The sequence below is a fragment of the Cyprinodon tularosa genome, unplaced genomic scaffold, assembly GCF_016077235.1.
Source record: "Cyprinodon tularosa strain WSP-4 unplaced genomic scaffold, ASM1607723v1 ctg656, whole genome shotgun sequence".
Taxonomy (NCBI): domain Eukaryota; kingdom Metazoa; phylum Chordata; class Actinopteri; order Cyprinodontiformes; family Cyprinodontidae; genus Cyprinodon; species Cyprinodon tularosa.
This window is the reverse complement of record NW_024039403.1, coordinates 849,558-993,736: the sequence shown is the minus strand read 5'-3', so window position 1 is coordinate 993,736 and position 144,179 is coordinate 849,558. Positions and strand designations below refer to the sequence as shown.

The 144,179-nt window shown below is 39.4% G+C and overlaps 5 protein-coding genes and 1 long non-coding RNA gene across 9 annotated transcripts in view; 3 read left to right on the top strand and 3 right to left on the bottom strand.

Moving 5' to 3' along the window:
• The window catches only part of LOC119799264 (cytochrome P450 2J6-like), a 4,046-nt gene extending 2,642 nt beyond the window's left edge, over positions 1–1,404 (top strand). Inside the window, exon 9 of the mRNA XM_038309077.1 lies at positions 1–1,404. This exon is cut by the window's left edge and continues 386 nt beyond it. The gene's annotated coding sequence lies outside the window, so the exon portion shown is untranslated.
• A 159-nt stretch (positions 1,405–1,563) lies between these two features.
• On the bottom strand, positions 1,564–53,152 carry hook1 (hook microtubule-tethering protein 1). The gene is made up of 22 exons (XM_038309076.1): positions 52,932–53,152; positions 42,716–42,801; positions 41,217–41,289; positions 36,775–36,825; positions 36,537–36,669; positions 36,330–36,397; positions 34,835–34,897; positions 30,801–30,884; positions 24,695–24,858; positions 24,475–24,615; positions 20,065–20,266; positions 19,824–19,934; positions 19,642–19,729; positions 14,035–14,101; positions 13,815–13,955; positions 13,644–13,731; positions 9,731–9,762; positions 9,566–9,648; positions 9,384–9,484; positions 9,188–9,289; positions 9,038–9,106; positions 1,564–2,243 (listed from the first exon to the last, which is right to left on the bottom strand). The coding sequence occupies exons 1-22, from the start codon at positions 52,974–52,976 to the stop codon at positions 2,085–2,087; spliced, it is 2,151 nt and encodes a 716-aa protein (XP_038165004.1). The 5' UTR covers positions 52,977–53,152; the 3' UTR covers positions 1,564–2,084.
• On the top strand, positions 50,519–52,441 carry LOC119799265. The gene is made up of 3 exons (XR_005282834.1): positions 50,519–50,797; positions 52,202–52,299; positions 52,385–52,441. It is a non-coding gene; the product is annotated as an uncharacterized LOC119799265 (long non-coding RNA).
• Positions 53,153–55,109: 1,957 nt separating the features above from the next.
• Positions 55,110–60,992, top strand: si:dkey-183n20.15 (RING-HC_RNF170 domain-containing protein). Its single transcript, XM_038309063.1, has 8 exons — positions 55,110–55,116; positions 56,187–56,242; positions 56,293–56,381; positions 56,864–56,972; positions 57,321–57,429; positions 58,704–58,777; positions 58,869–58,979; positions 60,237–60,992. The coding sequence occupies exons 1-8, from the start codon at positions 55,110–55,112 to the stop codon at positions 60,576–60,578; spliced, it is 897 nt and encodes a 298-aa protein (XP_038164991.1). The 3' UTR covers positions 60,579–60,992.
• On the bottom strand, positions 60,985–86,673 carry pfas (phosphoribosylformylglycinamidine synthase). Its single transcript, XM_038309072.1, has 28 exons — positions 86,516–86,673; positions 82,842–82,964; positions 82,623–82,758; positions 80,886–80,991; positions 80,604–80,802; positions 76,956–77,061; positions 76,736–76,876; positions 76,525–76,649; positions 76,316–76,444; positions 72,301–72,438; positions 72,024–72,152; positions 71,861–71,934; positions 71,622–71,778; positions 71,483–71,544; positions 70,792–70,953; positions 70,484–70,720; positions 70,167–70,397; positions 69,900–70,080; positions 65,975–66,058; positions 65,739–65,894; positions 65,345–65,464; positions 64,638–64,783; positions 64,359–64,566; positions 62,624–62,715; positions 62,435–62,549; positions 62,203–62,352; positions 61,702–61,842; positions 60,985–61,512 (listed from the first exon to the last, which is right to left on the bottom strand). Exons 2-28 carry the CDS (start codon positions 82,960–82,962, stop codon positions 61,202–61,204), a joined length of 3,957 nt encoding a protein of 1,318 aa, XP_038165000.1. The 5' UTR covers positions 82,963–82,964; positions 86,516–86,673; the 3' UTR covers positions 60,985–61,201.
• A 1,901-nt stretch (positions 86,674–88,574) lies between these two features.
• On the bottom strand, positions 88,575–138,225 carry LOC119799257 (importin-13-like). Of its 4 annotated transcripts, none has more exons than XM_038309067.1 (23): positions 138,150–138,225; positions 137,686–137,772; positions 126,211–126,336; positions 125,770–126,126; positions 123,108–123,361; positions 117,128–117,268; positions 110,634–110,775; positions 110,325–110,491; positions 110,035–110,155; positions 109,786–109,933; positions 109,535–109,716; positions 107,112–107,138; positions 106,822–106,956; positions 105,174–105,326; positions 104,051–104,131; positions 103,834–103,971; positions 98,271–98,367; positions 94,980–95,032; positions 90,992–91,058; positions 90,831–90,889; positions 90,643–90,732; positions 89,975–90,156; positions 88,575–89,881 (listed from the first exon to the last, which is right to left on the bottom strand). In XM_038309067.1, the coding sequence occupies exons 2-23, from the start codon at positions 137,752–137,754 to the stop codon at positions 89,782–89,784; spliced, it is 2,889 nt and encodes a 962-aa protein (XP_038164995.1). In that variant the 5' UTR covers positions 137,755–137,772; positions 138,150–138,225; the 3' UTR covers positions 88,575–89,781. The 4 variants fall into 4 exon arrangements, 3 of the variants coding, with proteins under 3 accessions (XP_038164995.1, XP_038164994.1, XP_038164996.1); XM_038309066.1 differs by having other exon boundaries at positions 138,106–138,216; XM_038309068.1 differs by having other exon boundaries at positions 88,575–89,878; positions 138,106–138,216.
• Positions 138,226–144,179: the final 5,954 nt, after the last annotated feature.

The window sequence follows — 144,179 nt, the reverse complement described above, 5'->3', positions numbered from 1 at the left end:
TTAATTATTACTAATAGCCACCCTTCACTTCCGTTAATTTTATTCCTAGAGCTTTTGGACGTCAATCAGAGTTTGTGGTTGAATCTGTCTGACTGGAGTCTTTTCATTATTCATTATTGTAAACAGAAAATGCTGAATTACATGATGACAACAGCAAATATACGTTTTTCTATGAACAGTTTCCGTCTGAGAAAACCGATGAAGGATTCTCTGACAAAAAAAGGATACATGCAGTTTTACAAAACAAATTTATTTAGAGAACAAAAACTTCCAATTTCTGAATTCCATTAAACATTTATTTAATAAATTACAAACAAACATTTAGCATAATGCAGGCTGTTGATCTACCCTTGATTGTACCTTGTTTTGTTTTTATAATCAGCAATTTTCAAGAAAAATAAAGAGGATCAGGAGACATAGATCTCTAAATCATGTGGTCATATTACAGCAGATCTCTGAGGCGCAGCTCACAGCATATAGAGTGAAAAGGCAAGAACACGCCAAACCTGAACAGCTTGCAATGACTTGTAGAAGCTTTCATTCACTTTATTAAATCCACAAACATTTTACTCAGGACTTTTTGTGAAAGGAGCAACATAAAATAAAGCATTAATATAAAGCGGAAGTATTAGCACACATACAAAATAAGCTTAAAAAGTGGGGAAAGCATTTATTCACTGCTTTACCCATAACCCCAAATAGAATCCAGCCTCGCTATCAGTCCTTTATGCATGATAGAGGTGGTGTTAGCCTGTAAAACCCCATGTTTGGCGTACAACTCACCATCAACGTTACAAAGTAGTGGTGGCAGCACCATGCTGTGGGGTGACATTTACCTGCAGGTGTAAATGCTGCTAAACGTAGGGCGATCCTGGCAGAGAAGGACTTTAGACGGAGGACCAAGTTTCCCTTTTAGCAGGAAAATAAACCTAAACCTACATTCAGAGCAGTGATTAAATGGTTTGGGTTCACGCCTTAGAGCGTTCAACCTAGAAATGACCACAACCAGATGGAAATCCCACCGATGGCTCGGCAGGAATTGAAGCATTTGCAGCCTATACCTTACAGATGTTGTAAAAATTAAAAAAATTAGAAATAATTTCTCTTTTTAATTAACAATAAAGCTCTATGTTATGATGGCCCATCACAAAAAGTCACAATAAAATCACATTGAACATGAAAAAAAAAAAACACATAAATACACTAATAGGTTTCCTGTTTATATTTAACAGCCAGGTGGTAGATTAATAAGCTTTAGTGTGAATGTCTAACTTTATTTAAAAATAATCAACATTCTTAGATAAAACTTTGACTACAATTATTAAAACCTTTCTGTTTGTGATTGTTGTTTTTAAAAGCTGGTGTTGAATCATTCATTTTTCTATTAATAACTTAACTATTACATATAAGAATCAAGATATACAGCGAACAAAAAGAGCCTCTCAGCTCCAGTTTAAAGCAGATGGAGAAAAATGACTATTCTGAAATGGATTTCCTAAGATTTGTTATTGCAGTACCTCAAGTGTCTAGCAGAGTTAGTGTGATTTCATTCATTTTTTTAAAATTTGGTCATTGATGTGAATGAGTTTTGAATTTTTTGGAAAAAGAAAACAAACTGGCAGCGCTTGTTGCCAAATGCTTAGAAGTCCTTGGTGGCCCGCACCAGATATGGCTGGATTTAAGATTATTTATTCTGCTGGATTGCGTGTGCAGCGTTATGGTGCATTTCTTAAGTATTTACACATAAAATCTGATTGGCTTCGCAACTTAAATGTCACTCTAAAGCAAAACTAAAACTATAATAGACTTCATTTCTAAAAGTACTTTGTTCCAAACATGTAGACAGTGATAGAAAATCTACATCTGGCTTTGGCTTGTGAGGTGGAGTTTGGGGTGAAGTCCTTCAGGCTGAAGCACGGCAGGGTATAACCTCACTGCTTCTACCTTAGACAGGTACCCGTCTGATCAGTGCTCACTGATCCCACGCAGTGCGATCCACCTCAAAGGCAGACAGCAGATGTGTTTAAGGTCACTTGGGTGCTCATAATGCATGTTTTTGCCTTGTTTAACTAATGTGACACAGTCTACTTGGAGGTAGTGGTGGGAGCGCTGATGGAGGAATCCCTGCGCGGGGCGTTTGAGACTTGCCTCTGCTGCGTCAGAAAGGACTGGCCAGGGGAGAACATGGAGGCAGCGCGGCCTCCGAGGCGGGATTCCATGGCCAACTTCTGAAAGCCCAAACTCTGAGAGCAAAGAAAGCAATGGCAGACTTTGATTTAGTAGAGATACACAAGAATAAACATTGTTGCTAATTTCTGCAGAACCTGCTTTTATAAAATGCAACTTCTGGTACCAATTTTAACCAAGTCTGTTTTCTTATTGGGGGATTTATCATTAGGCAATACTAGGCAGTTGCCTAGGGCCCCAAGTTCCTGGGGGGCCCATAAAACTGTGTTTACCACTATTCCTTATTTGTTCACATTAATTATGTTTTTGATAAAAAAAAATGATTTTAGCTAAAATGCCATCAGAAGGTTTATAATATGGTGGACCCCTTCAGTGTCCACCATATTGGATCAGTCCATTTGCTGCACATGTTCTGGAGACTTTGGAGACAACATCTAAAAGCAGCGAACTCTGCTCTCCAGAGCAAGTAGATTGGTAACCCCGCCTCCTGCTCTCCTCTATCTTGTCTGCTGTCATGATTCATGCAGCTATTATTTCATCCAAATGAAAAATGGAGAACAGATAAGCAGATCATGGCTTGTCTACAGTGAAAAGAAGGACTGGGTTATTTACTTTGGCCTTTTTGGAAACACAGGAAGGAGCAATCAGCTAAGTGAGCTTAGTGCTTGGAAAAAATCTTTCATTCCTTTAGAGACAGCATGAAAAGTCAGCCGAGTACAAAACATAGAGAGGAAAACAAGAAGAAAAGGGACAAGAAGAGAGGGACAAAACCTAGAACAGATAATGGATGTCTATTCTATTAACATTTCTCTATCTGTAGAATGGGGCTGTTTTGTGTGTTGCCTTCTCAATTTTGCGTATTGGTTGCATCTACAGGTGCTGGTCATAAAATTAGAATATCATGAAAAAGTAGATTGATTTCAGTAATTCCATTTAAAAAGTGAAACTTGTATATTATATTCATACATTACATACAAACTCATATATTTCAGATGTTTATTTTGTTTAATTTTGATGATTACAAATGACAACAAATGAAAATCTCAAATTCATCATATCAGAAAATTAGAATATTACTGAAGACCAATAAAAACAAAGGATTTATAGAAATGTTGGCCAACTGAAAAGTATGAACATGAAAAGTATGAGCATGTACAGCACTCAGTATTTAGTTGGGCCTCCTTTGGCCTGTATTACTGCAGCAATGCGGCGTGGCATGGAGTCGATCAGTCTGTGGCACTGCTCAGGTGTTATGATAGCCCAGGTTGCTCTAATAGTGGCTTTTAGCTCTTCTGAATTGTTGGGTCTGGTGTATTGCATCTTCTTCTTCACAATACCCCATAGATTTTCTATGGGGTTTCTATGGGGTTAAGGTCAGGAGAGTTTGCTGGCCAATTAAGAACAGGGATACCATGGTCCTTCAACCAGGTACTGGTAGCTTTGGCACTGTGTGCAGGTGCCAAGTCCTGTTGGAAAATGAAATCTGCATCTCCAAAAAGTTGGTCAGCTGCAGGAAGCATGAAGTGCTCTCAAACTTCCTGGTATGTGGCTGCGTTGACCCTGGACCTCAGAAAACACAATGGACCAACACCAGCAGATGACATGGCACCCCAAACCATCACTGACTGTGGAAACTTTACACTGGACTTCAAGCAACGTGGATGAAGTGCCTCTCTTCTTTTCCTCCAGACTCTGGGACCTTGATTTCCAAAGGAAATGCAAAATTTACTTTCATCAGAGAACATGACTTTGGACCACTCACCAGCAGTCCAGTCCTGTTTCTCTTTAGCCCAGGCAAGACGCTTCTGACGCTGTCTGTGGTTCAAGAGTGGCTTGACACAAGGAATGCGACAGCAGAAACCCATGTCTTTCATACGTCTGTGTGTGGTGGTTCTTGAAGCACTCACTCCAGCTGCAGTCCACTCTTTGTGAATCTCCCCCACATTTTTGAATGGGTTTTGTTTCACAATCCTCTCCAGGATGCGGTTATCTCTCTTGCTTGTACACTTTTTTCGACCACATCTTTTCCTTCCCTTCGCCTCTCTATTAATGTGCTTGGACACTGAGCTCTGTGAACAGCCAGCCTCTTTAGCGATGACCTTTTGTGTCTTGCCCTCCTTGTGCAAGGTGTCGATGGTCGTCTTTTGGACAACTGTCAAGTCAGCAGTCTTCCCCATGATTGTGTAGCCTATAGAACTAGACTGAAAGACCATTTAAAGGCTTTTGCAGGTGGTTTGAGTTAATTAGCTGATTAGAGTGTGGCACCAGGGGCCATCAATTTTGAACCTTTTCACAATATTCTAATTTTCTGATATGATGAATTTGAGATTTTCATTTGTTGTCATTTGTAATCATCAAAATTAAACAAAATAAACATCTGAAATATATGAGTTTGTATGTAATGTATGAATATAATATACAAGTTTCACTTTTTAAATGGAATTACTGAAATCAATCTACTTTTTCATGATATTCTAATTTTATGACCAGCACCTGTATAGCCATCTATAAAACAGATGCTGATGAGGATGGAGCTGACTTATGGGACACAGCTGATTGATACAGCCTGAATAAAACTAACGCAACCAACGCCTTCTGATAGCTGCCTTCAGAAGGTGAATCACCTCACCGATATGAACAGATGTCTAATGGTAATGTTAGCATTAATAGAGTGAAGCATTTTCAAATTTAGCCTTTTTTTCAGGAAGAAAAAAGCTGAAGATTCAACAGCAAAACTACAACGAGCCTGCTGAAAGTTTAGCTATTTCTCTCCATCTCAAAGCTTTAATTGCATAACAACTATTTATATAATGTCTTTAACCCCTTAAATCCTGGACTAATGTTATCTATTTATAGAATTTAAAATATATATATATATTTTATATACTATAATAATCCCAGAGGGAAATTACTTCTCTGCATTTAACCCATCTGGGCTGCCAATTGTGAGGCGCCCGGGGAGCAGTGTGAGGTTAAAGGAATAGTACACCCAAAACATGATTAGCCTTCATTTTCTACTCACCCCCATGCTGAACAACACTCTGGAGTACTTTTTTGATATCTCAAATTCATCTGGAGATCTGGGAGGCTTCTTGCTGTCTGCTGACATTCAAATAATGGAGGTCTATGGCGCCCGAGACAGAAAGGTCCATAAAGGTCCACAAAAAACGTGTCAATATTCCTCCATACTGCTCGTCCAATGTATTCCAAGGTTCCTGAGTGGGTAGCATCCATAATTTACTCGAAACGAAGTCATTTAGAATGTTTTTAGAGCATAAACAGTAGTGTATAGGATTTCCTAAAAGCGCGTTCACGAGTCTACGGAAACCGCGGCAGACCAAACCAGACGAAAGTGCGCATTCAGCTCGGCAAAAATGTCAGAACAGACATTTTTCTTTCGTTGTTTCTTTCTTTGCACAGGTAAACAGCACATTTCTTCTTCTACGCTTGCATTATCAGCAGAGCAGACGCTGAATGCGCACTTTCATCTGGTTTGGTCTGCCGCGGTTTCTGTAGAGTCGTGAACGCGCTTTTAATATATCCTATACACTACTGTTTATGCTCTAAAAACATTCTAAATGACTTCGTTTCGAGTAAACTATGGACGCTACCCACTCAGGACACTTGGAATACATTGGACGAGCAGTATGGCGGAATATTGACACGTTTTTTGTGGACTTTTATGGACCTTTCTGCCTCGGGCGCCATAGACCTCCATTATTTGAATGTCAGCAGACAGCAAGAAGCCTCCCAGATCTCCAGATGCATTTGAGATATCAAAAAAGTACTCCAGAGTGTTGTTCGGCATGGGGGTGAGTAGAAAATGAAGGCTAATCATGTTTTGGGTGTACTATTCCTTTAAGGGTCTTGCTCAGGGACCCAGAGTGGCAGGCTGTGGGAGTGGGGATCGAACACACAATCTCAGGATTTGAAGCCCTATGCCCTGACCACTAGGCCACCACTCCCCTCTAAATGGCCAAAACACAGTCACTTGGTGTTTCATCCACCCGCTTTTCAAATGTAGCTTTAAAATTTCTATAACATGTTTCAAAATAATTTTTTCCCAAATACCTTTTGTTTTATAGCTGTGTAAAGAAATAAAATGAGATTCAACATTCCACCTGACATGCTGACTCTGCTGGAGTAATGCAACAGCAGGCATTCATTTTTAGTCCCGCCCCCTAATGGCCGCCATCCTTGGAAACTAGAGGCACAGACCTTTACAAGGAGGGGTTGGAAGTAATTATTTGACAATTTCAGGTGATGTAACCGGCATGCGTTACATAAGCTCGTTCAGTTATTCTTATTTTCTATTCAGTCTGGTGATATTATTGGTAAATTTCAATGAAACAACGGTTAAGGCCCCGTCCACACGAAGTCAAACCCTGGCCTAAAATCACAAATTTTTCACCAAACCAGCCTCTCATCCATACGAAGCCCGCGTTTCGGGGGTCTGTAAACGATCTTTTTTTTATTCAGCCTTCAGAGTGGGAAGATTTTGAAACGCCGTTTTCGCGTTTCCATCTTTAAGCTCTAACCGCATTTTTTTTTTTTTTACACGCATGCGTCATAGCGTCGCCTCTAAACACGCATGCGCGACACAGTATCACAACAACAATGGCGCCGTACTGTGTTGAATGGTTGCTGCTCATGCTACTCACCCTGCTGTCGGGCTTACAACAGAATCTTCTTCTTCTGGAATATCTCCAGGAAGAACAGAGCAATATCGACGACATAGTTCAGCACCTGAATTTGACTTAACCACGAAAATGGACCCGCAGGGCAACCATGTATAAATATTAGTGCGCATGCCCAACATTTCGTTGCCCGTTTTCGCCTATTTTTGCTTTGGCACCACAGCGCCACTTACAGGCCTGGCATACATTTTGCAGCGTTTTCATGCATTCGTGTGGACGATCACATTTATTTTACGTCTTCGTCTTTACGACAAACGTTCTGGAAAATATTAGCGTTTCGTGTTCGTTTTGACTTCGTGTGGACGGGGCCTAAATCTTAGGAGCAAAGGCTTTGTCTTTTGCAGAAGGTCTCCAATGATGTTAATCAGCATATTGGTCTGGCCAGATTCCCTTTTATGAGTGAAAAGAATGCATTCAGCACAATTTGGCCACTTTGCCACAATCACATTTCTGCCGAGCACCCTGCCCACTAAAACCTCGGTGAACCAAACATGCTTTCACTTTTTCCGCCAGATTTGTTTGAGTTTTAGTCAAGATGTGGATCTATAAAGTCTAAAGGTTCGTCCAAAGTTTCAAATGGGGTTTCAGGGTGTTTACAGTGTTTATTTTTCGAAAAAAAATTGTTGAGGCTAAATTATTTTATTTTTTTGTCACTTTCTCTTCATTTAATGACCTGTAAATCAGACATGATGACATTTAAAATAGTTTTTCCACCTGAAAAATATTCCTCAATGCCTTTCTGCCCCACAAATACAAACAATTGTTTTTCTAATTTATAGTTTGTTTGAAAGTTTGTGTTTCCTCTAACTTTCATTTTATATATCTTACTGATGCAGCATCAAAAGTAGCTAACTTGCGAGTCTTCAAACAGTAAGAGCGACATCACTGAAGAGTTTTGATGAAAGCATGATGTTTAAAGAACTAATATGGAGCCTTTGCTGATCAGAAGGAGGCTACAGTAGGTGTCAAGTGATTAAATCTTTCCTGTGCTATTCCCACACTTGAAGGGTTGTATTAAGCTGAACATTAAACTGGATTCCACTCAATGACCAAACTGTTGTTTCATCTTTTCCTTTTTTATTTTTCTTCTTGTGTCGTTTACAGATAATCATTAATTAAGCAGGCGAAAAACCTTTAAAAGAAATCAAACCAAACAAAGCATTTACCATATTGCACATTGTAATAGTTCTGAGAAATGCATCATGAAATATATGTATGAAAATAGACTGTTTTTAACTTTAAGTTAAGACCATTTAGTTTTTAATTATCATAAAAAAAATGCATCAAAAATGTATTAAAGCATTTTAACAACAGAAGTGGATTTGTGCAGGTTATTTAACCCCATAGATTACATTAATTCTTAAATAGCAATAGTAAATAACCAGTTAGTGATTTTTAGCACGTTTTAAATCTGCATAACGCAGCCTATGAAATTTAATTTTAACTGTGGAATATTAAGTCTATTTTAATCACACATAGAAGAAAGATGCACAAATTACCCCGTGCAACAGTGTCACAAACACATTAAGTTGGACCGTTTCAACCACAACGTCAAACAAATGACTGAAAAACAAGTTACACCAGCATTTCTCCGACTAAATAAAGCAGGCTTCAAGAAGCCTTACAAGCCAACATTTTATATAGTATTTATAAGCTTAACAACACTACAAACAAACATTTCCCGCACGTCTCAATGCCTCATCAGCGCAGCACATGCATTCTATTCACGACAGGATTAAATGCAAGCTTACCGGCTGTCTGCTGGCTGTCAGTCCTTCACTTCTTTAATACAAATTTTGCACAGCTTCTTCCACTGCTCGAGTAGAACGGCAGGCTTTTTATTTCATGCTGCGATCCTCTGCTTAAACTAGGAAGTTTGTCTCACCTTCTTTTGATCGACTGATTGCACGAGGGTAAGCTGCGTGCTCACGCTCAAACAGCTGATGTAAACAAAGGGGGCGTTCGCCGCAACAGTAGGCCTGGTCTAAACTATGTGGGTAAAGAGCCGCACTGACTGAAAGCTGAGTGAGGGGATTATCATGCTTTAAATAACTGCTATCAAAATCGAATTGTTTTGCAGCTCTTTTCATTATTAGATGCTACAGCTGTTATCCGTCTTACAATCCTTTTAAATCAAAGTGATTTTAACTCACCTTGTTATACCAAGCTGTAACAATGAGCTTCTCCTCGACCTCCTTCAGCCTGGCCTGCTCACATAGACGCTAAAATAAAGAATACGATTGAATTATTACACTTCTTCCCACATTCCTTGATTCATATTCGTTTCATGAAGGTGAAATTACTTCGAGGTTGAGGATCTGCTTGTCCCGATCTGCCACTTGGTTTCTAAGAGCCTGGATCTCAGCAGTGGCAGGATTCAGCTTGGGGTCCAAAGCTCGTATTACCTGAAAGCCAAAATGAAAGACGAAGTAAGATATTAGCTCCCTTTATCCAACCTGATCTTGTAAGGGTTATCAAAGGCATGTTCATACAACTCACATTGCGAGCCTTCTCCAGATACATTTTGTACCTCTCTTCCATGGCCCGCATGTCGTCATCCTTCTTCTTAAGGGCTGCCATCAGCTCATCCACCCTCAAAGCTGATGCACAAGAAACCAGGTTTGTTTCATGTGTGATAGAATAGCAGAAAAACAGCAAAAGAAAAGAGCATTTAAACCCACATGTCTGAGTGTTGTCAGGCTGGAGATCCTCCAGAAGCTCCTTCTTCTTCATGATTTCATCTTGAGCCTCGTTGAGCTGGGACCTGAAGAAAGACAACAAATCAACATCCTCCAACTGGAGACAGTCAGCCTATATTTCTATTGTCTATGAGCAAAACAACTCACATGTGGGCGTCCAGTTTCCTCTTCAGGTTTGACTAAAAAAAATATGAAATCAATGTAATTAGTTAAGCTCAAAACCACAGGCTAAAAAATAAGTAAAACTCCCAACTAGAGCTCTAACGACTGATCATTTCATCGATAGATCGATTTCTATTCCTGCGATCCAGCATCGATCGGTGTTCAGCAAATTGTTGATAAAAACGATGTGAACTAGTCTAAAATCTATTTAAAGGGTAATCAATGGATCTTATTAATATTAGGGAAATAACACATTGATGTGTGGTAGTTTTTTTTTTTTTTTTCTTAGATGTGAGTATTTCACTGAGCCCCCAAAAGGACACTTGGGGGGGGGGCATGTTCTCGAGTGGACAAATTAGTTTCTTGTGTGCACCAGATACTTTCTCATGCACACCAAAAAGTATTTGTGTGTATGAAAGTATCTGGCGCACAAGAGAAGAAAAAAGTATCTGGTGAGCATCAGAAACGTTCTCTAAAATGCAAGAAAGTATTTTGTGCGCACATGATACTTTCTTGCATGATTGCACAAGTATTTCGGACAACAGTCTTCATTAAAATGGATGTTTATGTTAACTGTACATGTAAATGAACCTATTAGGCTATATTTTCAGTTTGGGCTACCGTATAAAGACGTTGCTGCATTGCTTGCAAGTCATCTGAACATCACTTAAAACATATCCTGAATTCATGTGGTCTATTTCAGCACAAAGGATAAACAAACCTTGATTATGTTGTGAAATTCATTCAAACACATCTGCAACTGACTGGATGGATGTTTACTAAATGAACAGAAAAATTAATTTAAGGTAAAAAAAAAAAAGAAGAGGTCCATCTGATATGAGAAAGTATTTGGTGCACACCAGAAACTATAACTGGTGTGCAAGAGAACTTTTTTTTTTCTTAAGTGTCCCTTTAGGGGCTCAGTAAAATTTTTAATGATAAAGACATTAAAGGTGAATGGATTAAGTCTGTCTGTGACGTCATGATTGTGCACGTGCAGCGCAGCCTTCAAAAGAGCCTGGTGGATGCAGGGGAAGTGACCGAGCCGAAGATTGCTAAGAATTGTTCACAGTGTTCCTGCTGCAGCAGCATCAAGGTATGGTTAATTGCCAGTTAACTGCCCATTAGCTGACCGTTAGCTCTGCAGAGGCCTCACCATCATGTCCCGTTAGAGACTGCAAAAACTCAGCTGGAGAGATATACGGTGATGCTGGAGTGTGATTGATTGAGTGTGTGGACAGGTGTCTTTTATACAGGTAACGAGTTCAAACAGGTGCAGTTAATACAGGTAATGAGTGGAGAACAGGAGGGCTTCTTAAAGAAGAACTAACATGTCTGTGAGAGCCAAAATTCTTACTGGTTGATAGATGATCAAATACTTATTTCACACAATAAAATGGAAATTAATTATTTAAAAATCATACATTGTATTTTTCTGGATTTTTGTTTTAGATTCCATCACTCACAGTTGAAGAGTACCTATGATAAAAATTACAGTCTTCTACAAGCTTTGCAAGTGGGAAAACCTGAAAAATCAACAGTGTATCAAATACTTGTTCTCCCCACTGTACATGATCAGTTTATATGCATAGAACTGCAGCCAGATCATGTGGATCAGCTGATCAACTAAAGTAATTTGTTAGTATTTGGTTACTGGTGCTCTGCTGTTTCTTGATTACAATGACAGCAACAGTAGATTCAACCACTGCTCATTTAACCTGAAGCCGTGTCAGTTGCATTTATCATTTTATGAACGTTCTATTTGTAATATTTTTATGTTGACAGAACAACTGGGTAAATATATATAGCATATTTAGTGCACATAAATTTTTTTTTATCCTTAATTATTGAAAATAATACAACAAAGGTTAACTTCCTATTATTGTTGGTTGAGCTCAAAATAAAATGCAGTATTTTACTACAGGTTTGTTTATGCCCATGTTTATTTCATTTATCCCCTAAAAGAAACAACAAAAATCTAGGAGATTTCCAGTATGCAGGTATTAAGTGACAATATTTACATTTCTGAATTAAGATTTACTTATTAATTTCAAGTCACTGAATGAAATCGATCGTTCTAAATGAAGCACAATCGTCCACGAATCAAATGGTTAAAATAAATCATTACACCCCTTCTCCTGACTGAAAACCAAGTTCTTTCTCCAAACCATGTGTCACGTTGGACTAATGCAATAATTAAAGGAAGTACTTACAAAACTAATTTTGAAAGTAACTAAATATATAAGTAAATTACTAGAAACGCCAACAAGTACAGCAGTAGCCATGATGAGACCTTCATTGGCTGACTTTTATGCTTGGCTGAACTTGGCTGGAAACCGGAGGATATTTGGCTTTTAGCCAAACTTTTAAACCGCTACTACTGTATGTAATTAGACTATTAAGCAAAAAACAGGCATGATCCTTTAAATATGTAAGTAAATAGGTAGATAGTAGGTAACAAAGTATGCAAGTAACTACAGATGGGAATAAACAATAAAGATATTACAAAGTCAGTATAAGTGTAAATAATTAAATCACCCGGAATGTTATAAAGTTACAGCATAAATTAGTTACTACTGAGATGGGTAATTGAGCCATTAAAGGCACACTATGCAACATTTTTCAGTCAATTAATGTGTTCCATAACGTTTTGGATGATTAAATGAGTCATTTCAGGTTGAACAAAGGTATTCTCGGCCGCCCTGGTGGTCTGTGGGGGAAATACTGCACTTGCAATTGCAGGAGCACCGACCCGCACCCACAGGCTCAGAAGTCTCGTGAGAGTCAGTCTTGCTTTACGGCCGAGAACTGCTACACCCCCCAGTTAAAAGCATTCTCGTTACTAGCACAGTGGCGATCCTTGTGCAGTTATGCTACGTTCACGCAGCAAAAGCAGCAAAATCGTGTCTGCTGCTTCAATTTTGCTGCTTGTACCAGTTAGTTCTGACGCGCGGCTGAAGCAGCTTTGCTGCTCTGGCTGCGCGGTGCAAAAGTGTGTCTGACGCGCGTTGGGCAGAGCTTCACTATCCTTTCTCTGCCTTGCAGCTATATTTGCTGTGATCATTTGGAATAAAGTAGTTTTAATATGTGTTTAAATGAGAAAATACACCTGAAAACGTAATCAGTGCCGTCAGTTCATTCAGATTATTATCCTGCCTTCAATATTTTTTCTGTCGGAGCCGCTCAGACCCCCACATACCAGCGGTGCGCCGACAGAAGGAACCCCTTCATCAGCAGCCTCAGGCCAGGTCACCTCCTCGCGGTTCACCGCGGCAGCTGGTAGGTGTTTTTGATCTAAATAATCCAAACTGCATAATCTGCCGGCAGATTTCTGCATTTTAAGTTAATTTAGGCGTCAATAAACTGTTTAAGAGGAGAGATCATAGCCTCTGATCATCAGCGCTGTGTCTCTCTCCCTGCTTCAGCTGCTCAGACGCGCTGCGCCTGCTGCTCAAAACGCGCCGCAGGACCTTTTGCTGCGCCTTGACGCGCGTCAACCATTGACTTTGCATGTAAACTCGCTGCTTCTGTCGCGCCAGCTGCGGTGTGAACGCAGCATTAGTCATTCGTTGCGTTCGCCTGTCTGCTAAGCTCAAAACAACCGCGCCTGGCTTGACGGAGAAACCAGGAGAACAGCTGTGCATATTTACGACAGTGCACTTTTACTTTCGCCCTCTGGGGGGAGTCTCGCTGGAAAATCAACACCGGTTGCATAGTGTACCTTTAAATAAATATCTAAGTATGTATGAGTGAGCTACTGGAAGATCCACCAAGAATTAAAATAAAATATTTTTCTAATATTCCATATTTTCCCCTCAACAGAAATTATCAACCTGGGAAATATTTAACTATGTTCATCGTTCAGTACAATACCGCCACATGGCGGCGACACACTTACATCATCTGGTTTGGCAGCCTGACTCTGCAGCGCCCTCTGGAGGTCCTCCACCTGCTGCTGCAGCTCACTGATTCGCTCCCGGCTCAGTCTGGAGAGGAAGCAGAGATTAAAGAAACCCTCAGTGACTCGGAAAGAGGATCATCACAAGCACAAAAAAACCATGACACCTGCCTGTTCTCCGTGTCCAGTTTACTGTGAGTCTTCTCAGCTTCTCTCAGCTGAACCTGCAGGGTGGCGATCCTCTCCTGTTCATATTCCTCCTGCTGCACCCGCAACATCTTGTTCTCATGCTGAAGTCTGAAGAACTTCTCTCTACATGATTATGAAAGTCATTACTAAGACAAATTAAAGCAAAGAGAATATAAAGAAAATACTGAACATGTAAAACTACCTGATTTCAATGGGAATCAACTCAGCTGCAAGGTTTTCATGGCTGGGGCTGCCAGAGGGAAGGATCCCTGCAATGAAATATATGATAGTACACTCAGTGTTGAGCATGTGCATAACAAGAATGAAAAAGGTATAATTAGTGGAGCCCAGATTAAAGGAGTCACCATGACAACAGGCAACAGGAAGTGCCTATTTCACATCACTGCAGTTCTGCATTAAAGTCTCTACTTTAATGCAGAAATGAAAAGACTGAGCAACAGCACTACTGCGAAGGAGAGGGAGGTGGTGAAGAAGATTGCTGCTTGAATTAAGGCCGTTTCAACATTTATTAAAAATGCTCTCATATCTGTTGTATCATTTCTAGATCACTAAAATAGATTCTTCCTCCAAATCTCAGTCCTAGTCCGAAATATAATAATAGATCTTCTAAATTACATTTTTTCCAGCAGCAAGTGAATTTCAGAAAGTAAAAAAAATTAATTGTACCAGTCAGAGGTAAGTTTTATATATTTAGAAATGTTTACATATTCTAAGTGGTAATTTTGACATTTATCAGCCATCTTAAATACATATCTTCATAATCAAATTTATAGAAATTATGACCAGCAATATTAGGAAAATGAAGTTTTGAAATTAATTTCTAGACATCCAGAATGTTAATTTTAGATGTGAAAAATGTTATTTTGTTTGAAATGGTCATTTGGACAAGGAAAAAAATGGTTTAGGAGGAAATAAGGAAACAATTTCTGGTTGAAATACATTTACTGTTTGAATGGTAGGGTATGAATGCATTATATCTCACTGGGGAGAAACGCAGCTGTCAGCAGGTGAAGTCTAAAAATGTTGTTTTGAACAGGTAAGACCTGTGCATCGTATCATTGGGTTCCTCCTCTGTTTGATTCTATCTTCCATCACACAGTAAATACTAAGGGGCTGTTTGCAGCCGCTTTGGATATTATCATCCCACTAAATGGTCGTTATTAGCGATCATCAGTCCCATAGAAGGCCTTCCGATAGTGCCTACACCTACCAGTAGGCTCAATAGGTTGGATTCCCTCAATTAATCCTAACCCTGAAGTTATTCCTGTTTTTACCCGCGGAATAAATTAATCTATTTATGTGTAATCAAAAAAAATATTTCAGTAGTTGTACTGTAAAGAAAAATATGATCCGCTCATTAAAAACATTTTAGACTTTGAACGTCATCAGATGTTTCTGGATGCATGCCTTGTTTTTTAAGTATTAAATGGACTTGCTCCTCCTCCTCTAACAGATTTTATAAGCAAAAAAAAACATTACTAGAATAAACACTAGAGCTTTAACCAGAGGAGACTGTAATGTTCAGCGGCGTAGGACCAAATTTTGCCAAATGGTTGCATCCATCAGAGGAGCACAGTTATGGAACACACTGCCAGCTCTTGTTAGGGGCTGTGGGACCTTCATATGTTTTAAATTCTCCTAGAAACTAACCAGACATGTGTTCACAGGTAAATTGATCTGTTTCCATGGGCCTGTTAACCTCATTTTATTGTTAACCTAATTTTATTGTGATTTTATGTTATTGGCATCTTATCTGTTTGTGTCCACTCTGTTCTCTCCTGTAGCGTCTTGTTTAATGTTCACTGTTTTTACCTGCCTTAGGACAGCGGATGCAAATTAGCTGTTGTGCTAATTCTGGCAAATTTACATTGATGCTTTATGCTGACATGTTGATGAATGTGCATTGTCCTAAAAAAAAAAAAAAAAAACTGAGATGTTAGAACTGTAAATTTACAGTCATATGTTTATATTACTGTTTTTATATATTTTTTTTTAACTATTTAAAAAAAAAAAAAAAGAGTCCAACCCAGTAACTTCAATACCCAATGTGATGGCTTTCCTCCAAAAAATTAGTCCACTGTCCGGATACAAACTAAACATACAGAAAACTGAAATTCTCTCCTATTGGCAACCACCCCTAACTTTCAGAAAAACATATCCATTTAAATGGCAAACCACATCTCTTAAATACCTGGGGGTGGTGCTACATAGGGAGTTGTCTACAATCTTGGCAAAGAACTACACCCCTCTTTTTAACACCATTAAGAAAGATCTAGAAAAATGGAATCCTATCCCCCATTTAACTCTAAGCCAAAGGATCGAGACTATAAAGATGAACATCCTTCCCAGATTTCTTTACTTGTTCCAAACTCTTCCAATCTCCATTCCTAACAAACTATTTGAGGAATGGGACAAAACCATGACAAGATTTATATGGCAAGGTAAAAAACCCCGCACTCGACTCAAAACTCTCCAATTAACAAAAGGAAAGGGGGGCTGGGGCTTACCCTGTTTAAAAAATTACTTTATTTCAGCTCAAATCAGAACTTTGTTGTACTGGTGTGATCCCAAATATGATGCCCAGTGGAAAAACATTGAATGTAACCTATTACCAAATATCCCAATGCAAGCTTTATTAGCAGATGAAAAACGACTGGATCAAATCAAACAGGTGAAGAATCCCTGGGTAAATTCTGTTTTGAGCACCTGGAAAGATATGCTTAAAACACACAAACTTAAGAGAAACATAAAAATTTTAAATTGGTTTGCTTACGATACAAACTTCATGCCTAATAATACAGATGCAAGATTTAAATTATGGATTCAGAAAGACCTGAAAATGTTCTACCAAATTGTAAAACAAAATCACATGGAAAGTTTTGAAATGATAAAAGAAACATTTGGCTTGGAGAATCAAGATTTCTATAGGTACTTACAGATAAGAAATTACTACAATGTAGAAATCAAACAGAATGATGACAACCCATTGATAGATCTCTTCATTAAAGCATATAAATCAAATCTTCCTAGAGGGTTAATATCAAAATTATACATTTGTATTAATAACCCAGACAACCATTCCACTACCTATATTAAAAATAAGTGGGAAAATGAAGGTAGATTTACTTTAACTGAGGATGAATGGGAAAGTGTATGTTTATCTCAATGGAAGACAACAAAGTCACATATCTGGAAAGAATTTAGCTGGAAAACTATTGCACGTTTCTTTATAACACCATGTCAAAGCGCTCATTATTCACAAGGGAACACTGGATGCTGGAGAGGATGTGGGTGCCTAAAGGCGCATCATTATCATTTGTTTTGGGAATGCCCAGTTATCCAGAAATATTGGAAAGACATGAACAATGTAATGCAAACTGTTTATAATGTCACCATCCCTTTAAACTTCATGACCATGTACCTTGGACTGAAAACACCGGCAATGGACACAGTAAACAAATACCTTTGGAATATAATGCTTGCTGCTGGAAAAAAAGCCATAACTAAGAAATGGATAACTCAGTCAGCCCCCACGATTTCAAACTGGATTGAAATTATGACTGAAATAAGAAACATGGAACAAATTACTTTTAAAATTCACTTGAAACTGGACATTTTTCTCAAACTTTGGTCAAAATGGGACTCCTACAGGTTAAAATGTGCTGTGCTTCAAGATGGTCCATGATCCATCGCTACTTTCAACAAGCTGTATTTTTGCCAACTGCTCTCTATGTCGAACTGTTCTGTGTTATTAATGTTGTATTGAAAACTTTGAAAAAAAAAAAAAAAAAAAAAAAGAAAAAAAAAGAAATTGTCCAGAAAGCTGTTCTTTTTGTTTTACAAGTGTGTAAACAAAATGACAAATAAATCTGTCTAAGTCATATTGATCCACTTATAATAAACAATCCGAAAACACAGATCTCATATTCTGCCAAATGAGTTGTTTTTAATCAGCACATTAAGTTTGTGTGACTGAAACACACAGAGTTCATTCAAACTAAAGCTTTGAAACGCAGTTTTTGTATTTTTAAAGGTACATTGTAAATAAAGTAGATAAAAACTATCAAGAAGGTAAATAGTATATAAAACATACTTTTCTATTTCATTGCTACTGACCACCTGGGGGCAGTGCTAAAAGCACTGAATGTTCCTTTAGGGCATGAGCAGTTCAAGTAATTCTACCTGTGACACCCTGGATGACCCCTCAGAGGGTATAGATGCTGGTCTCATCCAGGGATCAATTCCTACAGATTCTTCCCACAGAGCAAGAATTCTAAGTGACAAAGAATCTCTGGTGGTCATTCAGGATTCAATGCACCGTAGTTACATCTGTAGCTTTTATTTTAGAGGTGTCCAAAGCAGCTGTTATTAATGATAAGCTGCATATCGTCAGCCATAAGAAACCTTCAAGAAGGTAGAGCAGGAAAAGCCTGGAGCCATTCTATGGGATTCCATAAAAGTTCAAAAAAATCCACTGGACTTGGTTTCCACGGTTTGAAGACGTTTCGCTTCCCCTCCAGGAAGCTTTGTCAATTCAAATGTCTGGATCTGCAGTGAGTTTAAGTCTTATATAGACAAAGCCTTATATCGCTTGGAAACATGCAAATGGAAACCGATGAGTGGGTCGTTTGGTTCCACTGTTAGCCTGTAATACCTGAAACCTGTCTATGATTCCTAAGGTCGGTAGACCTGGCGAAACGTCTTCAAATCATGGAAACCAAGTCCAGTGGATTTTTTTTTTACTTTTATGGAATGACTATGACCTGGATGACTGAGAATCTTCATCAGCACATTTTATGGGACTGGTGCCGTTTCACCATGCAGTGGTTTTCTATAATACAATGATATTATCACACGTCAATGTGCTCTCAATCATAACCCAGCTCTGTTAAATACTTGCTAAAGAAGCCTGTTTAATGCTGCAGATGTGAGGAGGGATGAATGGATACATTGATTGTGAGGTGAAACGGTGGCGCTCATAAAGATCACTCTGAATATAGGATATTTATATCTGAGAATCCTCTGCCTATAAATATCTAAATCCCTGTGAATTAATGTTGCTCATTCTTTTTGTGATTCTTGTCAAAAGGACATCCAACGTTTTTGTTTTTAACACCTAGTGTGTCTAATGAACCTACATGACTAATTTCATTGTATGGTTTGCACAAAACTACAAGAAAACTCTCCTGACTAAATCAGGAATTAGAACAATGTGTTCGGCTCTAAGGAGGGTGGAGAGAGACGACAGTGACTTTGTTAAGAAATCCTGCTTTTGACCAGGTTAGCTCTAGGAGAATGTTACTATGGTAACAGAAACAGAGGTTGAGTAAACTCACTCTGTGGAAGAGAAAACTAAATTTCTACACTGGAAAAAATCCAAATCTAGATAAGTCTTTTTTTCTTAAAATAAGTGCATTTGTTCTTGGATTGAGGAGGTAAAGGAGACATTTTGCCAATGGAAAAAGACAATTTACACTTAAAATTAGAAAACACAATTGCATTGTCTTATTTCAAGTGCATATTATCCAATTATCTTATTTTAAGAGTAAAATTGCTCATTCCGTTGGCAAACCATCTCATTTACCTGCCCAAATTAAGGGTAAATACACTTAATTTAAGACATTTTTTACTCATTTTAAGACATTTTTTACTCATTTTAAGACATGTTTTACTCATTTTTAGATCGTTTTTGCAGTGCATGATTTCAGGTTTAAACCTGCTTTGTGAAACAATGCTGATGAGGACGACGACTTTTTCACATCACTGTAAGTGTTCAGAAAGGGGGTACCTGGCTGTGAGAGCTGGTGCTGTTGAACCTGAGCACATCGCAGCTCCTCGTTGATTTCCTTCAGCGAATCTCGCTCAATAATGATCCGCTAATGGGGTAAAGATTAACATTAAGAAAAAGCTTTTTAAACAAAGCAAATATGTTATTTATATTGATGGTTAAAGTTTTATAAGCTGTTGAACCTCCTTTTCTTTTAACACAGTTTCATGCTTTTCTTCCAGCTTTTTCATCTCAAACGCCATGTTGTCTGCTCGCCTGGTTTCCTCAGACAGCTTACTGTGGAGGTCCTGAACCTTAAAAACAAACAAAAACCAAAACAGCTTTAGGCTAAATATATCTTCTAATGCAAATGAAATTATGTATATAATTAATTCAACTTTAAAAGTCCTGCTTTAAACCTAGAAGTAGGCGTTTGCTCCTTACTTGTCTTTTGTATGACTCCAGCTGTGCGCGGGCAGCATTTGCTTTGCGTAGCTCCTCCTCCAGAGTGACGCTGTTCTGCATGTAGGTCATGTTATTCTCCTCCAAAAGCTTCATCTGCCTCTTCAGATCGCCAAGATTCTCCAGCTTCCGCTTGTATGTTTCCACCGATGCTTCCAGCATCACCACTCTGTCTGAGCAGTTCCTGAATAAAATAAACACATTTCCCTGTCAATAAGCTCTTATAGGAACAATAAATAATAAACTATGAACAAAACTAAACAGATTGCACGCCTTTGACTCCTACTCCCCTTTCGGAGAATGTTGTCCACGTTGCCAAGTCAAGATAGACGAGGACGTAATGCAGGTGAATTCAAGATGAATTTAAGATCATTCGACGTTACTTTACAAGCAAATAGATTTCTCATATGTTGGTGTATGTCCTGTTTGTTGGAGCATAACAGCTTTTTTAAAGACCAGGGAACAAAGTAGACGATCAGGGAGAAATTTGCAGTGATATTAATAAAACCCAAGCTTTGAACATCTAAGAGAGCGCTGTTCAATCGGTCATCTGAAAATGGGAACCATTAACCTGCCAGGTCAAGGTTTTTTTCAACTAAACTGACTTATAGAGAAAGCTCACATGGGAGAATCTGTTGAGAGGACATCTACCAGCTGAGGGATGCACAAACCTGACTTAGGCATAGGCTGCAGCAGATGGAAGCCACTGGGTTCAATAAGAGGAGTAACAATGTGTGATGCTGTTAGGCGTTTGCAACAATCAATGCAGGGAACGCTGCAGGCATGGGGATGGAGACGTACATCAAACCTTTTTGGATACATCCCAACCAGTGGTGGGAAAGTAACAAGGTAAGTTTTCTTGATTACTGCCCTTAAGTACTTGTTTTAAGGATCTTTACTGTACTTGAGTAATTTTTATGGTGAGTACATATGACTTTTTCTACTCCATTCCATTTCCAGGAAGTTGCTAGTTCCTTGTTCCTTTTGGCTCAGCTTAGTTTTGTAATCTACTTTTGATGTTTTTCTTTCTTGAAATACAACTTCATCATGTCAGATAGCAGCCCTTAGGACTGAACTTGGATGCCACTAATACCCCATTTACACTACCCTTGAAAAACCGTACTGAGACCGGTCCAAGCTCAGTAACTTAGATAACTTATTGTGTGTAAATGGAAAGCAAACTGAACTGAACCGAGCTAGACACAACCGGACCGAGCTAACTGCAGACCAGTTCCAGAGGTGGGCTCGGCTCGGTTTTTCCCTGGCTCGGTTCTCTGATAACAAGAGCGCATGAGCAGAACGCGTCATCTCCGTCTGGCTGCACATCCCGATTCACACTCCATTCTAGGAGTGTAAATCACATCCATCATGGCGATTCGATTCAGTATCGATTTCCTGACCCAACGATTCGATTATTTTCGATACTCAAGAATACACCACGATTCGATTCAATTCGATTAATTGGTTAATTTTACAGGCTAAACAAAGTTTCAAGTTTGAAATAAATCAATGAAAGCTGTAATATCATTATGCATTTTCTTTAGAAACAACAGCAAATAACAGAAGTAGAAAAGTTGCATCAAAAAATACTGCAAAAATACTGCACAATATCAGTGTAATGAGTTCAATGCAATACCTCGGCTCCAGAGAAACTGTCCAACATATTTTTTTAGAATGTAATAAATATACTCAGGAAAGAGGGATGTTGCGTAGAGAGTTAGACAGGAATAAAAATAAACTAGATATAAGGGAATTGTTTCAAAGGTCATCTGGGGATGTAGTTTTTGGTTGTATTTTTAATTTTCTAAGAAGAACGGGTATTTTAGGGAGAATATAATAGTTTGTCTGGTCTATACTCCATTCTGGAAGGTGGCGGTAATGCACCTATAAGTTGTTTGCCAACCGCCATTAAAAAAAAAAGAAGAAGAAGTGACGACGTCACCGCCCCTTGAGAGACGCTCCGCTGCACCTCTCCCAGATTGTAGCTGACCGCAAACAGTGCAGCAGACAGGAGGCCGGCTTGATTTGTTTTTATGACCGAAATTGCGTAAAACAACTCGTGAAGTTTGACCCGCTAGAAGAGCGAGGTGCCCGAGAACGCTGGGACCCTTTTTCCACCTGGATCTCCGCTCTTTTTGGCCCTCATGTCCCTCCGTCGTCGGACTAAACTTGTCCCCACTTCCTTGCCACCTCGGCCGTTTCTAGACCCACAGCGTGTAGCTCAGACCACGCTTCAATATTGAGCATAATTTAAAAATGTCTGTGTGAAGCTCACTGCAACACACTGCTGTAAGAGTATAACCAGGAAGCGCGGTAGGAGGGCAAAATAGGTTTAGTGGCACCGCAGCATGGGAGAATTATGCCCAGGAGCAAATGGATAAAAATAGACCGGAGGAAAAAAAACATGAATCGATTATCTTGCGGACGTGTCGATGCATCGGATCGTCGACTTTTGGATCGATGCATCGATACAAAACGATTATTATTTACACCCCTACTCCATTCCAGTAGTTGGCGGTAATGCCCCTCCAGAAGTTGCTTGCCAACCAACACAAAACAGAAGAACAACTATAAACAAACAATCGAAAGCAGACTTTGTCAAGTAAATCCACGAAAGGTTGCCGTCTTCGCCTGACCCTTTGCAAACACCAAAGTACATCAATAATAATCAAGCATAACTTTCTGAATGTGACGGGCGCTGCCATTTTGATTTGCTTGATTCCCTCTTTCTTCATCTTCTTCTTCTTGTGTTTCATGGCGGTTGGCAAACAGCTTTTGGTGCCACCAACTGCTTGATTTCCTCCTTCAATACTGGCAGTGATACCGCAGATCGTCACTAGGAGGCGAGGAGTCGAGGAACCAAGCTAGCGCCATATGTAAACGGTCGTCTGAACCGAGCTCGGCCTGGTTAACTGATCCGAGCTCGGACCGGTCTTGGCATGGATCGGTTTTTCAAGGGTAGTGTAAATGGGGTATAATTTAGAGATTTGCATGACGTTACTACAAAGGTCCCAAACTGTGGGCAGATATTTCTGGCTCATACATTTACTAAGGTGTTTGTTTTTGACATGTGACCGAGGTGTTTAGAGGGATGAGTTCTCTGATCAGAGTTATAATTTCTTTGTGGTAATAGAGTCAACATTAAAACTCTATTCCAGAGTGAAAATGTGAGGAGAATCACGACTCTGTTTCCTTTTTGGTTTGTTTTTAAATAAGAAATAATAATCACAATAGCTGTCCTTATTTTTTGTAGCCTTTTTGTGCTGAAGTTCTATGCAGGTGGTAGAATCTGTAGCAGGTGGTTCTATGCATCAAAACATCAGGTGGTTTCTTAAAAATACAGGTTCTTTCATATTAATCTGAAAATTATACAAACATGTACTGATGTACCCCTATAAAAGTTTTAAATGCACCCCTTTTTCATCATTCTATCTCTATTCTTCTATTCTGCAGTATTTGTTAGTTTAATCTCTAACGTTCTGCTCTCTCTGCTTTTTCTCATAGTAGCTTCATCTGGTCTGTTCCTATTTGGCTGTGACTCCATCCTGGAGAGAAATATCAGCTGTGCTGCTGCCATCAACACCTTTGTTTCTAGATGTTGGAGATCCTGCCTGTTTTTCAGTGTGGTCCTGTTTTTATGACTATGACTGTCAGAATGTGCTCTCTTCGTCCTCTGACATGGGAGCTGGCTCGGAGCTCGTCTGCCTGGCTGTGTGTTTCCTGGACGGCGCCACCTTTTACAGCTGCTTTTTGTATCTCTGCTTCTGTCTCCTTGAACCCCAGTCTGCCTCAGCAGATGGCCGCTCACACTCCTGTTAAAAGGGAGTTTTTCCTCTCCACCGTCGCTACAATCATGCTTAGTGTGAGAGATTGCCTTGGAGTCAATGAGTCGATGCAATCAACTGGTTTTCCTTAGATAGAAAACTTTGAATCAATTTGACTGGATGATCTGTTGAACTGTAAAGTGCCTTGAGATGATGTGTTGTGAATTGGCGCTATAGAAATAAACTTCCTTAACAAGCTTCCTTCATGCCCCTCTCAAACCACCTATTTTCTTTGCTTTTCAAGCAGGAAATTGCCTCCTGATGCAAAATATAACATTAATTTCAGTTAAAAATAAAATATTTTCATCTTGAAAATTTGGTGCATATAGAATAAAATCATAGTAAAACTCTTACATTTTGTGGTTCTAATTAAAAATTCCAAGCAGTATTCCTTGACAAGAACATTCACTAGAAGCAAAATTACATTCTGTTTGTTGAGTTTATGCAGCTAAACCAACTTTTAAGAATGAAAAAAGTCTTGGAAAATAAGAGTCTTAAGAATCCATGAGGTAAATAAAATGAACTTTATAAGAATTTATTAAAAAGGAGGAGTTTGCCAAATACAAACCTTAAAACATCCAGTTCATCTTTCAGAGCCCGTGATTCCTCTGCCAGGCTGGTAAGCTCATCATTACGATGCTGAAGCTCAATCAGCTGCTTCTCCAGCTCCTCACAGTGGATCCGGTAGTCATCCTTGGCAGCCTCCAGTCTAGATGAGCACATATGTGAGCATTTGATTTTCACTGAAAGTAAAGAGCAGAGGTTCATCTGAAGCTGCAGTAATCAACCTGAAGTTCTCCTCCTGCAGACTCTCCAGTTGCTGCTGCAGCTGGCTGTGTTTCCTTCCCGATGGTGTGCTCGGGTCATCAAAAGTGTCTAGCTGGCTGGTGCGGTCCGTTAGGACATCGTTCTCAGCCAAGAGGCTGTTTCTTTCCTCTAGAAGAACGGCCACCTGTCCAGGAATAAAGATGTTAAGGCTGTTCTCTTCAGGAGTTTCAAGCCGGGGTTAAGGTTAATTAAAGTGAGCAGAAAGGAGCTGCAGGGTTAAATCTCCTGCTGGTCAATAACAGCATGCAGAGCAGGAAAGTTACTTTCAGAATTAAAAGAGGCAACACAGAGAAAAAAAAACATTTTTTGTTCCATGTTGAAGTAAACAAAGTTCTTGGTTCTTGCTGGAAATGTGGTTCTCAGCTTAAGAAATGTTAAAACATGGATATTAGTTTCCCTCTTAATCAAATAAAGGTTCATTTACCAATTTAAAGGGGAACGCCATTTTTTTTTTACATTGGGCCCTTGATTTCACGTTATTACATCATGTTCTACTCACTCATATGAGTTTTGTGTCATTTGGAGCCGTTCTGAAGATATTCCGTTAGGTTATATCCAAGTAACGTCTTCCTACGGGCAACGACTTGAAGGCACAAACTAAACTGTTCATAGTTTATTCTTTATGGTACGCCAGCATTCAGAACATGTAGGGGAATCACTGTCCCCCAGACATCCGCGGTTATATATTTTATATTAATATAAATAAATAAATAAAAAAAGTGCCGCGTGTATGACGTCATCCGCGCGCCGGCTACCTTTCATTCTTCCTGTCCGCTCAACTGCTGCTAGTTTTCCTCACATGCCTGGAAGATGTCTAGTGCTGCTACCACAGATGATCTCGATCTCCAAATGGAATTGAACGATTCAGATTAGCTAGAATGAATAGAAGGGGTAGAGCGTAGCCGCCTGTGGCCCAGGCTGCCTGTCACAACTCCAGTCCTGCGCGTGGATGACGTCACACACACGCCACTTTGTTTAAAAAAAAAAAAAATATATAAAAAATAGAAACGTGGATGTCTGGGGGACAGTGATTCGCCTACATGCTATGAATGCTGGTGTACCAGAAAGAATAAACTATTAACAGTTTAGTTTCTGCCTTCCAGTCGTTGCCCATAGGAAGACGTTACTTGGATATAACCTAACGGAATATCTTCAGAACGGCTCCAAATGACACTAAACTCATACGGGTGAGTAGAACATGATGGAATAACGTAAAATCAAGGGACCAATGTAAAAAAACAGCGTTTCCCTTTAAGGATAAAAAAAGACAAATCGAGTAAAATTTAAGCCTTGCTTATACAGTGCTGTAAAACAGTATTCTTTTTTGTCTTGCACATTTCTTTTTTTTTTTTGCTTCTCACTGTGCCCACATATTTTAGATCAAGGTTCCTCAATTTCCACCTTCCAGGTCCAGTGCCCTGCAACTTTTAAATGTGTCTCTGCTTATACACCTGAATGAAATGGCTGAATTACCCCCTCAGTATGCAGTCAAGTTATCCACAGTGCTTTAAATGTCCTGGACATGGATTTATCAAACTTCCTAGAGTGCTCTCTTTACTCCTAAGTGCTGAGAATTTGGGGAATTTACTCCAACTCTCAAATTTAAGAATAAAAGGTAGGAGTTGCCACTAGAGGGTGGCATTGAGGTGAGGGAGAAGTGCATAAAGCTGAAGACATTTAGCCTTTTCATAACAGATCAGGCTGATCAAACGGTGTTCTTTGGATAGTGCGGATAAAATCTGTGTTATGGACTTAATAGCAGACGTAATCTCAGCAGTAACCACATGCTACACAGGCTGAAATTAAAAGCCATGTAATCAGTGTTGCACCGATACCGATACCAGTATCTGCATGTTGTCTAAATTAATTCCTCTGAGCCCATTTCCTTTTTTTTAACTAATGTAATTTTCGGACTAAAAGCCGCAACTTTTTCCCCATTTTTCGACCTTGCAGCTTATATAACAATGCGGCTTATCTATGGACTTTTACAGCTAACGGCCACTAGCGTAATACCTAAATCTATAGATTTTACCATCCACCATGTTGACGTCACATTTGCTTCAACACACAAGTATGGTAGCCGCGCGCGCGGGAATGCGGAGGTCCTCCGGAAGCAGACTTCTACCGCGAGTGGTACGAGACAGAGCGACAGCGAGAAAGATGGACATTGTGAGCGCAAGACAGTTTGTGTTAATCATAAAAAAACCTGCGGCTTATAGTCCGGTGCGGCTTGTACAGGTGCTGGTCATAAAATTAGAATATCATGAAAAAGTAGATTGATTTCAGTAATTCCATTTAAAAAGTGAAACTTGTATATTATATTCATACATTACATACAAACTCATATATTTCAGATGTTTATTTTGTTTAATTTTGATGATTACAAATGACAACAAATGAAAATCTCAAATTCATCATATCAGAAAATTAGAATATTACTGAAGACCAATAAAAACAAAGGATTTATAGAAATGTTGGCCAACTGAAAAGTATGAACATGAAAAGTATGAGCATGTACAGCACTCAGTATTTAGTTGGGCCTCCTTTGGCCTGTATTACTGCAGCAATGCGGCGTGGCATGGAGTCGATCAGTCTGTGGCACTGCTCAGGTGTTATGATAGCCCAGGTTGCTCTAATAGTGGCTTTTAGCTCTTCTGAATTGTTGGGTCTGGTGTATTGCATCTTCTTCTTCACAATACCCCATAGATTTTCTATGGGGTTAAGGTCAGGAGAGTTTGCTGGCCAATTAAGAACAGGGATACCATGGTCCTTCAACCAGGTACTGGTAGCTTTGGCACTGTGTGCAGGTGCCAAGTCCTGTTGGAAAATGAAATCTGCATCTCCAAAAAGTTGGTCAGCTGCAGGAAGCATGAAGTGCTCTAAAACTTCCTGGTATGTGGCTGCGTTGACCCTGGACCTCAGAAAACACAATGGACCAACACCAGCAGATGACATGGCACCCCAAACCATCACTGACTGTGGAAACTTTACACTGGACTTCAAGCAACGTGGATGAAGTGCCTCTCTTCTTTTCCTCCAGACTCTGGGACCTTGATTTCCACAGGAAATGCAAAATTTACTTTCATCAGAGAACATGACTTTGGACCACTCACCAGCAGTCCAGTCCTGTTTCTCTTTAGCCCAGGCAAGACGCTTCTGACGCTGTCTGTGGTTCAAGAGTGGCTTGACACAAGGAATGCGACAGCAGAAACCCATGTCTGTCATACGTCTGTGTGTGGTGGTTCTTGAAGCACTCACTCCAGCTGCAGTCCACTCTTTGTGAATCTCCCCCACATTTTTGAATGGGTTTTGTTTCACAATCCTCTCCAGGGTACGGTTATCTCTCTTGCTTGTACACTTTTTTCGACCACATCTTTTCCTTCCCTTCGCCTCTCTATTAATGTGCTTGGACACTGAGCTCTGTGAACAGCCAGCCTCTTTAGCGATGACCTTTTGTGTCTTGCCCTCCTTGTGCAAGGTGTCGATGGTCGTCTTTTGGACAACTGTCAAGTCAGCAGTCTTCCCCATGATTGTGTAGCCTATAGAACTAGACTGAAAGACCATTTAAAGGCTTTTGCAGGTGGTTTGAGTTAATTAGCTGATTAGAGTGTGGCACCAGGGGCCATCAATTTTGAACCTTTTCACAATATTCTAATTTTCTGATATGATGAATTTGAGATTTTCATTTGTTGTCATTTGTAATCATCAAAATTAAACAAAATAAACATCTGAAATATATGAGTTTGTATGTAATGTATGAATATAATATACAAGTTTCACTTTTTAAATGGAATTACTGAAATCAATCAACTTTTTCATGATATTCTAATTTTATGACCAGCACCTGTATATGTACAAATCATGCAATTTAGCTTCTCCGGCTTATATTCAGGTGCGGCTAATAGTCTGAAAATTATGGTAGTCCTGCATGTAACTGGTAAAACTTCTCTGATTTCACAGTTAATGCTCATAAATGCCTCACAATGAAAAAAGAAATAAGATAAGCATGTCCTTTCCCTGCTGTGTAAATGCCAAAAAAGTGATTTCAGTACTTTTAGTGATGTACATTAACAGGTCTGAAAAAACCTTATAAGAGAATAAAAACCTTTTAGTAATAATAAGATTTTTTTTTCAAATAAAGGTCTAAAACATTTTATCGCAATACTTAGGTTATGCAATTCCGGAAATAACACTGAAGCATCACAGCCATCAATTAACAGCTTCATTCAGCAACTGGTCACTTCAATGGACTTGGTGACATCATCTAAAACTCAATTTACAGAACCAGGTGCTGCTCTGAGAGTCACACTTAAGATCTCGTTCCATCTTTTTATTTAAAGCCAGGTTAGTCAATACATATTTTTCCACCTCAATAAATAAATATCCTTATTTTTTAATCATTTGTATTATTTAAAGGGCTGGACTGGGGTCACAACTTTGCAGCAAGAAGTTACATATCCTCAATAGGTCTCTTGTGGAGAGTCTGATCTCTTCCACCATCATCTGCTGGTTTTACAGCATTAGAGCTTAAAAAAGCTCAGCAAGCTACTCAAGAAGGCCAGCTCTGTTCTAGGAACTCCTCTACAGCCTCTGGAGATGATTTCACAGAGAAGATTTCTTCATAAAGTGAAGAAGATTGTGGACAATGGTCAGAGGTTTCTCCAGAAAGCTACAGAAGATCCTTCCTAACTCCAACTATCAACACCTCCACAAAAACCATATGAGGTACTGCAACTTTTGATTTCCCTTTGGGGTTATTAAAATATTTTTGGATATTCTGCAAATTAATTTTCCTTGATCTTCTAACTATGTTTTAATGTTATACCTTCATGAAATATATTGTTGATTTTACCCAAACATTATTTAGGTTGTGGTCAAATTGTTTTATTTGCTTTACTACCTGCTTTTATCTTTTCTTGGTTTTATTTTCCGTTCTATTTTCCTTTTCAATTCATGCAAAGCACTTTGAATTGTCTTTCTACTGAAGTTTGCTATACAAATAAATGTGCCTTCCCTTTATTCAGAGTTGGAAGGAAACAGTAAATATTTCATAACAAATGAATACTTTGCCCTGTAATGGCCTCTCGCCCGTAGACAGCTGGAGATAGGAACCAGCACCCCTTGCCTCCTTACATTTCGACCCCACTTGGGATAAGCGTGTTAAAAAATGGATGGATGGACGGACGGACGGATGGATGAATACTCTGTAATGCCAAAGTCAGTATTTTGTAATATAAATGTGTTTAGTTGACTTTGAAAAGCTTAAAAATTATGATATAGAACAACAAAAAAACAGATATTTAAGGGGAGGGGATGCTTACTTTACAGCACTGTACAAACACTGAACAAAACCGTTAGCTGAGTTTGAAGTAACATTAAGGCCTAGGTTCTATTCCAGAAACCAGTTAGATATTTATTTAGTTGTTTAAAGGTTTTTTGGTCAGACTTTTCCTTAATCAAGAAGGCCAAATGGATATCATAGCACACATTCAAGGATGAATGTTTAGAATATTGCCAAAATGACTAAACTTGCAGTAGATAACTTATCATTACCCTGTTTGAACCCTGTGTTAGCAGAGTTAGAGCAAACATTTGAGCAGCTGGTTCTGATGGGTTTAGCTGGGTTTAGTTCCTCCTTCACCCCCGGCGATAAGCTGTGTTTAACTTACCTCTCTGCCCATAGACCCGAGCAAGGCAGCAAAATGATCAAATCAATCTGCTGAGAGTCCAGGTAGACATTTGATCAGTCCCGATGCTAAATTCAGCACTTCTAACAGTGGCAGATACGGGCTGGATGCCATGTGAAGCCAGCAGAGCCCAGACTGTGGCTCCACAGCCGTTCTGCCACAGCGGCTCCAGACAATGGAGCCAAGCATTTCAGAGAATTTCAAAACTTTGGGTTACGCTGTGCCAAAGGCTTCCATGTCTGAATACACCGAGAGCTACAATCTGCTAACTAATGAGACATTCTGACAAAAACTAAAAACTAAACACTTTATGAAAAACCTTATCTCCATACAGTAGAGATATAAACATGTGCATGTTGTGCATGAGCTCCATATTCACCTGTAAATCCAGCTCTTGACAGCGTTGAGCCAAGGCTTCCTTTTCTGACATGAGTTCAGAAAGATCCTCCAGGAGCTTCTTCACCTGAATAGATGAAAAAAAACAAAATTAAAGCGTAAAAACCTAAACATTAGGATTTAGCAAAGAAAAGAATTTCAATTATTTCTTTTAGCACTCGTTCACAACAAATATATCAATTTCACAAGAAGAAGAGGTTCAAATCGTATGAACCCAGAGGTGTCAAGTCATAAAGTAGAAAAACTTGTTTCCTTACTTAAGTAGACATTTTGTCTATCTATACTTTATTGGAGTAATTATTTTTTTAACAACTTTTTACTTCTACTCCTTACATTATTTTTGCAATTATCTCTAGTTCCTACTCCTTACATTTCAAAAATATACTCATTTGTTTCATTTGAGCTCATTTTTTTTATGACCTGTTGGCATCTAAAAATAAAAAAACATAAAATAATTAGTTTAAATAATAATTATTATTTAAACTAGGGATGCACAATATAATCGGCCCCCTATCGGTATCAGCCTTAACACTGAATATCGGACAAAGTCTAAAAAAAAAATACTACTTCTTCTTCTTCCTCAAAAACTTCTTTTTTACAGACTTAAAAACTTCTAAAGACGAGGGAAAAAATATTGATACATTAAAATATCACAATATAAAAATTTATTAAAAACACCATATCAATCTCTTTTACTAATGAAATATTGCTATATGTCATCGTTATGCTACGAAATCCCCCGAAAATCTACGAAATTTTGCCATATTTTTATATGTTGATATATTGACGCGGTATCGATCTATTTTACTAACAAAATCTCACAAGAATTTGCAAAATATCCCGAGAGTTTGTAACAGAACGATGACATTTCACGAGATTTTGAAAGTAAAATAAATCGATACCGCGTTTTTAAAAATATTTGATATCAGCATATGAAAATATATTTGAGTATATTATTTTTCAAAGTGTCAGAAATGGATAACAAAACTGCTATTTTCAATGACTACTTATTTTTGTCCAGCTTTAACATCACTATCGGTATCGGTTATCGGCTACATGAGTTTTAAAATATCGGCATATCGGATATCGGCCAAAATCCCAATATCGTGCATTCCTAATTAAAACTAATTATTTTGCATTAATTACTTTGTGGTTGGACTCTGTGCTGCACCAACTTGTTGTTTCCCACATATCAAAATAAATAGTTTTTCTAGATGATTTAAAGTTAAATTTGATACCATTAGTTATGCAGTTATACATCTAGGAAAATTATGTGTGAGGAAGTTATCATCCAGATTTGTAGAAAAATGTTCCTTTAATAGTGTAGTGCAGTAAAGCTTCTGTCGTCGTAACATTTATTTCCTGCATCACTTTTATACTTTAAGTAGTTTTTAAAATTGTACTTTTACTGAAGTGAAAAGCTTAAGTTGATCTTCTAACTTCTACAAAAGTGTTTTAAACAGAAGGTTTTCATCTTCTACTTGAGAAATAAATATTAATACTTTTGACTTCTCTGTATGAAGGTTTACAGAATCCAGTTGAAATGGATGCAAACTGGTCTAAACACAGCAACTGTCTGCAAAAGTACACAGTTGTTAGGTTTATTCTTTATACATCATGTGCATTGTTATTCTGTTAGCCAGATTAGACAGAGTAGAAGGCCTTCCTTCACATTGTGGATGTCACTGTGTATGGAAGTCATCTAATCAGGACAGCCTTCGTGTCTTTAGAAACACAGAGGATATGGGCGCATCTTGGAGCCGGACTGATAGAGGAGACGTATCTGTAATTCTTGGGCATGGAGGCAAGATGTATACAGATCAGGGCATTGATGGCATGTCAGTTTCTGATACAGATAGCTAAGCATCCACCTGATCCAACACATAGACTCATGAGGTATAAGAAGAAGGAGACGACCTTGTTCGGGGCTCAATCTTTGCCTGACGCTCGCTGACGTTTTTTGAGCCCACAGCTGTGCCGACTCCAAGCATTTTCTCTGTCCTGTAACGACCTGATCTGGAATAAACGCTGTTACTTTTTTACTCCTGTTTTTATAGTCCTTTTTTATATGATTTTACCCAGTTTGAGTTAAGAGTAGTAAATAACTTGCTCCCAGGAAAAGAACCGGTAGGGAAGTTCCGAGGCGCAGCCGCCTTCAGGGGGACATAACTTCCTGATTTAACACATTCAATTTACTTCAATTTCTTTATAAAGAAAAGTTTTAGGACCTTTTTTTCAAGGTCCTTTACAAAACAAGAATTACTATTCAGATTCCAAGTCAAAAACATACATTCCAGCTGGTTGTAATTAGTCAAACCTGCTTAAAATGTTTCTTAAGGAAAACCCTGAAATTGCTTCGAGTCGTTGATTTGCAGCCTCCACTACTGCTGGATAGGATTGTGGCAACGTTTGCTTCCTTTATTTTGCTGACTTTGCAGCAATCCATCGTACCGACCATGTATGAAGCAAAACAGGAGAGAAAAACTGTTTCTTTGCTGGTTCTTCTGAAGAAAGGTTCAGCAGAGCCAGGCTCAGGGTTAGCATAAGGTGCTTTCCCACTGAAATTGACAGATCAATGCAGGTTTTGAAATGCAGGTCGACCCGCTAATAACCAGCATATGGATCCTTTCCCATTTGGTAAGATATGTGGGTCTGACCCCCTGCTGGAAGCTGCATGGCCTCTGTTCCCACACCGCTGTGTGTCTGGTGACGGCATCACGCTGGGTTAACCTTCATGATGTCATAAGTGTGACAGAAAGCAGGAAAGTAAACATGGAAGGAGGCCGTAGACGATGTGCCTCCTTGTTTCACTCTGTTGTCCATCCAAATCTCTCACTAGTGTAATGTTGTGACGTACGTATGTTGGGCTCCATGGTAGAACGTATGTAATGGATAGTCAGCTATTCAAAATAAATTGCCTAAATGATCTGTAGACCATTTAAAGTAAATTATTAAAAGTGAATTTTCTAAATTAAGAACGTTTATCATTCATGGATGTTTGTTTTGATCAACATTGTTTGTGGTTTTATATTTTGTTTTGTTTAATGGCATTTGCACTTTTTTTTTTTTTACCTCACGGGAGGCCCTACAAAAGCCAATGAATGACTTGAACTGTCCAGATGTTTGTCACAAAGAAATCAACGCTTAGTGTTCCCCAGTGAAAGCAGCTAGCTACGTTTTGTTTTGTTGTTTGTATTGTAAGTTTATGTTTTGCATCCTAATATTTGTATAGGTCCTTAGCCAGGGATCCATGTGGGTCAAGCGAACCGTTCCCACCGTCACTAACAGCTGATTGTTTGCAGGTTTAATATACCCACAATGGCAGTCACTTATCATGGAGCCTTTATATGCTGAGGGAAAAAAACGGTACTAGCACTATAAGCTCCAATAAAAACACAGCTACACAGATGAGCTCTGAGCCAATATTCAAAGGTAAAGATAATAAACAAGACAAACAGTCAAAGTAAAGGTTCAGCTGAGGTCTACATTGGAAAAAAACGAAATCTAAATAAATCTAAAACACTAAAACAAGGCTAAAAGAAGTTCATTTGTTCATGAATAGAGGAGGTAAGTGAGACATTTCGCCAATGGAACAAGACAATTTCCATTTTAAATAAGAAAAAACAAATGCATTGTCCTAATTCAAGTGCATAATATCTAATTATCTTATTCTAAGAGTAAAAATACTCATTCTACTGGCAGATCATCTTATTTATTAACTCAATTTAATGGTAAATACATGTTATATAAGACATTTTTGCTAATTTCTAGATCGTCTTTGCAGTGCAGGTGAGAAACAGGATAAACCATTGTAAGATACGACTGACCTATCGACTGAACAGAGTTAAAATTTTGGTCACATTAGCTCAGCCACAGCCCCCCCCTCAGGAATTTGCCACCAGGTTTAGCTATTATGAAAAAATTAGAACATTAAAAGATGACAAATCAGAGAAAATACCTTTACTTCACTTAATTTAAGAAAACATTATACGTAAAGAATGAAGAATTCTTACTAACCTGCTGCTCTGGATCCCCTGACAGCTCGGTTCCTAATGTTGTTGCATTATCTTTTTTCATGAGCTGATGAGAAAAATTTCACCAGGTTTATTAGACACAACCAACAAATGAGCTGCAAAACATTAGTCTGGTTAGCACATCCCTCGAGAACCTAGAAAACTCAGCTGTGACGACTTTTAGTCTTTTAAACTGAAGCAGAAACATACAAAATAAGGTGCAAGGCCTGTGCTTGTTTGCAGTGTTGGCAGACATGAATATTAGGGCTGCAGGGTTTATAGGATAAACATGATATAAGGATTACTGATAATAATTAGGGATGCTCAAAATATATAAGCAATAATATTGGCTTTGGTTTTTAAACATACCGGTATCAGACCGACCAGTAGAAGTGGGGTTTTAAGAACACTTAATGTTTATTTCCATTCAGTTGCTATTTGTGTTACAGGAAGGGGAGGGGTTGGTCATGTGACACTGATGGAGGATCGGATTGTGGATGTTTAACTGAAGCAGAGAGGCAACATCAGCACTGTGCTCAGGTTTTTATTGTGTTAAAAAAATATAAAATACAGGTAAATATTGGTTATTTGCCATAAAAACATTAAAGGTATAGAGGATGATCTTTATTTCCGGGTGGATCAACTAAATAGATTGTCCTCCTAACTGTCAATCATTCTGGTGATATGTTTACGTAAGGCCATCCTACGTGCTCGTCCCGTTAGCTATCTTTTTCTGCGCATGCGCACTTTTAGGTCTTTATCTGTGGTGATATAGGCCGGAAGCTCACCTTTCTCACTACGGTACATTGAAAATGGCCGAGGGTGGTAAGAGAAAATGTGTCTATAAAGTGTATGAAAGGAAAAGAAAGGCCTCAGAAGAGGCAGATATATCCCAGAATGCGGAGAGCTCTCATTGAAGAGCATTATGGGAACCTTAAACCGAGAGGGTGGACTGAGGTTTCAGCTTTCAAAAACCTACAATTCAGCGATTGATTTGATTCCTTCTCGCTATAATCCCAACCCCCACCCCCTTACAGGGGAACAGAACACCTCCCCTGTCAGCCAGGCCAGCAATTCCCTTTAACAACTCCCCCTTTCAGAGACATAGACAGGTATCGGGTTTTACAGGCTAACAAAGAAACCAAACAACTCCCATTCTAAAGGGGTGGACCCGTCCATCCGGTTCAATTTGCATGTTTTCCAAGCCAAAACAAGGCTCTGTTAGGCTACTGTATAAAACCTCAAACTCAATGCTCTGAAATTTTGAATTGAAAAAGCTTCCTGGATGGAAGCAAAATTTCTTCAAACTTGCAAACAAAGTCCAGTGGATTGTTTTTTAACCTTTTTAGAATGACTGTAACCAGCAACAAAACATCTTTCATAGTTGCTCTAAGATGAATATTTTCAAAACAAATTAATAGTTTTACACAGAATCGCTATGATATGTCTGTGTATGTGCAAAATATAATTTGAAAGGGGGAAAATGTTACTGAACTGACCTCCTGGATGGCTTTCATAACAACATGCTGCACAGACTCCTCCATGGTCATGATTATCTGAATGTATTCTGCCAACAAAGAAGAAAGTCATTTCATTCAGTTTCTGCTTCTAAAGTCAGCAAGGCTGGAAAGATTCATCATTTGACTAAAGAAAAACGTGTTATACATCGATAACATGTTAAATCCATGACAGCAGACATACTGTACCTTGTTGTTGCTCACATCTGACAGCACAGCCCAGTATGAGCTGCAGCAACCTTCCCATCTCCTCTGGCTCAGAGTGCTCTGCTGCTAGTGACATGTCCGGCAAAGGGAAGTAAGAAATGTCCTGAGCTAAAACCTGATGGTACACGGACATTCATGGACAAAACAGTTTTTAAATCAAATGAAAATAAAACTACAGCTGCAGACAGAAGGAATTGAGCTGGGACTATGGAAAGCATACCTCACTGTAATAGTCAACCACTTTCTGAAGGATCTTCTTCAAATTATTCATCTGAGAAGAAAAAGATAAGATAAACTTCCTCAATAGTTCAAGAATTAAGCAAAAGGATTAAATTACAATAACAACTGTCCAGTCACTGGCCAAATGCAGGTAAATTAATGAACTGGTGAGTCGATATTTAACAGTGAAGCTACAGTGGCAGGTTGCATTTCAATCAGAAAAATTTTTTTCAAATTATGATTGATTGAAGGGCAGCAATGCTCCTGAGTTGCTGCTTGTCTTCTCAGACTATCATTAAAGTAGAGAAACTGTACCTAATATTCTGGCCAATTAAGGGAAGGTGCCACACAGACTGCAAGTTTACAGCACAATACAAGAAGGAAAGACAGTTGTTTCCAACGTTTCTGATGTTTCTTCTTCGTCATCATCCAAGTTTGACAGCAAAGCTGTTTCAGAAGTTGTTCACAATCCGTTGATTATGGTGATATTTATCACGAGGGTTGGGCAACAAGAATTGATAACTGATTGGAACTCGTTCTAACCTTTTAATACAAGCAGAATTGTCTTTTTTTTTATTTTTTTTATTCTTAGTTTGGATGCCCAGTCCGCATCGAATCTTGGTGGCGTCTAATATCAGAAAAGAAGAATCCACAGCAGCATCATATGTTTGTGATGCAGCATTAAAAAGTGTAACTTAAAGTTAAATAAAGAATTGACCAGTCAGCAACCAGCCGACAATGTCAATGAGATTATATTATGCAAAGGATGGCGCATGGCCAGCATAATTAAAGTCGTGGGGAAATGACTGTTCCAACCTTTGCATTTCATAATTCTCCCTAGTTGTGCACGACTTTACACAAGTGAATAAAGTGAATGCGTTTGGTCGTTTATGAAGAGGGCGGGACTGTTGTGGCGGAAGGTTTGCAAGTTTGGTTATGGCTGGTTTCTCTGAAGCATATGGCTAACCAGTTAGCATCTTAGTGCTAGCAGGTTCCCAATGGGAAATTCCATTGGGACCAAGTAGCACTAATTTGGTGACTTAGAAACGACACTGTCAAGGAACACTATGGACAGAGGAAACATGCAACATATGAATCAAGATACTATAAGAAATTTGATTGACAGATGACCGTTGATATATGATTGGCCAAATTTAGGTGTTCAGGCTGACGTATAGCTAACTGTCCTGCATAAGATAACAGAAAAAAAACAACACAGATTTTAAGAGAGGATTTTTTTTTTTTATAGAAATTTCTAAATTTTGGGACAATGTAATTTGATATATAGTACACTTATACACATGTTTAACCTAGAATGATTGGACATTTAAATATGATTTCTCTATGAATTTAAACACCAATGAACTTGTCTTTGACTTGCTGCACCATTGTTGTGTTCAGGGTGGGCTCCCTGAGGAAATTGGTTCTTCATTTAAAATCGTAGAGCACCTTCTGCAGGGAGAGTGCATCCTTTTTTATATCTTCTTCCTCTAACTTTACGTCTCATCAAACACCAACCTTTTATCCTGCGTACAATAGAATAAAAAGCACTTTGCCAAACTTAGGATTTTAAGCCTAACTTCATTAGTTTATTTTTTCTGGGTTTTTTTTGTTTTCTTTTTATGAAGAGGCGGACAGAACCTGCAGTAAAAGTAGTAAAACATCACTTCTTCCATCTCAAGTCGAGTGGAACTGAGGTGCATAAAATGACGCTGAGAATATAAACTCTGAAACCTTCTGATGCGCTGCTTTTTCCTTCAGCTCAGAAACTCGACCTAGAACCGCATTACAGAAAATAAATAACACAAAGGTCTTGCAGCATAAGTACCTGAAGCATCAGGCAGTGCATATATGTTAGGGCTGGGCAATAAATTGCATTCGCAATATATTTGCAATTTAGAAAAAAAAAAAAAAAAAATTTTAAATCTCAGAGGCACTGAGTTTTTAGTCACAATATATTTAACAAGAGTGGGACGATAAATTTCTCCCTCCAGCCTCTTAGCTAGCGGTAATACGGTTAAATTGGCATGCTTTCACACAGAAGGGAACAGAGAGTTGCAGCTAGCACCTAGATCTATGCATTATAGAAGAAGTAAAAACTTTTTCTGTCCTGCAGCACTGGATTCTGGACAAGCAGGCTTTCAAGGTCATGGAAAACCTGAAACATTGGATTAAAACATCGACATGCATGTTTTTTAGTGAAAAGGATTATCGCAATAAAATCGCAATTCCGAAATTGGTTGAAAACAATCTCAACTTTGATTTTTGGCAAAATCGTTCAGCCCTAATATATGTATATGTGTTTTAATGAGGTGTTAAAACAATAAAGCTCCATGTGAAAGTGTAACTTTTATCAGAGATCTGATTGTTCCTTATGTTCCTTACAGAGCACTTCGCTCTCAATCTGCAGGTTTACTAGTGGTTCCTAGAATTTCTAAAAGTAGAATGGGAGGCAGATCTTTTAGTTATCAGGCTCCTCTCCTGTGGAACCAACTACCAGTTTTAGTCCATGAGGCAGACACCGACACAGAGTGGCTCAGGTTATACTGAACTATCTCTATAGTTATGCTGCTATAGGCTTAGACTGCTGGAGGACATAGGGACCCCCATTTTATCATATCTCTATTCTCCCACTCTGCAGAATCTGTTAGTTCAATCTCTAACGTTCTGCTCTCTCTGCCTTTTCTCAATCTCTAGCTTCGCCTCGACTGTTCCTGTTTGGCTGTGACTCCATCCTGGAGAGAAATATCAGCTGTGTTGCTGCCATCAACACCTTTGCTTAGATGTTGGAGCTTGGCCTGTTTTCCAGTGTGGTCCTGTTTCTCTGACCGTGACTGAGTGGATGTGCTCTCTTCATCCTCTGACATGGGAGCTGGCTCAGAGCTCGTCTGCCTGGCTGTGTGTTTCCTGGACGGGGCCGCCTTTTTACAGCTGCTTTTTGTATCTCTGCTTCTGTCTCCTTGAACCCCAGTCCGCCTCAGCAGATGGCCGCTCACACTGAGCCTGGTTCTGCTGGAGGTTCTTCCTGTTAAAAGGGAGTTTTTCCTCTCCACTGTCGCTACAAGCATGCTTAGTGTGAGGAATTGCTGAAGAGTCAATGAGTCGATGCAATCAACTGGTTTTCCTTAAACTTTGAATCAGTTTCACTGGATGATCTGTTGAACTGTAAAGTGCCTTGAGATGACGTGTTGTGAATTGGCCTTATAAAAACAAACTGAATTGAACTCTTTGAAAAGAACATTCACAAGATTAATTCAGAGTTCATAGATCTGATATTTATATACTGGTTTAAAATAACTGTGTGATACCTTACAGCAAAGTTCACACAAAGTTAGATGTTTAAGGAATAACATTTCATTAGGAATTTTAGAGCATTTTATCCAGACAAACTCATTTATAACATGATAACCTTTATGGTAATTCTTAACAATTGAAAGGAGCCAGAATCCAAACAAGGAACAGAAATCCGAACTGGAATTGCTGCATCACAGCTGTGTGATAGGTGCAGCAAAGCTCGATGATTATGGAAGACCAACTCCGCCATGTTTAAAAATAAATACAGAAATAGATAAATGCTTAATAAATATATAAGCATACAATTAATTGCCACCGAAAATACAATAAACAAATAAATGTAAGTAGAAATTAAATTATACAGTGAGACATAAAAGCAAAGAAATAACTAAGGTAAAAAAATACAAAGAAAGAATAAAACAGACAAAAATATTATAACATGCACATAAATAAATACTTAAAAATATAAGTAATTAAGAAAATAATGTTGAAGATTATAAAGGACAAAAAAATAAATAAGGTAAATATTACAAAGGCAAATAAATAAAGAAGCTAATTTAAAGAGTTATATACATTTATGTCTCACTGTATAATTTAATTTCCACTGACATTTAATTGTTTATTGGATTTTTGGTGGCAATTAATTGTATGCTTATTTATTTATTGAGTATTTATTTATTTCTGTATTTATTTTTAAAATATGGCAGAGTTGGTCCTCCATAGTTGATTCCCCACTAGGCTGTATAATAACAATATAGAATGCTTCAGTGCTGTGTTGTACGCTTTTGTTCAGGGAATAACTTTGACATACAAGATGAACATAATTACTGAGCTGAAAACACAAACTGAGATTTGTAAATCATATGAAGAAAGTTACTTTCTAACATCGATGTAGATAAACAACATAGAACTACCTGGATTAACATTAGCTGTCATAAGAACAGTGACCTTTTATCTTTTCCTGACAGTCTGAACAACATTTTAATGGAGTGTTGCTGTTGCTTCGGTGTTTTTTATGCCTCTCCTCCAACAATCAACACTTTCTGATGACAACAATTGAGCAGGTTTGTGCTTCATTGCAACTATGAGGCAGAAAAAGCATTCAGTCAGAGGAGACCAAAGCTCAGGACGTGTCTGCCTTTGGCATACCTTCAGTCTCCAATTGTCCTCAACATCTGTTTTGATGCGACCCATCCATGCTTCGTTGAACCATGTGGGGTCTCTACAGAGCAAACAGCAGAAGAACAGTGAAAGAATGCGAGCAACATCTTTAAAAAAAGTGAAATCACATATTTTTAAGTCAGTCATATCATTCATCAACTGATGGTTGATTAATTATATGAGAGAAACTGACAAATATCAGATTAAACCACTGATCTGTAAGATTACGTAACTAAAACTAGGGATGCACGATATAATCGGCCCCCTATCGGTATCGGCCTTAAAACTGAATATCGGACATCGGCCACCCCACCGATATTTAACCCGATATTTGATCAGCTTCTGAGTTTATAAAGTCTAAAAAAAAATAAATAAATACTACTTCTTCTTCCTCAAAAACTTCTTTTTACAGACTTAAAAACTTCTAAAGACGAGGGAAAAAATTTTGATACATTAAAATATCACAATGTCTTCATATGCTGATATATTGCCATTTAAAAACACCATATCAATCTCTTTTACTAATGAAATATTGCTATATGTCATCGTTATGCTACGAAATCCCCCGAAAATTCACGAAATGTTGCCATATTTTTATATGTTGATATATTGACGCAGTATCAATCTATTTTACTAACAAAATCTCACAAGAATTTGCAAAATATCACGAAAGTTTGTAACAGAACGATGAAATTTCACGAGATTTTGAAAATAAAATAAATCGATACCGCGTTTTTAAAAATCAATTTGATATCAGCATATGAAAATATATTTGAGTATATTATTTTTCAAAGTGTCAGAAATGGATAACAAAACTGCTCTTTTCAATGACTACTTGTTTTTGTCCAGCTTTAACATCGGTATCGATATCGGTTATCGGCTACATGAGTTTTAAAATATCGGCATATCGGATATCGGCCAAAATCCCAATATCGTGCATCCCTAACTAAAGCCATGTTATGATCTCACTGGCAGAGTTGGAACGTAGCTTTACAAAACAAAATCAATCAAACCACTGTTGAAATTGAAACAGCTAAGTACATTACTGCTACATGGCCTGTACTTCTATAGCGCTTTTTCAAGTCAGAGGACTTCACCAAAGTGCTTTAATCTACAATCAGTCATTCACTCACACACTGATGGTGGCAAACTACATTGTAGCCACAGCTGCCCTGGGGCTCACTGACAGAAGTGAGGCTGCCGTATACTGGCGCCACCGGGCCATCTGACCACCATCAGTAGACAATGCGGGTGAAGCCTTTTGCCCAAGGACACAACGACAATGAAAGCTTTAACCAACAACCCTCTGTTTGCAGGGCCTTCTTCAACCAACACCACTATCGCCCCATTAAATGTAAGAAAGAAAGTCTTCTAAAGTATTATTTTAACCAGTTTTAACCAGACTAGTATCTCTATAGGTCAATAAACATTGCAGATGTTTATTTATTACAGACAGACCATCCTAAACATGCAGAGTGACCTCTTACATCTGATGGAGTACTTGTGACATTGCTGCTCCAGTGGTAAGATCCTCCACTGTGCTGCAGGGGGCCGAGGTGTTGAACGTCTGCAGCTGTGAGAGTAAAACAGAGCAACATAATGAGCATATCTGAATCCAAGAGGGACATAAGAACAAAATGTAGCATAGCCTGCTGCAGTGGCTCACTTTTCATCACCCCACCCTAAAAACAGCATGAGCTTCGGCCCACAAAAAGTTTGCAAACTATCAGACATTACTGCAAAATAAATAAAGACATACATATTGACAACATTAATTCTTTCAAACTCAGTATTATAATCCCTCTGAATAGAGAACATGTCAACAAATTGTTGAGATCAAAAGAAATGGATCCTCTCTCTAAAGTTGGACGGCTGGGCTTAGTGTTTGCTTAATTACCTGTGCTCCGTGTTTTATTTTGAGTTTATTTAAGGTCCTTATTCACACAAGTAGGTTGTTTCTAAATGAAAACAGGCATTTCCACTAGTAGGATACTCCCTTTCTTACAAAGTTACACAGGTGAAAAGCTTCACAGTTCAATTTTAAATACTTTGTGGTTTAAATTTTTATATATGATTTTAAAATACGTTGCATACTGATGATTTGAATATATCAAAATGTATAATGATAAGCAAATCTAATCTTCTAATAATAATTTGTAAGGTTTTGTTCTTGTATTTTCTGAGCCCCAATAGACCCACATTTGAAAGCCACAGCTCAACCATTCCACTAAAGAGCAGTTTATTTATACAGATGCATTAAAAAACAAAATAAATAAATAAATAAACAAATGAAAAAAAATAAAAAACAAAATTTCTAGGTTTATTGAGATACAAAATAACAGAATTGTTAATAAACAGTGAATAACTTTCACTCTTTTATATTTTAGGGGCAGTTATATAAAGAAAGCCCATTTCGGAGAATGTTGTTCTTGTTCCTGGATGGGAGAGATGTGGTTGTATGATCTGGTTGAATCGTCTCTGTAAAGTGCCTTGAGACAACATGTTGTGAATTGGCGCTATATACAGGTGCTGGTCATAAAATTAGAATATCATGAAAAAGTAGATTGATTTCAGTAATTCCATTTAAAAAGTGAAACTTGTATATTATATTCATACATTACATACAAACTCATATATTTCAGATGTTTATTTTGTTTAATTTTGATGATTACAAATGACAACAAATGAAAATCTCAAATTCATCATATCAGAAAATTAGAATATTACTGAAGACCAATAAAAACAAAGGATTTATAGAAATGTTGGCCAACTGAAAAGTATGAACATGAAAAGTATGAGCATGTACAGCACTCAGTATTTAGTTGGGCCTCCTTTGGCCTGTATTACTGCAGCAATGCGGCGTGGCATGGAGTCGATCAGTCTGTGGCACTGCTCAGGTGTTATGATAGCCCAGGTTGCTCTAATAGTGGCTTTTAGCTCTTCTGAATTGTTGGGTCTGGTGTATTGCATCTTCTTCACAATACCCCATAGATTTTCTATGGGGTTAAGGTCAGAAGAGTTTGCTGGCCAATTAAGAACAGGGATACCATGGTCCTTCAACCAGGTACTGGTAGCTTTGGCACTGTGTGCAGGTGCCAAGTCCTGTTGGAAAATGAAATCTGCATCTCCAAAAAGTTGGTCAGCTGCAGGAAGCATGAAGTACTCTAAAACTTCCTGGTATGTGGCTGCGTTGACCCTGGACCTCAGAAAACACAATGGACCAACACCAGCAGATGACATGGCACCCCAAACCATCACTGACTGTGGAAACTTTACACTGGACTTCAAGCAACGTGGATGAAGTGCCTCTCTTCTTTTCCTCCAGACTCTGGGACCTTGATTTCCAAAGGAAATGCAAAATTTACTTTCATCAGAGAACATGACTTTGGACCACTCACCAGCAGTCCAGTCCTGTTTCTCTTTAGCCCAGGCAAGACGCTTCTGACGCTGTCTGTGGTTCAAGAGTGGCTTGACACAATGAATGCGACAGCAGAAACCCATGTCTTTCATACGTCTGTGTGTGGTGGTTCTTGAAGCACTCACTCCAGCTGCAGTCCACTCTTTGTGAATCTCCCCCACATTTTTGAATGGGTTTTGTTTCACAATCCTCTCCAGGGTGCGGTTATCTCTCTTGCTTGTACACTTTTTTCGACCACATCTTTTCCTTCCCTTCGCCTCTCTATTAATGTGCTTGGACACTGAGCTCTGTGAACAGCCAGCCTCTTTAGCGATGACCTTTTGTGTCTTGCCCTCCTTGTGCAAGGTGTCGATGGTCGTCTTTTGGACAACTGTCAAGTCAGCAGTCTTCCCCATGATTGTGTAGCCTATAGAACTAGACTGAAAGACCATTTAAAGGCTTTTGCAGGTGGTTTGAGTTAATTAGCTGATTAGAGTGTGGCACCAGGGGCCATCAATTTTGAACCTTTTCACAATATTCTAATTTTCTGATATGATGAATTTGAGATTTTCATTTGTTGTCATTTGTGATCATCAAAATTAAACAAAATAAACATCTGAAATATATGAGTTTGTATGTAATGTATGAATATAATATACAAGTTTCACTTTTTAAATGGAATTACTGAAATCAATCTACTTTTTCATGATATTCTAATTTTATGACCAGCACCTGTAGAAATGATGAAATGAAATTGAATGGGAGACTAGAAAACCTGACTTCTGATCACAAATTGGCTGCAGAAAAAAAATAAAAATACTTCCTCATAAAATGTTCTGTTAATTCAAAAAATGTCTTCACTGCAGTTTGAATTCCAGCCTTGGAAGTAGAATGGGCATCACTGCCCCACAAACAAAATGCTTCTAATTAAAAAACAAAGCAAACAAACACAACAGCACCAAGGCTGTATAAATACAGGTGCTGGTCATAAAATTAGAATATCATGAAAAAGTAGATTGATTTCAGTAATTCCATTTAAAAAGTGAAACTTGTATATTATATTCATACATTACATACAAACTCATATATTTCAGATGTTTATTTTGTTTAATTTTGATGATTACAAATGACAACAAATGAAAATCTCAAATTCATCATATCAGAAAATTAGAATATTGTGAAAAGGTTCAAAATTGATGGCCCCTGGTGCCACACTCTAATCAGCTAATTAACTCAAACCACCTGCAAAAGCCTTTAAATGGTCTTTCAGTCTAGTTCTATAGGCTACACAATCATGGGGAAGACTGCTGACTTGACAGTTGTCCAAAAGACGACCATCGACACCTTGCACAAGGAGGGCAAGACACAAAAGGTCATCGCTAAAGAGGCTGGCTGTTCACAGAGCTCAGTGTCCAAGCACATTAATAGAGAGGCGAAGGGAAGGAAAAGATGTGGTCGAAAAAAGTGTACAAGCAAGAGAGATAACCGTACCCTGGAGAGGATTGTGAAACAAAACCCATTCAAAAATGTGGGGGAGATTCACAAAGAGTGGACTGCAGCTGGAGTGAGTGCTTCAAGAACGACCACACACAGACGTATGAAAGACATGGGTTTCTGCTGTCGCATTCCTTGTGTCAAGCCACTCTTGAACCACAGACAGCGTCAGAAGCGTCTTGCCTGGGCTAAAGAGAAACAGGACTGGACTGCTGGTGAGTGGTCCAAAGTCATGTTCTCTGATGAAAGTAAATTTTGCATTTCCTGTGGAAATCAAGGTCCCAGAGTCTGGAGGAAAAGAAGAGAGGCACTTCATCCACGTTGCTTGAAGTCCAGTGTAAAGTTTCCACAGTCAGTGATGGTTTGGGGTGCCATGTCATCTGCTGGTGTTGGTCCATTGTGTTTTCTGAGGTCCAGGGTCAACGCAGCCACATACCAGGAAGTTTTAGAGCACTTCATGCTTCCTGCAGCTGACCAACTTTTTGGAGATGCAGATTTCATTTTCCAACAGGACTTGGCACCTGCACACAGTGCCAAAGCTACCAGTACCTGGTTGAAGGACCATGGTATCCCTGTTCTTAATTGGCCAGCAAACTCTCCTGACCTTAACCCCATAGAAACCCCATAGAAAATCTATGGGGTATTGTGAAGAAGAAGATGCAATACACCAGACCCAACAATTCAGAAGAGCTAAAAGCCACTATTAGAGCAACCTGGGCTATCATAACACCTGAGCAGTGCCACAGACTGATCGACTCCATGCCACGCCGCATTGCTGCAGTAATACAGGCCAAAGGAGGCCCAACTAAATACTGAGTGCTGTACATGCTCATACTTTTCATGTTCATACTTTTCAGTTGGCCAACATTTCTATAAATCCTTTGTTTTTATTGGTCTTCAGTAATATTCTAATTTTCTGATATGATGAATTTGAGATTTTCATTTGTTGTCATTTGTAATCATCAAAATTAAACAAAATAAACATCTGAAATATATGAGTTTGTATGTAATGTATGAATATAATATACAAGTTTCACTTTTTAAATGGAATTACTGAAATCAATCTACTTTTTCATGATATTCTAATTTTATGACCAGCACCTGTATGTTGTCACCTTTGCTGTTTATTTCGATCATCTTCAGCTAGAGGAACTTTTAGATGGCTGTTTTCACAGAGGTCTGGTGTTCTAATATAATCTGGTTCCAATCGTGGTCCAGGATCTGCTTATGCTCTTAATCAGTGCGTAAACTAGGATAGTTTCAGCCTAAAGCAGTCTGATGTCTGTCTCCTCTGTTAACCCTATAATACCAAATGTATCATATTTGATACATATGGTTCCTGAAATGTTTTGCGTCTGACACCTTTTGCATAATTTAATGGTAAAAACTTTGCTCAAAATCCTATTGTACACAATCAGATATACCTGATAACAGCCAGTAAAGACTACACAAAAAATAAACTTGACTTATCGCATAGTAATAAATTATTAATATCAAAAATGTACTTCGGTTTTTTCTTTTTACATACTTTGTTAGAAGGGCAAATAAGGAATTCAAACAAAAAAAAAGCAATTTTCTGTTTTGTTTTATTCTTGGATCGGGCTTTAAAGGGTTAAAAGAGCCAATAAAGCAGATGAACTGCGAAGGATTGTTTTGAAAACCTTTAAAACGTGAGACAGACTTTTTTTTTTTTGCCACAAGGCATCTAAATTTGTTAATTTGCCAGAACAGACATAGTACACAAATATTGAATCCATCCATTTTCTCCCTCTTGTCTATCTCCGGCAATCTGTGGGTGAGAGGCGGGGTGCACCCTGGACAGGTCGCCAGTCTGTCGCAGGGCAACACAGAGACACACACACACTCATAACTACGAACAATTTAGAGAAGCCAATTACACTAAAATACATGTTTTTGTACTGTGGGAGGAAGCTGGAGAACACGGAGAGAACCCATGCATGCTCAGGGAAAACATGCAAACCCAGAACCCCCTTGCTGCAAGGGAACAGTGCTACATGCAGCTCTTACGCTGTATTATTACCTGAAATCACCAGCTTCATCACAATAAGATTTGTTAAGCTAATGTTAGCCCTTATCCCAAAGTCTGTCAAAATAAAACTTTCATTCAATTTAGTTCACAAGTCAGTGATACAATATCATCTGCCCATCTAATACATTTATTGGCAGTGATATGGACTCACAAACAAATAACTCAAACATGATTTGACCATTTTAATCCTGGACTCTTACAGGCATCAAGCACTGAAATCAAAAACAGCTTAAATCTTATTATAGAAAAACATTAATAGTTCACTTGTTTACTTTAATCCCGAACTTTTTTAAATTTTAAAATAAAAATTTATCATAAAAATTATAAAGTGGATCAATGTTTGAATTTTGCATCAATGGGATTAGATCGTTAATCTTTAGATTAATGTATCAATGTGGATGCATGTATTGCTAAATGTCTAACACTGATACTGTAACATTGATGCAGATTAAAAACATTCTGCCTTTCCTCTTAGAGGATATGTGGTCATCAATAGTATATGATCACAGTTTGGTGATTGGCACCAAAACACTGAGCAAATTTTTTATTCTTCTGTTTCTATTTCTACTTCTAAAAATGTCCGTCCATCTGTGATCTGAAGCAAACAGGCTAATTAAACCACAAACCAAATACTGTCATCGGAGCAGAGGGACTCTTTCCAAAAAGCTAAAAATATTATTAGCATTGAGAGTTTGCAGGCATGGCCCATAAACAATAAGAGCTAACTAAATGCTAAATCCAAGGGGTCCTTTGTGTTTACGATAGTGCATTAAAGATAGCAATATTGGTTATTCTGCAGCTGTAAATAAAAGACAAAAAATATTCCTCTTAGTTGTTAATGATTTTTAAAAAATTATTTATTGCCTGTAAACAAATTAAAAACAGAGGCATGAAAATATCTTATTAGTTATAAGCCTTGTATGAAATAAATGAGTTATCTTATAGGACAATAACAGTATTTCAATATAAACAGCCTTATATTTGGGGCTTTTTCCTGTTTTCAAGTATCTATACACCACAAATGTCATGTCAACATTGAGCTAATAGTTTTAGTTTTTCAGCCAAGCAAAGTTTAGTTTTCATAATTTCATCCTGCATCAATTTTACAAAAGATACACAACTAATATAATGTAAATTTCTGTTAAAGCAATTTTTCCCCAGTCTCTAAAGCTATTGTTCTTTTAGTTTGTCACAATTGTTGTTTCCTTTTGTGCAAGAACAACTCTGAGGATCTCCACTTGGTTTCACCTATGAAATAAGATCAGCCGTTTTATGAACAATAATTGATCCCATCCATGCCTTATTAATTTATGTTTATGTTTAAATGATTATGCTTTGTATTATGCATGTATAGTTTGTTTTTATTAATGTTTAAAGCTGGGTGACATTTCTTTTTTCACGGCTGCTTTTGCACAGCAGGTTATCAGTCATTTTCTAAATAATGTTGCCTATGCTCAACCTTGGCAAAAACATGAAAAGTTTTTCTTTATTACCTTTTTAAATTAAAGACAGTCTGACATTTTGCTGACGCGCCAAATAAAAGAAACTTTCCTAAAAAATATGAAACCACATCCCTGATTTCGCAAACAGAAATAACACCAGCTATCAACATATAATGCAATTCAGTCATATCCATTAATGGTTATACGACTTTAAAACATATTTCCACTATTTTAATAAACATTGCATTCTTTCATTACATTTGTCGCCCAAATATTCCTTAAAATTGTCATAAATGTGCAAAGGATTATGTTGAGGGTTTTCTATGTGAGGTTTTTTATTGCGTTTTTATCAAAGTTTTAGCCTTACCCAGATCCTACATATCTCACCTGGTTAATTGGATTAACAGGAAAAAAAAAAACAAGCCAAGCAGATTGAGTGATTTCCAGTTTTAGTGTGATTAACATGTTTGGATGTTTAATTTTATATTTTATACATTTTAAAGCCTTTTTTTATTTCTTAGACTTAGATTTATTTGTCATTTTGTTTACACAAGTGTAAAACAAAAATAATTTTTTTTTGGAAACAGGTCTCTGGACAATTTCATCTTATTTAAAAGTATATACAGGGGCGGACTTACCATTAGGCAAAACTAGGCAGTTGCCTAGGGCCCCGAGTTCCTGGGGGGCCCCCTAAAACTCATTTTACATGTATGGTTAATTCAGCAATTACTTATTTGAGCACATTAATTATGTTTTTTTTAAAAATGCTTTCGCTAAAATGGCATTAGAATGCTTATAATATTAAGTGTGTTTCGGGGCCCCCCCTACAGTGTCCACTACATTGGTTCAGTCCATTTGCTGCGCATGGGCAGAAAGGTCCAAACACACTGCAGCAAACTATTTGAAAAAACAAACGGCGCGAAGAGACGAGACGAGCAGAGCGGAGAAGAGAAAAGAAAGGAAAGAAAAAAGATGAAAAGAAGTTACCCTAGCGGTGCTGAAAAGAGGAGAAAAAAAGAATGAAAGTAGGAAGCTGCTTTCAAAGTTACCAAAAATGACTGAGTTCGGCTTCTTCACTGCGGCAGCGGCGAGCAGCAGCAGCAGTAACCTGCCGCAAACAGCTGAAAACTCAGCGGCAAGTCTGGCACCTGTTAAGGAGGATCCATCGTGTGGAGTTGAACAACTAGTGAGTATTAAGCTGTCGAAGGGGACATTCCCCCTATATTGATAAGTATTTATTTACCTTATTGAAGATGGGTCATTTTAAAGTAAGTTTCTAATTTCATTTGGATTTGCTACAAACGATGAAAAATCTATTATTTAGGTGTTTTTAATGTTCAATTTCAGGAAAATCTCAGGCTTTTAAATGTTGTAAAATCACCCATAAGTTTTAGGTGTTTTAGTCTTTAATAATTTAAGTTATACATTCAAAAAACATAAGGAATTATTACCAACATCTCACTCTGCTTTACAGCTTTGTATTGACACTGATTTGATGTGTTTTATTGTGCACAGCTTGGGATGTTAAGGGTCACATTAATTATAAATTAAATAATTTACTGTTCTGTAGTTTAAGCAATTGTCATTTGTAACATCACTAGTCTTTCCTGTGACATGCACCTTTTATCTTTTATTTATTTATATATATTTTTTTTTATTTATTTATATATTTTATTTATATATATATATATATATATATATATATATATATAATTTTCAATCCACTGCAGAAGAGACCTAAAAAAGAGAGTTTTTCTTGCCTCTAATTGACATTAAAGGAGAGATTTTCACACATGGAAACCTTTTATGAGCTTTATGGATTTCTCTACTCCACTGATGTCATGAGAAGCACTGAGAAGGAAGGGAAGCTGGATGAATGTTGCCAGAGACTTGAGCAGACGATGGATGACATTGATGCAGAGGATATGAAACTTGAGGTAAAGGGAGCAGTTAGATCCTTCCCTATACATATCTCATCACCATCTGAGATGCTAGATTATATCTATAAGGAGAATATCCTAGACCTTTATCCAAATATGAGTATAGCTCTCAGACTTCTGCTCACTCTACCTGTGAGAGTCTCTTCAGGTGAGAGAAGTTTCTCAAAGCTGAAGCTAATTAAAACATATCTAAGGTCAACAATGTCACAGGAAAGGCTGTCTGCACTCGCTGTTCTCTCCATTGAGCAAGAAGTCAGGAAGTCAGTGGATATGGATCTTCTCATTGCAAGATTTGCTGAGGCCAAGGCTCGAAAAAAGAAATTTTAGGGAGAAAGAGAATACAACCACTAGGAAAAAGGGACAAAACATTAAGAGGAAAACAACAAGAAAAGGGGACAGGAAGAGAAAAAGGGGGAAACAAGGAGGAATATGAGTAAAAGAAACAAAAGAATAAGAAAGTCTCAGTCTTTTTCTCAGACTGAGAAAAAGACAGGAAGAGAATAAAACAAAAGAAAAAAGAGTAAAATGAAACAGACATGAAAAAAGGACAGGAAGAGAGGGATAAAAGGTAAAATAATGCATGTTTATTCTCTTAAAATGTCAATTTGTATAATTGACCTGTTGTTTTGTGTGTTGTTTTCTCATTTCAGATGGCCCCGTGCCTGCCTTTGCCTAGACTACTACAGAAAGGGACAAAAGAACACAGAAGAAAACCACAACAAAAAGGATAAGAAGAGAGGGACAAAAGGTAGAACAAATAATCTAAGTCTATTCTATTATAATTTCTGTATCTGCATACTGAGTCTGTTCTATATGTTGTCTTCTCAATTCAGAGGGCCCCATGCCTGTCTTTGCCTAGGGCCCCAAATTTCCTAAGTCCGCCCCTGAGTATATATATATATATATATATATATATATATATATATATATATATATATATATATATATATATATATATATATATATATATATATATATATATATAACAGAAAATGTTCCATTATTTATATTTAGCGTTGCATGTTTTATTTAATGATAATTTTATTTATTAGATGTTTGCAGTTGTAGCCCTTCATAACTAAGTATTTACACATGCTGGATGCTAACTGTGCTAAAAGCAAGTAGCTCACCTACAGACTCTGTTCTGATTGGCTCTCGTGTTGCTACTGTCTCTACGGTAACTGCTTCTTTAAAGCTAAAGCTAATCTTTGAAATTATCGACCACAGAGGGTAATATTATCCGTGCCAAGTAATTTATCTCATTTATTTCCCTCAGCTGTTCAGGAAGCCCCCCCTCCTCCCCTAAGCCACCTACAGACAGGTAACTAAAAATAACCGCTGTCCTTTCAGCTTCACATAAACATGACCAAACAAACTCACCCATATTATCAAGCTCTCCACCAGCGCCGTTTTACTGTTTTCCATTTGTTCCCCCCTTTGGTAAGAAAAAGGAAATAAAAGAGAACAAAAGCAAACGTAAAATCCTCTCCTCCACCTGTTTCAACGAAGCTCTTCCGCTCTGCTCCGCCGCATTTGACCTCACCTGCTGCCAAAGGTAAACTGCTGATGAAAGGTACGTAGTCCAGAAGCGACCAAGCACGATTTACGCCAAGAAATTACGTAAAAAATCTATGAATGGCGCGGCTGCTAAACTACTCGGCGTACTGTTGCTTGCATGTTTCAGGGATCCGGATCTGACCAATCAGGACTAAGCTTAGATATGATTGTCAACTCCTTGGCGCGTAGTGACCAATCAGAAAGCAGAATTTGAAGCGTAGATCCACCCTTGTTCTTAAAGAGCGATTAAAGCGTTTTACCCTGCCTCCACTCACAGCACAATTGCAACTGTGTGTAGAGGTTAAAAACTCCAAGGAAATGTAAATAAACCAAACTTTTCAGAATCATTTGAAAACATATATAAGTGCTGAAAAGAAAATCTGATATAAAAAAAAGTAATTGAGTCAAAATAAGTTATAGCCAATACATTTCCAATATTTCTCAAATAGTTTTAATGTATTTATTACATCAAAAAAGGGCTTCCCTTAATTTTTTTACTGGCATTAAATAATTTAACCTAAAGTAGGCTACAAGGCAGTTTAGCCCATTGTTTAACGTTTAGTAAACTAAAACCTTAGGAATGTTAATCCTTTTAGTAGTAGATGGTTATAGGATAGCACTGTTTTGCCTTTTAAACTTCTTGTTCTAATCCCGTGTTCAGTGCCAGGCAAAAACTTTCTATTTAAAGAAACATGACTGCATTTTATTTAGACTTAAATTAATTAAATAATTTTAATTTTACTGTAAAACAAACAATTTAAAGCAAATCAAAACAGTGTTTCTAAAACTAATAAAAAATATATACAGACTGAAGGTTTGATAAGTGCAAAAGGATAAAATGCAGGTTCTAAGTGGGAGCCTGCATAACAACACCTTTTGCAGATAGTTGCACAGAGGTCGAATGGTTCTGATTCTAATGGCGGAGTAATAAGTAGAGAGTCTCCAACAATGTTCAAGCAGTCTTTATTCTCCAGCAGCTTTGAGTCCCCAAATTGAGGAAAAACAGACACTGCAATGAGTTTTTCAGCTCCCATTCTGGAGTTCCCCATATTTAAGCTAATCCATTACAATAATTAGGGAAGGATATAAGAATCAGAAACAAAAAATCAGAATGTGCAGCTTGGATTGGCAATCCAAGCTGCACAATTTGGGCATATTCAAGTTTTGTCAAATGCTCTCCCATAAAATAAAAAGGTCATCTATAAAAAAGGACAGTGGCTCCAGAAAGGAGGAAATTTAATGGCAACGTCTGAAGTTCTCATTAGATCCGACCTGTCAGCCAGATTTAGAAATATAAGTAAAACTCTTGCATGGTTTCATCCATCTAATGTTAGTTTGACATGTTTAGAACTTTTTCTTGCCGTTAAAGAGATTTCCGATAGACTTATATCAACAGAAATTTCTAGAGTGTGATGTAAGACTGGACATCGCCCACTTAGCCTGCAGGGACACACCCTCTGCGCCAGCTTTCAATGTCTGTCAGTGAGCGTTCATGTTTTATCTGCTGATTTCTGCCACTCTGTGACACTGACCCTCACTGACTGATAGAGACTATTTTTAGATGGCCTAAAGCCAACAGACTCCAGCTTTGATCTGGAGTGCCAGAGCAAATGTTTATCAAGGTAATTGTGCATTGCCAGCTCTCCTGAACTATGTGGGGGTTGTTGTATCCAGGTTCAATGTCAAGTTCTCTGAGAAAATTCTGATGCCGACATCTGACATCCGCTGCAGTATCAGGAGCACCACAGGGGCTCATTTGTTCACACGTATATTTAAAATAATGTCGTGCAAAAACACTGGTGTAATGACTAATGATGGCCTGTATAGGAGTTGAATTTTGGGGGGTAGAACACTTGGGGATTTTTGTCCTGCTGAAATTCAGTATAAACAAGGAGATAAAAAAGTGTGGTGTTGGCCTGATGGAAGTGACCTCTGACCTTTCATCCTTTATCTCTGTTTGGCTGAGCATACAGAACCAACATTGGTTGGTGTATTTCTATAATGGAAGGTGAGTTTTCTCTTCATCTCTTCAGACCCCATCCTAAACCTCTGCTTTGCTTTTAACGTGCTTCACTGTAAAAGCTTTTTTTGGTTGTTTTTGTAGATGTCAGCCTTCCCAATGATTTTAACTCAGGCACAGATGAATTTCAATGAAGCCTTTAAGGCACAAAAATGTCCACTGGATCTGATGGATTCTGCATATCTCAGTTGATAACATTAAAGATAAACCAAAAGCAATGTCTGATTTTTATTCAAGTCTGACCTGCTGGGATTCTGTCCAGAACAATCAGCTTTTTGAAGAAAAAACTTTTTTTTTTTTTTTTTTTTGTTTTTTTTTTTTTTTTAGTAAAGTTAAAATAAAAAATTTCTAAATGTCCCTTTGCTTTTAAATTGTACTTAAAATCTGAAGAATTTATTTCTCTTTTTCAGATTTCAGGAAAATTGTGCTGTTGCATCCTATTAACGCAAATATAAAAGAACAGCAAAGTGATTTGATTTGAACAGAAAAAAAAAGATCTGCAACAAGTTCTTCAATTAATCTTGTAGTTTTGAATCCAATTATCAGTTAATAAAAAAGATCTGTTAAAGAAAAAAGTTTTTTTAATGCATTTAGATATCTTAAATGTGTTAATTGTATAACAAGATATAAAAGGGTAGATTAACTTTTCTGAATGCAAGTTCACAGTCTGTATCTTTCCCAGGTTAGAAAATATGTCTAAATAATAAAATGTAAGATAACTAATTAAGGTGAGTTGAATGTCTCTGGTTTTGGTCATCTTTTGGATACTGTTTCATAGATTTAACAACCAGGAGTTCATTGTGAGAGAAATATTGTGTAAAGAGGGTTTTTGGCACAGCAAACGTAAAGTAAATGATTGGCTAATTCAGATCCCAACCACCAAACAAAGCATGAAGGGAAACTTACACTGACCTCATTTGATCATATGACTCAAACAGTGAAGGTACACATTTTCATTCCTCAATAAGATTATCCAAAAACCTTCGTTATAACAGTTTGATTTAAACTCAAATTAGACCTCCTCTTTGCTATAGTCGCTCTACACTCTTATTGATCAGACTTTAGCAGCGCTCCCTTTAAGCAGAAGGACTCCAGCTTATACTGGAGGGTGAAGGTAATCATTAACAAGCAACACGGATTTATTTTCTGCTGCATTGCTGTCAGCCAACACTTTGCTTCCCGCTAGGAAACCGAGACCAAACCTTTCCCTTCCAAACGCTGCTGCCTTTAGAGGACCTGCCTCTGTCTCACAGGTACGTTGGACTTCCTCCTAAACAAAAGTCTTAGTGCTGCTCTTTCTAAAGTTAATTCATTCATTTATTATTTGAGAAATTTAAGCTCAGAGTTGATCTTTGGGGGGTGACGTGTTTTATATAATATATTCAATTATTTTGGGAGTTATTTCTGATGTTTTTATCATACTGCTGTCAGTTCTGATTTATTTAATAGATTTTAACATTTAAAGCTTAAATTTAATGTTTTACAATTGTCAAATGAAGGACATACAATAATGATTTAAATGGAGGTGTTAGTTTTTTATGTTAGATCATGCAGGTAAAGGGTCAGACTGCAGCTTTCAGAGCATCAGTATCAGTGAGCGACAATCAGAGATGTGTTGATCTTAGTCAGCCTTATCATACTCAAGTGAGAAGTGGTGTGTAAGTATCTACCCACTAGCTGAGATATGACCTTATGTTTATGATGCACTTACCTTGGTTATCATGTCATTTTGCAGACTGGATCATCTGCACCCTGAAGCTTTATTGGGTCAGAATCACCCGGCGTCATCCTCAGCATCGACCTGCAGACTCGAGCTGCTCATCATGCATGCAAGCTGCCTTAAGGTGAGAGTCATGGTGACACATGGTTGCAGTTACACCTGCGTTCTGCAGGTTCTTCGGTACGTGATTATCATCACGCCACCCATCGTACGACTGTAGAATAAACACAATCTTTATTAGGGGTTGTAAGCGGCTTCAGAGGGTTGTTGCCAAACAAAGTTTGTTACAATCCTCCCTGTTCCTCATGTGAGCTTAATCCTTAACCAAACACAAAATCTCAAAAATTGTTTTTGCGTACGTGTTTGCTGTGTCTCAAGAGAAAATCAATCGAACTTGTCCAGATGACATCCTTAATTTAATGGGGTTTTTTTTGTTCTTTTTTTGTTTTTCTGTCCATGTGGTTCCCTTCAGGAATCAACGCAGGCCTGTCCATCCAGGAGCACGGGAGACTGCAGCTGCCCCGTGTGTCTGCAGACGGCTACATTCCCAGTCCAGACCAACTGTGGCCATTTATTCTGTGGTATGAGATCACAAAAACACGCAACCTGGCCCACCTCTGTCAGAGTTTACTTAACACAAACCCTTTGATTATTTTTACACTTCTCATATTACAACTTCACATTTCGATTCCTTTCAATGAATGATATTTCTTTTTGGTTTTTCTAAACTTTAGAACTAAAAATCTAATACTGTGGCCAGAAAAAGAAAAAAAGGCAAATAGGACAATCTGTAAGCAGGAACAAGGAAGCTGCTCCAAGTCTATAGGAAGAGTAATTGAGCTTCTACATGAGGGCCAATCCTGAAAGTTTTGTTGACCCTCAGCCGGGTGAAGATCTACTGCATGAAGTCAGATTTATGACAGAAAGGTTTAGATCAAAGCATATTTATGAGTTAGGCTGGCTTATTCAAGGTCCAGCTCCAAATGGTAATGTTTGTAGCTGCTCTTCATTTATTCTGATTATGCTTCAACTGTTTATCAAAGCAGAACGGGCAAAATGTCTCTAGATGTTTAAGGTTGGAACAGAAGTACCATAATGAACCAGAGGGTTGATCTACAAAGTGTTTAAATAATTAAAAACATGTCTTTTTTTATCACTTCATAGTTAAATCCAAATGGAAACATTAAAGTGGGATTTTTTTAACCTGACAAAAGGTGAAAAAGTTCATTAAGTGTGAATACTTTGTAAGGTACAGTATATCATTTGGTCAATGAGTGATTTAGACTCTGTGCAGCAGCTACAGAGGCCCTAATTGGGCTTTATTGATGTGGAAAAGTGCACAGAGTTTACATTTGTGGTTTATCTACTTCAAGAACCAAAAAAAGCACAAAAAAAAGCAAACAAACAAAAGAAAAAAGGTACTTTAAGTCTTAAAAAAGCCTCGGTTAGAGAGAGATCAGCCTTCTGCTGAGTGAACTTCAACCAGAGCTTTGGCTCCAGTCATGCTTTACTTATCAAAGTTTCTCAGGTCATGTCAGCTGAGCGATCCGTTGCTTTCTATATTTGGATATCGATTCCTTTAAGATAGTGATAGTATTTATGACCTAAACCCACTTCTGTTTAACCTTGACTCTGTTACTGATTACTAAACACATGCTCACCCTCACCTTCAGTGCAACGCCCTGCAGCTATCCCTCAACTAAGTAACCTTTTCAGTTAAAGCTCTTATTAATAAATGTTAAGAAATCTTAATTGATGAACTGATTATCTGCTCTTTTTCACATTTCCTTTAAAGAAGTATTTTTATCTAATTAAATGTAGTAAAAACTGTTTTTTTTTTCATTCGTTTCTGCAGCCAACTGCCTGCTTACCTACTGGAGACATGGCTCCTGGTTGGACGCGGTCAGTTGTCCCCTCTGCAGACAGAAGGTAGACTGATGAAACAGCTTTACTGCAAATCATGAGTGTTTTTGACTATCAGAGGTGTTATAAAAATAAAAAAAACTGGTCATGTTTTCAGGTCAGCGTGCTGTGCAACCTGTTTAAGGAGAGTCGATCAGATCAGCAGTCCAAGAAAGTCCTGGGAGAAATCACAGACTACAACAAACGCTATTCTGGAGCCCCACGAAGGGTCAGTGATCACAGAGACTCCCTTAGCACAGCAGAGTGGTACCCTGGATAGGATTGACGAGAATTATATTCTCATATAATGGAGCTGGGAATGGGATAAGGGTTGAACATGTCTTTCTCTAAAAGAAGTGAAACAAAAAAAGGCTGAAGTTAACATTTATAGCAGGTAATGATAGCCTCAGGGATCCTCTTCCTATGCCATTAGGGAACGATGATTGGGTTCTGGGATGATGAAAGCACAGACTAAGCTGCAGGGACGGAGCATCCAGATAGACATCCTGAGCTCCATTCTCACACGATGGTGCTGCTTGCTCACTAATGTCCTCTAACAAACCTGTGAGGCATTCACAGAGCAGCTAGAGGTTAAACTGCACACAGGTTGACCTTATTCAGTGGATTCTACAGCCAACTGCTGGTCCTCATTTTACTAACAGGCAAGACAAGAACAGAGGTTAAACACTGTTTGTCCTATATATCTGTAACAAAAAAAGTTAAACCAATAAATGAGACAATTTATTTCCTCTTCTTTACATTTCTTTGTAATTATCTCTACTTTCTACTCCTTACATTTTAAAAATGGACTCATTTGTTTTATTTCATTTAACAATAGGGAAATTCACTCACTCTCTCCATTGTTCGGGAGCAGTGTGGTCTTGCTCAGGGACCCACAGTGCAAGCTGTGGGGATCAAACCGGGTACTAGCAACATTCTGAGAGACCAACTGCTCTGCTCTAACCACTCTGTTGGTATTTAAAAAAATTAAATAATTAGTTTCATCCAATCAAATCATTTCTTTGTGGTTGGACTCGGTGCTGCCCCAATTTCTTGTTCACCACATATCAAAAGAAATAGTTTTTCAATATGTTGCAAAGTTAAATTTATTATTTATAAAACTAAGAAAACTGAGTATAAGGAAGTTATCATCCAGAATGGTAGAAACATGTTCCTTTAATAGGGTAGTGTCCTTAACATTTCTTCCTGCATTACTTTTACTTTTATACTCGAAGTACTTTTAAAAAGAGTACTTTGATACTTTTGAGTAAAAATCTTAACTTGATGTTTTCAAACAGTAGGTTTTATACTTCTACTTTAGTAATAGATATGAATACTTTTGTCCCCTCTGTCTGTGGTTGTATTGAGATAAGAGGTCAAAGGTTAAAGGTGATGCTTTGATATCCAGACTGTATTTGAAGGCCTGATGTTTGAATCCCTCCATGTCTCCATTCTGACCTGCTCTCTTTTATCGTGTTCCTTCCAGGTGACCGACTACCTCTGCGATGCGCCTCTCCTCCTGCAGTTACTGACCCGCGGTCTGGGCACCATGGGAGGTCTTGTCTGGCTCTTCCTGTTCAGGGTGGCCCTGTGCTGTGTGGGGACCGTGGTGTCCATCTCCTCGCCTGAGGCGGACCCTACAGCTTCACCATCGAGCCCGCTGGAAACTGACCCCTCTCTCTGCGGACTGTTGGGGGTTCTGGATGACCTGGTGGTGGTCTTTCTGCTGCTCCTCTGCGTCATCAATGTTAATCAGCAAATCACACCAGAAGGGGGACCCTCTCCAAACAGGACGACCTCACAGGAAGTAACGGGGAGCTCACTGTAGTGTAATGTTGATGCACCGTCAGTATAAGCTGCTAGAAAATGGACTTTTTACTCTCCGCCTGTTTGGATTAGCAGATGAGAGGATATTGATAAGTGCTGTTTGCTAAGAGTGTGGGAGTGGGACGCCGTCTGAGCCCCTCAGACTGTGGACTGTTGCCAAGTGTTTACAGAGCTTATGTAACCGTGATGCGTTCAAACGCAGCACGCCGGTTCAGCTCTTGTTACAACTCATCGAGTTCCTAAGCTGATATTCAGTTGCTGGATGAACATTTCTAATCATAAGGAAAGAAATGTGTTGATCTGCAGAAAATGACTTTTTTTTTATCCAGGAACTTGTCTGTGATGCCTTCCCTGTATATATGTGACACCTTGTGAAGTTGTTTTATGGTGAAAATAAAGAATATTTATTGTTTAATAGTGTTCATCTTTATTCCCATCACAGATTATTTTTTCATACAGACTTATAAGCAGGTTTAGTTTGAATTGTTACAGCGAAGTAGCTGATGATTTCAGCATGATTAGTGTTTGGTAGTTTAATAAAACACGTAAACATCTCTGTCAGGATTGTTAACCGTCTCCAACATTAAACAAAGACAAATGTAACAGGGAGCTAAAGCTGCAGCGTCAATCTGTGCCGCTGCACCAGGCGGCTGCATTCCTGAACATTCGCAGCCAGGGGGAAGGTGTCAACGAAGGTCTGAGGCCCCTGGGAGCCCAGGGCCACTGCCAGCCAAGGGTGCAGCGCTCCGGGTGGGGCATCATGGCCAGGTGCCTCCCGTCCCTGGAGCACAGGCCCGCGATACCCTGAGGGGAGCCGTTAGGGTTTAGAGGGTACTCCTCGGTGGGACAGCCCTCGTCGTCAAGGTAACGGAGAGGGGCGAGCCCAGAAGAGGTGATCAGGTCCTGGACCTGAGAGCTACGGAAGGACATCAGACCTGCAGGACAGGAAGAGGATTGGAGCAGATTAAAGACAAACACAGCGGCAGATTCTACTCAGCCACACAGATCCCTGCTGTCTTTCCAGAGCTGTTCATAAAGCTACTGAGGAAGTTCAACCGTTTAAACTTTATAATTTACTCACTGCTGAGTGACCCAAACAGATCTGAAGTAGTTTGGACTTTTACCTTCTCCGTGTGCAACCCACACCCCCAGAGCAGAACCCTCCATGCCTCTCAGCCAGATGGACGGGGACTTCTGGATCCCAACGCTGACGAAGCGAGACTCAAACCTCCCGGAACGATTGTGAGTCAGAACCACTTCAGAGTCTCAAAATAAAAGAAAAAGGGAGAAAAAGATTTTTTTTTGGCACTCTTGGTCTCGGAGCATGACCTTTAACCCCACATTGCTCCCCAGGCGTCCTACGAGGGCAGCCCACTGCTCCCGAGGCGTATATATAGTATATATACAGAGGTGGATTTTACCAATTTAAGATCAATAAAGTTCAATTAAATTAATTTAATTAATCTTTTTAAATAAAAAAATGCCTTACTTAAAATAATCTTTGCTTATTTATTTGAACCAAAATGAATGTAAACTTGTATACATTTGTAGTAGAAACTTTACCTGTAAAGAGACATCTATTAATCCAATAATGTAAGAACTTATTTATTGCTCTTTAATCTCACCTTTTCCGTCCTCTCCCTCTCCCACCCAGCCCAGCAGGGCGAGCAGCTGGCAGCCATTGCAAACTCCCAGACTCACAGTGTCTTCCCTCTGCTGGAAGTGATCAAATTCTGCTTTTGCCTTTGGGTTGAAGGCAACGGTTGCAGCCCAACCTTAAGGAAAGAGGTGGAACGTTACACACGGAGGAACCCTGCGCCTGAACACCCTCTGTGATCAGGTGTTAGGATGCTTTACCCTTAGCTGACCCCAGCACGTCTGCGTAGCTGAATCCTCCCACAAACACGACCGCCTTGAAGGGCTGGAGGGTTAAGGAGGCGGAGCACAGGTCCTGCATGGTGACATCCCAAACCTGCAGAGGTTACAGGTTAAAACAGGAACTGATTCTCTGACAGCAGCTCCGATGCTGAAGGTGTCGTTGCTGACCTCAAAGCCTGCCATGTACAGAGAGACGGACATCTCTCGGTCTCCGTTGCTGCCTTCCTCTCTTATCACAGCAACTCGTGGCTGACCTGCAGCTGTAGGACGATAAGAGAGCCGACTCCGTAAGCTGGATTTAACCTCTTAAAACCTTAGGTGGGGGTAATAACTCAGAATGCATAAAATTCCACCGGTAAAATCTTTACCAGCAGGGGGAGCCATTGCGCGCAGCTCCAAGCTGACACCAAAAGTTCTAAACCTAACAGCTATGGAACTGTTGGAGCTAGAGGTCTGAAATTTTCTGCATTTGTGGATGACTTGATGTAGAACAAATATGATACAATAAAACCTGCCTTTTCTCAAGAATGTCTTTATTACTACTGTTTAAAAAAGACCTATCATTTCCGAGAATAAAAAAAAAAAAAAAACGAGTCATAAAGTGATGCAGGTTGGTCTGTGTTCTAGTCACCCAATTTTAATTTATATATTAGGAAACTAGAGGGTGTTCGCTTTCAAATAACGTATTGCACATGTAATTTGGGCTTACAGTTCCTAAGTTATTTGCTTTTCCATTTGGGTAAGCAAAATAGGCGAGGATTACCCAAAATGAGGTGGATGTGAAGAAGTTAAACACCATTTTATCATACTAATAGGTACAGCCTAAAGGAGTAATGGAGCATCTTTAGGTTTTGGGGATCGTCTTATCTATCAATAGTCCTGCATGCTGATCTTTGTGACGGGCTCACCTAACGCTTTAAAGCGCAGAAGCAGCAGGTTTACATGCAAAGTCTAAGGCTGACGCGCATCAAGGCGCATCAGTAGGTGCTGCAGCGCGTGTAGAGCAGCGCCTCATGAGCTTCTGAAGCATGTGACACTCTTCACAAGCCGCAGAAGTTTGAAAGGTTGAACTTTTGCTGCTCGACGCGCCACATCAACCAATCAGAGGAGCTGAGAGCTGGCAGGGAGACAGACACAGCTCTGCTGATGCAGAGCGCTATGATCACTCCTCTGAAACAGTTTAACAACTCCTAAATTATCTTAAAATGTAAAAAACCTGCCAGCAGAATGTGTTCGCTGGTGCCTGCAGTTTGAACCACATAACTGCTTCCAGCTGCCAACAGCAGTAGAGGAAAACCCTTAGGAAGCACCCAAGCCTGAGGCAGCTGCTGCTACAGGTATGTGGGGGTCTGAGTGGCTCTGACAGCAAAATTATATTTTACAGCTGGACTCTCTCATGTAAAAATATATTAACACTACTTTTCATCCACTTATAACAGCAAATATAGCAAAGCCGCTCTCTGCCATTGATCACAGGAGCAGCAAAAGCATCAGAACAGTTTACTGGACGCTCTTGAGCTGCGTCTGACCTTAACGTGTAAAAGCATCAAAAATGAAGCAGCAGGCGCTTTTTTGATGCTGAAGGCGCTTTAGTTGTGAACGTAGCATAAGAGTCGCAAGAAGCAAACTGCCCTAAAAACTTTTGAGATGAAGAACGAAATTAGACAAGAGGATATTTGGGAGTTTCTTTCACGTGACGTGGAGGAGCAGGTTGGCTGGTCTGATTTAAAGTGATGGATGGAAGGATGGATGGTCTTTACTTTTTTGGCTGGCATATGTTAGTTAAGGATGTATACCACATCTTTATATACACAGAAAATTGATACATTTGTGATCAAAATGTGTCAAATTCAAAGCATATAAACATTTCCAATAATCACTAGAGCCAGTTATACTTCCTTACTGAGCTGCTTCATGTTTGGAGTTTCAGAGGGGTCAAAGGTCAGTTTAAAGTACGGTTGCGTCCTCTTAGAAAGCCCCTCCTCCTCCTGCTTCACACACAGCTCGTCAGCTTGAAGGCGCTCCAGCTGGAAGCTGGTTTCCTCCCAGGCTGCTCTGAGTTCAGGCAGTGCCTCATAAAGGACCTCCTGTCCGTCCACCTGGACTCGGACCTGGCAGGCGACAGGGGAGGAGAATCAGCAAACAGTCAGAGCACGGTCTGCCCTAAAAATATATGTGTCACCTTAGCATCAGGACCAAAGCCGCAGGTTCTTCCGATGTGATGGCACTGCAGGCCTCCGTCCCTGTATCTCTGACTGACAGCCTCTAGGTGGGTCTGACACACCTCCAGAACCAAACCCAGCTCCTCGCTGAACAGCAGCTCCATCACTGCACATATAAAAAGACAATGAAGGCCCACCAGTCTGATCAAATATCTAAATAAGATCCTTGTAAAGAAACTCAAGTCTTAAAAAGGCGTCTCAACATTTTGACAATTTCTACAGGAAGTTATATGGAGTTATAAAAATAAACGTGTAGATTTTTTGTGAAGTAATAAAGCAAGGATCCTTATGTACATCTGATAAAACCTGATCAATTTTCTTTGCCTGTGAAGAACCGTTATGATGGACGTTTTGTTAACCTGTGAGGATTTCTGGAGAGAAAACAGCTAAATAGAAAAGAAGCAGCTCAAATAAACAGTATTTGATCCAAATCTTAAAAAGTACATCGGAGAAATTGATTAACTGTTTTATATGATAAAAGCCCAAAGTTTTTTAACTTGTTAGGAGACAAAGAGCACCTGGTTTTCTAGAATTTGGAAGCTTGTGCTTCAGTTTCTATGGATCCTGCAGTAAAAATGTGGAGCGAATGGTGAAAGGAAGCAGGTGGAAGAAGACGAAGGATTTGAAAAGGCTGAATGCTTGGCGGACAGATCAGTGAGATGCAGACCTCCGGATCCTTCTGAAGAGAGCTCAACGTCGAGCCCACGGTTTCCAGCAAACGCCATCTCCAACAGGCAGGAAATGAGGCCTCCATCGCTGATGTCATGTCCTGCGCTGATTAGACCATCTGAGCACAGAGAGATTAACTTATATTTAGACAACTGGGATTGCAATAAAACAACAAAAATGCCTTTTAGGTGCCTTTGAGATCACAATAGATTACTCTCTACTGAGATACTGATTCTAACCAGCAGGGGGCAGTTTGGTCCTGCTAAAATTCTAGGAAATGAAGGAAAAAAAATACTATTATTGAAGACCTAACCAAATTAATTTAACTGAAAATATTCAATGTTTTCCTTTGGGCGATTAAAGGGTTGCATTTTATCCGTCAGCAAACTGACCCTCCAGGAGCTTCTGGGTGGTGTTGAAACAGGCAATCAGGTATTCAGGATGATCCAGGTCAGGAGAGCGGTCTCCCAGCTGGCTGTAGCACTGAGCCAGGGCGGAGCCACCGAGGCGGCGGTGACCTGGACTGATAGGAACCCATAACAACACTCCTGGGAGGAGAAAAACACAGAAACCGCACAATGTGAATTCTGTTCTAGATCCGCCCTCTCTTAACATCAGCGTATCTAACCTTTATCATCTGGATCCTGAAGATCTGGCGTCACCGTGGCAGTGATGTCAGGGCAAACAGCATATGCAGAAATAACCAGAGCACCTGAGAGAGACGAAATCCTATTAAACTCCCGAACACATGCAGATGAAAACATGCATGCAGCAGAAAAAGGACAGATGCGTTTCTGGGTCTTTTTTGTATAAATTTTATGCTGGAATCAAACAGCAGGTCTCAGGTGGAATCTGTGTTTGGACATGTAGTTTAGAAGAAAAGCCATGATGGAGATTTTTTAATCATACTGGGGCCAGATATTTTTTAGCAGCACAAGACTTTTAATAGCTTCTTCTAAAAAGGTTAAGAGAGGCTGATACACATCCAATATTTTATGTTTTGGGGTTTTATAGATATTTAAATGACTTTTAGAAACTGTTTAAAGTTAAATTCAACTTAATTTAGTTACTTTCTATATAACCAATTCACAACATGTCATCTTAAGGCACTTTACAGAGACAATTCAATCGCATTATACATCAGATTGGTTCAGTTTTCTATCCAACCCCGGAATCCCACATCCTCTTCACCGACCCCTGCCACCCCGATGCTTTCCAGACCGCCTGCGCAAAGCAAAGCCTACAGCCTCCGCTGTTCCTCCTCTCTTGCTCCGCTCTGAGTTCCTTGGAGCTTGAGGAGAGCATTCCTGATATTATCGTTTGTTATTCAGAGGAAAACAATACAAGGTAATGAAAGCTTAATTTAATATGACATTAAATATCACAATCAGCATCCATCACACATGCAGTTTCCCCGAACATTTTCTTTTCGTTGTGAGTCCTTGAATTAAGGATAACTAGGGTAATACAAAATTGGTTTGTTCTTTACTTCCAAACTCAGAATCTTTTCATCCATTCCTACGATAAGAAGTTTCTTTTAAAGTTGTGAGATGCACTCTTTGACAAGATTTGATGGATTTTTTTTAATTATATCTTGATCGAGATGATAAATCTACTTCCTGGTATGCTGGATTACCAATCGTCTGCCTTCTTTGCTCTAATTTGTAGTTACTGAGTGGTGATTACCATATTTTACTTTGACAAAAACTGGATCTTCGTGACGTTCTTTTTCCTGTTTGGTGCGATTGTGGATCTTGACCTGGTGGTCTTCCAACAGATCGGAGTGGAGCAGAAAAGAGCTTTGCTCCGTATTTTGACGGTGAAGGTGTTTGTGGACGGTGACGTTCGGAGGAGCAGCGGTGGATGTGGAACAGTTCTTAGGGGCGACAGTGCCGTCGGATGTAGGAGTTTCCCCTGAAATCGCCCGGCTCTGACTTTCAGTGTCGTTGTGTCCTTGGGCAAGACACTTCACCTCTACTGATGGTGGTGGCGCCAGTGTACGGCAGCCTTGCTTCTGTCAGTGAGCCCCAGGACAGCTTTGGCTACAATGTAGCTTGCCACCATCAGTGTGTGCATGAATGGGTGAATGAATGTAGTGTAAAGTGCTTTGGTCAAGTCTCCTGACTTGAAAAAAGGCGCTATATAAGTACACTGACTGACTAACAGGACTGCGCAAGTGCTGGATGCAAGAAATGCGTGAGCAGAGCAGTGATGGATGATGTTGAATCTTGAGGTATTGCTGATATTGCATTGCTGACTCTGCAGCAATCACTTACAGGAGTTAAAGGAATAGTACACCCAAAACATGATTAGCCTTCATTTTCTACTCACCCCCATGCTGAACAACACTCTGGAGTACTTTTTTGATATCTCAAATGCATCTGGAGATCTGGGAGGCTTCTTGCTGTCTGCTGACATTCAAATAATGGAGGTCTATGGCGCCCGAGGCAGAAAGGTCCATAAAAGTCCACAAAAAATGTGTCAATATTCTTCCATACTGCTCGTCCAATGTATTCCAAGTGTCCTGAGTGGGTAGCGTCCATAATTTACTCGAAACGAAGTCATTTAGAATGTTTTTAGAGCATAAACAGTAGTGTATAGGATTTCCTGAAAGCGCGTTCACGAGTCTACGGAAGCCGGCAGACCAAACCAGATGAAAGTGCGCATTCAGCGTCTGCTCTGCCGATAATGCAAGCGTAGAAGAAGAAATGTGCTGTTTACCTGTGCAAAGAAAGAAACAACGAAAGAAAAATGTCTGAGGACTTCAGTGTTGAGGAAGAGCATGAGTTCTTTGCCGAGCTGAATGCGCACTTTCGTCTGGTTTGGTCTGCCGGCTTCCGTAGACTCGTGAATGCGCTTTCAGGAAATCCTATACAATACTGTTTATGCTCTAAAAACATTCTAAATGACTTCGTTTCGAGTAAATTCTGGATGCTACCCACTCAGGACACTTGGAATACATTGGACGAGCAGTATGGAGGAATATTGACACGTTTTTTGTGGACTTTTATGGACCTTTCTGCCTCGGGCGCCATAGACCTCCATTATTTGAATGTCAGCAGACAGCAAGAAGCCTCCCAGATCTCCAGATGCATTTGAGATATCAAAAAAGTACTCCAGAGTGTTGTTCAGCATGGGGGTGAGTAGAAAATGAAGGCTAATCATGTTTTGGGTGTACTATTCCTTTAAATCTCCCTTTTAACAGCAAGAAACCTCCATAAGAACCAGACTGACAGTTAGCTGAAGCCACTGAACCTCCTTTTGAGATACGATTAAAACCATTTTTGGACATTTTCTCCATCACCATGTCTCCCATATGAGGCTGAGGTCAATTAAACTATAAACAGATGAGTAATAGACTGTGGCCGTTTCACAATCGGTGTAAATGTGCGTTCTCATGTGCCCGAAAAGCGTCATCAGCCTCAGCACTAGTACTGTTCTAATTCACAAGAACAAAAACACAGAGAAAGGACAAAGTCCCCGGATGTTGTTCTTGCCCCTCCCTCTTTACCCAGCATGCATCAGAGCAGCCTTGTCCGTTCTCGAGCTGTCCCAGCATGCACTGCAGCAGCAGCAGCTTAGCGCTCACAGAGCTCAGAGTATTAAGTTAAAAGTTCTCTTTTCTGTTGCTGTTGTTCAATAAAAGTAGATTTTAAGATAATTTGAGGCGAGAACATTATACTTTAAAGCGTCACTATGTGGCACATTTACTCATTTAGTGGGTCATTTAAAAAAAAGTTCAGATGTTGAGGACCGCGGCAACCAGCGGACCTCAGAGTCTGATGGGCCTTTCAGATAGGAAGCGATTTGCGCTGCGCTGGCCGTGGGGTTGAGCGCATTTGCGCTGCGCCGGCTGGGTTGCCGGGTCTAGTCATTTGTTTGTTGTTCCAGCTTTTGGTCAGCAGCAAATATGTATCTGACCCGTGCTAAGAAGCAAGCGCTAGCACTAGCCCTGCTAGTTCGAAGAAAAAGAGCAGCAAGAAAGAAGAGGCTGTGGGTGCACGAAACACTCAGGTCCAGAGAGCAGCTTGGGGAGTTCCCGCTTGCGAAAGAAATTGCACACAGTATAAGCTTTTCCTCCATTTTGCTTCCTGGTCTTTCCAGCCGATGGTTTCTATTGGCCACGCGTGCATTCGTCACGGCGCGCCGCGGTCAAAGTTCAACATAGTTCAACTTTGACCTGGCCTGCGCGCGAGCTCGCGAAGCGGTGCGCTGTGCTTGCGCTTTGCTCGACGCAGCGATAAACCGCCCTGGCGCGGCGCAAGCCATTGAAAAGAATGGGTTTCACAGCGCAGCAGTGCGGTCGTCGCAGCCTGTCTGAAAGGCCCATGACGGTAAGCGTGGCTAACCGCAGCCCGTCTGCAGTTTTCCTCTCAACATAGCCGTGTGTGAAGAACCGCCGGCTCTGATGGCGATTTTTTTGTTTCCTTTTGGCAAAATGTTCATTTGATTTGTGTTTATCTGACTGTGTTCATTATTATTCCCCCACTAAATGAAAAAAAGTAAGAATTTATTATTATCTAGAGACTATTAATAACAGGAGGTGAAAGTACCTGGAGCTTTGACGGTCTCCGTCCCCACTCTAGCTGCCATGCTCAGGGAGTCCTTGCCCCCGTCGATGGCCACTCCCAGCTGGCCCATGACCTCACACATCGCTTTGCAGGCCTCCCACAGAGAGGCCCCCTCACCCGGCAGCTTGGCAGCCCACATCCAGTTCCCACTGCACTTCACGTCCTGAAATGAACAAGAAACGTTTTCTTCAGAGGTAGGATTACAGCGTGATCGTGACACGTTTCTGTTGTTTTCGTAGGGAAGTTGACCTTCAGAGCCGTGACTCTGGCAAACACCAGGTTGGTCAGAGCCTCTCCTACAGCCATCCTGGCCCCCGCCGCAGGACAGACCAGACCTTTCACTGGCTGCTCCCCGATGGCCGTGGCCGCTCCCTCCAGGCTGAACGGCGACAGAGCGACGACGGCCACGTCGGCAAGCGGAGTGTGAAGAGGGCCGACGCACTGTTGCTGGGCAACCAGCCCAGTCACAGAGCGATCCACCTGACGATGGAGGGAGCAGAGTCACAATAACTGCACACTAACCACCAGAAAATCAAAGAACTGAGCTACTGGATGCAGGAGGTCACCTTGTTGGTGAGGTAGCGTTTGGAGGCCACAGCAGGCAGACGTAGAACCCGCTGCAGAGCGTCTCTGACCGTCAGCTTAGGAGGAAGAGTCAGGGGCTTATGGGTGGGAGCCAGACGCTCCATCTTAAACTCTTTTTGTGGCATCTTGCCCAGAACCCACTCCAGCTGCAGATCGACAGGATGCCGGACAGCGTCTGCCTGTTGGCCACTGCCTCCCTCATCATCCACCAGCACAATCTGGGTAAGAACACATGAAGATTGAAACACACAACGGAAATCTGCAACGGACAAAGATTTATAAAACACACCTTTCCATCCCCTGTGATGTGTCCCACAAAGTCAACAGGACACTTTTCCCGCTGACAAACCCTCTCCAGGTAAGACTTGTCAGACGGACGCAGCAGAAGAGCGTTGCTCTCCTGATACTCTGCCCCCCAAAGCTCCAAAACACTCAGCGTGGGGTCGCCTTTCTGCACACAGATACATTGGACAAGGAGGGAAATGACAGAATCAAATAAACAGCTAAAAATGTCGTTGGCAGCATACCCAGAATCCTCTGCGCTGTGAAGCCCAGAGGAGCTCTGATAGGAAGGTTCAGATGAAGCAGTCAGGACACTGAGTGCAGAGCGGCCATAACTGTTTCTATTTTTAATGCATTTAATGTTTAATTGTTATGGTTTAATTACCAAAGTTTATACATATAGCCTGGTAATTGATTTAATATGTGTAACTGCTAAATATATGATGGGCTTTCCTGTTATCTGCTTCAGCTCTTGTTCTCCTCCTCAGCCTAGAAAAGCTTCTATGCTTCACAAACATCCCACTGATATCCAAAGTGAATGTTGCCATGACAACCCGGCACAGTTTATTCCCTGATCAGAGAGGGTCCCACCTGGACAGAATGGATGATTTCTGGTCCGTCTCTAATTCAAGATGAATTTATTTATGTGTAAATCTGAGTAAAAAGGGTTTAGTGTATTTTTTTTCTGCATTGATCACCTTAAACTTGCTGCAGTAGATCACGGCGCCCGCCGGCTCACTGAGCTCCTTCAGAACGTTACCTGCAGATTAAAACTCGTCAGACTCCAATTCTTAGGTTTAACAAACATGCTGTGCATCAAAGTCTAGAGGCTAGCACCGTTCCCTCCGGCTCCCTGGTCGTGGATGCTGCAGATGGGGTTCCCGGTGCTTCGTTCCAGACAGGCCCTCAGAGCGCGGTTCATCTTCTGCTCCATCTCAGCATCTCCTCTCTGAACTGCTCCCAGATCCCTCTCACTGCAGTTGTCTCCTTGAACCTACGATAAATAGGGAGTCCTTATAACAAATGCCAAAAAAAAAGTTAATTAGCGCCTTGTATGGATTTTCGGGGGTTCACACCTGAACAGAAGAGGCTGCTCCTCCTCCCACGCCGATCCGATACACCGGCCCGCCGATCTTTACCACCTCCATCCCTGATAGCAAACAGCCAGACAGAGAGTCATTGATCGATGAGCAAAGATAGCAGCAGAATTGATTACTGCAACAGGCCGTTACACAGCACCAGCTTCTGCCTCTTCTTTCTTCACATAGGCGTCTTCGATCGACCCAAGGCCGCCGCTGAACATGATGGGCTTAATCCACTCCCGTCGCTCGCCGTTAGCCAACCGCATCCCAAAGGAACGGGCAAAGCCTAGAGGAACAAGACTGTATAATTACAGTGATCCATATCTGAATGTTCCAACTTCCTCTGAGCAGATATTAAACCACAGCAACTAAAATCTAACTTTACTGCCTCTGACTAAATCCAGCAGTGACGTGTTAACGTTGAATTTCCTCACCCGAGAGGACGGGTTCCCCAAACTTGTTGCCGTAGTCTGAAGCGCCATCGCTGGCCTCGATGGCCACCTGCAGTGGGGGGGCAAAGCTGGACGGATACTCCCAGCCCGCTCCTTCCTGCTCCCAGGGGAGGCTGTACCCTGCAGGGGAAGACAGAGAGAAAAGTCATGTCTGTTTGATTTTATGACCATCTGTCCACTGATCATGTTTAAATGTTCCTACAGATGCTCTATTATGCACAAATTCAACGTTGTCTTTAATGACATGCAGCCTAAAGGCCAGAACACACCGAATCCAACAGAAAATCATGTCTGACGAGGTCGTGGCGTTTAGCGCTCATTAAAACTCAATGGGGATGATCACACCTGTCAGGATTTAATGCAAAGGGGGAGCGTAGCTCCAACTGAGATACAGCCCGGGTCTATTTTAGTCCGACTACGCAGCAATTCAGCTGCAATTACATGGGTCTGACAGGAAGAGACGCGGTTACAAAGTAAAACACATCCGCTTTGGGGGAAAAGCACAAAGTACAAGTATATAGTAAGCAGGACAGACTGGTGCAAAAGCAAAGAATGAAACATTAAGAAATATAAAAGTTTCTCCATGATAGGAGTTCAGGAGGACAGAAAACTGATAAAGTAGTGATCCTCTTTGAGCCTCACAGAAAACTAAATAACGATGGTCAGACAGAACTAAGCGCGGCATATCTCTCTCAACTGTTTATGGTTTTTCTTTCTTTAGATGTAGATCTCATTATTTTTTAACACATGAACATTATCTGTTCTGCTTAGAGATTTTGTACAGATTTGTTAAGCTTTGCTTTATAGCTGCGCTTTTGTGCACTGCAAAAACGATAGAAAAATAAGCTAAAATTTCTTAAATTAAGTGTATTTACTCTTAATTTGAGTGAGTAAATTATTTGATTTGCCAATGGAATGAGTATTTTTACACTTAAAAGCAGACATTTAGGTAAAATGCATGTGAAATAAGACTTATTTTAAATGTAAATTCACTTGTTCCATTGGCAAAATGTCTCTTTTACCTCTTCAATCCAAGAACAAATGCACTTATTTTAGGAAAAAATAACTTATCTAGAACTCCATTTTTTCACTGTGTGTTTTTTTTTTTTTTGAAATTTTCATAGACAAGTCAAATGTGGGAAACTATTTCAATTTGTGTATAGCACAGAGACAGAAGCGAAACAATTCTGCAAAGATCTGTCTACGCTGCCTAGTCAGAACCTCTCTTTGTGCAGTCAGCGTTACAAGGAAAAAAATCGGATTGGAGATCAAAAAATTTTACACAACCGGTGTGTTGAGGCTTCAACACACAGCAAACATTTTAATCTGTTTTTTTCTTAAAATAGGTGCATTTTTCTTGAATTAAGGGGGTCAGTGAGACACTTTGCCAATGAAACAAGACAATTTACATTTAAAATAAGAAAAAAACAATTGCATTGTCTTATTTCTAGTGTATATGATCTAAAAATACTCATTCCATTGGCAAATCATCTAAGGGTATTTACCCTTAATTTAAGAAAGTTTTACCAATTTTTAGATTGTTTTTGCAGTGTAGATCTACTCCAGAGTTAAGAAGTCCTCAGAGAATTTGGAGAGAGACTCAAAACTGAGACTAAAATGAATATTTCATCATTTCTTAGGTCTGTAAAGTTGCATTTAAATCAGGGGTCACCAACGCGGTGCCCGCGGGCACCAAGGGGCCCTCAAGGACCAGATGGGGGGCCCTCTTCGTCTTCTGAAAACAGAAAAACTCACTCGGTGGGTTAAGTTTAAATTTTTTATTTTCTGTTGCTCTACTTTTTAATCATTTATGTATTATTTCATCATGTTAACTATTTCATCATATTTCAGTGGTTTCAAATTGACAATATTAAAAAGAAAATTATAAATGAATAAAAGAATAAAATAAGAATAAAAATGAGTTTTTATGGATGAGATTTACTGTAGGTGAACATTGATCCCTCCAGATCATAGGTCAGTATTGGTAGCCCTTCCTATGACTCGGTAGCCATGAAGTAGCCCTCAGCCCTAAAAAGGTTGGTGACCCCTGTTCTAAATGCACTAGGAGCTTCTGTCCTCTGAACAGATAAGATCCAAGTCATGATAAAAAGATCCATGTCTGGAATAAAAGAACTAAAATTAGCATTAAGTCAAGCATGGCAGTGGAGGTGCAATGGTTTGGGCTGGCAGGTTAATGCAAACACTCATCTCTGACATTGGACTGTCACAGCAGGCAGCGTTGCAGCTTAGTGTAGTTTAGTTTGAGCTTCACATGTTAGACGGAGGCAAAGTAAAGCCTTTCTGGCCAAAGCAGGAATGTGCTTCAGTTAAAAAAGAAAAATGGCTGACAAACTTCAATCCAATTCCTGACATTTGCTGCATTAAACCTTTTGTTTACCAGAGTTTCCTCGGTGACAAGAAAGAGAAACAGTCATCAGACCTGCTCTGAGAAACCGATTCGTTCCACCATTACCTCAACATGACGTCCACACATATGGGACCATCATATATACTGCCTAATTACGTTACACCAGCAAAGAAAAATGCATTAAATACATAAACATGTGGGAGGATCATCAAAAATGAAGTTTGCTTGAATTGAATAGCTTAGGATCTACTGGAACAGGCTGGCATGCTGAACGGAGCCAGCTGCCTTTAGAAATGATTTACAGACCTTATTGACCAGCTTCAGGCTTTCTGTGGAAAACAGGAAACATCCCAGGAAAACAGGGTAACATTTATTTATTTCAACAATTCAATCCAAACAGTTTGCTTGTACTTCTTGCTTCTACAAAGATTGATCTATTTCAACTTCCTCTAAAAGATTTGGAGTTTATTGTTTGCAGCTAATAAAAACTAACCTGACTCCGTCAGATGGATTTGCTCCGCATATCCATCTGGAAACCTTCTGTAGAAGTAATTTTGGGAAGGGGCGAAAATACTGGTTAGCTGATTGGCCTATGTTGGTGATAGACGGGCCGAATAAACCAATCAGATCAACGAAGCATATGACGTACCAACAGCCAGGCTACTCTTGCCGAAACCAGTCGGGAGAAGAGCAAAAACATCTTTTCCTCTGAGAAAAGCCTCCAGAGCAGTGTTTTGCTCTTCTTTCAGTGAAGAAATACTCTGTAATTCCGATAAAACTTGCTCGATAGCCACGCTAACGCTAGTTTCATCGGCTGAAGCCGCCATGTTCTTTAGACTGAACTGTCGCGCTTCTCGTTGCGTCACACCTCAACCCGCCTCAAAGCAAACGCTGATTGGACGTTCGTTTGGTGAACGGCTCCAAATTTTCTTCAACGGAGAGTCTCCAGACTGATTAGCGAGTGAAACCTTGAAAGCTTGGAGATCAGGATGGTCTCACGAGGCTAGGTTAATACCGCAATCAAAGGAATCTTATTATGCAGGCCGGGCGCCTCCGGGTTTATCACTGCCCCCCTCAGGACACTGGCTTGTGCATCATTTCATGGGCATTATACTGCTGTGCATTATGCAGAACTTGGGCCGTCGGTGGACAGAAGTTCTGGACTCATTATTAATACTCTGTATACGCCCAAAGTTGAACAAATACATAGAAAGTTCAGTGTATGTCAGCGTTTTAGAAGATTCTGGGATGTCAGGCATAGGCTGGATAAATGGTAAAGGTGTGACAGGACAAGACTCTTCATGCTAATGCCTACTTTGTAAGGATAAAAGCATCTGCTAAATGCATAAACATAAACATACCTAATAAACTGGAGTAAAGAGATGAGAGTGACCTACTTATAGCAGAAATTATTATAAAAAAAAAAAAAATCTGCATTTAAAATAATTGTCATTATGCTCTAGTTTCTCCTGGTTTAAATTCTGTAAGTAAAATAAATCTTTAAGTTACCTTTTGCTATCTGATTATTAATCCATTGATGACAGATCAATCAATTAGCATAGTGACCGTTAGCTTCAGATGATCTGCACCTTTGATATAGCAGCTAACTGTAACAGCGCAGCAGCAGACCTGGGATGTGCAGGTTTCCAAAACAGTATCCTGCAGTTCCAGCGATGACGTGTCCGCCCCGTCCGGCACTCTGGACGTCTCTAATGCGACCTCCAGTCCCCGTGGTGGCGCCGCTGAACGGTGCAACACCTGCAGAGTTCAGAAAGCACCGTATCTGCTTAACAATCCCATGGGGACGTGTGATCGGGGGAAGCGGGAGTGTGTCTGACCTGTTGGAAAGTTGTGCGTCTCCGCAGTGAAGATGACGTGTCGCAGGGAGCGGCGCGTCTCGTACGGGCTCGCTTCAGAGGGGTCTGCTGGGTAAATGCTCTGCAGCTCCTTTCCTCTGATGCCGCTAAACACAGAAACAACATTTCACTGAGTGAGCGCGAGCAGAATCCCTCCAACAGCAAGCTGCAGCGGCGCCGCCTCCAACAACACCTGCTGTTGTCGCAGAACTTGATGACGTTGTTCTGGTTGCTGTGCTGCTGAGTTTCCATAATGAGGCTGAAGAGCGTCTCTTTCTGCTCCTGCCCGTCGATCACCATCCGCCCCCGGAAGAACCAGTGGCGGCTGTGCTCGCTGCGACACGGAGAGAAACAAAGAAAGTGAATCGGAGAACAAATGACGACCTGGGAGACCGTGAAGCTGATTTCCCCACCTGTTGGACTGAGCCAGGTCAAAACACTCCACGCTGGTGGGGTTCCTGTTAATCCTCTGGAACATGGAGGTGTAGTAGTCCAGATCCCAGGAGTCGAAGGCCAGCCCTGCAGTGAGCACGCAGATCACAGCATTAAAACCAAAGCAATGCAGAGATCCAGACACTGAAGTGATGCTTTGTTTGCAAAGTTTAACGGCGTGGCTGCAGGAGGACAAAGCCTGGCTGGCTCTGGAAGAAGATGAGTTCACAAACATCTTATACAGAGTTTGGAGCTTTCAGAGACTTCATCTCATTGGATTATGTGGAAAAGGCTAAAAGTTGCACTAAAAGAACTTAGGAATTAGCCCTTATACAACATTTTCAATTCGATTTAGTTCATCTATAGAGCATCAATCAGCAACACGTCATCTCAAGGCACTTTACACAGACAATTATACCAGATCATACAGTCCGATTTGTTCAAAGTTTACTATCTAAGGAAAACCAGTTGATTGCATCGACTCATTGACTCTTCAGCAATCCCTCACACTAAGCATGCTTGTAGCGACAGTGGAGAGGAAAAACTCCCATTGAACAGGAAGAAACCTCCAGCAAAACCAGGCTCAGTGTGAGCGGCCATCTGCTGAGGCCCACTGGGGTTCAAGGAGACAGAAGCAGACATAGAAAAAGAAGCATAGATACAAAAAGCAACTGTAAAAGGCGGCCCCGTCCAGGAAACACACAGCCAGGCAGACGAGCTCCAAGTCGGCCCCCATGTCAGGGGATGAGGAGAGCGCATCCAGTTAGTCACAGTCAGAGAAACAGGACTACACTAAAAAACAAAAAGGTGTTGATGGCAGCAGCACAGCTGATATTTCTAGGGTTGGGTATTTTCGCTAAAGTCCTGAATCGATTCGATATTGATTCATACTAGGGCTGCAACAACGAATCGATAAAATCGATTTTTAAAAGCGTTGGCAGCTAATTTTATCATCGATTAGTTGTGTCGCGCGATTAATGCTAGTTCTCTCATTTTTATTCCAAATACAATTTATAATTTGAATCACAGGGCTATTTTTATCTCTATGATTCAGTATTTTCTCAAGTAGCAACTTTAACTGCTATACTTTCCTGTCTTAAAAGGCAGAACTCTTCTAGTCTAAAAAAACTCATTTGTTGAAATGGGGGGGGGGCCTATTGTTTGAACCCCTTAGGGGCTTTTAAAAACAAATGTCTTTTTTGCACTTTATGAAACAAAGTAGCCTATATTTTGTGGATGTACAGCTACATTTCTCATGTAAGTTTGCGTAGTTTTAACACAAACATTTATTTTTCATATTGCACCAGTACAGTTAATGAGCAACCTGTACTTGTGTGCTTGTTTGTTCTGAATAAAATGTTTATTTTGGAATAAAGAGGTTAATATAAAAAATATTTTTTGTCCGATTCATCGATTAATCCAAAAAATAATCGGCCAATTCATCGATTTTTAAAATAATCGTTAGTTGCAGCCCTTATTCATACAGTTCTAAATCAATTCTTTTTGATTCGATCTGTTTTTACAATAATGAAAGTGGTTCAACTGTGTTTCAAAATACTCATGTGCTTTATTTTTTCCTGTCACATTAAACATAAAGTGCAAACTTGTAAATCAGACAGTTTAAACTTGAGATGTGAACAAAACTGTCTCAAAAGTGCAAACTGGTTTGTGAAAAGTGAAAAAGTGAAGCTTTACTCGAGCAAAGCAGACGTGACACAGCAGACATGCATGAGCTGCATGATCTTCTCTGCACAAACCATATTTGCAGCGTTGTCTGTAACTACAGGGTGTTTTCTGGTCAGCCCCCATTTGTTAAAGGAATAGTACACCCAAAACATGATTAGCCTTCATTTTCTACTCACCCCCATGCTGAACAACACCCTGGAGTACTTTTTTGATATCTCAAATGCATCTGGAGATCTGGGAGGCTTCTTGCTGTCTGCTGACATTCAAATAATGGAGGTCTATGGCGCCCGAGGCAGAAAGGTCCATAAAAGTCCACAAAAAACGTGTCAATATTCCTCCATACTGCTCGTCCAATGTATTCCAAGTGTCCTGAGTGGGTAGCATCCATAATTTACTCGAAACGAAGTCATTTAGAATGTTTTTAGAGCATAAACAGTAGTGTATAGGATTTCCTGAAAGCGCGCGCCTGCACGTTCCTGACGCTACGGAAACCGCGGCAGACCAAACCAGATGAAAGTGCGCATTCAGCGTCTGCTCTGCCAATAATGCAAGCGTAGAAGAAGAAATGTGCTGTTTACCTGTGCAAAGAAAGAAACAACGAAAGAAAAATGTCTGAGGACTTCAGTGTTGAGGAAGAGCATGAGTTCTTTGCCGAGCTGAATGCGCACTTTCATCTGGTTTGGTCTGCCGCGGTTTCTGTAGCGTCAGGAACGTGCAGGCGCCCGCTTTTAGGAAATCCTATACACTACTGTTTATGCTCTAAAAACATTCTAAATGACTTTGTTTCGAGTAAATTATGGAAGCTACCCACTCAGGACACTTGGAATACATTGGACGAGCAGTATGGAGGAATATTGACACGTTTTTTGTGGACTTTTATGGACCTTTCTGCCTCGGGCGCCATAGACCTCCATTATTTGAATGTCAGCAGACAGCAAGAAGCCTCCCAGATCTCCAGATGCATTTGAGATATCAAAAAAGTACTCCAGAGTGTTGTTCAGCATGGGGGTGAGTAGAAAATGAAGGCTAATCATGTTTTGGGTGTACTATTCCTTTAATGCCTTCAGTCAACCTATTGGCTATATCTGCAGCTGTCTGAAGTAATCTTGAGTGCATCTTTCCTGCTTATTGGAATGTGAACGTCATGCAGGTCACTATAAAATTCATTGATCTCATTCCCTAGACATCGATTTTGCAAAAATGTAAAGGAATCAATTCAAAATCTATTAAATCGATTTTTTTTACCCAGGCCTACATATTTCTCTCCAGGATGGAGTCACAGCCAAACAGGAACAGACCAGATGAAGCTACTATGATGAGAAAAAGCAGAGAGAGCAGAACGTTAGAGATTGAATTAACAGATGCTGCAGGCTGAGAGAGCAGAGACAGAGTGATGAAAAGGGCTCCCTATGTCCTCCAGCAGTCTAAGCCTATAGCAGCACAAATGCAGAAAATAGCTCAGGATAACCTCAGTATTTTGGATGAGGTTTAATATAGTTGATTTTTTTAGTCATGAACCTAAATAAAAACTTTGGAATTTGAGGTTGAAACCTGGAGAAAAGCACATGCTGTTGTAAAAGGTTTTCCTTTTTAAAAATACACTCAACCTTCAGATCACAAGAACATCTAGGCTGGTTGGTGCGTTTAATGAGGCAGATCTGCAGTTGGATCATTATATTAGTCAAGCACACAGCAATGTGACACGTGCACAACAAGTCTGTTAATCAGCAGCGCCCTCATCGTCTTGTGACTCTGAGAAGTTAAGCGGTAATGTCATGCATCATGTGACATTATGGCCTCCTTCAGCACACACAGTACTTACAGAGAGCTGCAAGGCTGAGAGGAAAGCATGAAGAAAGAGATGAGAGAGAGGTCACGCTATTTCATTACAGAGTTGGAGTAAAAACAGAGCAGAACCCCCCCCAGAGCGGCTGAACCCTCACCCAGCTCATGGTTTGCCGTCTCCAAGGCGACGCGACCCTTCCCCAGGATGTCCACCTCAAACACCGGCTGCGGCCTGGTTTCCACAGCAAAAGAGGTGATGGGCTGTTGGTAGACGCACTCCGTCATGCTGTCATGGAGAACCTCGATCAGCTTCTTTAGATCTCCGCTGAGCTCGCTCACGCTCTGTCCATTCTTGGCCTGACGGGGAGACAGACGGGGAGACAGACGGGTCGTCTCGAGATTCGGGGGATTGAATCGATTTGTGACGCTGAGATTTTTACCTTGATTAGAAACCGGCGAGACTGCTCCACTCGGGTGACGTTGGAGAGGCCGGCGCTCTGGCAGATGGACACGGCGTTGGTGGACCAGGCGGTGGAGAAATTCAACCTATGAACACGATGATAAAAAGAGGAAATTTTTTAGTTTCAGACAGTGAGGGCGATCAACAGCAACTACTCAGTAAAGAGTTCACTTCAGCCAACTTTACGCATTTATACTCATTAATCTGCATCCTGAGACCAGCTTCCTACGGTGGCCCTGAAGTGCAAACTGCAACTACAAATCTAAAAGCGCAACTACATTAAGAAAAACTTGCTTTATGTAGTTTTGTTTTCCTTAATGTGGTTGCGCTTTTAGATTTGTGGTTGCAGTTTGCACTTCAGGGCCACCGTAGTTTCCTCATCTATCCATCCAGCCAACTCCTCTCCCTAATAAATTCATCACCAGCAAACCAGAATAATCTTTGGCCTATTTTTATTTTCCTAATCCTCATTTTAAAAAGGCTTTGGAAAAACTAGAATCAGTGATAAAAATATTCGGACCTAAGAGAAAACCAGGAAGAGGTATTGGTCTAGAAAATAATTCTCTTAATATAATTAGATAGGTTCCTATTTAACTTCCCAATTCGATTCCAACAGCCACCATTATGGGCCCCTGAGCAAGACCCTTAACCTCATACTGCTCCCCGGGCGCTCAATGATGGCTCCCCAAAGGGAAGGGTTAAATTCAGAGATAAAATTTCTCCAATAAAGTTCAGTTATTATTTAACATGAACATTAATTATAAGCTCTGGATAAATATTCATACTGATCCCATTAAACTTTCAGCTCATGAAGAAATTCACTTCTCAAATAAATGTCAACACTTCCTGATGCCCCCGAATACAAAAGTAAAACTCTGCACACATCTAAAAGAAATCCAGGAAGCAGAAAGATTATTAGAAACCACCTTAGTGATCAAGATAAACTCAATTTCTGTTTGTAGCAGCAGGATCATGGAGAAAAATAAAACCTAAATCAGAATATAAGCCCATACACATGAAGAAAGGACAGTTTTCTTGAGCTGGATTTGATAATAAATTGACTACAATTTGTTTTTCTTGGGAACAAATATAATGTGATGTTCAGCAACTGGTCACTAGGATAGAAGAGGATCTATAGCTACCTTGCAATCATAGAGAAGAGGATTAAAACCAAAGCCGAGACATTAAATTCTTTCTATATGCCAACTGGAAAAAATTTTCTTTATAATAATTCAATTTGAAAATACTTTATCAATCCCAATTTAATATCATGTAAAGACTCTACTTTGCTTTTACTGAAACTGAGAGACAAGGGTTGAACTTTTAGCCCTAAGGAGAGACACTGTATTCATTTCCACTGTTGAGTACAGTGGAGGATCTGTGATGCTGTGGGTTTGTATCTCGTTAAGAGTGCATTTGTGATGAACTCTTTGGAAACGGGTTCTCTACTGGGTCCATTTGGAGAATAAAAGTCCAGAACGTTTGGTCAATAAATAAAAAAATGGTTCCGAAATTTTTTTTTAATGGCTTCAGAAGTTTAGAGACCGAAAACCTGTGGTGGTTCAGGCAGAAGATAGAAACTAGGATATTTCTATTAATAAAATTGTTCAAGATCATACTTGTGCAATGAATCTTATCTAGAGGCTGTGCAAACACATAAATGCATTCATGTCTCAGATAAAAACGTTGCCAAAAGCCGCCAATCATCAAGCAGCACCTCGGTCCGATCTCTACAAGCTTGTCCCCGCCTCCCTCTGTGAGCTTCGGTTGGTCAGAGAGCGGCTCTGCCTGCAGCGGAGGACGAAACAACCACAGCAGAACCTCCTTCTGCTCCGCATCCAGACCTTCGCCACCTGCAGCAGAGATCAGGACAAAGATGAAACCAGAGACCGGACGTTTTTAAAGCGTCCACGCCGTCTGAGCGGCAGGATCTGACCTGTCAGCTCCACGTTGAAGCAAAGCTCAGTTTTGATCAACAGATTGGGGAAGAGCTTGGCTGCTCTCTGCAAGGCTCGTCCATGAAGAGCTTCGCTGCTGTAGAATCTGACAACAGCCATGACTGAAAAGGAGAGGCACAGAAATACAGTTTACAAGTCTGATTCTGACATCCTACAGTTTGAGTCACTAAAATCTACTTGGATTCTCGCCTACAATTTTCTAATTACTATAAACTGTTCATAGCTCAGTTTTAAGCTCATTTATTATTAATTTATTTTTAAAAATTAAAAACGGAAATCAGCTCCTTGATTAGTATCAAAACATCACCAAGTTAGTGTTAAATGCTGATGTCCAAAGTGCAGCCATTAGTGCCTCTCTGATTCAGTTTGAGCCAAACCATAAATCAAAGCATCATGAATCTGAGCTGCAATCATTTATTTGGACATTTTGTTTTTATTTTTAAATTGTGACAACTTTTTATTTTTCTAACACCAATCAGAAAAATAATTCATCAAGAAACGCAATTCTCCCCTCTAAATGTAAATTCTTTCAGTGTTACAAATAAACAAACATTCCCTAAAGTTCTCTAAGCTGATTCATTTTGGCTGATGAGGCAAAAAGGTTGGATATACCTGATCTAAGGAGAACTAAAGACCCTGAATGGAGTGAAATTATTCCTTAGGATTCCAAAAGTACGTCAATTTATATTTGGTTTTTCTGTGACCAATTTGGGGGAGGGTCACACACAAAGATATAGAATGAGAAGCAAAGACGAATGTCTGCACATAAATGATTATGAACATTTTCTTATGAAATAGGAGATACATTTACAAACTGAAATAAATTTTTTATTGTTTCTTTCCAGTCAGCCCAGCCTGATTCACTGAGAAAATTAAAAACCTGCTTGGTCAATTTGTTGGTTGCCAAAAAGAAAAAAAAGGAAGAAAAAAAAAACGAAACAGCTCCAAAACATTTTTAAAAAGCTGATTTTCTAATTAACCCTTCATAGGGCTCTCGGTGGAGTACTTTGTAAATCAAGTTTTCCAGCCAATAGTGTTATTGGAATCCAGGACTAGACCTTATTACCTTTGTAACATCAACTATATTTAGAAAAATTACAAAAGTGCTTCTATAAGAAATTTACGAAAAACACTGAGTGAAAGAATCACATTTTGTTTGGTCCAACATAACCTTAGAGGCATTAATGCCAATACTGGCGCTGACATTTTTAGTTTATAAACCTGAAAATAATTGCTAACTAGGCTTATTAACTTTTTAACTTTACTTTTTAATTAGCTTTTTTTTTTTACTTTTTTACTTTTTATTTAGCTTTTTACCTTTTTTTTCTTGACTTTTTTACTTTTTATTTAGCCTTTTACCTTTTCTTTCTTGACTTTTTATTTAGCTTTTTACCTTTTTTTGACTTTTTGACTTTTTATTTAGCTTTTTACCTTTTTATTTTGACTTTTTTACTTTTTATTTAGCTTTTTACCTTTTTTTCTTGACTTTTTTACTTTTTATTTAGCCTTTTATCTTTTCTTTCTTGACTTTTTATTTAGCTTTTTACCTTTTTTTGACTTTTTGACTTTTTATTTAGCTTTTTACCTTTTTATTTTGACTTTTTTACTTTTTATTTAGCTTTTTACCTTTTTTTCTTGACTTTTTTACTTTTTATTTAGCTTTTTACCCTTTTTTCTTGACTTTTTTACTTTTTATTTAGCTTTTTACCTTTTTTTCTTGACTTTTTTACTTTTTATTTAGCTTTTTACCTTTTTTTCTTGACTTTTTTACTTTTTATTTAGCTTTTTACCTTTTTTTACTTTTTAATTAGCTTTTTACCTTTTTTTTACTTTTTAACTTTTTAATTAGCTTTTTGCCTTTTTTCATGACTTTTTTAACCTTTAAATTAGCTTTTTACCTTTTTTTTACTTTTTAACTTTTTAATTAGCTTTTTGCCTTTTTTTTAACTTTTTAAGTAGCTTTTTGCCTTTTTTGTTTTTACCCTTTGTTGTTACTTTTTTTTCCAACTTAATTTACAGGAGGTAATATATCATTAAAGGGCTCATCTAATTGGTCAAATACCAAAATAGGATGTACGGCCATGTAGCAGCATCTTTGCTGAACGGCTGGATATAGATCTTGTGCTTCTAGACCTCACTGAGGGAAGGGGGGGAATCAAATGAAAGTGAACAAAACGGTAACTTGCCCTATAAAGGGTTAAATATAAGGTATGGACATAAAGTACTTTGGAAATCTACTAGATTGGAGACAAAAAGGAATCACACTAAAAGTAAGAAAGCAAATAAATCACAGATCATCTATTAAAAAAGCATCTAGAAGTGATTTATTTAAACTACATATCAGTTGCAAGGACAAAGATCAATAAAACTGATCAGTGATTAGAGATTCCTCTCTGTCTCATCAGTTCAGGACAATTGATGATGAGGAACTTTTTAGTTTCTACAGATAGAGTCCACTGATAATAAACCTCCCTAATCTACTAATCTAATCCACTTTGTTGCCTTTCAGATGCTTTGATTAAGCTGGGGGGGGATTTACTATTAGGCAATACTAGGCAGTTTCCTAGGGCCCTAAGTTCCTGGGGGCCCCATAAAACTCTGCTTACATTTATAGTTAATACAACGATTCCTTATTTGTGCACATTAATTATGTTTTTGATAAAAATCCATCTAAAAGCAGCGAACTCTGCTCTCCAGAGCAAGTAGATTGGTAACCCCGCCTCCTGCTCTCCTCTATCTTGTCTGCTGTCATGATTCATGCAGCTATTATTTCATCCAAATGAAAAATGGAGAACAGATAAGCAGATCATGGCTTGTCTACAGTGAAAAGAAGGACTGGGTTATTTACTTTGGCCTTTTTGGAAACACAGGAAGGAGCAATCAGCTAAGTGAGCTTAGTGCTTGGAAAAAATCTTTCATTCCTTTAGAGTACAAAACATAGAGAGGAAAACAAGAAGAAAATGGACAAGAAGAGAGGGACACAACCTAGAACAGATAATGGATGTCTATTCTATTAACATTTCTCTATCTGTAGAATGGGTCTGTTTTATGTGCTGTCTTCTCCATTCAGCGGGCCCCCTGCCTGTCTTTGCCCAGGGCCCCAAATTTCCTAAATCCGCCCCTGGATAGAAAAGGTCTCAAATTCATTATTTACCAAGAAAGCAAAAACAAACATCCAGATATAAAACACTCTATGATCAGTAAACAGGATAAAGTGATGATGATGGTGGCGAATACGCTGAACCCTGATGACGTCACTGAGTGAAGATTAAAAACAGACATGAGTTTTAAATAAGGAAGGAAAGTTTAGCCAACATCTTTTCTTACAAATCTAAGCGCTTAAGTTTGATACAGAACTAAAAAAATATTGTCATGTGCGCCATCATGTGTATTTTGTTTCCTTTTGATTTAATGACTTTAACTTTCCTCTCATTAAAGCTCTGATGCAACTAAGAGCGACTCTCTGGATGCTTCTAACTAACCCTGCAGCAAACTGCAGCCCTGTGATCCAAACTTTAAAATAACTGTGAGTTGCAACAATTTAAATCAACATAAAAGTGACTTCAAGATGGATCGAGGGAAACAGGCTAACCTCTCCCAGGGCTGCAGTGTGAAAGCTACCTGATCAGAGGGCTGGAGGAACATAACTTACCTGCAGCAGCCTCGATAAATCAGGACCAAACGCTGAGATTACAGCTGGAGAGACCCGCTGTCCTGGAGGAAGGAGTGGAAGTGGTCTGCAGACTGCCAGGAGGGACGGAGCTCGACACATGTGCGCCGCTCTGACCGCACTGCGCATGCGCAGCTGGGTGGGAAAAGGAGATCCTGGGATGTCGGACAGTTTGGGATGACTTTGAATGCATCACGTTAACACCTAAGCTGTTTTTGAATCTTTCAAATAAAAAATCCATTTTAATTTTATTTTTATTTCTAACGTCCTACCTTGGTTTTTTTTTTTATTAAAGTTTTGAATAAATTTAGATGGCCTGGTGGTTAGAGTAGAGCGCTTGGGCTCTGAGAAGGTTGGAAGTAGCTGGTTTGATCCCCACAGCCTGCGCTGGGTCTCTGATCAAAGACCTTCAGCGTTTGATTAGCCATCTGCTCACACTGAGCCTGGTTCTGCTGGAGGTTTCTTCCTGTTAAAAGGGAGTTTTTTTTCTCCACCTTCGCTACAATTCGAGTCAATGAGTCGATGCAATCAACTGGTTTTCCTTAGATAGAAAACTTTGAATAAATCTGACTGAATGATCTGGTGAACTGTAAAGAGATGTGTTGTGAATTGGCGCTATAGAAATAAACTGAATTTAACACCAGCCCGCTGCTCCCCAAGGGGATGGGATAAAAGCAGAGGTAAATTTCTCCAGTGTGAGATCAATAAAGTTCCTGAGTTCCTAGTTTTTCATCCTTTAAAACACATCATGGTCCTCTTTTCAGTTTTTTATGCTAATTTGTTGTAAAATATCATCTAATCAAGTAAACTACCCTCCAACATAACGCAGCTCCCTCTGGAGACACATAATGCATTTGCAGCATTGAGTACATCCTTTAATTAGTGCATTCCTTGTTTTTTCCTCCTCCATTAGCATAATTCTAATCAAATTCTGACTTTAAATCTGTTAAACTGCCCCCTGTAGGACTACAGCATATTTGAGACTAACGTGAAAGTACTGCATGGATTTAATAATAAAATAAAAATTGGATACAGTTGAACTATTAGGTGGGGGGGGGGGGGGGGGGTAATAAAGTGGAGCAGGGCAAACCGTTTAAGCATTATAAAAGATCACTGATTAGGGATTGCTTTGGGTTATTCTTTATAAATGTTTTATTAAATCCAGCCATAAAAAAATCCAATATAAATAAACTAAACTGTGTTTTGACCCTGCCCCATAGGAACGCACCTTATGGATAAATCCCTTTAGCATGTATAAATATTAAAGCTTATTAGAAAGCCTGGTTAAACTAAAAATGTAGTTTAGTTGAATAAGGAGGAGTTTATCAAGCTTAAACAAGATCTGTCTACTTAACTGAGCTGCAGAATAAATAGATCTTTAACAGAAAAAAAAGAAAACACCCACAAACTCAAGACGTCAATAGCTGCAGTCTCAGATATATTTAATAAATTAAAGCCAAGGTACAAAAAGACCACTGTACATCTCATTCCTTCCTCCCCTCATCCGCCTACGACTCCAAACTGTGAAGAGTGCTCCTCCTCTCACTTTGGACTAAGAGGAGAACACAAACCAGGGATCAGTGATGAACGGCAAGACGTTTGTAGTGCAGTAGGACTAAAGCAAAGCAGCTTGCATCAAAAGTGATTCCTGCCTTGGGTCTCCGTCTTCGTCCATCGCTGCAGATCAACCTTCAGCTCATAAATTAGCCCCGACAACGCCCTCCCCCACCCCGAAACACATACATGCTACATGTCTGCAGGCACCTCGGATAAGACAGAAGGAATATACTGAGATAAAAGTTTTATCACAAGGTACGATTCGGATGCCGAGTGCTGCCGCTTCACAGGATAGTGTAAATGACAGCCGTAGCATCACAGGCGTAAAAGGATGAGCACAGAATGTCGGCGTGGAGAAACTCCCTCCGTCAGGGATACGGCGCCCGGTCCTCTGATCCTTTCCAAGGCAGTGACCCAGAGGATTCTGGGTAGCTTGATCACAAGCGTTTGTTAATAGCAGTGCTTGGTGAGAGACGTGGATGGATGGATGGGTGGGTGGGGTTTGACAATGAGGCGACGTGGATAAAGGATGGCTGCCGAGGAGCAGCGCAGTCCGTGACATGCTGGATGCTCTAGGTCAGTCTCTCTGAGGAGCGTGCCTGAGTGAGCATGGTGTGAAGAAGAAGAAAATGGGCTCTTTGAAGAACAGAAATGATGCATTTGTACCATAGGTCCAACATAAGTGCTGAAAAAAGATACATGTGCAAAACCTTCGTACATACAGATATGAGGACACCCGTACACTCAAATACGCAAGTGTTCAGCAGTAACTGTTAATATGCACAACTTAGATTAATATTTCTGCACTATTACAGCGACTAAGCAGCCCCTTGTCTGAAATGCCTAGTTCCCTTCTTAGCAGCTTCCATCATGGCGCCGGTCGCCGTTGTTCTCGCCGCTTTACTTCAGGGTAAAAGAGGAGACTGCAGTTGGACCGGGTGGGATTATACATACATGAGGTACAGCCTCTCAGACAGAGAGCTTGTTGAATGTATAAAGTCCAAGTATTGTGGTTTTCAGCTTTTTCTCTTCCCTACTCACACCCCTTAAAAAGCTTTTAATAAAACAGAAAGTCACAAAATAATTATTATAATTTGGCAAATGCAGAGACCACAGAGGCCTGGAGCAAACACCGGATGAACTTCCTGCAGAATCGCTCCTTTTTTATCCTATTAGCAGCAGCAGGACTGGAACCATCTATTTGTATTTACATAGACATTTATAGAATTAAGTTGGTTTACTTTGAAAAATAATGTCAAGTAGCTACGTACGATACCACTACCATTTTATATAGATGCTAATAACCAGCAAACGAACGTAGGGAACCACAGGAAGATCCAGAAAGGCAGAACAAGCCAAAGATGGGAGGAGGCAGCGGGCTGGTGAGCCGCTCCAAACCCGTCCAACAAAATGACCTTTAAAGGAGCAAAGAGAGGGGACAGAAGCAATCAATCTTAAAGCGGCGAGAAAGAAATCGATGCAGCAAAGAGGAGGCCTCCTCTGAGGCCTGCTGGGAGTTGAAGTTTGCTGATCCGATGGCAGCTCTGTGCTGGGTTCTGTGTCTGGATGGATTATCGTTACAATCGTTTCTTGATTTCCTTATGGGCTTGGAGAGCTTTGTTGCTGTGGCGTCCAGATATTTGCGCTCAGGACGAAGGTTACCGTTCGCCGGGAGGTGGAGGGCCAGTGATTCAGTATTCAGCAGCGTACTCTGTACCGTGCAGGCCTCTGCATAGCAGTGTGAACTCTTTCACTATGTCCTTCACCCTCCGCTTGTTTACCCGCTCTCTGCTTTTCAAAAGAGGGGGGGGGACAAAGAAAAACAGTGAGTAGAGGTATTCCTCTAGGTTCTCTAATCTTAATTTCTAATCCAGTGATTGATACCTCAGTATCTGCTGGGAGAAGTTGTCTTTTTGTTCAGTGGTGATGCGGGACGAAGGGAAGCCCGGGGGTTGCAGTGCCTCTTTCAGCCACACGGCGAGCAGAGAGAAGCAGTGCTTATTCAGACTGAACAACACTTCTGCAAACTGGTCCATCAGACTCCGGGAAGCTCCGCCCCCAATGCCCTGGAAGAGGAGGAAAAAAAGACACCTGGTTTTTAACATTTATGCAAATTAAAATGTTTAAAAAGCAAAGCCTCCCCACTGCATGACGCTGCCACTGCCATGCTTCACAGTTTGCATGCAGCATTTTCATATTAGCCGCATGCTTCTTGACGTTTTCTCCGATTTAGATTCATGTCCGTTTGCAGTTGATGGATGAACTCTTTGATGTTCAAAGCTTTGGGAGATGCTTCAAGTTTGTCGTTAAATAACCAAATCCCTGCTTCGAGCGTCTTCCTAACTTTTTCCCCTGCCTGTCTGCTGAACTCCTTTTTTCTTCATGATGCGGTTTCGTTACCAATGTTCTCAGGGATGGACATACCTGTAGACGTTTGACTGAATTTTATTCTACTTAGGGAACATAAACAAATGGGGCTGCGTTCAAACACACATCCAGGTTCTGAAATCTTAAAAAGGTTGAAAGAAAAGAGGTAAGGTAGTGTTACTTACCTCCAGCACAGCTTGCACCAAAAGCTTGCCGTCCTCCTGTACCACCCTGGCTAACGGAGGGACGTCTGAGCAGTGCGGCAGCAGCTCCGTCTACCAAAACCCCCCCCCAAAAAAAAAAACATTTCAGACATTTTAAAGACAAACTGTAGACATTTAGCAGTGTGTACTTATGCGCATGTGATGCTTACAAAAAACAGACATGTTGACTTGACCGTTGGGGCCTCTGGAAACTTTAGAGACAGAATTCCTAAAGTTTGGAGAAGAAGATGGAAATCATTGTCATGTCGACATGTGCCGAGTGGATCTCTGCACGGGGAGGCGTGCCTGAAAGAGTCCGGTGCCGACTTACCGCAGTGGAAAACTGCCTTCACATCAAGACTCTCCGACAAGAACAAGTCGGGCTTCCGTTTGAGGGCCTACGAGGCAGATAAAAGCGATAAGGCATTACGTTTCTGTAGGCCCGACTCGTTCGCTACTGCTCAGCCACATTCCACTGCATAAGCTCCTTCAGAATACTGTCAACAACAAAACACCCGCTAAGCCTGGTAGCCGGATCTGATGGCAACAGAGGACCAGATCTGCCTACCAGGCTACAGTGCTCTCTATCCAAACGCATACGGAGGTCCTCCAATGCAGAACTGATGCAGGTATAACAAACAAATTGCAAAAAATCAAACTTTGAAATCATTTGAAACTTAAGTCAAAAACTAAAGGCAATGGTGGTTTTTGGCTTTGATTCAACTTCAACTCTATTGCATCTTCCTTGTTTTTTGGTTGACTGGACAGAATATGCAACAGAAGTGTGTAATAAGTAATTAACATGTGCAGATAAAGAGAAAGACAACTCATCTCATAATAATGAACTTATTCAGGATGGAGGAGAGGAGAGAGAGGGACAGGGAGAAAAGGCCAGATCTATCCAAAGATAGAAAACAAAGGAAGAATGAAGACAAAAGACAAAAATAGAATAAAAACGAGAGAGCCATCAGCCAATTAGTTGGTGCAGATTAATATTAGCTGAATATTAATTCATTTGGGCTTTGATCGGCTCTGGGCTGGAATGACCTCAGAGGAGGACTGGGCTCAAAGACTAACCAGTCACCTGGAACCACCTGATGACGGCTCAACGTCAGCTAAACGATTTCAGGACAAATGATGCTTTTCAATCCTAATGTGTCAGTAAAGAACAATTCAGACACGGACTAAATTACGTCTGCAACTAACGAGTATTTTGCTAATCAATTAATCAGTCGATTATTTTTTTCGATTAATGATCGAATAGAAAAAGGTTGCTTAAAGAAGACTTTTTACCAAACTAAACCAGGTGAAACTAAAACTTCTGGAAAATATTTTGGATAGAGCAGATTGATAGAAAAAGTTTTTTATCTTTAATGTAAAATTTTGCTATAATTACTTCTCTAAGTGGGTTCCTCTGTCAGCTAAATTCATGTTTTAGAGTCTACACTCCATTTAACAAATAAATCGATAACTAAACTAGTTGATTATTTCAATAATTGATTAATCCCAATTAATTGTTTCAGGCCTAGAATAAATTAGATCTGCTTTTAATTGATATTAAGGAGCGCGGTGAAAGTTTGAATTCCTCACAAAGTCTAAATGAAACTACAGTCTGTTTACTGGTCAGACAAAAACAGGTTTGGTTAAAGAAAAGAGTGATGTAGTTCTCTCTCTCTCCCACACAGTGCTCCACACTGCTGCTCAGCTGGCTGACAGAGGCACCGGGGTTTCTCCTTTGCTTGCAAGAAAGAAAAGTGGTGTAAACAATCGTTGCCTTTCTGTTTAAATGAGCAGTTTTAAAACATCTTTCTGTTAATGCTGAAAAAAAGAGAAACTATGAAAGAAATATCAGTAAAGTAGGATATATTAAGAATATAATCTATTTCATTTTTTAAGTGTTTATTTCTGCTAATATTGGTGATATTAGTTAACAGCTGATAAAAAAACCCATAATTCAGTTTCTCAGAAAATGAAAAAACTAACATAAGACCAATAAAACTTGAATCTATCGAAGAAATATTTTATTATAGCGAAGAAAATGATGAAGTAGATTTATTAAGTAGACTGTTATAGAGGGAATCCACAAGGCGGGAAACTATAGAAGGTCACTGCCTGAGAAGATCACAGGCTGCTGCCTTCCAGCATATTCAGAGGAAGCATGCTGAACATTTGGTGCCAGGGAACTAGTAGGTTAAAGTTAATTAAACAATACTAACTGTGATAAATAAAGAATTAAAGTTGTTAGATTAGATTAGATTGGATTAGATGAGCTTTATTGATCTCACAGCGGAGAAATTCATTGTTTACATATTGGCATAGTAATTAAAGAAGGTGCAAACAAGGAGGAAAAATGTGCATTAAGAGTAAACATACACACATATATATATATATATATATATATATATATATATATATATATATATATATATATATATATATATATATATATATATATATATAAACTGTTTTTGTTTTCGCTTCACAGGAAAAATAGACCCCTTATATTAAATAGTCAACCAGGCTGTTGTATCTTCAGGTCAACATCTTATTTTTTTTTACTGACTTGAACATCTTCGCATCACTTTACTAATTTATTTGTTTCTAATGCTGCATTAATGAAAGACTGTTGCCAAATTCATGATACTCTAATTATTAGCTGGTTATTTTGTATGTTCTTTATTATATGCATGTTATTTTACAGAGATAAGCATTAATTTATAGATTTTGGCGCTAATTTGGAGCTCATCTAGATAAACCTTCACTTTATCATTGGAAATTATTCATTTCTTATTCTTTAGAGGATATAAATACATGCTGTAATGTCATTTTAGATCATAAAGTAAAAAGATATTTTTGAAAACAGATTTATTTACTAAATGGTCTTTTGTTTAATACTCAGCTCATCTGGAATGAAAATAGAAATAAAAACGTCTTTAAAAAGAACGTTATAAACTCAGTTCCTTCTTGGGGTGTGAATCATTTTTGCAGCATTCACTATAATCTTGTGTCAAGCTGCTCCTGGATCAAAACACATCCGAAGCTTCTTAGCAAGTGGAGACAGAACAAGCTGCTCCCTGTCCAAAGTCATCTTTAAAATAAAAGCAGATTTAGCGTTTAGTTTGGAAACCAAGGTCCCCCAGTCAGCATCGCTCCACCATATTTTATCAATTCCAAAGTCAAGGCAGGTTTTAGCACTTTGGAGAGCTTTAAGCTTTGCTGAAAAGCATCACCATCTGCCAACAGTCTGAATACCTGCTGTAATGACGTCATTATGCTTGTGTGGAAGCAGCCAGATCCAGCCCCAGAAAGCGTGTGGAGTATTGATCAGAAACAGGACACCACAGACGAGGCCGAAGCCTCAGCAGAGCCACACGCTGATCTCTGCGTTGATGCAGGACTTCCTACAGAAGGAGCCTCTTTCATTTGTTTGTTTAAATCTTGTTACATCACCTTAGTATTCCCATTTTCTGAGAAACTGAATATCAGCCATCACTGACTCCAGGCTGTTCAAGATCAATCACTAAGATTTAAAGAAATAGATGCTTAAACTGGATCAACATATGTGGATTGGATCTATAAACGTATTCTAGTTTTGAACAAAATTATTTAAATTCAGTTTTCCATATTTTTTCCCCTCATTTATCAAACATTACAGTCTGACTTTTTTTCTTCTAAATCAAAGTATTGTGAGTAGGGCTGCAACTAACGATTATTTAGCAAATCAATTAATTTATCAATTATTGTTTTGGGGTATTCTATTAATTATCGGTTAAATAATCCTTAAGGAAGACTTTTTGCTAAAATAAACCAGGTGTAACAAATTTTTCCACTTGAGGAGCTCTGATAGAGCATAATTACAGACAGAAACATTTAATCTTTAATCTTAAACACAAAATGTTTACATATTTTTTTGTTCGCTCTATTAGCTAAAGTTAAGTTTTTTAACGATTAATTGATTACTAAATTAGTTCGAGATTATTTGAATGATCGATTAATCTAGTTAATTGTTTCAGCCCTAATTTTTACTGGTGGATTCTGCAAGCAAAACTAAATTTTACATGAACTCAGGTTTGAGTGGCGAGGCGACTGTTAGAGTTAAAAAGCATCTGAGGAGAGACGAATGTCCCTTTTTCAAACAGCTCCCTGGAGTGTTTCATTCCACTGCCTCTGCTTTGTGATGGGACACCTTAGGGCCCAGTAACAAAGAAAAGAAAGAGCTTTAGAGAGAAGGAGAGGACGATAGAAGAAGAGTGAGAATTAAGAGGATAAGAAAGAGAGAGAAACCCAAAGTGAATGAAATAAGAAACCAAAAAACACACCTGAGCTTGGAGTTGCATAAATGAATCAACAATATCAGGATGATCCCTGGGTCCTATAATATAATAAAGATGAAACTTAACAAATCATAAGAGAGAATAAGAATAATATACAAACAGCAACTTAATAGATTCAACAGTCATGTGGAAATAAAAGAGAACCAAAAATATTTCATCCAAATAATTTACATGTGAGTAAGGAACAAAGGGGCAGAGGAGTGGGGTGGGAGGGGGGGCATATGAAGCTTTGGCAAAGTCTTTGAAGAAGAGACCAACCAAAAACAAACAACAGGCAGAGGACGAACACATGGGTCTGTTTGGAGGGAAACAAAAAAGAGAAGTAACGAGAGAAAAACAAAGAAACCTAAAAAGCAAAGGTGGGTTTGGAGCGGGAACCCAGAAGGAACCTCTGCTACCGTTACAGGATGAGGGGGGCTACTGAAGCTGAACGGACCCCCCTTCCTGTAAGGCACCGGTACCAGCAGCCGCTTCATGTTCAAATCAAAAGAATCACATTCTCTCTTGGATTTAAAGAAAGACCTAGCAGAGAAGCTACCAGAAAGATCCATTCAGCACCGACTAAACGAATCCTTCTGGTTCCTAGGATCTAGGCTTCAGTCTATAAGACACAGCCTTTTACTGTATGACATCACCTCCCATATGCTGCACACAAATTACAAGACTTCTTAGAAAATACAAATAACATTAGAAAATGCTTAAAATTTACAGGAAAACATCTTTTCTAGTTTTTTTTTTTCACAGAAACATCGAGGATTTAAATACATCAAATAATCAGATGAGTTAGAAATGATGTTGGAGGAAAAAAAAGAAGCATAGCAGGTGTTTATAGTGAGCGCCCAGCTTTGTCTGTTCCCAAACATGCAGCTTTTATCCACCATATGATCCTCTGAGACGATACAGAGCCCTCTATAACCTACTGTAGGGGTGGAACGGTTCACAAAATCCACGGTTCGGTTCGGTTCACCGTTTCAGGTCACGGTTTTCGGTTCGGTATATGTTGATTGTTAGCCCGACATGTTGGTCGTGTTGCTGTTAGCATAAACAAAACGTGTTGCACAATGCTTGCACACTGTTGCACTTTTATCCACAGCTTTCTTTCCGCCGTCATCGTAGGTCACTCTAAATGCAAAGTGGTCCCATACAGCAGACCTATAAAGTGCTGCTGGCGCGTCTTCCAACTCCTGTTCTTACCCACACAATTCTCCACAACTACTGATTTTTTCATGCTACACCCGGCTACGCTGCTTCGCTTCTTCTTCTTCACTACTGGTGGTTGGCTTTGGTCACAGTACCGCCACCTTCTGCTCTGGAGTAGAAACGCTTCGCCTATGAGAAAAAGGAGCAGCGCATGAACCGAACGCAACACACGCGAACTGAACCGATACAGTAGAACCGAACGGTTTGGATGGTTTTTATAAACCGTTCCATCCCTAATAACCATTGGAACCCCAGAAAAAGATGTTAAATAACCCTAATATAATGCTTTTTATTGTGATAATCGCACTAAACATTGTCTGAAAAACATCCAATTTCAGAATTAAAACATTTACTGAAGTCATAAATCCAAATTCTGGAATTTTTATCTTCTTTTAACTCAAATCTCTGTTATTTAGATCCCTAACTGTTATGATCAAAACATTTTAACTATATTTTTTTTTTACTTCTGGCACCAGCAGGGAGCAGGGAGCCTGTTCCACACAATTTCCACATTGTGGGACGATAAAAGGATTTTCTATTCTATTCTATTAATTTTAAATCTAAATAAAAATATATGATCTCACTGTTGGAATATGATTTTCAAAAATGTTTTGTTGTGTTTTATTCAGTTTATGCCTTAAGAAATGCTGTAGATTTGATCTCTTATTAGATGCAACACGGAATGGTCCTTTTTTTAGATGCATCTTCTTCCATTGAACCAGTTAAACGAGGGAGATTTTAACGTTTATTCTATCTGATGCCTCGGTTTTTACCTCCACTAAATAAAAGGCACTTAAACAAAAAGTTGAGTACTTCTAATTTTTTTTATGGGATTATCCAGCTGCAATAAGATGAGATAAACTGGAGTTTTTCAGACATCTTTACCAGGGGTGGCAATGATTTGCAAGATTATTCCACACAGAGAGCTGTGATGGGGAGTCTGTGTAGCTTCGATTTGAGCCGACAGAATAAGCCGCCGGGCTCTGTGAACTCTGTTTAAATATTATTGTGTACTGCAGGATCCTGCTCAGAGGGGAAAAGAGAGACTTAAAAGCAAGAGGAAAGCAGCCATTACTCAACCATTTGAAGCGAGAGGAGAGGAGAGGGGGAGAAAGAGAAGGGAGGACACAGAGGGGGGAGGCGTCAGCCAGACCCGAAACAAATAATCTAAAACAATTTAAGAAAAGTAAACCTCTTTGATCCCTAAATGATTTAAGTAAAATAAAAAAAAAGACATATATGAAGCCTTAATTAATCCGTACATGTAAAAACAATGAATGAATAAATGAAAACCAAGCAGAGATCAGAGAAACTCACAATGTGACATGTTGACTTTATGAGTTTCCAGCAAATCATAAGTGGAAAAATATTTTAAACGACAGCAAAGACAAAAAAAGGGTCTGCATTGATGAAATCTTTATTCAGGCTTCGAACTTCGATGTTTTCACGTCCCACAGCCAGACAGAAACCAGTACCTGAAAGTTTCTTTTTTCCCCTAATGATGTGTAAATTGTTTGCTGTTCATGATTTTCAATTCTTGTCCCAAATCACATAAAAAATGCAAAAAGCTGAAAACATTGATGAAAACTATAAGTCCTTTGCATCACTTCCTGGTTATAGTTTTACACACATAAGCCAGTGGTGAAGAGGAGACCTGGATCATAACTGCCATTAAGGTAGATATTTCATGTTTTTAATGTTGTTTGGTCACATTTAAAGTTGTATTCACTTGTAAATATTCTGATTTGAAGCATCACAAAAATTTGTGAAGGGAAAAAGGGTTAAATGTAATTGACATAATTATGGAAATGCAGACATTGAGAGCTTTCTCTTTTCCAAACCCGACAGGTTGGTCTGGATGCTCATCATTCACTGCTTCTTCTGCTTTGTCACTGGTTTGGTTCTTTAACAACTGACACGTATTACTGCAGAAAATAATCCGGTATACATCAGCGATCGCTAAATAGGCAACGCTGTTTTCTAAAAAGACCAAAGAGAGTTTGGATATTTCCTGATCCTTCACCTGAACACAAACTGCTGAGAGTCCTGAAACTCCCACCTCTGCTGGACCCCTACCTTGCTGGAAGACGGACAGTGTTACCGAGGTAACCAGCTCAAACAAAGCCTTGATTGGTGGGAAGTGGTCCGTCTCGCTGGCAAAGATATGCACCATCTGAAACAGCAGGTCAACATTTCAGACCGCAGCAGTTTTTTTTACTTTAAAGTCAAATCTGAGTCAAATTTCCAGATATTCAGATATAAATCAAGTATAAACATGAATTTAAAAAACTTAACGGAACAATTATAGCAGGAAAATAAGGATGGAAGGATTTCCTTTTGGTTTTCAGTTCATACGGTTATTTTGTTTTTGGTTTCTTATTTAAAGCAACCATCTAATGAAGGGCTGCGGTTCAAACGGCGCAGCTTAACACAGTAAAGCATCCAGACTAAAGCTGGTTAGTGGTACATTAATAAAACTTGATGATGCATTATTAGATATAGAGACAAAAGTATTCATTAAATTCTGAAACTGGTATTTCTAAACCATTATTTTTGTTTTAAATTTGACTCTAAATTTGGCTAAGATTAAGTGAGATAATTTAGAGCCTGGAAACTTTGACATCTTGAAAGTAACACAAATAAATAAAGGGCCTTTTCATTGTTTAGCAATGAAGCAAACTAATTTTAAAACATTTTCTGACAACAAACAGAGCCTTTGGAGCTTCATCCTTTAAAAAATGTAAATGAAGGCAGGAGATGTGAAACTGAAGAGCAGGAGATCCTGCTGCTGTAAACAGAAAACAGATTGTTTTCACTGGTTTTCATGCTTCATACGTCCCCTGTCTAAATAAAACATCTGCTCATGTCAGCAGATGGTGTTATTAAATACTCGCTCACTCCCCTGCATGCTTACCTTTGATAATTGGCTTCTGATAAACTATCTAGACTTCATTGTATTTCTGCCTGTCAATCACATGTGTTGCATTAACCTGAATGGATTTTTGGAGGAAAACTGCAAGAAAATTGACTTTATGTTCTCGACCTCAAGTTTTTGATATTTAAGAGTAGGATAGGGAATAATACTACTTCCTTACTGCCTGGTACGCTTTAATCTGCTTTAAAATATCAAAAGCCTATCCTGCTGCTGGGAGGAAAAAACAGCTGTTTAAAATAACAATGCTCAATAACAAGAGTTAAAGGGTAATGCTGTTTTTTTACATTGGTCCCTTGATTTTACATCATTACATCATGTTCTACTCAACCGTTTGAGTTTTGTGTCATTTGGAGCCATTCTGAAGATATTCCGAACTAAACTGTTCATAATTTATTCTTTATGGTACGGCGGCATTCATAACATGTAGGCGAATCACTGTCCGTCAGACATCCGCAGTTATATTTTTTATATTTATATTTTTTTTAAAACAAAGTGGAGTGTGTGTGATGTCATCCGTGCACCGGACTGGAGTTGTGACAGGCAGCCCGGTCCACAGGCGGCTACGCTCTACCCCTTCTATTCATTCTAGCTAATCTGAATCGTTCAATTCCATTTGGAGATCGAGATCATCTGTGGTAGCAGCACTAGACATCTTCCAGGCATGTGAGGAAAACTAGCAGCAGTTCAGCGGACAGGAAGAATGAACGGTAGTCGGTGTGCGCGGATGACGTCATACACACGCCGCTTTGTTTTTAAAACATATAAAATATCAAAAATATAACCGTGGATGTCTGGGGGACAGTGATTGGCCTACATGTTCTGAATGCTGGCGTACCATAAATGATAAATCATGAACAGTTTAGTTTGTGCCTTCAAGTCGTTGCCCATAGGAAGACGTTACTTGGATATAACCTAACGGAATATCTTCAGAACGGCTCCAAATGACACAAAACTCATATGGGTGAGTAGAACATGATGGAATAACGTAAACTCAAGGGACCAATGTAAAAAAAAAAAAACGGCGTTCCCCTTTAAAATTATGGCAACTTCCTGAATGTTTCCAAAAATGTTTTCAAAACTGAAGTAATATTTATCAAGAACTAATCATTGACCACTGCACAGAGACCGGCTAAACACAGAGCACCTTTCAAACACAAACGTTTCCCTAAAGCTCTTGTCACACCCTGACGATTTAGACCAGCGTTTGCCTGCTGTAGGAAAAAATCTGGCAAAATTGTTGGCATACGTTGAATAAGTTATGCGTACATTTTGTATGTTATGAGCATGCTGAAGTACCCTGGAACACGTCACATGCTTAAAATATCTGGACATATGCCAGCGTATGCCTTACGTGGGCCATAAGTTACAGCTAAGTTATCTGATTGTTTACATATGTTAAATTGTTTGAGTAACTTGTGCATAACTTCTCTCCAATGCATATCAACATATCTGACGTGTTCCAGACGAGCGCTAAATGTGTTTCTATCTTCCAGCTACTTTATAATGGCGTATTGTAAGCGTTTTGGTAGGAGGAAACCATCAGTTCTCCTCCAGACTTTATCCCCTTCATAGGGTGAGCCAGAAGGTGAGAGTGATGGATCCTCCCTGCGTTCACGGCCACAACTAACAAACTTCCTGGCAAACATGACGCTGTATCTTCTGCGACTGCAAACCTTTTTTCTTCCTTTTTCTTTATTCTTTTTTTTTTTGGCCGGCTGTAAACATCTAGGTTAACACTGCAATCAAATCTTTTAATGCAGCCCGGGCACCACTGGGCGCATTGCTGCCCCCCATAGGACACTGGCTTGTGACATTTCATGGTTATTACGCTGCCGTGTACAAAGCATAAGTTAGGCTGTCGTTGGACCTAAATTCTGGACCCATTATGAACACACTATGCTACGGAAGAGGAGTAGGGCCGCTGAAAAAAAAAAAAAGTTAACTAATTTTTAAATTTGATTTCAGTTTAATATGGGAAAAAACTCAGAATTCGGACTTTTTTCTCAGAATTTTGACTTTTTTCTCAGAATTGTGGATCTTAATGTAGATGGGCACCATGAAGGAAGATATGTGGAGCACTCAGCTTCACTGACAAAGATGTGAGTTTTTTGGGAGGAACAGTAACACATTGGTGGAAAATGACGGAATTAGGCAACTTTTTACATCCCAGAGGGACTCCCTCATTAACGGAAGAGCAGAAGGTCATTAAAACAAGAGAGCTAGTCTCTAAAACAGACATGGCTATGGCTTGATGCTAACATGTTTGTTAGCTGTCAGAATTCTGAGATTAAAGTCAGAATTCTGACAAAACAGTCAGAATTCTGACAAAAAAGTCGAATTCTGACAAAAAAGTCGAATTCTGACAAAAGAGTATTTTTTCCCCATATAACTGAAATCAAATTTAAAAATCAGTTAACTTTTTTTATTTTTTTTAGTGGCCCTAATCCTCTTCCGTACTATGCATATGCCCAAACTTGGAAAAAAATACTTAGAAAGTTCAGCGTATGTCAGCGTTTTAGAAGATTCCGGGACGTCAGGCATAGGCTAAATCAGAAAGGTGTGACAGGGACTTAATGAACTCACGTTTGGGCAGGGCAGCTCTACTACCTTCTCTTTTGTTCTACGGCTTTCCACACCTTATCCCCATGACTCTCATGTTTGACTTTGTTTTGCTCTAACAGATTTCAGACATAGAAATGAACCCAGCATTCAGAATTCACCTTCAAACGGGTCAATTATTTCTAAAGAAGCAAATCTACAGGTGCTGGTCATAAAATTAGAATATCATGAAAAAGTAGATTGATTTCAGTAATTCCATTTAAAAAGTGAAACTTGTATATTATATTCATACATTACATACAAACTCATATATTTCAGATGTTTATTTTGTTTAATTATGATGATTACAAATGACAACAAATGAAAATCTCAAATTCATCATATCAGAAAATTAGAATATTACTGAAGACCAATAAAAACAAAGGATTTATAGAAATGTTGGCCAACTGAAAAGTATGAACATGAAAAGTATGAGCATGTACAGCACTCAGTATTTAGTTGGGCCTCCTTTGGCCTGTATTACTGCAGCAATGCGGCGTGGCATGGAGTCGATCAGTCTGTGGCACTGCTCAGGTGTTATGATAGCCCAGGTTGCTCTAATAGTGGCTTTTAGCTCTTCTGAATTGTTGGGTCTGGTGTATTGCATCTTCTTCTTCACAATACCCCATAGATTTTCTATGGGGTTAAGGTCAGGAGAGTTTGCTGGCCAATTAAGAACAGGGATACCATGGTCCTTCAACCAGGTACTGGTAGCTTTGGCACTGTGTGCAGGTGCCAAGTCCTGTTGGAAAATGAAATCTGCATCTCCAAAAAGTTGGTCAGCTGCAGGAAGCATGAAGTGCTCTAAAACTTCCTGGTATGTGGCTGCGTTGACCCTGGACCTCAGAAAACACAATGGACCAACACCAGCAGATGACATGGCACCCCAAACCATCACTGACTGTGGAAACTTTACACTGGACTTCAAGCAACGTGGATGAAGTGCCTCTCTTCTTTTCCTCCAGACTCTGGGACCTTGATTTCCAAAGGAAATGCAAAATTTACTTTCATCAGAGAACATGACTTTGGACCACTCACCAGCAGTCCAGTCCTGTTTCTCTTTAGCCCAGGCAAGACGCTTCTGACGCTGTCTGTGGTTCAAGAGTGGCTTGACACAAGGAATGCGACAGCAGAAACCCATGTCTTTCATACGTCTGTGTGTGGTGGTTCTTGAAGCACTCACTCCAGCTGCAGTCCACTCTTTGTGAATCTCCCCCACATTTTTGAAGGGGTTTTGTTTCACAATCCTCTCCAGGGTGCGGTTATCTCTCTTGCTTGTACACTTTTTTCGACCACATCTTTTCCTTCCCTTCGCCTCTCTATTAATGTGCTTGGACACTGAGCTCTGTGAACAGCCAGCCTCTTTAGCGATGACCTTTTGTGTCTTGCCCTCCTTGTGCAAGGTGTCGATGGTCGTCTTTTGGACAACTGTCAAGTCAGCAGTCTTCCCCATGATTGTGTAGCCTATAGAACTAGACTGAAAGACCATTTAAAGGCTTTTGCAGGTTGTTTGAGTTAATTAGCTGATTAGAGTGTGGCACCAGGGGCCATCAATTTTGAACCTTTTCACAATATTCTAATTTTCTGATATGATGAATTTGAGATTTTCATTTGTTGTCATTTGTAATCATCAAAATTAAACAAAATAAACATCTGAAATATATGAGTTTGTATGTAATGTATGAATATAATATACAAGTTTCACTTTTCAAATGGAATTACTGAAATCAATCTACTTTTTCATGATATTCTAATTTTATGACCAGCACCTGTATTTATCTTTAAACAAAATAACAGGACTTATTCATAGAAAAATATTCGCCTAAAGTATTATGTCATTTCTGACAAGGAAAAAAAGATGAATAAGGAAATTAGTCATGGTAAATGCTCTCCTTTTTGTCTCTTATTAGAAAATAGTCTACTTATAAATAAATTAATAACATTATATTTTGTCAAACAGCGGGAAGCTTAGAGCCTAGTAAGGAATTATATTCAGGATATTTCCCAACCGAACAATCTGTCCTTTTCATTTTTCAGCTCACTCCATGCCTTCGCTAACAAAGCTCCATTCGTCTTGTGCCTTTCGCTGTTTCGTTGGCCGTATACCTGTCGTGTTAGGTCAAGAGCAGATGCCTGGGGAATCGTACTGTACATCTGGCCGAGCATTTCACTCAGCTGAGACACCATGGGGGCGAAATCATGCAGGAGGGTCTTCACGGACTTCTCGAAGATGGCGCACACCGCCTGCAAAGCATCAAACACTGCAGTGGGTCGACCCAGACATAGAGAGGTGAGCGGAACCGGACTCTGCGTGTCTACATACCTCTACCACCTGGGAGTCGTTCAGCCACTTACTCAGAACCTTTTGTATGAGAGCAAAAACCTGCTGCAAAACGACCACAACCTGAAACCAGGAAGATAGGTGGAGAAAAAATATAGAAATGATAAAAAAAACAAAACACAGCCAGTAACATCTGAACATGACAAGTGCTTCACTAAATAGAAGTCAGTTCTATCACTGCCATGGACACATGTAAAAACCTTAAAGTGATGCTTTCCCTTTACTGTTAGCCATCATCACACTACAGTGATTGGCGTCTATAGCCGGGCGGACACTGTAGGACTTTTTGCCCTTTTTAGGGACGATTTTCCAGTCGTGCCAGAATTTTTCAATCAGGCCGACTTTCAGCGTGACCATGCGTTGTGTAGTGTACAGGGGGGTAACGAGGGGCGATGTGAACGTCGCGGGCGTTACTATAAAACTAATCGATCTCATTCCCTAGACATCGATTTTGCAAAAATGTAAAGGAATCTATTCAAAATCGATTAAATCGATTTTTTTACCCAGCCCTAGTCAGGAGAAAATCAAACGTGTTTGAAATTCAGTTGGTCGTCATAAGGTGGTTGTGGGCAAATCGCTCAGTGCTTAAACAAGGATTCTTCTTCTTCCTCTCAGAGGAAAACACAGAAGCATGGCGGGGGTGTAATGAGTGAAATGGAGATCTTTCTGTAACATTTACAGACCGTAGTAGCCACATTTGCTCAGCCATGTCTTTGTTAAATAAGTCGTCAAATTTTCTTTTTAGGGCTTTCAGCACAAAATTGCACAAATTGCCAAAGCCGCGCATTTCTCTCTATTGAGCTTCATATTCCTCTTCTACTCGTTTGGCTTCCAGATAGACGAGTCCGAGTAGCGCCATCTCACTGCGGAGCTGAGTCCTACGTGGTTTTTAGACGTACAGCTGTAGCAGGTAGATCGCATCAGAGCGTCAGGTCGCACAGCATAAGAACTAACATCGTGAGCTGTGAACTTTTAAACTCTGCGGTTTCGTCGTACATTTTGAGCTGTAGCTGCATGAAACAATTGAAAAAAATAGTACGGTGTATGCCCGGCTTTAAGCTACCCAATTATATCTACAGGCTGGTTGTGGCGTGTAGAGACGGACCGGATTTGGTCCTGGAGGGGGTGGGGTTGCTTTAACCGGTGGAGCGGAGCCGTCCGACGACTCATCGTCCTGCTTGCTGATGTCGAGCGTAGTGAAGAGGTTGGAGAGCAGCCCCAGGATGTGAATGATTGCCAGTTTATTGGAGGGATTAGGCTGTAGGAAGGAAACGGAGAAAGAGGAAAAACTTTAATTATAACAAAGAGTTTGCTTTCATTTTTAGACTTCATTTAACAGAAACAGAAACATGACAGTTGCTCAGATTATTCTTTGATAGGATCTAATTTATTTTGATTATTAATTTAAAAAAGGAAGAACAAAGTAAAATGAAAACAACTAAACAAGAAAGGAGGAAAAGCTTTTCTCACACTAGTTTAATCAGTGCAAACACAGGCAGGTTGTTTTCCTAATTAACAATAAACCGATCAATATTTACCTTAAACGTTTTCTTAACACAAAGTTTTCAATCATATTTAAAAAAAATAAATAAATTAAGTTCAGTTTACAGATAAATGTCCCACTAAAAATGTTATTAAACAAAAACAAAAATTAAAATCGAATAATTGTGTAAAAAAAAATGTAGTCTAACTCAGATCTTTGCAAAAATGATGTAAATACACTTTGAATCCATCATGCTAGTTTGGAAAATAGACCTGAGGTGACTGCAGTGGTTGCTGCAGTGCATTATGGGATGTGTAATCTAAGTGTTCTGTGAGCTGTATGCTAACAGGATGCTTTTTATTCTCTAAACATGGTGTTATGACCTCAGACTAATCTGTGAAGCAGGGACAAATGTTGCTAACTGGCCTTGAGATTTACTTCATTTTTTAAATTTAGCTTTAAAAATCACGGCTTCAACAGGAGAGCTTAATTAGTGTCTCCATGGAGATGATGGTAGCAACAGGAAGACAAACAACGCTGCTGCCACACCCACTGATCTACCACCTTTGTAATCTCTACAAACATGGACCAATGCCTCTCTCTACAACAGCGCCTCTAGAAAATTAACATTAGATGATCTTAAATTGCTCAGTGCTCATCTAAGTGTATCAATCTTTGCTTCTTTTTTTAGGTCAGCGCCTTCAGACATTCGGCTTCTTCTCACATAATGGAAGTCAAAGACCTCCCCACTAGGTGCCACTATTTGGCAAGCCCCAGACGGCTTTGTCTGACGTAATGTCATGACAATGAGAGGGGGGGGGGGTGCTGAGATGGATTACACAGAGTGTTATTATAGAGCAAAGAGTCTCTGATCATTCCATCCAACAAAAAGCTAATGTCCAACTATTTTTAGGTCCTTTTTTAACCATCCAACAAGAGTCTGACTTCTGTTACACAAAGACATTGAAACAGATTGTACTTTTATTTCTGAAAGACTGTGAGTAAATGCACAACAGCTTCAGCTCCAGATAGTCTGTTATTCAGGACACCCGTCTCATTTAAGAGTTAGGGCTTGTATGAGTCAAGAACGGACATCTTTGGTGATCCAACATGAGTCACTTGCCAATGGTGCAGGGTCAAACCCAATCTGGTCCTGCGGCGAATCGTTCCACTGCAGTGACACCACACAGACACAAAGCCTGCTCGGCTTGGCCTGAGTCCATCTGTGTGAGTGTGTGTGTGTGTTGTTCTGCACTGGGTGTGAACTGACCGTCTCATCAGCTAGCTTCTCGAGTTGCTGAATGTAGGGGGTGATGAGGGAATGAAGGTTTCTCAAGATGTCCTCCACAGGAAGAGCGGAAAGCAGGAATCCCAGAGCCTGCATCAGCCACATACACTGACTGGTCTGTTAGAAGAGACCAAGTTTTGCAAACAATGATTTTTTTTTAGTCAACGAAACGTTTATATAAAAAAAAAAAATCAACAGCACAACAGATTTTTTCAGTATTTGGTATTTTAACTCTGATCTACAGAAACAGAGTAAAGATGAGAGAGACCAACCTTGTGGATCTGTTTTATAAGCACCTCCTTTAGAGAAAGAAAACAAAACAAAAGGTAAGAGTGATGCTCTATTATTAGTCTGAAGAAACATCACAGATAAAAACTAAAAATCCTCTTTACAGAACTAGCTCAAACGTTATTTCTGGAATCTAAAGACACATTAAAACAGTCTGGAACATAAAGGAGGAAATGAGCTATCAGAGACGTCCACGTTTTGTGACAAATTTATGATTTTCTTAAAGGATTTTTTTTAGGGAAACTGCTTATACTATTTTTTTGAAAGTTAAAATATCTTTTTAAAACTACAGTCATAATTAACAAATTAGAATATGAGATCCAAGGAGACCTGTTTTTCTGATTAAAAGTAACTTTTCAGAATAATTTTAACTGGTATTGAATATAATTTCCATAAAAGCTGTTTCTGCATTCAAACCGTTTTTACTATTCACAGAATCTTCTAAGCTTAAAATGTGTTTTCATTCGCTTTGAGTAGAAAATAATCATAGTCGACAGAAATGAAAGCTTCAAAAAAATATTCTCTGTGTTTCCCTTGAGGAACTTAGTGACTGAAATAAATATTTTTCAATAATATCTAATTTAATAAAAAATGACTGCATATTATAAAAGAGCAGCGCAGGGATTGTTATTTCTGCCGACTATGAGAAGAGCAATGCAGCTGCTGCAAAACAGGATTTAATTTATTTAAAACAAAGATACACAAAAAAGTTTGATTGTTAAACTTCCTAAGACAGTGGTTAGCATTACAGGGATGACGCTGCTGATAGCCTGGAGAACATGAAGCCGAACCCTGGCCTAAACGCAAAAATTTTTCACCAAACCAGCCTCTCATCCATACGAAGCCGGCGTTTCGGGGGTCTGTAAACGATCTTTTTTTTATTAAGCCTTCAGAGTGGGAAGATTTTGAAACCCGTTTTCGCGTTTCCATCCTTAAGCTCTAACCGCATTTTTTTTTTTACACGCATGCGTCATAGCGTCGCCTCTAAACACGCATGCGCGACACAGTATCACAACAACAATGGCGCCGTTGCTGCTCATGCTACTCACCCTGCTGTCGGGCTTACAACAGAATCTTCTTCTTCTGGAATATCTCCAGGAAGAACAGAGCAATATCGACGACATAGTTCAGCACCTGAATTTGACTGAACCACGAAAATGGACCCGCAGGGCAACCATGTATAAATATTACTGCGCATGCCCAACATTTCGTTGCCTGTTTTCGCCTATTTTTGCTTTGGCACCACAGCGCCACTTACAGGCCTGGCATACATTTTGCAGCGTTTTCATGCATTCGTGTGGACGATCACATTTATTTTACGTCTTTACGACAAACGTTCTGGAAAATATAAGCGTTTCGTGTTCGTTTTGACTTCGTGTGGACGGGGCCTCAGATTTTAGATTTCAAAAAGACTGCCATGACTTTACATTCCAGATAGAAAAGCCTTAAACAGATCAGCTTTGCTGAAATGTTCAGCCTTCCCATTTTCTGCTAAAGCCTTCCTCTCTTTCATTGCCTTTTTAAATACGGAGGATTTGTGACAGGTTTGGCTAAAACAGCTTCCACTGGCGATGATCAATAAACGAGTCTCAATCTCTCAGTTACAGCGCTTCCACATCAGTCTGTGTTTCTGTTTCCTTAGAGGACTATCTTTTATTTCCGGGTGGATTACCTAAATAAGTGGTCCTCCTAATTGTCAATCATTCTGGTGATATCTTTACCTAAGGCCGTCCTACGTGCTTGTTCTACTTAGCTATCTTTTTCTGCGCACTTTCAGGCGTATATCAGTGGTGAGCCACGGTTTCAGTCATTGAAGTTCACCTTTTTAACCGCGGTTCTTTAAAAATGGCTGAGTGTGGTAAGATAAAAAGTGTCTACGCAGTTTATGAGAAGAAAAAGGCCTCAGAAGAGCTAGATATATCCCAGAATGCTTTGCTCGGAGAACTCTCCACGCAAAGCATTATGGGATTTGCTGTCGCAGTTGGAGACAGTTGCGACCAATAAAGATGGCGCAGGCACCACGCGGTGGACCAATGAGGAAATGATCATCTGTCGGTCAGATAACTGAGTTCACTATAAAGTCCACTTTATCTTCCCTGCTCTATATAGTGATTGAGGGATTTAGGGGTCAGAGCGGACGTTCGGACACAGTAAGCTTGTATGAGCGATGAGAACAGCAACTTTTAAACAGAGCGTGCACGGAGAGAAATGGGCTCGTGCACGCCCTCGCACGCGCATTTTTTTTAAAAAGGAGGGGACGGGTTTTTTTTTCTAATTGATAAAATCCTCCACAATACCTTTAATTTGGTTGCTTTAATGCATGGTGGGTCAGGTGAACAGAAAAAATATCAAATGTTCTGTTTTAAGCTGTTTTAATCCGCCCTTCATCTACCAGAACTGCACTCACCTGAGAAACAGCTACGATGTTGGTTGCGTAGGGTGGCAGGTCATACTTGCATTCCCTGCAGATTTTCTTTAAGGTTGAAACAGAGGACACAGAAAGGTCTGGGTTCCCTAACGCTTGTAAAACCAAAGGTAGGACACTGCTGAGCATCACCGGGTGGTCAGCTAACCACTCAGCCAGAGCACCTACAGGGAGAGCAGGAACTCAGAGACACAACCAGAAACAGATTCTCCATTTTGAATCCATCCCCTCACCTATAGTGAACATGACCGTGTCGGCTAACTGGACGTTGGTGATGTTGATCCGAGGGATGAGTCCTATCAAGCCTGGGATGACGTCAGAGTAGTTCACATCTATTGTTTCTGCTATGGACTGGAATCCATACAGCAAAGCTTCCGTGTGCTGAACGAGGAGAATAAATGGGGAAGATTTTTATGCATGAAAAAGAAACAGAAAATAGCTCACATCACCTCATTCTAGTATTTCTAATCTGTCTCACTCACCTGCCATGACGTCGGCTGCTCTGTATTTGTCAGCAGTCTTCCTAGCTTATCATATAGGTTGCTCAGCAGCTCGGCCCCCAGCATCTCATACACATACATGAGTGTGTCTGAGATATCCACCCTGAACGACAGATCAGCACAAACAGGCATGAGGCTTTCTCTCTGTTCAGTGTCAGATGGCCACTGAATTTAGACGCCATTAACGAGAAAACTCTCTCATTTGCTGCCCAATCATCCAGTCAGTGAGTCATTTGTAAAACACGCCTGCATGTTTATTAGACGTAACTCACCTGTAAATCCTGAACTGCTCCTTTTCATCTGAGGACCACGATGCATATTCTTGGTCAGATGGAAACTGGGCTTTGTGAAGCAGCACATCCACCAACTGGAAGTAAACTGGTCTGTAGACCTGGAGATACACCGCCTGCTTATCTGACTCAAACGACATGATTTCATCCTGAGAAAAAGAAATACAACCATCACTTTTGCGTTTAAAAAAACAACAACCTACAAAGTGTATTTATACACACAGAACATACATTTTAAATGTTTTTCATACTAAATATTCTAAATTGAAACTAAATGTTAGCAGTGCTTACCTGTAGTGTGTACCAGAAGGTAAGTGTGAGGGAGCTGGTGGTCTCATTGACTGGATAATGGCCGGGGATGCCTGTACAAAACATGATCATGTTGACCAAAGCCAGGAAGCTCTGCCAGTGATCCACCTGCTCCAACAGAGTCCTGCAGATGACAAGAAGGAGGGATGGTACAAAGATGGAGAGAGATTTAGATGTCACAGTAGGACTCAACCCTCAAAGCAACAAAGATCAGCAAAGTTTGATTACCTTCTGTTAAATTACAGACAGGCACTTAAAACTGTTTGCAATATAACAACAATTTAACAAAATATAATTTTAAAATCGCAGTGGCCACCATTTGTGACTTTCACATTTCATTTGCCCAGAAACAATTTTTACTTGCCCAGTATAATGTTTGATAAATATAGTTCCTAATATTCCTTTTTGTATATATATCAATGAAACATGTTTGTTTTTTTAAATGTTTTTTGTAATTCACTATTTTTTTAAGTTTCCAGGTTCCTGGTGTGTATCTGCATGCGTCAGATAATGAACTCAAGCCTACATTACGGTGATAACATGCTTTTCAATCCTTCCTGCACATTTTTTTCAAACTAAACTTTGCTTTAAACTGTTGTGTGCTTGGAAAAATATAAATTGTAATGTTAAAAATCTAAAAAAAACTTAAAAATAAATCACAAGACAGAAGTCAATGTCACAAATGAATAACTTTTATTTTAGAGTCACGGTATGTTTATACAAGATAATACTATTAATATAATGTGACTTTTCTAGAGAATCATTATACATAGTTATTTTATTCAGGGTTTCCACAGTCTGACATCATTTCAGAATTCCCTGACTTTTAACTGACTCAGGATTAGTTTTCCCTGACTAAATAACTGCAGCCATTTGTCGTTTTGGGTACTACAGCAAAATTACCGCTAGGTGGACAAAAATCCCACTATCTGGCAGAAAATCACCCGGCTTTTTCAAATCACGCGCCTTTTTAAAATCACGTGAGAATGTGTACAAAACAACAAAAATGGCGCCGGCAACGCTTCTAGGTCGTTTTCATCAAATGTTGGTGATTTTAAATGAATTTTGAGTGATAAATAATTTTTTTTGTGATCATTGCCTGGTGGGCAAATGCAATTAAATTTGTACTCTCCCGACAATAAAAACTACTTGCCCCGGGAGATCGGGCGATGGTTAACATCGAGCCCTGTACATGCCACTCAGACCAATGTGGCGGCATACACTACTTTACTAGAACGGAGGTTAATACTGTTCAAATGGAAGGAGGCCTCACCCCCTACTTATGCTCATTGGATTAAAGCGCTTATGCAGTCATTAAAACTAGAAAACATTACAGACACTGTGAGAGGATCTATATCCAAATTTGATTCAACTTGTGAACCATTTCTAAACTTTGTGGAGAAATTAGATGCTCAATTAATTACTTGTTGAAATACATTAAACTTTAACCCCGTCCCCCTTTCTTATTTATTTTTTTTATTTTCATTTATCTGTCTCCTTTTATTTATTTATTTTTTACTCTATTTTTACTTTGGGTTATACCCCTATCCTGATTGATGCCGTTACAACTAGGCTTGTCCCGATCCGATCCACGTATCGGATCGGGCGCCGATATTGGCAAAAAATACGTATCGGCAAAGCATGTAAAAATGCCGATCCAGACTGCCGATCCAGTTAAAAAAAAAAAATCCGGTCCGTATTTTCCAGTTACGCCAATTGAAACGATCCATTCCACTATTTTGCGCCAGTGTTCCCCGACTCCGGTCCGCATTTTCCAGAACACCTTCAACACACCCACAGGTCTTTTTGGCTCTGTGTCCCGGCCTAACCATTAAAACAGGTGAATTGGAAGATAGCGGGGAAAATGTCATCCGTGTGGGATTATTTTATCCTGCATGATGAAAAAGATGATGAGGCGGAGTGTAAAACATGCCACATTAGAGTCAAGCGTGGTGGTAAGGCTGTGAGACATTTTAACACAACAGATCTGATCAAGCATCTAGCGAAATATCATCATAAAGAACATCAAGAGTTTCTAAAGAAAACCGACGACAAGAAAAAGAAAGGTCCTACACAACTAACTCTTGCAGAAACATTTGGGAAGCGTGATATGCTGCCACTTAATAGTGCGAAAGCCCAAGGGATAACAAGAGTCATTGCTGAGGAAATAATGCTGGATGACGAGCCGTTATCTCTCGTCAGTAAAGTGGGCTTTAGACGCACCATCCAACACCTGGAACCACGATACAACATGCCCAGCCGTCACTACATCCTCGAGAAAACTATCCCCCAGATTCACAAAGACGTTCGAAGTTATATTGAAAAACAAGTAGAGAGTGCAACAGCGCTTAGTTTCACAACCGACATATGGAGCTGTGCTCACCGTCCTTTATCTTTATTAAGTTTAACTGCACACTGGATTGGGCCAGACTTCAACCCCAAAAGAGCGGTTTTACATGCGCGTGAGTTAAGAGGCTCCCACACAGCGAATGCCAATACAGACGCCATGGAACATATGTTACTGGCTTGGAAGATTGATAAAAAGAGGGTCCATGTAGTTTTAAGGGACAATGCGGCCAACATGAAAAAAGCAATGGATCAGCTCGGTGTGCCCAGCCTGGGATGTTTTGCGCACACTTTACAGCTGGTTGTCCAACACGGTCTATTTGCACAGCGAGCTGTAAGCGATGCCATCGCTAACGGGAGAAAAATAGTAACCCACTTCAAGCACTCCCCCAAGGCATACTCGGAACTCGAGGATGTTGAGGAAGAGATGAATGTTGAACCGAAGCGTTTGCAACAAGATGTTAAGACCAGATGGAGCAGTACAAAGATGGACCTCAACCAGCAACCAGCTCAACCAGCTCAACCAGCAGCCTGGGCTGCTACTTTGACGAGATACTGCAGGAGAACTACACAGCAGGTCCGTCTGAGCAGCAGATCACCCCAGGGGCACTGTTTCAGTTGGAGAGCTACCTCAGTGAGCCTCCACTTGGGCATAAGAACAATCCTTTTAACTACTGGAGAGACAATCATGTTGAGGAAGAGATGAATGTTGAACCGAAACGTTTGCAACACTGCAAAAAAAAGAAATCTCAATAAGTTATTTTTTCTTAAAATAAGTGTGTTTTTCCTTGATTTGAGGAGGTAAGTAAGACACTTTGCCAATGGAACAAGACAATTTCCTTTTAAAATAAGAAAAAACTATTTTATCGTCTTATTTCAAGTAAATCTTATCTAACTATCTTATTTTAAGAGTAAAAATACTCATTCCATTGGCAAATCATCTTATTTACCTGCTCAAATTAAGGCTAAATATACTTAATTTAAGCCATTTTTTACTTATTTCTGGATTGTTTTTGCAGTGAACAAGATGTTAAGACCAGATGGAGCAGTACAAAGATGATGATTGACAGCCTAGTGCATTGTAAGCGGGCACTGCAGGCCTATGCATCGGATAGCGACAGCAATCTGCCAGCCACATTAACAGCCAACCAGTGGTCGCTGCTAGAAAAAACGGCGATAGTCCTTAAACCCTTCCAAGAGATGACCGCGGAGGTCAGTGCTGCCTCTGCCACAGCAGCAGATGTCATCCCATCTGTCCGTGTCCTGACACGCTTTCTGGACAGTGAGAGCGAAGAACACCGAGGGCTTCAAACCATGAAGGCTACCTTACTGGATGCTGTGCACACACGTTTTGACTACGTGGAAACTGAACCCCTCTATGCCGTGGCAACAATGCTGGATCCACGCTACAAAGACAAGTAAGTGATTATTATTATTATTATTAAATAATTTTATTACTATTATTATTAATAGTATTATTATTATTATTAGTATTATTATTATTTGAGTGAGTTACAAGCTATAGTACAATAATTTAATTATTTTACTCTACAGTTGTTATTTATTTCTAAATAAAAGATTCTCCACTGTAAAATCAATCAAGTGTCCCACCATGACTATGAAGCTGAGCTCAGTGGGAAATTAGTCCCTAACTATGTAGGGGAAGTGATAGACATGGGGACTGACTGCAGTTCTACTGTAAGGTGCCTTGGTAAAGCTCAATGACCGGCGTATCTGACATGGAACAACCAGACCAGGCATAGTGCTTTAGGTTAATAGAATATATTAATTAGGCTATGGATTCTTTCAAAAAAATAAAAATAAAAATCGATCATCCCCATTCTTTTTTTACAACTCGACTGCTGATTATTATTATTGTTCAGCTATCTGATCTATGTGATCTATTTTGTATGTTACTTGTTTTCATTGAACATTAATATGTGGACACTGGCTGAAACATAAAATAATTGATACATCTTTATTACATTTTATCCAAATGTTAAGGTTCTTCACTGCTGCCAACCTGGATCAGGCAAAGGAGGCAGTAAAAGTAGAGGTGATGAAAATGGAACGAGAGCTGAAGACCATGCCCTCTAGAGAAGGTGTGGCTGAACCTGAGACAGCAAAGCAACCACCAGGAATGGAGGCTGGAAGCTCAACCAGCAGCCTGGGCTGCTACTTTGACGAGATACTGCAGGAGAACTACACAGCAGGTCCGTCTGAGCAGCAGATCACCCCAGGGGCACTGTTTCAGTTGGAGAGCTACCTCAGTGAGCCTCCACTTGGGCATAAGAACAATCCTTTTAACTACTGGAGAGACAATCAGGCTCGACTACCCACCCTGGCAGCAACGGCAGCCAAGTTCCTCAGTGCTCCCTGCACCAGCGTTGAAAGCGAAAGGCTTTTTAGCGCAGTCTCACTCATCATTGATGAACACAGGAGCAGGCTGACACCTGAGAATCTTGAAATGCTCGTCTTTGTAAAAAAGAATCTCCCCATCATGCTTGGACAGCAGTCAGGGCAAACAGTTGAAGGGAGTGTGTAGATGGAGACTTGGTGTGGAGGAGATTGGGGAGTATAAGGCATTTTTGTGCAATAGTTCACTTATTATTTGCACTGATTTTTGTTTCAAGGAGTGTCTTTTTTCAAAAGTAGAGTCCTGATTCTAAGTTATTATTTTTCACTCTTGTCTGTTTTGCATTTTTATTTAAACTTACAGTAATACTTGCACCTTTAACTGTTTACGGTTTTACTGTTCACTGTGCAATTTCAGATTACTATTCATAATTTTGTCCAGTTTGTGTTTATTTCTTAATAAACAGGTAAGTTTGTTGTTACCAAGCATTGTGTTTTATTCAATCTCACCGAATTCAGCTGGCTAGATGTTATCAAGAGTACTAAAACCCTTTTCAACATGAGTCTTACAACTAAGGCTAAATACTTTAACTTAAACTTAAATACATGCTCGGATAGGCTGGTATCGGCCAGTATCGGTATCGGATCGGAAGTCCAAAAACAATATCGGTATCGGATCGGAAGTGCAAAAACCTGGATCGGGACATCTCTAGTTACAACCATTGTAACACTAGTTGTTTGATGTTGTTTATGGTGAATATACAATGGGGGAGTTTATTTACTAATGAATTGTGTAACAACAAATAATAAAAGTCATATAACAAGACTTTGTCTATTCACTCTTCCTTTTATCTGCATAACTGGTCTGGGTTCATTTGCCCTTCTCTCCTTTCAATGAAACGTCTCCACAGTTAAGGCTGATTTGAACTCAGAAACCACCTTTTTCCACTTGGATCCCCGCTCTTTTTCGCCTTCATTTCCCTTCATTGTCGCACAATCTTGCTCCCACTTCTTCACCGCCTCGGCAAATATCTAGATCCACATCTAGTTCCAGTTCCTAATTGTCCCTCTTGCTTTGTGGCATTGAATGAGACCACACTTCAAAATTGGGCATAAATAGAAAATATCTGCGACATACCTGTGACAAGCTCACTGCGACACACTGCTGCTGGGAGTATAAGCAGCCCTTTAGAGCCCTTTAGTTTTATCAAAATGATTTGAATAGAAATGAGCAAACAGCAGAGAAATTAGGCAATTAAAAGAGTGAAATAAGCTTCAGTTGCTGAATTACATCTGCAGAAAGCAAAGTTTCCATTTAATCGACTTCTTAAAAAACCAACGTTGTGTTTAAAATAAATAAAAAAGTCAACAGGGTTGACAGAAGTTGGTAAAGACGTCATTGTTGGAGTCTGCATTTTTTTTATTTTTATATTTTTTTCCTACTTGCTTTGATTCTGTTTTATTTTCCTATATTTTAATCATGTAAAGCACTTTGCATTGTCTTTGTACTGAATTGTGCTATACAAATAAATTTGCCTTGCCTTGCCTTAAGCTTTGGAGATTTCTTTGAATGATATTTGTTACATGTTTACCGAAACTTTGTGTTCAGAAAGACCAGGCAGCATGAGTTCATGGGACATTTTCTGACCAGAAAAATATTAGATTTTTGAGTTTCTGAGCAGCCAGACACCAATCAGGGAGGTCAAAAGGAAAAACTGTGCGGTCCTAAAGAGCGTTAGATTAACCATCACATCTCGATAACATCTTAAACACACCTGGAGTGGTTTTCTCCCAGTGTTACGGCGATCCGGCAGATCCCATGGCAGGTCTCCATGTCTCCATTCTGAACAGCCTCCCTGAGCTGATCCTGGAGGGCCAGCACTCGAGGAACCAGTTTCAGCAATGTGTTCACATATCTATCAACCATGAACAGACACAAAGTGCACAGAACATTAGTTTAGAATACTGCTAAAAAAGTAATTCTAAAGATATGTATAAAGCAGCAAAACAAACAAGAAGACATTTAATGGTGAGTAGAAAAGTGATTCATAGTCTTTATAGATTTACTAAAACGCATTTTAGTCCAAGTCAGTCCAAACTCTGACCTCTGATCCTGCACCCCCACCTAAAAGATCCCACATATCCACCAGGAAACCTGAAAGTCTAATCAAACCTCCTCCTTGCAGCTACGTTCCTGTCAGGAATAATTAAGTCTACAAGCTTCTGTCTCAGATACTTCCCATCACTCTGGATAAAACACACAGCAACACGTCCACAGCTCTTTGTCTGCACATGACAACCTTTAACATCACACTGCTGACAGTCAGAGGAGAGACATTTGGGGATGAAGGACAGAGTATGTGTTCCCTGAATGCCACATAAAGGATTGTGTGCGTTTGAACCCAACCATGTGAGCTACATTAGGCGTCCCTGGGGGTTTGTGGTATGCAGGAGGTGGTTTTACCCCCACAGGAATAGCAAGAAGGACGCTGGGCTTGGCTGATGAATATTTATCAATGACACAGAAAGGTTGTTGGTGGTTTTTTTCTAGGCATTTAAAACTACAAACAATGCATCAAAGCTCATAATTCTCCTCTATAGAGCTGGCCTTCCACTGCAACCTTTGATTTCCTCCTCCTAAAAAAAGTAAATAAATTAAATACAAACACTAAATTCCGAAATATTTTCCACTGTTGAATTTCATTGATTTCTTTAGAATCTTTTTTTCCTAATTACTCTAATTTTTAGTCAATCTTTAAACTAAAAGTAATTTAATTCATGCTAATTATTTCTACAGAGGCCAGGATCTGGAAGCAAATAGATACGGATGGACGGAGCAACAGAAGGGCCAACAGCAACAAGCATGAATAAACTGAGGGATGGATTAAAAAATAAATGCACACATGTAGGAATGGGGAAAAAACGAGCAGCGGGAAAATTAATATATTAAAGGAAAATTCCGTTTTTTAACACTTTTAGCCCATTTTCTGTAGTGTCCAGGATGAAATCGAATGATCGACACCAAAATTTTGACAATTGGTCCTGTCTCTGATATTTGGCTCATGCAGAATCCCCCCCTGGCTGCTTCAGAAGGCTTCCATAGTGCATGTCCGATAATGTCCTTAAAACAACCTTAAACGTTCTTTTTTTTAAATATGCTACTCACCGGGTCGTCAGCGCTGTTCAATGACGTTCCAAAAAAAGTTTTGTGAAGAAAAACCGCTCCTGTCTTGTTTTATTTAGCATTTTGTAAATCCCAGAACTATTTTTTCCGATACATCACAACCGCTTATAAACTTCCGCTTCCCGTTCGAATCTGAAGCGTTGCACACTCCAGACCACTAGTTGGTGACGGTATCCTCTACCGTCAAACTCAAAGTCCAATATGTCCTCCTCAAGAATCCACCTTTCGTATTCCATTTTCAGAGTTTTTTAAAGTGTTTAACAGAGACGTTAGCACCTCGACGTCGGAGTACACAGAGTGAAGCAGAAACACTTGGGCCTTGCGAAAAGACTACAACTAAGCGTAAACAGGCCCCATTTCCGTTTCCGGTGGCGGAGGGATATTGACTATTCCAACAGAACTCGATGGGATTTACAAAATGCTAAATAAAACACTACAGGAACGTTTTTTCTTTACGAAACTTTTTTTGGAACGTCATTGAACAGCGCTGACGACCCGGTGAGTAGCATATTTAAAAAAAAGAACGTTTAAGGTTGTTTTAAGGACATTATCGGACATGCACTATGGAAGCCATTCTGAAGCAGCCAGGGGGGGGGATTCTGCATGAGCCAAATATCAGAGACAGGACCAATTGTCAAAATTTTGGTGTCGATCATTCGATTTCATCCTGGACACTACAGAAAATGGGCTAAAAGTGTTAAAAACCGGAATAAAAAAAAAAAAAAGGTTGCTTCAATCAAAAAATATATTTTCAATTAAAAAATTATTCCCTTCAATAAAAAAAAAAAACTTTTCAATCAAAAAAAAAGTATTTGATTAAGAGACAAATGTCCTACCCATGTGTGACCCAAATACAAAATAGATCCCTTCAACCAAAGAGAACATTTTCAACAATAAAAAAAAAGTGTTCAAATGCAATTTGTTTGAGCCTCAAATATTTTATTTGCATTAAAAAACTATTTTCTATGATTGGAAACGTTTATCTTTTCATTGAAGTTACTTTTTTATTGATTCTTTTGTCGGTTTGTGTGAAATAAAGACACAAATGTCCTACCCATTTTATGGTCCAATCAAAAAACAATGTTACTTCAATTAAAAAAGTTGCTTTAAACAAAAACAAAAATGGACTTCTATCAAATAAAACATTTTCAATTAAAGAAAAGCAGTGTTCAAATGTATTTTCTTTGAGTCTAAAATATATTTTTGCATTCAAATACTTTTTTCTTTGATTGAAGTTTTTTTCATTTTTTTGTGAAGATTTTTTTTATTGAAAATATATTTTTTGATTGAAGCAACCTTTTTTTTTATTGAATTATAAAGAAACAAATCTACCTTCATACCTTACTTTATGAAAAAATCCATCAATCCACACCATATACTAAATGCTGAAATGGTGAGAAACTAATTAATAAAATAACCGCCAACTATTAACTTTGGTGATGGGACTGAATCTTTACCAGTAATGTAATGATACATAGGCTCTAAAAGAGACCATATACTGAGAGAATAACCAGTTACAGTAGCAACTAAGACAAAATAAAAAAAATATATAAACATATCAACATAGGATTGAAAACTTTCCTTTTTAGAAATGCTTACAATTGCTGATTTTTAGATTTTTTTTTTTTTTAAACAGGCTACGTATGCCTTCAAATGTATTGATTTTAATGATTGTCTTTTACTCTGTTTTTAATGTTATGGTCTTTTAACCTTTGTTTTAATTTTCCCTTTTTGAACTGTAGCACTTTGAGATTTGAATTCAAATTTAAAGTGCGTTACAAATAAAATTCATTATTATTATTATTATTATATCCAGAAAAGATTAAACATCTTTGGATTATATACAGATATTGTATTTATTTTTTTCTACATATTTTTGCCATTTACACTTCATATGGAATGTGTTTTATATCTTTTTTAATTCCAAATGTTTATTTATATAAAAATGTTCATCGACTAAAAATATTTCTTTTTAGATTAATTGAAAAAAAATGTCTATAGATTAGTTGATTACAAAAAGGATCGATAGCTGCAGCTCTACTGTACACATCTCACATTAGCAAGAAGACTGATAAGAGAGGCCCACGCATTGAAAGGTTAATAAGCGATTCAAGCCATGTGCTCGTTAGGTGTTTTAGTGCAACATGCTCATTAAAAGATTTATATATTTATCCATCATTGTAATCAGGGCAGGATCGTTGGCAGCTTTACATGTTAAGCATTTGTAAAGTAAAACACAGAGCAGAGACTGTATGCAGGGTTTTAAGGGTGGGACGGCTGCCTGAGCCTTTGAGACGGCGCTCAGGGAAGTAGTAGCAGAATAACAGCAGCACTCTGTGCTATCAATGGGCAGTAACAGTAGAACGATTGCTGCGTTCACATCAAGTTGCTTAACCCACAGAAAACACAAGGTTGGTCAACCACTAACAGGGCTGGGAAATTAATTGCATTGTTTTTTTGTGTGAGATTTTACGGCACTAGTAGCTAATTTTTTCGACAGTAGGCTCACAGAGATGCGGCAAAAGGACCACAGGTCGGAATCGAACCCACGTCAGCCGCGTCAAGGACTAAGGCCTCTGTACATGGGTCGTGTGTGCTAACCACTGCCCCACCGAAGCAAGGCCAATTGATCGCATTTGGATTGTAAAAAAATGCAAGGTTCAAATCGCAGAGACAAGAGTAAGACATTAAATCTTTCCCTTCAGCCCTCTAGAGGGCGGTAAAACTGCTGAGGTGGGGTTGTCGCCACACAGAAAGGTAAAGAGTTGCAGCTAGCACTCAGATCCGTGCATGCAAGTAGAAGTTAACACTTTTTCACACCAAGGTTACAGGAAATTTCTGCAACAATGGACTTAAAAAAGTAAGATTTTAAAAAACTAAAACTAGGGGTTGAAACATCTACAAGCCTGGGGCGAGCGCAAAGGAAATTGAGGTAAAATTTCTGTCGCAATATTGGTTAAAAATAATCATCATTTTGATTTTTGGCAAAATCGTCCATCCCTACCACTAAACATGTAAATCTACAGTAAAAATGCAATTTAAATGCAAGTGAAAAAAAACCTTTTCCAGAAAAATAATAAGTAAAGGGAAATGAAGAATTAAATGAAATGTAAACATGAAACACGGGTTAAATTCACTAATTTCCCTCCAGACCTGTTATGGGCTGAGGAGCCATTATCATCGGCCTGTCATATCAGGAAATGCCTGAAATCAGCAGTGCAGCCTGAATGAGTCCCTACTGGGGAAAACTCAAACACTAGACTGGACTCTAGCCTCAGCGTCTCACCAAGTTCAGCAGCGCTGACAGGAATAGCTCTCATCTTGGATGTCTGAGTGCCTCCCTGCCTGTGTGTTGGTGTGTCCATGAGCACACTCAAACCATCATTTATTTTTAATAAGGCGACTTTCAGACAGAGGTCACGCTCTCTCTGACTCCTTGGTGTGTCTGTGGGGCCATCAAACAGCCAACTATGCTTTTATCCATTTCGGCTCTAAAAAGATGAAATTTCTAAAATCATGTCTCTGCTAACTCATCATCTCCTGTTCTTGCATCCATCCAGCTGTTTCACACTGAATCCCCCCCCCCCCCCCCCCCCCTTTTGTCCCTCTGTTCCCCTCTGCAATTATTGCAACACTCTGAGACAGGGGAAATGGGTTGCCTGGCAACAGGATGCAGCTGGACCAATAGCATTCCCCCAAATGACTTGACTGTAATGTGTTTAAACAGAGGAGGAGAACAAGAGACAGGGAGGAGGGCTCTGCACTGATGGCGAGAGGTGAGGAGAGAGAACAGAGAAAACGGGCAGACGAGGTGAAAAGCACAGAACTGAAAGAAAACCAAGAGGCAGGGGAATTTAAAAAAATATGATTTCCTTTATAAGGATGACAGGGAAGAACCTTATAACTGCTTCCGTACATTCATTTATTTCCATCATTATTCATGGCAGCTCAGAGAACAGAACGCTACAGTTTCTAATGAGCAGAAAAAAGTTAATATAAAAGTCAACTTTTCTCTGCTTAAAGAGAAAACAGCTCCATTCTAGTGTGCTGTAACGATGGTGGTAACTTAATGAGCCGAACCATATGCTAGCCGTGATGCCCCTGTGGTCAGTGACCTGCCAGCAGCAGCCTCTGCTGCCCACCGCCCCGGTCTGTGTGGGATTACAGAGAATAAAGCCTTATATTCCTGGGCTCCGTCACACCTCCCCCCCCCCTCCGCCTTCTGAGCTTCTCTTCCTTTTCTCTTAGCACAGTCCCATCACCCCCGCCTGCTTTGTCTCCAGGGGAGGGGTAATGGGTGCCTGCCATGTCTGAATCAACCGGGGCATGATGACATCTCTCCCCAGATCTGTAACCATAGTAACACCATCCAAGCAAGAAATGCTGCTTTCCTCCTCTTGGCTGTGCGCTTGCCCTCTACCAATCCTTTCTTCCTTTAATCCATCCCTTCCTTGTGCCTTCTAGTACCACCCTGCCAATGTTTCCCCCGCTTTACCGTACTTAAGCATTAACTCGCATATAATTCATCTTATAAGCACAACGGTCAAATAGGCAACAGATGTTAACCATACCTTTGGGAGTCGGGTTGAGAAATGGCGTTGACTATTGCCTCCACCGCCGTGTCGAAGAGCTCCGGGTCAGACAGGGCACTGAAGCAGTCATGCACCAGGCCTTCACTCTCGTTTAGAGGCACATCCAGCAGCACCCATGACGACAGACAGCGCAGCACCCGGGCTTTGACTGCCCCGGGGCTATCCGTCCGCCGGAGAAGCTGCTGCAGTAAGGGACAGACTGACCCCCACTCTCGGCCCAGAGCTCCTCGAACCTGGACAGGGAGTAAAACAAACAAAAACACATCACTTCCTGAGCCTTTATATAGTTATGCTTCACACAGACTGATTATCTTTAGGCGTTTGTTTTCCTGAAGTTTGATAATTGTTTGATAAAATTTTTTCTTTTCTGTTTCTGAGAGAATAAAAAAAAAAAAGGATTTTAATATTGACATATTAGCAAACTGAAAAGCATGTCTGCACTGGATGAGTGCAGCATGGCATGGAGGCCATCGGTATAGGTGGATGTGTTGCGCCCTTTAGGTCATTTCCACTGCTGCGCTGATGTAGGGCTGAAACAATTAATCGGATTAATCGATCATGTAAATAATCTTCAACTAATTTAGTGATCAATTAATCGTTAACTCCACTATACAGAATGTAAAATATGCCTTTTGCTGACAGAGCGACCCATTTAAAATAGTCATTATATCAAACTTGTGAAAAAATATACAAACATTTTGCATTTAGGACGTAAAAAAAAACTTTTTCCGTCCAGAACTCCTCAAGTGGAAAAGTTTTTGTTTCATCTGGTTTAATTTTGTAAAAAAATCTTTAAGGAACCTTTGGCTATCCACGTATTAATCGAAAAATGACTGACAGCAAATTAATCGTCAGTTACGGCCCTAATTTGATGTCTTTCATCTCCCTTTTGATAATACTCCATAGATCCCAGGTCAGGCCCGGTTGCTGGTCGTTCCAGTGCAGTGACACACTGAGCCTGGTTCTGCTGGAGGTTTCTTCCTGTTCAAAGGGAGTTTTTCCTCTCCACTGTCGCTACAAGCATGCTTAGTGTGAGGGATTGCTGAAGAGTCAATGAGACGATGCAATTAGCTGGTTTTCCTTAGATAGAAAACTTTGAATCAGTCTGACTGGATGATCTGGTGAACTCTAAATTCCCTTGAGATGACATGTGTTGTGAATTGGCTCTATAGAAATAAACTGATAACAGGGACATCAAAGCAGATATCAGTTATTTTGGCAGTGCTAGAAAATAAAGTCAGTATTTCCATAAAGCTTCTCTGAGGAAGGAAGCATTGAGCACCCTAAAAATGTCCTGGCAGATGACGGGCTGGACCAGCATGAACTGGCATCACCCACTGTGGAAGCCTCCCACTGGACGCTTGAGAGAAATGAATTCTGTCTCTATCCACTGGTCCTCTATACTTCTCCATGAGGGCCAGTGTTTTTTAATCAAACTTTAATCTGAGAAGATGACTGAACACTTTGCACCAGAATGGTCCTTTTCCCCCTTGAGCCCAGGGAGGAGGTTTCTGTTGTCTCTACACTGCAAAAAACTTAAATCTAAATAAGTAACTTTTTCTTCAAAAAAGTGCATTTTGTTCTCGAATTGAGGAGGTGAGTACGGTGGCCCTGAAGTGCAAACTGCAACTACAAATCTAAAAGCGCAACGACATTAAGGAAATCGCAACTACATAAAGCAAAGTGCAACTACATTAAGGAAAACACAATTATATGAACCTAATGGAAGCGGGTAGGTACCAGTGGGAAACATGAGACATTGCTGATTGGACGACGGCGCCGTTTGACCCTTGAACCGGAAGTCATTCTGCCTGCTGCGGCTTTTGAAAACATGGATATTGTCGGCGCCCCAAACATAGCTGCCGTTATCCAGGAATATTTTGAATCAGGACATACGTACGAGGTGATACTGGATATGCTCAAGACTAATCAACAAATTTCAGTTAGTTTGCGTACACTGAAGACACACTTAAAAGAAGCTGGACTGTTTAGACGACGCAACTTCCAGTTCAAGGGTCAAATGGCGCCGTCGTCCAATCAGCGATGTCTCATGTTTCCCACTGGTACCTACCCGCTTCCGGTAGGTTCATGTAATTGTGTTTTCCTTAATGTAGTTGCGCTTTTAGATTTGTAGTTGCAGTTTGCACTTCAGGGTCACCGTAGGTAAGTGAGACACTTTGCCAATGAAACAAGACAATTTACATTTAAAATAACAAAAAAAAATGCATTGTCTTATTTCAAGTGCAAGTGGTGTATCTAATTATTTTATTTTAAGACAAAAAATATTAATTCCATTGGAAGATCATCTTATTTATCTACTCAAAGGGTAAATACACTTAATTTAAGACATTTTTACTTATTTCTAGATAGCTTTTGAAGTGTAGAAATATAACAGGCAGCTACAGGATATAGTTTGTGTTAAGTCTTGTCAAGTTATACTTTTCTGAGAAACTGTACTTCGGGCTTTCATTATCTTTAAGCAAGAAACACCAAATTGCTGTTAGATAACAAATAAAAAGTATATCCCTTTAACTTATCAAAGACCTTCTAATGATACTGAGATGAACCTGAATGTGTCTGATAGCTTCATTAATCACTGATGCCAAACAGGTGGTCACAGTCGGCGCTGGGCGGACGTTACCTGCCCCTTTCGGTACTGTGGCAGGCGGCTGGTCTGGAACTCCTCCGGCAGCACGGTGAGCAGTTCCAGCAAAGCCAGGCAGCGTGCCCGGCCATCCACGCCTCCCCCCTCCTCCTGAAACACTCGCACCATCTCTGCCACTGCGCCGGGCCAGGCTTCGGGCATCGTGTTGAGAGCCAAAGAGGCCAGGGCCACGCACAGTCGGGTGAGAACCATTTTGGAGCCGGAGGAGAAGCACGCTATCTGGGAGAACAGCTGGCTCTTCAGGGACTCGTACTGGTCTGTAGGGATGTCCGACCAGTACCTGGAGATTTTGGTGTGAAGAGCACTGGCCCCGAAGTACTGAATCTCAGGAACCTAGGACAAAACACACGAGTTAAAACAATTTCTCTCATTCTTTTTGGTTAAATCTTCATCACGGAGTTTGTTAAGACGATGTACCTTTTCTGGGCTAAGCAGGGCCCAACTAAACTGCCAGGCCTGAGGTGAAACTTGTGCTTGCATCAGCCATTTCTGGGCCAGATTCTTGTTCTCTATGTTTGGGTCGTAATACAACTGATGGAGAGCCTGGAAACAAGAAATTAACACAGCAGTTAGAGGTTTATACACACACTAAATGCCTCATAATTCAATGCCTCATAACTACCCTCAACTTATTGGGATAAACATCAGCAACTGATGATTTCATTAACTATTAAGCACTAATTATTATATCAAAATTTTTGATGTTGACACTAAAGACAAGCAAAAAAAAAAAAAAGAATAAACACCAGATCTGTGTAATAATAGTTAAAGATTGTGACATCTGCTGTTATACAGGTATTTGGTTCTCCTCATAGAATAGAAAATAAATTAAAGATTTATTGATCCTTAGCGGTGAAATCTAGGTGTATCAGCAGAAAACTAACAAATGGCGGCATGCAGATACACAAAGATAAGTGATTAAAAACAGAAGATTTAGATTTTACAAAAGGACTTTACAGATGATATAAAATCTAATATTAGAAAAAAAAGTACAAATCCAGAGTCAAAGAAATGAGAAATGTGAGAGACTAGAGAAACAAATGCACAGACCTCTTTTACGTTTTCAAGAAAAAACAGACTATTGACATGAATTTGTTTTTTTTAGGAGGAGAGATTGTTTCTTCCAGCCTCTAGGAGGACGAACCGATGATGATGCTAAGTGACATTAGCTGGTTGATCAGGTGTTCCAGTGGCTGTTTATCAAAGATGACAATAAATCCTCAGGGATTTGGAAAGTGAAACCTTCCTGATAGGGCTTAAACACTTCATTGTAATTAATCAGTTATTTAAAGATCGTCAACTAATTTAGTAATTAATCGTTAACTGGAGTATAGAGACTGTAAAACATGCCTTTAGCTGCAGAGCGACCCACTTAAAGCAGTAGTTATACCAAGATTATAAAAAAATACACAACATTTTGCATTAAAGTAAAAAAATGTGTGTCAACATGATCCGTCCAAATCTCCTCAAGTGGAAAAGTTTGAGTTTCACCCGTTTTAACTTAAGTTAAAAGTGTTCTACATAGAACCTTTGGCCATCTTATTATTAATTGATTGATGGAAAAATTAATGAATCGATTTGCAAAATACCTTTAGTTGCAGCCCAAGCTCCTTGTTTAAATTCCTTTGAATAAAATGTCAAAAAGTGCCAGAATTATCGGTGACATATAAGGTAGCCATAAGGTATTGCTGCTCCCTTTCTACATGCTGAGGAGTGCTGGAGGTCAGCTGGCAGAAAAACATGCCACCCATCTCATCATGTTTCGAAATGCACCTATAGGCAGAATGTCTGTAAAGCAGCCAACTGCAGGCTAGCTTCATCGGCACAAGGGCTGGGCCATTTATCAATTTATCAAATTCTCCATTTATGGTGATTTCATTTTTGGAAAATCTGGATTTTATCTATTTTTTGTACTTCGATGTCTGCAGTTGTTTCCCTGCAGATTGATTTACTAATCAATCAGGTAAAGTTAAAGCTTGTTTATTATATTTTATTTTTTTATTTTTTCCTACTTGCTTTGATTCTGTTTTATCTTCCTGTATTTTAATCATGCAAAGCACTTTGCATTGTCTTTGTACTGAACTGTGCTATACAAATAAATTTGCCTTGCCTTAAACTTTAAATGTATTAGGCTGCAATTCTAAAGTTTAGAACAGAAAAAAGGATTGTATTGTTTACTAGGGCTGCAACTAACAATCATTTTGCAAATCGATTAATTATCAAATAGCCAAAGGTTACTTAAAGAAGATTATATTATGAAATTAAACCAGATCAAACTAAAATGTTTCCACTTGAGGAGGTCTGGATAGAGCATATTGATGGACAAAAAAGTTTTTTCAATCTTAAATGCAAAATGTTTATATATTTTTTTTTTTTTTTACAATTTTGGTATAATTTCTGCTCATAGTGGGTCGCTCTGTCAGTTAAAGTCACACTTTATAGTCTCTATACTCCAGTTAACCATTAATCGATGACTACCGGTAAGTTAGTTGAAGTTAATTTCAATAATTGATTATTAATCTGATAATTGCTTTAGCACTATTTCTAAGTTTGAAAAATAATAACTAGCAGGTTTTTCTACTAGATTTTTGATAAACGTTTTGTGTCGAATTATACAATTTGTGAAATATTCTATTAAAACTGTAACAATCAGATTATTCTAGCAGCAGTAGATGTAATTCTTTTTTTCTTCTGCCTGAATAAAGGAAATTAAATCTCGTTATAAAGTGTGGTTTTAGATTAGTTTGTTTATGTTGTGATAACCATAAAACTATGGCGTTCTTATTGAAGTTCAGCTAATTATAAAAATACGCGAATTTCGACACGGTGTCCGGAAACAAAACCAGCGGACAAAGAAACAACCTCAGTCCTGTTTACTCCCGACTATCAGACGGTGCCGTTACTTTACAGAAGAGCTCACCCACACTAAATAAAAACATAAAAAAACAAGAGCAGACTAGAAAGCAACAAACTAAAAACAGCCTTCCTTAAAGCACAGCTTTGAGTTATTTGCGTAGTTGAAGGTAACGATGAAGAAAGAGAAAGAAAAATATATAAAGGGAACAGAAATAAGAAGGATGTGAAGGAAATGAATAAAGGAGCTTTAATTAGACAGGTGTCTCCAATTCTGGCAGCGCCGGAATAAAATGTCAGCTCCTCTCTCGCACACTTTTCACATGCACAAACACACTCACACTAATGCACACGCTCAGTGAACCGCAGACAGAGTGAAGTGGCTTACAGGGAACGCAGGAAAAAAATAAGTCCCTGCTGTGAGCTTCTGATCTTAAATTTTTACCCCTAAAGCAATTCATATCAAGTCCTCCATCAGTGTGCCTTCTGTCTCTATTCCATCCTGCCATCCTACTGTCTTTATTTATTTGTATCCCGACCCTCTGGCCTTCAATATCAAATATTCTGCTAAAAAAGAAAAAGAAAGTGTAAAAAAAACAATAAGATGTCTGCAGCTGCAAAGAGGATTCTTAAACTATGTGGATGCCTCAGTAAGCGGCGTATCAGGCAGGTTTCCCTCAGTCTGCCGTCATATAGCATGATTAGCGCTCTCCGTATACTGAGCAAGACTCTGAACAAGCCAAGCTGACTGTCTACAGAGAGCCCTGTATTACTCGCATCTCTATGTGTGGAAGCAGAGACTCTCTGGAGGGACCCATACATAATATAAAGCAGGTGCAGGATTTATAAAACGCCTGAAGCTTTCACGTTCATGGCGGACAGGGTCTCCTTGCTCCAAAAACATCTACCTCCATTTTAAAGAAGAAAGACCACCTGCATATTAACTTGGCTTTGATACGGTTCAAAACGACAGAGAGGTTAATGGAAAAACAAAATGGAAAAACTGAGCTAAAGATAAAAATCTGGTTTTTTGTGGTGAGTTTTTTTTGCACATGATGATTTTTATGGCTTCCTTTGAACAGCTGTCCATCTCCTCTCTGGGCTTTCTTTAAAATAAAGTGTGATTTCAGAGTGAAAAGAAAAGCATTCATTACCAATCTGTGACTGTAGACCGCTCCTTATCTAATTCAGAACGGCTCCGTTCATCTGAGGGTCATTGTTGAAACTAAAGGCATAAAGCAGGCTGGCTGGTTCACTCCTTCAACCTCAGAGGAACTGTCCTTTTCCACAGATGCTCCGTCCTTTATCAGCCATTAGCGTTACTGGCAAAAACTTTACATCATCAGCAGGCATGGAGATTGCATCTCCAAAACTAGGGTTAGGGTTAGGGTAACCACTGCTGCTAGTTCTGTTGCAAGCATGGAAAACCGTTCAGGTAGCGCTCTGATGCAGGAATGTGAACTTTCTTCCATTTTTTCCCCCAAATCCTCAAAATAAATCTGATTTATTTTTTGTTTTTCTATAATTTCATCAATGTACCAAAACTTAATACATTACTATTGTAATGGAATATAAACTTAAAGCAGCAAATATCATACATCAGATTAGTCACATGACGTGACATTTGCTCCAGGATAAACATGAATGATTATTATTTATTTAAGCCCATGTAGTCCTTTTTCATAGTGTGCTAATGCACTTAGAGCCGTGGTTGCCATATGAGGCTTATAGAAGCTCAAGACAGATTTGTTTTTTGCTTTTTTTGGTCCAATATCGCTCTGTGAAGAGATTGGGTTGCCAACCCCTGGTCTAGGTTAAGGGTCAGTGGAATCTGATAAATGAAATTAGTGCTGAAAAAAATCTGATTATTAATCAATTATTGAAATAATGGTCAACTAATTTAGTAAATAAATCGCTAACTGGAGTAAACAGACTCTAAAGCATGCCTTTAGTTGATAAAGCAGTAACTGTATGAAAATTATAAAAGATAAATAGATATTTATCATTTAAGAAAAGATTTTCATCTGCAGATATGCTCTGTCCAGAACTCAAGTCTCCAAGGAACCTTTTGCATTTAGATTATTAACTGAAAAAAAAAAATAACAGCATAATCGAGTAGCAAAATAAACCTTAGTTGCAGCCCTAAATGAAATCTAACCGATATCAATCATGACACATGTCCTTTTCTCCTTTGCATTACAGAACACAGCTCATTATCTTTGACGGCAAAATCTCCAAATGCACCATAGCTGAAGAGAATCAATTTTCCAACCAGATCCTTCCAATAAACAGCAGCTGCATAAACCTATAGAGAGGTAACATCGCAGACTTACAGCTGTGTTGTAGTTTTTTTATTAGTTTATTCATTTTGTACTTTGCTAATAGTCATTAAGGCTACTCCTTTATACCAAAAAACAATATATCAACCAAGCAAACTAAATCATTCTTCCCCCTCAAATCTATACGCTCAATAAACCTGTAATGTTTTCTGTACAAATAGAGATGAACTAAGAACTAAAAGAAAAAGAAAAACTAATTCTAACGATAAAAACATTGATGCTTCAGCTATACTCAAGGATCATATTAAAATAGACAAAATTACAATATATTCTATTAGCAAACATGCAAATCCAGTTCAATGCTTGGTTAGTTAAAGACACTAAAAGCAACAATCATAAACTAGCAACCACGTTAAGAAGAAGTTAAAAACCAGAGCGGAGAATGAAGGTTCAGAGACGCGCTTTATGCTATAAAGCAGTATCTATATTACTGCGATAGATAATAGACTGAAATATCTATAGAAATGTGTTAAAAGATTAAGAGTTGGTTATCTGGTCAAACCTTTTTCAATTTACCCATGTTGTTGATGGAAATAATGACTTTTTATTTATTCATTAGCTGAACAGACGACTTATTATGAGGCGTGTTCTGATAACAACTTAAATCAAAAATAACTGCTGACATTTATTTATTTATTTATTAATGGTATATAATTCTGTTAGGTACGCTTCGTTAGGTATTCTGTATGTATTTTTCTAAATTTTTGCAATTGTATTCTTTCAAAAAATGAAATTTTAGCCCAAGGTTTAGCATATTAATTAAATAACTAAACATCTTGCCATAATTTGAAAAAATAAGCATGTATAAATTCACCAAGAGCAACCGAGCTTCCTACACCTTCGATTCGTATCAGACTGCACCAAATAACCTCTCAATGAGTCTTCCTGCTGTCTAGGAGCAACGCTCACCATGAGCATCGTTGTCAAAGCAACCCTTAATCAGGTGGGTATGAGGCTCCCTCTGATCAGGAAGATTTTTATTAATGTTGAAGCCTAAAATCTATTCACCAGAAGATTTCCTACACCACATATGTCTATTAGATGATGACCCTTGGTGGTATAACCATGCATTTTTAAAACACATTCTTTAAAGAGCAGGAGGTAATAACGACAATACAGACTTAAATAAACATAAAACAAATGGCTTTAAAATAAAAGTGGATTGTCTTTTTCAATAAATAACCAATAAAATAGGTATTTATGTATGCACCTTTCAGCAAGTCACTCTGTCATTCTTAAGCCTCTGACTGCAATAAAAGCATAACTTTGTCCTAAATCTGTGAGAATCAAGGGCCTGTTAAGCTTTAGTTTATAAAAGATAGAATTGTTTAACTCAGGACGAGTGTGGGTGTTTGTTGACAGCAAAAATTAAAAGTAGCATGGTGTTGCCAATAGTGATGAGATGTGAGCAGGAGTGAAAAAAAATAGTCTTGAATCACAGGTTTTCATTTTTGTGTGAACTACTTTGCAAAGCTCTGGTCTTCTGATAGCTTTTTCGATCACTTTGATTTCTCTTTAAGAGCCATCTAATGAGGTACTGAAGCCACAATAAATGTTATTTATTCAGTCTTCCTGCCATAAAAGCTAATTATTTATTTATATTAAGAGCAGGTGTAAATTCAGAAACGGACAAAATGATTGCAGAGGCCTCATTCTAAGCTACATCAGCATTTTATAACCACTGGTTAGCAATGTTAGCCAGGCTGGTTTTACTGAAGTATTTAGTTTGTTTACTTTGACTATAAGGCTTCCAAAAGGCTGCCAATATTTTATAATCCAGTTTCAAGACTAAACTCTCCAAAGTTTTTTTCAGAGAATTCCTGCTCTGACATGAAGCCTTCCTGTTATCTGCTTTAGGTCTTGTTTTCTCTTAAGGCCAGAAAACACCGAATCTGATTTTGCGTCCGATCCAACAGAAAATCATGTCGGACGAGGTTGTGGCGTTTAGCGCTCATTAAAAACAAATGGGGATGATCACATCCGACACGATTTTACGCAAGGGGGCTGTATAGATCTGACTGAGATAGAGCACAGGTCTATTTCATTCAGACTATGCAGCAATTCAGCAGCAATTTCATGGGTCTGACAGGAAGAGAGGCGCGGTTACAAAGTAAAACATCCGCTTTGGTGGAAAATACAAAATAAAATCTGTTAATCGCACGGGGAAAGAGTCAGATTTTAAGTTGAAGATCGCGTATATAGTAAGGCCCCGTCCACACGAAGTCAAAACGAACACGAAATGCTAATATTTTCCAAAACGTTTGTCGTAAAGACGGAGACGTAAAATAAATGTGATCGTCCACACAAATGCATGAAAACGCTGCAAAATGTATGCCAGGCCTGTAAGTGGCGCTGTGGTGCCAAAGCAAAAATAGGCGACGAAATGTTGGGCATGCGCACTAATATTTATACATGGTTGCCCTGTGGGTCCATTTTCGTGGTTCAGTCAAATTCAGGTGCTGAACTATGTCGTCGATATTGCTCTGTTCTTCCTGGAGATATTCCAGAAGAAGAAGATTCTGCTGTAAGCCCGACAGCAGGGTGAGTAGCATGAGCAGCAACCATTCAACACAGTACGGCACCATTGTTGTTGTGATACTGTGTCGCGCATGCATGTTTAGAGGCGACGCTATGACGCATGCGTGTAAAAAAAAAAAATGCGGTCAGACCTTAAAGATGGAAACGCGAAAACGGCGTTTCAAAATCTTCCCACTCTGAAGGCTTAATAAAAAAAAGATCGTTTACAGACCCCCGAAACGCCGGCTTCGTATGGATGAGAGGCTGGTTTGGTGAAAAATGTGTGCGTTTAGGCCAGGGTTTGACTTCGCGTGGAAGGGGCCTAAGCAGGACAGACTGGTGCAAAAACAATAAATGAAACATTAAAATATAGAAAACTTTCCCCATGAAAGGAGTTCAGGAGGACAGAAAACAGATAAAGTAGTGATCCTCTTTGAGCCTCACAAAAAACAATAACGAGGAGCAGACGGAGCAGGTAAGCGCAGCGTATCTCTCTCACCTCTTTATGAAAAAAATTAAGAAAAACTTGGATAAACTTCTCAGATGTCTCTGAGAATCACCTCTCTGCCTCGCCGTTTATTGCTTTTTTTCTTTCTTTAGACGTAGATCTCATTATGTTTTTAATATATGAACATTCTCTATCTGCTCTGGTTGGAGATGCTGCACAGACTCGTTAAGTGGCTTTATAGAATGCGACGGTGGTTTTTTATTTATTTATTTATTTTTTAATAACTTTTCATAATCTGTCCAAGTCAAATGTGGGAAATTGTTTTAATTTGTGTATAGCACAAATAGTTGAGTCTGTAAAGATGAAAATCGGTCATGTTTCTTTACCTAAACTCCATCAAATATTTTTCTGTGACTGACTTTGCACTCATCCATAAACATGTTAGGTTTCACTCTGAATCATCTTCTTAATTTTTATCCTGAAAGCAACATATTCCTCTTATTCTATCCCTGCATTCTTTTTCAGCAAAGCACAGTAAAAAGGTCCAAAGCCTGGAAAATGAGCAGGACTGAATGGACCCTGACACTAATGGTGGCTTTTTAAAAATCGTGCTGTGAGGGCATGGAGACCGCTGCAACGTGAAAGAAAGTGACCCCTAGTCAAGCACAGCAGAGCAGAACAACGGGCAGGTCAGGGTAAGCTGTACAACATCACTCTGAAATGCTCACTACCGAGGACTGAGCTTTGAAATCAATCTGCCACACATTTCCACTGCAGTTATAAATGTAAAATAGTATTCAACACGTTTCTTTATGCACCAAGACACCAACAATGTGGGACTCTGTCTGGAGGACCGAGAACTACACAAAGAGTTTTCTGTTGGACAAACGTTGGGCCAGGAACCATCATCTCCAACACCATGTTGACAAGTCCACGCTTTGTCAAAAACTAACAGTGGACAATTATGTCCAATCTTAAAAACACTAACATAGCTCAAATCATTTAAACAGAAAGTGACAATTTAAAAACGGAAACAGATTTTTTTTTTTAAAAGAACATTTTATTTCCAGCGTTTATCTGAAATGGTGATGCTGGTCACCATCAAGCTGATGGGGATTTCCAGTTTAAGTTTAGGCCAGAGCTGCCCACTCCAACAATGATCTATTCAGATTTGTTTTTTAAAGGACCATAACACCTAAAAATAATAAAAATACTTCCTAAAGGTTTCGTTCTAAAATGATTTATAATAACAGCTCACAGAAGGAGAAACCATCAGTGCTGTAGTTCCAGAACGACTACCAAAGTGGTTGAAGATCAATTATAACTGACTGGATGATGACTACAACAACGCATTTTTCTTTGCATTTGCAAACTAATACCAATATTCATTAGGAGCTAGATTAACCATTCTAACAGTAACACAGCACTGGAATTACAGCCTGATATTATCGATTCCAAAACTGTTTTCGTTCACATGCAAAACCTGCCATTTTCTAGAAGAAGGCTGGAAATAATGTGATATATGGTAGCTGGAACAGCAACAGAGCCAACCTTACAGAATTTAAAGAAAAACTTCTCATTTCCAACCTTTTACAAATAAATTGAATAAATCCACATCTTTTGCTAAGACTACATTAATGTAATTAAATGCAATCGTTTGACATTAAAGGAATAGTACACCCAGAACATGATTAGCCTTCATTTTCTACTCACCCCCATGCTGAACAACACTCTGGAGTACTTTTTTGATATCTCAAATGCATCTGGAGATCTGGGAGGCTTCTTGCTGTCTGCTGACATTCAAATAATGGAGGTCTATGGCGCCCGAGGCAGAAAGGTCCATAAAAGTCCACAAAAAACGTGTCAATATTCCTCCATACTGCTCGTCCAATGTATTCCAAGTGTCCTGAGTGGGTAGCGTCCATAATTTACTCGAAACGAAGTCATTTAGAATGTTTTTAGTGCATAAACAGTAGTGTATAGGATTTCCTAAAAGCGCGTTCACGAGTCTACGGAAACCGCGGCAGACCAAACCAGATGAAAGTGCGCATTCAGCTCGGCAAAGAACTCATGCTCTTCCTCAACACTGAAGTCCTCAGACATTTTTCTTTCGTTGTTTCTTTCTTTGCACAGGTAAACAGCACATTTCTTCTTCTACGCTTGCATTATCGGCAGAGCAGACGCTGAATGCGCACTTTCATCTGGTTTGGTCTGCCGGCTTCCATAGCGTCAGGAACGTGCCGGCGCGCGCTTTCAGGAAATCCTATACACTACTGTTTATGCTCTAAAAACATTCTAAATGACTTTGTTTCTAGTAAATTCTGGATGCTACCCACTCAGGACACTTGGAATACATTGGACGAGCAGTATGGAGGAATATTGACACGTTTTTTGTGGACTTTTATGGACCTTTCTGCCTCGGGCGCCATAGACCTCCATTATTTGAATGTCAGCAGACAGCAAGAAGCCTCCCAGATCTCCAGATGCATTTGAGATATCAAAAAAGTACTCCAGGGTGTTGTTCAGCATGGGGGTGAGTAGAAAATGAAGGCTAATCATGTTTTGGGTGTACTATTCCTTTAACAAATGGGGGCTGACCAGAAAACACCCTGTAGTTACAGACAACGCTGCAAATATGGTTTGTGCAGAGAAGATCATGCAGCTCATGCATGTCTGCTAATGCAATTATTGTCCACTATCTATTGGTTGAAATAAGGAAATCTTGTCAGTTTTGTAAACAAAACAAAAAAACATACATGGAGGTGAAAACAAAAGAAAGCAGCACCCCATCAATCTTAAGAGAATAGCGCAGTCTCAGACCTCAAGTAGGTAAATAATGACTGGTCTATTAAAATGCTGATTTCAGACAAGCTATCTGGACAGAAAATGCAAAAATAATTGCAGAAGGTTATTACTGTCATTATGTTGCAGGAAATAATGTTATATATTACCATCTAATATGTGCTAAATTGGTTATGGCACTTTAATTATACAGGGGAAACATATTCTTCTGTGTGTTTGGAGTTTTTAAATAAGATCTTTCTGTACAATTGTTTTAATTTCTTTGCAAAACAATCTGGGCACATAACAGGTTACGGTGCCAAAATGCTCAGTGGTTCCATGATCTAAATACGCTGAAGAGCAAAAACATCCTATCTACCTTTTACCTCTGAAACCCAACACTAAATCTCTTCCCTTGCAGGAATGTGCATCCTCCCTCTGATCTGCCTTTAATCATTTCTGTCACATCAACTCCTGAAGCTCCATCCTGGTTCACTACTCACACATCCCTCACCTTTATCTCCTTCCATCAATCCACTGAGCACCTCTTTCACTATCCCTCCTTTCCATCCTCTCCCCCCACCCACCCATCAGTCCTTGGTATGTCCAGGCCACTGGCCGCCCACAAGGCTAATTCATCACAGGAACCTGGCACTTAACAGGGCAGTGCAAACACACACACACATAGTGCACACTATACCCACTCCTTCAGATTAAAAACACACAATATATTAACTTTATAATGTAAAACATGAGATTATTACATATAATTCTGTACATCCACAAATTACAGTGGAATTTGTTGCAATAAATAAAGAAAAAACAAGCTATTCCTAAGAGGTTAAGTTAAAATATTTCGTTTTTTTTCCCCAACTAAGCTATATTTCAATAAAATTCTTATTTTAATCTAAAAACTGATTAGCTGAATGACAAGATGTTAGCAGATAAACTCACCTTCTCCACGTTCTCCACAGTGAAGTCCAGAGCACCCGGTGAGGTCACTATTCTCCCCGGCGTCTCCATGTCTCCGCGGAGACGGAGCTGTCAAACGGGCAGAAGGGAGAAGAGCTTTCACTTACTTATATCCAGTTCAGCAAAATCACATTTCACTAGCGTGGGTTCTCCGTGGGGATAGAGTGCTGGTTACTCTGTTGCTTTAATTTCTATCTGGGGTAAAGGATGACATGACAACGCCGACCGGAAAGCTAACGCTAGCCTGTTGTTGCTAACCTCCCGCTGTAGAAAGCACAGGCTGCTATGCTAACGCAAAGCTAACTAATGTAGCATCGAAACCGAGCGCAGCCGCACTAACGCAACGACTAAACTAATGTAAACAATCTTAGTGTGACAGCATCGATAAAACTACCGATTTACCGTATATTACATGAAGGGATCTCAGAGGACTGTCATTCCCACACCTTTCTGTCCAGCGACGGTATGAGACGATGCTGGGGAGTCCCTCCCTCCCTGCCGCTGCTCTGCCTCTCCTCCACCGTCACTAGGAGCTTGTTGCTGCATTCAGGAGCTGTGGGAAAAAACACATTCGAACCGTGTGGACCACCCAAATACCATGTAAAATGCTGATATAAATTAAATTAGTAACATGATGATGCACAACTGTAAGACCGGTTATTATTTTCTGAATAACGGTTCTGTTCAAGTCGTTTAAACTATAGTTATTTATTTATGATGATTATGGAAGTAACCATTGTAAATCTATGTTACACATGCCAGTGATCCAGATTTAATTAAGTTTTCATGGTTTGGCACTGTTAAAGATGTGTATGCTGTGTATGCACCTTGACATCTCTCCGGTTCTTTTCCCTGAAAAAAGATAACTTGGGAAAAACTCTTGAAATAACACTTCATGACTTATATGTATTAAATAACCAGGAGACATGACAACAGAGTCTGATAGAAATTGTAATCTTACTCAGATCAGATAAGTTGCTTAGGGTTTACAGAAGGCAGCTGCTCACCTCCGGGCTCAACACTCAGGAAGTGGCCCCGATTAAAAGTTAAAAAGGTATTTTATACATCTCCAGTCTGCCACATCATCTTATTTTACATCATACACATTACCAGATGAGGAGACATCCATGGCTCCAGCCTTATCAAAATATTACACTTTGTTCTTAGCTGAAGGACAGCATTTTCATTTCATTCCCAAATATCTGCCATGTACAGAATGAAGATTATAACTGTATATACACTATATTGCCAAAAGTATTTGCTCACCCATCCAAATTATTGGAATCAGGTGTTCCAATCACTTCCATGGCCACAGGTGTATAAATTCAAGCACCTAGGCATGCAGACTGTTTTTACAAACATTTGTGAAAGAATGGGTCGCTCTCAGGAGCTCAGTGAATTCCAGCGTGGAACTGTGATAGGATGCCACCTGTGCAACAAATCCAGTCGTGAAATTTCCTCGCTCCTAAATATTCCACAGTCAACTGTCAGCTGTATTATAAGAAAATGGAAGTGTTTGGGAACGACAGCAACTCAGCCACGAAGAGGTAGGCCACGTAAACTGACGGAGCGGGGTCAGCGGATGCTGACGCGCATAGTGCGAAGAGGTCGCCAACTTTCTGCAGAGTCAATCACTACAGACCTCCAAACTTCATGTGGCCTTCAGATTAGCTCAAGAACAGTGCGCAGAGAGCTTCATGGAATGGGTTTCCATGGTCGAGCAGCTGCATCCAAGCCATACATCACCAAGTGCAATGCAAAGCGTCGGATGCGGTGGTGTAAAGCACGCCGCCACTGGACTCTAGAGCAGTGGAGACGCGTTCTCTGGAGTGACGAATCGCGCTTCTCCATCTGGCAATCTGATGGACGGGTCTGGGTTTGGCGGTTGCCAGGAGAACGGTACTTGTCTGACTGCATTGTGCCAAGTGTAAAGTTTGGTGGAGGGGGGATTATGGTGTGAGGTTGTTTTTCAGGAGCTGGGCTTGGCCCCTTAGTTCCAGTGAAAGGAACTCTGAATGCTTCAGCATACCAAGACATTTTGGACAATTCCATGCTCCCAACTTTGTGGGAACAGTTTGGAGCTGGCCCCTTCCTCTTCCAACATGACTGTGCACCAGTGCACAAAGCAAGGTCCATAAAGACATGGATGACAGAGTCTGGTGTGGATGAACTTGACTGGCCTGCACAGAGTCCTGACCTCAACCCGATAGAACACCTTTGGGATGAATTAGAGCGGAGACTGAGAGCCAGGCCTTCTCGTCCAACATCAGTGTGCGACCTCACAAATGCGCTTCTGGAAGAATGGTCAAAAATTCCCATAAACACACTCCTAAACCTTGTGGACAGCCTTCCCAGAAGAGTTGAAGCTGTTCTAGCTGCAAAGGGTGGACCGACGTCATATTGAACCCTATGGATTAGGAACGGGATGTCACTTAAGCTCATATGTGAGTCAAGGCAGGTGAGCAAATACTTTTGGCAATATAGTGTATAACTATATATTAACAGTAATGGCAAAAATATTGCCCTTTCAACATTTGGCGGACTAGTTTGGGCTAGTAGCAAGTAGCCTAAGCAAAATAGATAAAATCAAAGAAGTGTCCTACCATGACTATGAAGCTGATGCCAGTGGGAAATGAGTCCCTAACTCTGTAGGAGCAGTGATAGCCATGCTAACTATGTAGGGGTAGTGATAGCCATGCTAACTATGTAGGAGCAGTAATAACCATGCTAACTATGTAGGAGCAGTAATAACCATGCTAACTATGTAGGAGCAGTAATAACCATGCTAACTATGTAGGGGCAGTGATAGCATGCTAACTCTGTAGGGGCAGTGATAGCCATGCTAACTATGTAGGGGCAGTGATAGCATGCTAACTCTGTAGGGGCAGTGATAGCCATGCTAACTATGTAGGGGCAGTGATAGCATGCTAACTATGTAGGAGCAGTAATAACCATGCTAACTATGTAGGAGCAGTAATAACCATGCTAACTATGTAGGGGCAGTGATAGCATGCTAACTCTGTAGGGGCAGTGATAGCCATGCTAACTATGTAGGGGCAGTGATAGCATGCTAACTATTAAGGGGCAGTGATAGCCATGCTAACTATGTAGGGGCAGTCATAGCCATGCTAACTCTGTAGGGGCAGTGATAGCCATGCTAACTCTGTAGGGGCAGTGATAGCCATGCTAACTCTGTAGGGGCAGTGCTAGCCATGCTAACACTGTAGGGGCAGTGATAGCCATGCTAACTATGTAGGGGCAGTGATAGCATGCTAACTATGTAGGGGCAGTGATAACCATGCTAACTATGTAGGGGCAGTCATAGCCATGCTAACTCTGTAGGGGCAGTGATAGCCATGCTAACTCTGTAGGGGCAGTGATAGCATGCTAACTATGTAGAGGCAGTGCTAGCCATGCTAACTATGTAGGGGCATGATAGCAATGCTAATTATGTAGGGGTAGTGATAGCCATGCTAACTATGTAGGTGCATTGATAGCCATGCTAACTGTGTAGGGGCAGTGATAGCCATGCTAACTTTGTAGGGGCATTCATAGCCATGCTAACTATGTAGGGGCAGTGATAGCTATGCTAACTCTGTATGGGCAGTGATAGAGATGCTAACTCTGTAGGCAGTGAAAGCCATGCTAACTCTGTAGGGGCAGTGATAGCCATGCTAACTTTGTAGAGGCAGTGCTAGCCATTCTAACTTAGTAGGTGCAGTGATAGCCATGCTAACTCTGTAGGGGCAGTGATGGCAATGCTAATTATGTAGGGGTAGTGATAGCCATGCTAACTATGTAGGGGCAGTGATAGCCATGCTAACTATGTAGGGGCAGTGATAGCCATGCTAACTATGTAGGGGCATTCATAGCCATGCTAACTATGTAGGGGCAGTGATAGCCACGCTAACTATGTAGGGGCATTCATAGCCATGCTAACTATGTAGGGGCAGTGATAGCCATGCCAGTCCAGGGACTGAATGCAGTTCTGTAAGGTGTCTTAGTCAAGGTCAATGACTGACGTACCTGACATGGAACAACCAGACCATACATATTGCTTTAGGTTAATAGATTAGATTAATTAGGCTATGTATGCTTCCAAAAAAAATAAAAATTCCACCTTCCTCCTTCTTCTTTTTTTACAACTAGACTACTGATCGTATCTTTCTACAACTGAAGCCAAAAAATCTGAAGTCCAGAAATCAAGTAAACCAACAATGTGAGAAACAATAGCAACAGAGATCTATACATTTTATAACAAATTATATACCTCCAAATTTTTTGAACCAAAATGTGTCGTCTTTATAGCCAGATTGAAAAATGTATTCCCAAAATTGAAGATGACTTTAAACAAACCTGTGACCATAACATACCCCCTACAAAGAGACAAGGTGTTATTTAATCCCCAAACCAGATAAAGACCCAAGACTCGTTGAGAATAGAGGACCTATCCCACTTATAACTCAATTATAAACCGCTAACCTACATATTTACCATGCACCTTTATAAACTGGAATCTCAAATATTGTTGCAGAATCAGTCTGGCTTCTTAAAAGCAACGATCCACAACAATATTAGACTAGTAATGGATTTAATCTAATATAGAGACTTAATTAATGATGATGGTTTTATTCTTTTCTTAGATTTTTATAAAACATTTGATTATGTAGAGCACAATTTTTGTTTACAGAACTTAAATATTTTTGCTTTGGAGGAAAAATTTGTGAATTCAATTAGAGGTCTATATAAGAAAATCAATAATTGTGTAATACTTCCTAAAGGTACGACAGCTAGATTTAACATTAATGTCGGCATTCCTCCCATATGTGTTTATTTTGGTTGCATAAATGTTAGCAATCACGGTAATTTAAGAAAAGAAAATAGGCACATCACATTGCATAGTCATTATGAAGTCAATGAAGTCTACACATCATATAATATGACATAAAAATCCATCTCAACAGAATTCATGTATTAATGGAGCATAATAATACAAATGTGCCAAAATTGCTAAATTGATGATATACATGTAATATACATGTATTGATGACATTGTTATGGTATTTACATACTACATATAATTTCATGATTACACATGAAGACTGAATAACAAGTACATGTCTGTTAATGCTATAATATTTTTCTATTTCTACATTGTGCATTCATAATGCCATTTACTTTTATACTCCTTCTATGCATTAGCCTTTAAAACTTTTTGAGTTACTTTTTTTTCCACTCAATATAAGATGCAATATATTTCTAGCCTAGTAAACTAGCCCCACCCACCAGCGGCCAAAATCATTTTTGCCTGCGAATTACACATTTAATCTCACATTTAGTCTGGTTTATCAGGCTAGTGGTTTCTAGCTGTAGTATTTGAAGCTGTGAGCTCATTTGTATTTTTGTGGATTTGTATGTATGTAGATAGACTGTACCTTTCTCAATTTCACGTTAATACAGGAACACTTCTATTTAATTTGTTAATTTTCTGTATAATTAAATATATTTGTTTCAGTGAAATATGTTTAGTTTTCTAATAAAATCAAACAAATCCAATTCCTCAGCTGTAAACATTGATGAAAGTGTTTTAATTTCCCTGTTTTTTTTGTTTTTTTTAACTATTTTTCCCAACCCCATTATAGCCCGAGATCTAAATCTACTGTCTATTCCACCTGGACTCATTGTGTTATTAATCCAAATTAAGCTAAAAACCAAAACTGAAGATGTTGGTTTTGAATATTGATTTTATTTTTTTATGCGTTAAAATATCGGTAGAATATAAATCCAAAGGCTGGAAAATGATGTAAAACTTTAAATTAGGTTGCCAACTTGGTTTCTAAATGATTTATATTTGTTAAATCTAATCCCTGAGATTTTAGCAAATGACCTGATAATTTCTAATAATCTGGCTTTGGACTTTTTTATGTTTTTAAAAACTAACAAGCATCAGCTGCAAATAATGCATAACGGTGTTGTTTATGCCCGATTGTTATGCCTGTTTCATTCTAGCCAGTTCTTATGGTTATTGCTAATGGTTAAATAGCTTTAATAAACAGCAAAGGAGGTAAAGCATCCCCTTTACTGGATCCTTTTTTATTTATTTTGATATATTTTACAATCATTCTAAACTTGACTATGATAGAACTTTTCATTTGATAAAATATTCACCAAAACACTTAAAAACCTCAACAGAAATAAATGCTACACTCTGTAAATGTCTTATTCAGCATCTGATGACAGTAGAACCACTGCATCCATTTCCTGTTTTTATTCATCATATTTAGAAGTCTGACATTATGAAAACTTAACAATTCTTATCTTTAAGGATTCAATTTGCAATTATTTAAAATATTCTTTGATAGAAAATAGCAAAAATATTTTATACTGCTCTTTAAGTTAGATTTGCTGTCAGTCAATTAAAAAATAAATTAAAATAAAAATAAAAGTTTGTTTTTAATACTTTGTGAACTGAGCTG

Excerpts from the sequence above, each read along its gene's own strand:
- hook1 (XM_038309076.1), bottom strand. The coding sequence starts at position 52,976 with ATGGAAAACAGTAAAACGGCGCTGGTGGAGAGCTTGATAATATGG. Across the intron at positions 24,859-30,800 it reads GTCAAGAGCTGGATTTACAG|GTGGCCGTTCTTCTAGAGGA; the intron begins GTGAATATGGAG and ends ATTCCTGGACAG. Across the intron at positions 19,935-20,064 it reads TGGAGTCATACAAAAGACAA|GTTCAGGACCTCCACAGTAA; the intron begins GTAAGGAGCAAA and ends TTTGTTTTTAAG.
- si:dkey-183n20.15 (XM_038309063.1), top strand. Across the intron at positions 56,973-57,320 it reads TGCATGCAAGCTGCCTTAAG|GAATCAACGCAGGCCTGTCC; the intron begins GTGAGAGTCATG and ends GGTTCCCTTCAG. Across the intron at positions 58,778-58,868 it reads GTCCCCTCTGCAGACAGAAG|GTCAGCGTGCTGTGCAACCT; the intron begins GTAGACTGATGA and ends TCATGTTTTCAG.
- pfas (XM_038309072.1), bottom strand. The coding sequence starts at position 82,962 with ATGGCTGTTGTCAGATTCTACAGCAGCGAAGCTCTTCATGGACGAGCC. Across the intron at positions 80,992-82,622 it reads CTTGTAGAGATCGGACCGAG|GTTGAATTTCTCCACCGCCT; the intron begins GTGCTGCTTGAT and ends TCGTGTTCATAG. Across the intron at positions 70,398-70,483 it reads AACGCTACCTCACCAACAAG|GTGGATCGCTCTGTGACTGG; the intron begins GTGACCTCCTGC and ends CTCCATCGTCAG.
- LOC119799257 (XM_038309067.1), bottom strand. The coding sequence starts at position 137,754 with ATGGAGACGCCGGGGAGAATAGTGACCTCACCGGGTGCTCTGGACTTC. Across the intron at positions 106,957-107,111 it reads TTATAAAACAGATCCACAAG|ACCAGTCAGTGTATGTGGCT; the intron begins GTTGGTCTCTCT and ends CTCTTCTAACAG. Across the intron at positions 105,327-106,821 it reads AGAAGCTAGCTGATGAGACG|CCTAATCCCTCCAATAAACT; the intron begins GTCAGTTCACAC and ends TCCTTCCTACAG.